Here is a 144,179-nt window from a genome sequence, read left to right as displayed (position 1 = left end):
ACTTTCAGTACTTCCTCCGTCAATATCCCAATCCCATGCATCAGATAATAACAACATGGCATGCAGTAAATAACAACAGTCAAACATGCATTTAGGTCAATTTAACCCTAGGGGTATTTCGGTAATTTATCTACTAGGGGTAAAACTATAAATTTTCCACTTTTAAAGGTATTTTAGTAATTTATCTATTTTAGGGTTTTTCATGCATATTCCTACTTTTCACGTACTAACAGAATCACGTACCGAGGGTTCTTACCGAATTGGGCCCGTTGGCCCATCATTCCAATTTTGGCCCATTAAGCCCAAAAATATCGAGGGCACAGAAATCATGCACTTTGCAGTCCAAATTTTGCAACTTACCAGAAACATTAATCGATTTACCTCACGAGCATTCGCACACTCGCAAATCTACAAAATACTGGTTTTCGGCATTTCGGCTTTTCGACTTTTGCCGATCCAGACTAAGAAAGAGGGTGTTAGTTACAACCTGTTTGCGACGATATGCTGACGAGATCCACACACGAACTGCCTACAATTGGATTACTAACACATTAATCTAACTATTCAAATACGAACTACGTATTAACCCCTTACAATATTCGGCCAACCACATCTACAGATCATAGTAAGCTTATAAGAAAACAGTAAGCAACTCATTAACAAATTTTTGTCAATGTTTACCACATAATCATAATTTCACTGCAAGCTGTCTTCCTGAGAAACAGTCACTAAATTATTTATAACTGGAGCTATGAAACTCCAAATCAAGTGCCGTTAATTTTCCCTGAAAATAGACTCATATATCTTCTATCCATAAAATTTTAAGAATTTTTGGTTTGGCCAATCAATACCAGATTTTTCTTAAAGTTTCCCATGTTTCACTGTTTGACTAATCTGACCACTCTTCATTACAAATCAAATTTCTCATTGTACAGAATTCAAAATATGTTCTCGTTTATTCCATTTGAAACTAGACTCATTAAGATTTAATTACATAATTTATTCAGCTTCTAATTCATCTCCCACAATTTATGGTAATTTTCCAAAGTCACATTACTGCTGCTGTCCCAAGCATATTTATTACCAAATTCACTCTTTCACACATAACTTGCATGCATGTTATTTAAACATGTATATCACCAATCAATCATCACATATCTATGAATTTACTTAAGTATAATCTCCATTTCATCATTTTAAAGCACAACATGTTAGCCAATTTTTCCCCTTAGCATCTAAGGCACATGCATGCTCATTTGTTTGGCTCAACTTCACCTATCTTCCATTTTTCATCAAAAGAACATGAAACAACAACCATTTCCTTCATTTTAATTCATGACTAAATGCTTACAACACAACTAAAAACCAAAATATGCTTCAAGAGTTAAGGTAGAATCAAGAAGAACTCATGAACATCAAGATAGAAGCAAACTACCATGAACTTACCTTCAATTTTCTTCCCCAAGTGACCGAACATTCAAGAGCTTTCTCCTCTCATTTCTCTTCTCTAACTTTCGGCTATGATGAACAAAGATGGACAAAACTTTGTTCTTTTCACCCCTTTTTCTTTTAATAAAATTTCATATTTCATCCATTTAATTCTTTAATACAAAGGACATGAAATGCCCATCATGGAACATTTACCTAAACCATTATCATGGAACATTTACCTAACCCATTATCATGAAACATTGACCTAACCCATTATCATGGAACATTTACCTAACCCATTATCAATTTGTATCAATTTGTACCATAAATTATGGATATCAAGTGCAATTTTGTCTACAACAACATGATGGCCGGCCACTTCATGTAAAATGGGAGGTTTGACATGCAAATCCTCCTATTCTGCACTACTATTTATTTGGCCACTACAAATTAGCCTATAGCATTTTCAAACATTTTCACATAGGTCCTATTTCATAATTTCACTCACAAATGACAAAATCAAAGCATGAAAATTTTGCCAACATTCACAGAATTCCTGAAAATTGGGGCGTTACAGCCACTGTCTCCGAAGAGAATGACATTTTCTTTTGTTTCACTGGGTGGGAATTAGGATTCACTCTTGAGGAGTGCTGAATAATGGAAGGGTGTATGATCACCATGTCAGCAACAAACCAAGCGAAGACATTCTTGCACTTAACTAGCAAAGTGTAACACCCCCCGTCTGACTCGATCGCCGGGTTCAAGCTACAAGATGTGACATCTGTTGTTGGAGCAACTTGTGACAGCCCTAATTCGACCCTAGTCGGAAAGTGGTTTCGGGACCGCTAAACCGAGTCACCGAAAGGTTTGAATGTGATGTTTATTGTCTAGAATATGTAATCATGAATGTGTAAAAATTTCAAGCTTCGATATGGTCGATTGCATGTGAATTTAGTCAATAGGACTTATATGAGAAAATTTTAAAATGTGATAGGTCAATGCATGAGGACCTATTAGTGCATGTGGAAGAAAAAGGGGACTTGCATGTCAAATTCCCCCTCCCTAATATGTAGTGGCCGGCCATGCTATGGGTGGAAACATGTCACCAACATGTTGTATTAGTGATGTATGGGAAGGGAAATAAAATATTAAGCATGATAATTAAATAATGAAAGGAAGGGTGATGGAAAAATAATAATAATAATAATGGTCTCACCCCCTTGTTGCCGTGAATTGAAGAAAGAAAACAAAAAAAAAGTGTTCATTCTTGAACATCCTTGGCCGAATAGAGGAAAGAAAGGAAGGGGGAAGAGCTTGAGAAAATCGGCTATGGTGGTTTGCTAGACTAAGGTATGTTTGATGTTGTCTTTGAGATGCATGCATGTTTTAAATAGCCCATGTTCAAACCTTGAATCTTGTTGATAACATGAGCAATCGGTCATGAGAAAGTGTTCAAGGAATGGTTGTTGTTCATGTTATTTGGATGAGAAATGGTGAGTTTTGTTGTTTCATGTTAAAGTTAGGTGAATGATGATAGAGGAGTGTTTGAACTATAAAAAGAATCGGCTACCTTGTTATGAGCTAGGGCCGAATGTGGGTTTGGTTGTGTTTGAATATTACATGCTTGGTAGAATGGTGGATGAAGGTGCCGAATGTATGTTGGATTGATAGAGTCTCCAAATTAATTTTATGTGTGTATGCATGACCGAATATACGTGGTCACATGAGTAAGGAAGTGAGTTATTTGATATGTGGTAAAAGTTAAGTACTAAATCGAAGGTTGCTAAAATTGCCATTTCTTAGCCGAATATGTGCTTGATCAATGAAAGAATTGTTGAAGAATATAGGTGAACTTGGTGAGAGCAATCGGCCTAGTGTATAAATGATATGAAGATTTTAGGAAATTGTTTTGGTTAGGTGTATGTATGATTAAGTATATTCGGCAATATACTTAAAGTGGGTACATGATATTACATTATAATTATTGAGCTTAAGTATATGGATATGTGTATATGTGGTCATATAATGACATCTTGGTTTGAAAATTTAATGATGTGTGATTGCCGAATGTGATAAATAAATTCATGTTATTGGGTTAAATATTGAATACTCTTATTTGTATTATTTAAGCTCAAGAACCTAAAGGAGAGGCGTCCAACAAGGGGAAATCGAAGGTCATCGAGTAGCCGACTCGGAATTATTTTACCCAACATAAAGTAAGTCATTAAGCATGTAGTGGGTATTATTTCAAATGGTCATAATGTGTATGTATTGATGCTGATTGGAATGAATAAATATACATACATATATATGCATGTACGTATGTGATGATGAAATTGTTGAATGAATGAAAAGAGGTAAGATGTACTGAGTTGTTGATCTCGGCACTAAACGTGCGGGATAACCATTTATGACCATGAGATTGGCGCTAAGTGCGCGGGATTAAATTGTACAGCACTAAGTGTGCGATTCGACTATGTTGCACTAAGTGTGCGAAATGAATATGATGCACTAAGTGTGCGAATTGACCATGCGGCACTAAGTGTGCGAGTCTGACTATGTAGCACTAAGTGTGCGATTTGATTACGTGGCACTAAGTGTGCGAGTTGATTATATAGCACTGAGTGTGCGGGCTCAACATACATTCGTGAATCATTATGGACACTATGTGTGCGACACTATTGAGTCGATCGCGGACAGCGGGTCGGGTAAGTGTCTTGAGTACGTGGCTAATAGGTGCTATGCTTATACTTGGTGTTGAGCTCGGTAAGTTCGAACCTATGTGACAAATATACTTGAAGTCACGTACATAAAATTTATCGTAGGATGGGTGAAAGGCCGTATAGTCGTTTGATTGTAACGAAAATAAATCGATTTATGAAATTGCTTCAATGTCCTATTGATGAGTATATAGAATGTGAATGCATGAATTGATATGAAATTGAATTGATAGGTTGGAGGAACTATGGTATGGTTCGGTATGGATGGAGTAAATTGTCTCGTTCCATTTTGTTTCCTCTTGTGATAATGTTGTTGATAGATGGTAGTGCATTGCTTATGACTTACTGAGTTATAAACTCACTCGATGTTTCCTTGTCACCCATTATAGGTTGCTTGGACTCATCTATTTTTGCGGGGTCGGGCCGTCATCGAAGTCATCACACCGGATAGCAAGTTTTGGTACTTTCTTCTTAGTGTGTTTAGAAGATCATTTTGGCATGTATAAGCTAGTACGTTGTGTTTGAATTATGGCATGTAAACTTTAAGCCATGCGAAAATGGCACGAATGTTCGATTGAATTGGATCAAGGGTAGGCATGAAATGGACCTAGTTACTTTCGTAACAGATGCTGGCAGCAGCAGTGTCATGAGATTGAAAAATCACTAAAAATAGTAGGAGTGGAATTAATTGATGAATAAATTATGTAATCGAAGCTCGATGAGTCTGCTTTCATGAGGAAGTAACGAAAAGATCATATGGGCAGTATATTAAGAGATAATCAGATTTTAGTGGGACAGGGCCAGAACGGTTTCTGGATTCCCTGCTCCGACTTTGGAAATTCATTATAAATTAACCAGAGATAATTAGGGGTCGTACCATATATGTACAGATTCCTCTCTGAGTCTAGTTTTCATAGAAACAAACGGCAACAGTATTGAAGCCCCGTGCAGGGAGATATCCAAGTCGTAATGGGCAAAGGTCAGTGTAGTCGACCCCTGCAACTTGGGGGACTTTGACTAATAAACTGTACTAATTGGCCCAACCAAAAATTCTAGAAAAAAATACATAGATGGGCACATGAGTCTAGTTTCTGGGAAAAATTACGAAACTGATTTTCGAGTTACGAAACTCAAGATATGATTTTTAAAACGACTAGTACACAGATTGGGCAGTGTCTGGAAAATAAATTTTGTAAGGGGTTAAAGCCAGTTAACACCTCGTGTTCGACTCCGGTGTCGGTTTCGGGTTCGGGGTGTTACACAACTACCATCAAATATTCAGCAAAAAAATCTTTCAAACATCCAATCATAACATAAAGACATTCACATCATGATATACAATCTTTTCCAAGTCTCAATCGAGCTTACGAAAGACTTTTGTTGGGCCGAGCATAAAATAGGACCAAATTGTAAAGTTTCAAAATTTTAGATCGACGTTGCGATGTGACATGCTGACTTGGCCTCGTTGTGATGAAAAGGTTTCTTGTCACGCCATGACCTGAAGTCTAGAGCTCGTCAAGATGACCATCGCCCGACATCGCGATGTGAACTCTGTTTTTGGTACAAATTAGATCATTTGGTATCTGTCTCCTAGCCATCATTCAAACTTACTAATTGATGCATATTTGCACAACCTCTCCTGCATAAAAACATATCGAAACACATTCCCAACATTGCATTCAACCATTTCCCAATCAACCAATCCAGTATATCTCAATTTGGTACCAAATCATATCAATTCAACTTATTAAATCACAAACCAATCAAACGTTCATATAGCCATTCAATACTTTGATCTTAGCCATGTAAATTCATACTCAACTATGTCCTTTCAAGTGCCACACATATAGCTTGAAATGTTACCAAAACATTCATGTTTAATAGGCATCAACCTTATCAAAAATCAAACATTATAAAAGATTCAACCATATCAACTTCTAAGTTAACAAAAGTATAAGACCTATATATATGCCACAAAACTTAGCTTCAAAATGATTAAAAGACTATTGAATTGATAACAGGATATTGTTAGCTTCTCGACAATTCGCTTGACACGTTTCACAAGTTGGCAATCTATAGGGAAAGAGAAAACAACAGGGTAAGCATATCGAATGCTTAGTAAGTACATAGACATTAAACAAAAACTTAGCTCCATTTACAATTTAATACGATAAGCTACTAACTTGACAAGTTTGCTTAAACATGACAACCACATATCAACAAGGTGAGTCCAACATAGATCTGTATCATATAGTAATTCAAACATATAACATTCTAGTTCACTTATAATCAACATTTAATCAATTCAATATCATATTCCTATCATTTTCTGAATTGAATTGATTGATCACGTTCTCATATCAGAAAAAGAGGACTTATATCCAGTTTGCATAATCTTTTGTATACTGTCGAAATTCATATATTATAACTTTTCTTTTAAGCATTATTTTACAATATCAAATCAATTGATGTACCATTATAATATTTACATTTTATATCCCTATTAATTTGACTCAGACTCGAACAGATACATGAATCCAACCAACACACCAATTTGACACCTAGTGCCTCGTTGGACAATCTCGAAGTAATTAGTTTGCGCCCAATGTTCATCAATATAACTGAAGTAAAAGTTGTGCCCAACAATCATTGACACGTAGTCGAAGCATTGACACATAGTCAAAGTAAACCGTACTCTGTCTATCTTATGGCATTCCAATTATAACCGACTCTGCCTGAGCAATTAATAGGGTAACCAATAATCCAATTTCATTATAAGTTTGAATCCCATTCTAACGATATGAATATCATAAAGTCATCAAGAAAAATGCCATTTCATACATAGCGTAGCATGATTTGTCACAATTCTAAGAAAATTTCATAATTTCATAAAGTTATACTATTTTCAATTTTATTCAATTTAATCTTTTATCTCGATAACCAATCAAATTCATACCAATATGATTTGATCAGTTATAATCAATTATTAATTCATTAAATATCTCAAATTTTAGTTCATCATTTTCAATTTATCAATTAATTTATCAATTTTTACAATTTAGTTCATATCTTACATTTTGTACCAAATTGCAAATAATTCAAATTATGATCAAACATACACAAACTCATAATTAAAATATAAAAATTAAATAAAATCATACCATAAGAACTTACCAGAAAAAATCAACAATTAAGCTGGAACTTGAAGGATTATTCATCAATTTTTGTCTTTTCCCTGATTATTTCCGATTTGGTCCAATTTTTTATCTAAACAATTATTCAATTCAATTTATCAATTCCAAAAATTTTATAACATTTAATTATAAGTATGAATTAATTCAAATTTTATTTTTCAAATTCCATTGAATTTTTGCATTTTATTAAATTTAGTCTTTAAAATCGAATTTGCAATATCTTTCAAACTTGAGCTTCGATTTCGAAATTGATCTAAATTAAATCCTTTTAAGACTCTCTACTATCAATAATTATAGAAAATTGACACCAATTTCGAAATTTATACACTTTAGTTCCTATGTTCAAAAACTAACAATTGAACCTTACAAACTAGTCATTTTTCACTTCTAAGTTTAAAATCTAACCATTCAACACCAAATTCATCAAAAAATCATCTATAAAACTTTTAACAACTTTAACAGTTTTAGAAATTGATACACGGGTTGTGATATGAGTGTCAATGCCTAACTTTAGGTTAATGGATGCGATGGGCTTACACAACTTCAAGGCCCAACAACAAGGTCAAAGGTCAAGAAAATCATACCAAGATTCGATCAAAGCCAGTATGCAAGGATGAATCTATTTTAGGAAACAGGGAATGATACATACATGGAATGGGTGAAATGTATTAAAGTCAATTCAACCATGCTGTTAATTTTTAAGCTCAAAAGATTATTCAACTTGCGACAAATATTTGTATGGGATCTAGACATTTATGGATTAAGATGTATTCATAGATTTCAAATATCTACCTCTTAGATTTGAAATGCACTTTAAATCTCTTAATTTCCAGCTTGAGAACTCAAGTTATGACCGTTTTAGTAAAGAATGTACGTGTAACATCCCAAAATAGGGTTTAGTCGGAACAGTGGTTTCAAGACAAAAAATTTGACGTTGAAATATTTATTTTATGATTATTATGAGGTTTAGAATATGATTATATACACGTGTCAAAGTTTCATGAAGAAATTCTATGAGTAAGGTGTCCAATTGAAAATTAAGGACCAAATTGAATAAAGTGCAAAACTTGGATTCTAGAAGAAACTTGTATGAAATTGCTTTAGATTATTAATTATAAGTCCTTAAAGAGAAATTTTCCTAATTTCTAAGTTTTTGGGAAAAAATGGGCATGTATGGATAAAATTTGAAAGAAAGAGTTTAAGGGCATTTTGGTCATTTGACTAATTAATGAAATAAAATGGGAAAATAAGCCAAAACTCAGCTCATCTTCTCCACCTTGCTGCTGAAATTTGAGAGCCACCATAGCTAGGGTTTCTTCACTTTTCAAGCTCAATAGTAAGTGCTCCCAAGCCCCGTTTTTAATGTTCTTCGTATTTTTGAAATCCCGGTAACTTACTCTCTCTATTTCTACCCATATTTTAAGTTAGGGTTCATGTACGTAAAGTGACCCATGTATGACATGTTTATTCTTTGATGATTTATAGAGGAATATGAAAGTTAGATGTGTGTTAAACATCTTTTTCTAGGTAATTTTCATGAAAAACCCCTAAAAGGACATTTTTGCAAAAAGTGTAAAATATGTGGTAGAAATGTGAAATAATGGAAAATTTTGGGCTGCCATAAGAGGAAAGAACATTCAGCTAGGCTTGGGTAATGTAGAAAATTCATGCATTTCATCATACGAGCCTAGGGACTAAATCGTAAATAAAGTGAAAGGTTAGGGGCAAAACAGTCATTTTGTCTGGGGGTGAAATTTAGACTCGAAAATAATAATGTGAGGTATTAATGATTCATTTTTTATTGTTATAGACCCCGAGGAATAAATTCTGGAGGCCGATCGAGGAAAACGAAAGGTTTCGGAATAATCAAGACGCAAAACCGAAACGGATACCAGGTAAGTTTGAATAACTTTAAGAAACTATTAATATGCCTAGTTACATGTGTTATGAATGTATGATAATTGGTTATAATGATGACATGAAAATCCTTGAAGTAAGTTAATAATAATGAAATGATAATAAATGTCCCGGTTGAAGTAAAAAAAGGGAAACTCGATGGATAAACCATGGGTTACATGACTTGAGATCCTGCGTGTGTTGCAGAAAAGGATTTAGCCCGGATGGATAATCCATTGATCTCAAATATAGGAAAGATCTAGCTTGGACGGGTGTTCCTTGAGTGATGAGCCTCCCGAAGAATATGTGTGCATTGTGGATGTAGCCCAGACAGGTAATCCGACTAGGGTCTAAATTTAGCCTGGATTGGTAATTCAGATCCGAGCTCATTACGAGTGTTTGTTGCTGCAAGGGATTTAGCCTGGATTGGTAATCCCGACATCACCCTATGAGTTTACATTGCGGGGGATTTAGCCTAGACTTGTAATCCCGCCGTATGATGTGAGGTTCGCGGGAGTGCATACTTGAGATGATCGCTTTTATGACTTGACGGTAAATGGATATTCCATCAAGAATTCCAAGAAACTCAACGAGATTAACATGAGATATAAAAATGAAAATGTTGAATGATGAGTTCATCTAAGACAAATTACATGGTGCATTGTTATGAGACTAACTTGTTGATTGAGTGCATGTGATAGGGAAACTATTTCATGCTTGTTGGTTTTATTGCCTAATATTGATGCATGCTAATTAATCGGTAAGTTTACTTTCTAGTTATTCGGGCTTACTAAGCATGTAAATGCTTCCCCCTCTCTTTTCCCTGTCTTACAGAGCTCTTGGACTCGCGAAGATTGGGAGATGGTTGGAGAGTCAACACACTATCATCTTATATAGCTTTGGTATATAGATACTCTTATTTTGTTCAATGGCATGTATAGGCCTTTTGTTATTTTGTTATATGTGTCATTTGATTAGCCAATATGAAGGCTTATAAAAGTATACATATTCATTTGTATATGGCCATGGAAATTGGCTAACGTTGGTGTAGGTTATGTGACCTACCAAATTATGTATGTTATGTTCCAATGTTCTTGTGATGGTTAAATATGGTGTATTATAATTATTCATATGTAGCATGACCAAATCACATGGGGTGGTTAGGCCACAATTTTGGCAATGAGTTAAGATAACGAGCCAATCTTATTTGAGTCACAAGTTATGGAAATCCTTAAGATAAAGGGGACAACTTAGCATGTTTAAAAATTGATGAGATGAGGCTTACATGTAATTAGGTATATTAAGGTCATTTAAGAGTATAATTAGACCATGTTAAGTGTTATTGAAAATTATAAGTGGATATGGTTATTAGAGGGTGACCTAAGGCTTGGAAAATAGCCTACCAAGGTCCACACGGATGGACACATGGGCGTGTGTGTGACACACGGACCGCCCCATAGGCGTGTGAAATGGCCATGTATCCCTTGTACCTAAAAATATTAAGTTAGAATGCATAGTAGTAAACACACAGGTAGAGATACGGCCATGTGTCTCAACCGTGTGGAGGGCACGGCCTAGAACACGGGCATGTGTCTTCCCCGTGTGCCCCTAAATGCATGTTGATGTCATAAATAGAATGCTCGAGTTTTTGGACATTGGCAACAACACGGGCGTGTCTAGGCTGTGTGAAGGACACGGGCCATAGACACGAGCGTGTGCTTGGCCTTGTGAAATCCACTGTAGGTTCAAAATAGAAAATAAATTCAATTAATTCCACACGGGTAGGGGACACGGGTGTGTCCCAAAGCACATGGGCGTGTACATTGCCTCTGCACAGACGTGTGAGGCTTAACTTAGAAAATTTTTCAAGAACTTTCTCAGGTCCTCGGTTTAGTCTCGGACCTTTCTTAATGTATGTTTTGGGCTCCGTAGGCCTATAATAGGGACACTAAGATGTTGTTTGATTGGGTTCAAATTGGAACTAAATTTTATAACCCATATTTCCCGAAAATGTTCGAGTACATGTCTAGTAACACCTCGTACTTGATCCCAATATCGGGTACGAATAAGGGGTGTTACATTTAATAGTATCAGAGCTATGCTTTAGTCAATTCTAAGACTACCGTAGAGTGTATCGAGTTTAGCTATACATGCCATTATACGAACGTGATAGTGTGATATCTTCTAACTGTTTACCTGTCTTTGAATATAGTAAATGTCTTCCAATCATGCACAAGATGAGGCTAAGGGAGTCGAGAGCCATGCTCCAGCTTCCGTACAATGAGTTGTTTCTAGTAGTAGTAGAAGGCCTATGTTTGAAGGTCGAGAAGAGGCCAGAGCCGCCTTCTTTAACATGATGGATGAATGGTTTGGGGATTATTTGAAGAATCGCCCCAACATACCACAACCTCCCCTTCCCCCTAACCAACCTGATGAAGAAGTGCCACGAGGTATGACACCTGTAAAAGTTGGTAAAGCCCCAGTGGACAAGCTTAGAAAGTATAGGGCTAAAGAATTTAGAGCTAAGATTGATGATGATGCTGAACGAGCCGAGTTTTGGCTCGAGAATACTACACGAGTGTTGGATGAATTATCGTGCACACCTGAGGAGTGTTTAAAGTGTGCTGTATCTCTCCTAAATGATACTGCATACCACTGGTGGAAGGCCATAACTTCAGTGGTACCAAAGGAAAACATTACTTGGGAATTTTTCCAAGCAGAGTTTAAGAAGAAATACATCAGTCAAAGGTTCTTAGACTCGAAGCGAAAGGAGTTCCTGGAACTCAAACAAGGAAATAAGACTGTAGTGGAATACAAAAGGGAGTTTGTAAGGCTAAGTCAGCATGCAACTAAATGGGTTCAAACAGGGTTAGAAATGTGTAAACACTTCGAGGAAGGTCTAAATGAGGAAATCAAGCTATTGATTGGGATTCTTGAGATATGAGAGTTTGCTGAATTAGTTGATCGGGCCAAGAAGGTCGAGGAACTCAATAATGAAAGGAAGCAAGCTAAGAGAGAAGCTCGAGTTGCGAACAAGAGATCCAGTGGTAAGACGCTCTCATTTCCCCCAAAGAAATCAAGGAGTCAACATGAACGCTCAACTTCATCGGTAGGATATTCGGGTAAAGCGAGAGGCTCCAAACGACGTAATCAGAAGTCTTCCTCCCCTATGGTGACTAGTGTGGGGAGTGTAGATGACCAAAAGCCAAAGTGTAAAAGCTGCAATAAATTTCACTTCGGAGAGTTCCGGATGAAGAGCGGTGCATGCTATAGATGTGGTTCTCTTGACCACTTCCTCAGAGACTGCCTAGAGCAAACCGATAAAGAGGTGGAAGTAGCCCCGAAATCTAGTGCTTCTATTCCACGAGGTAGACCTCCGAGATATCCTGAAAGTGCTAGTGGCAGTTGGGTTGCGGCTAAAGACACTGTAAAATTAGAGACTCGAGCCCCGGTAAGAACATATGCAATACGAGCTCGAGAGAAAGCCTCTACTCTTGACGTCATCACGAGTACTTTTTCTCTTTTTAACACTTGTGTTGTTGCCTTAATTGATTCGGGATCGACGCATCCATACATTTTTATGAGATTGGTGTCTAGTATGAATATATCCACTGAACCTACGGAATTGATAATCAGAGTGTCGAACCCATTAGGCAAGTCAGTCTTGTCGATAAAGTCTATAAGAATTGTCCTTTGACGATTCAGTATCACTGTTTTCCGAGTAGCCTTATGATATTGCCATTTGATGAGTTTGATGTAATACTTGGCATGTATCGGCTAGCCCTGCATGATGTAATTGTAAATTGTGGTGGCAAGTATATTGAATTGAAGTGCCTAGATGGTAAGATTCTACGAGTTGATTCAAGTGAGTTGGATACTCTGCCGGTTGTAATCACAGCAATAATTGCTCAAAGATATATGAGAAAAGGGTACGAAGCCTACCTTACTTTTATACTGAACACTAAGGAAATGGAGTTGAAGGAGTCCGTGCCAATAGTATGTGAATATTCAGACGTGTTCCCAAAAGAATTACCCGGACTACATCCTGATAGAGAGATAGAGTTTGGTATTGAACTAGTAACAGCTCCTATTTCTATTGCTCCGTATGGGATGGCAACAACTGAGTTGAAAGAGTTAAAAGCACAATTGCAAGAACTGGCGGATAAAGGTTTCGCAAGGCCGAGCTTTTCGTCTTAGGGTGCTCCCGTATTGTTTGTAAAGAAGAAGGATGGTTCGATGAGGCTATGCATAGATTATCAACAACTGAACAAGGTGACTGTTAAGAATAAGTATCCTTTGCCAAGAATCAATGATTTGTAAGACTAGTTGAGGGGAGCCACTGTGCTTTTTAAGATAGACCTGAGATCAGGCTATTATCAGTTGCGAGTTAAGGAATTGGATGTGCCTAAAACAACTTTCAGAACGAGGTATGGTCACTATGAATTCCTTATCATGCCATTTGGTTTAATGAATGCACCAGCCATATTTATGGACCTAATGAATAGGATATTTCGGCCATACCTGGACAAGTTTGTCATCGTGTTCATTGACAACATTTTGATTTATTCTAAGGATGAGACAAAGCATGCGAAACATCTGAGAACTGTGTTGCAGACTTTACGGGAAAAACAATTGTATGCTAAGTTTAGCAAAAGTGACTTTTAGCTCCAAAAAGTAGGGTTCTTGGGTCATATTATTTCTGGTGATGGCATCCGAGTTGATCCAAGTAAGATCTCTGCCATCGTTGAATGCTAAAACTTAGCCGAGGTTAGAAGCTTTTTGGGCTTAGCCGGTTACTACCAAAGATTTGTGAAAGGATTCTCCATGATAGCGACTCCAATGAGGAGTTACTACAGAAAGATATGAAGTTTGAATGGACAGAAAAGTGTCAGCAGAGTTTCGAGAAGTTGAAGACATTGCTGATTGAAGCTCCAGTTTTAGTGTTGCTTGAGCCAGGAAAAGAGTTTGTGGTCTACAGGGATGCGCCCTTAAATGGACTGGGTTGTGTACTTACGCAAGATGGCAAGGTGATAGCCTGTGCTTCGCGGCAGTTGAAGCCACATGAGAAGAATTATGCGACGCATGATTTAGAGCTTGCCGCCATTGTTTTTGCCTTGAACATCTGGAGGCATTACTTATATGGTGAGACTTGCCGTATATTCACAGACTACAAGAGTTTGAAGTATTTGATGACTCAAAAAGAATTGAATCTGAGATAGCAGAGATGGTTAGAACTAATTAAAGATTACGAGCTGATCATCGATTATCACTCGGCAAAGGCAAATGTGGTTATCGACGCGTTAAGTAGAAAATCTTTGTTTGCACTAAGGGTCATGGACGCTCGATTGGTGTTGTTTAATGATAGTTCGGTTTTGGATGATCTAAGGGCTAGGTCGACATTTCTTCAGGAAATTTATGATGCTCAGACTAATGATAGTGTCCTACAAGCTAAAAGAGCTCAATGTGAGTCGGGCAATGAATCATATTTTCAGATTAGTCCTGATGGATGCTTGATGTTCAGAGACAGAGTTTGCGTACCGAAGGACGATGAAATTATTCAAAAAATCTTGCAAGAGGCACATGATAGCTGTTTGTCTATTCATCCGAGAAGTACCAAGATGTATAATAATTTGAAGAAAATATACTGGTGGGATGGCATGAAAAGAGACATATCGATTTTTTATCGAAATGCTTGATATGTCAGCAAGTCAAAGCTGAACATCAAGTACCTTTTGGTTTACTACAGCCTATGATGGTCCCTGAATGGAAGTGGGACAAAATCACTACGGACTTCGTGACAGGATTACCATTGACCTCGAAAAAGAAAGATGCTATATGGGTTGTGGTTGATAAGTTGACAAAGTCAGCTCATTTTATTTTGGTAAGGACAGATTATTCACTTGACAAGTTGGCCGATTGGTATATATCTGAAATTGTGAGATTACACGAGGTACCGTTATCGATTATTTCGGACAGAGCCTAAGATTCACTTCGAGATTCTAGAAGAAGTTACAAGAAGCCTTGGGTACTAGGTTGAGTTTTAGTACAAATTTTCACCTACAAAATAATGGTCAGTCTAAACAAATGATTCAGATTCATGGGGATATGTTGCGATGTTGCATCCTTGAATTTCAGGGCAGCTGGGAAAAACACCAGCCATTGGTAGAGCTCGCCTACAACAACAGTTTTAAAACGAGTTTGAAGATGGTGTCTTATGAAGCCTTGTATGGTAGAAAGTGCCGAACTCTATTGTATTGGACATAACTTAAGGAGAGTCAGATTCACAGAGTTGATCTAATCAAGGAAACTGAAGAAAAGGTTAAAGTGATACGTGATTGCTTAAAGGCGGCATCGGATAGACAAAAGTCATATGCTGATATGAAAAGAAAAGAGATTGAGCTCCAAGTCAGAGATAAAGTATTCTTGAAAATATATCAATGGAAAAAGGTATTGAGATTTGGCCGGAAAGGCAAACTGAGTTCGTGATTTATTGGACCATATGAGATCACTGAAAGAGTTGGACCATTAGCTTATCGCTTGGCATTGCCACCAGAAATGGAAAAGATTCATGTTGTATTCCATGTATCTATGTTAAGGTGATATCAATTAGACCCCTCTTATGTGATTTCACTGATGGAGACCGAAATTAGACCAGACATGACCTATGGTGAAGAACTAGTAAAGATTTTGGCTCGTGAAGTTAAACAGCTGAGAAATAAAGATGTGACTTTGGTAAAAGTCTTACGGCATCGACATGGTGTGGAAGAGGCTACATGGGAGCCAAAATAAACCATGAGAAGCCTATATTCGAAACTGTTTACCAATAAGACTTTCGAGGAAGAAAGTCCCTAAAGGGGGGAGAAATGTAACATCCCAAAATAGGGCTTAGTCGGAATAGTGGTTTCAGGACCACAAATTTGATGTTGAAATATTTATTTTATGATTATTATGAGGTTTAGAATATGAGTATATGCATGTGTTAAAATTTCATGAAGAAATTCTATGAGTAAGGTGTCCAATTGGAAATTAAAGACCAAATTGAATAAAGTGAAAAACTTGGATTCTAGAAGCAATTTGTATGAAATTGCTTTAGATTATTAATTAGAAGCCCTTAAAGAGCAATTTTCCCAATTTCTAAGTTTTTGGGCAAAAATGGGCATGTATGGATAAAATTTGAAAGAAAGGGCTTAAGGGCATTTTGGTCATTTGGCTAATTAATGAAATAAAATGGGAAAATAAGCCAAACCTTAGCTCATCTTCTCCACCTTGCTGCCGAAATTTGAGAGCCACCATAGCTAGGGTTTCTTTACTTTTAAAGCTCAATAATAAGTGCCCCCAAGCCCCGTTTTTAATGTTCTTCGTATTTTTAAAATCCCGGTAACTTACTCTCTCCATTTCTACCCATATTTTAAGTTAGGGTTCATGTACGTAAAGTGACCCATGTATGAAATGTTTATTCTTTGATGATTTATGGAGGAATGTGAAAGTTGGATGTGTGTTAAACATCTTTTTCTAGGTGATTTTCATGAAAAACCCCTAAAAGGACCTTTTTGCAAAAAGTGTAAAATATGTGGTAGAAATGTGAAATAATGGAAACATTTGGGCTGCCATAAGAGGAAAGAACATTCAGCTAGGCTTGGGTAATGTAGAAAATTCATGCATTTCATCATACGAGCCTGGGGACTAAATCGTAAATAATGTGAAAGGTAGGGGCAAAATAATTATTTTGCCCGGGGGTGAAATTTAGACTCGAAAAGAATAATGTGAGGTATTAATGATTCATTTTTTATTGTTATAGACCCCGAGGAACAAATTCCGGAGTTAATCGAGGAAAACGAAAGATTTCGGAATAATCAAGATGCAAAACCGAAACGGATACCAGGTAAGTTTGAATAACTTTAAGTAAAATATTAATATGCCTAGTTACATGTGTTATGAATGTATGATAATTGGTTATAATGATGTCATGAAAATCCTTGAAGTAAGTTAATAATAATGAAATGATAATAAATGTCCCGGTTGAAGTCAAAAAGGGAAACTCGATGGATAAACCATGGGTTACATGACTTGAGATCCTGCATGTGTTGCAGAAAAGGATTTAGCCCGGATGGGTAATCCGTTGATCTCAAATATAGGAAAGATCCAGCCCGGACGGGTGTTCCTTGAATGATGAGCCTCCCGAAGAATATGTGTGCATTGTGGATTTAGCCTTGGCGGGTAATCCGATTAGCCTGGACTGGTAATCCCGCCGTATGATGTGAGGTTCGCGGGAGTGCATACTTGAGATGATCACTCTTATGACTTGACGGTAAATGGATAATCCATCGAGACTTCTGAGAAACTCAACGGGATTAACATGAGATATAAAAATGAAAATGTTGAATGATGAGCTCATCTAAGACAAATTACATGGTGCATTGTTATGAGACTAACTTGTTGATTGAGTGCATGTGATAGGGAAACTATTTCATACTTGTTGGTTTTATTTCCTAATATGGATGCATGCTAATTAATCGGTAAGTTTACTTTCCAGTTATTTGGGCTTACTAAGCATGTAAATGCTTGCCCCTCTCTTTTCCCTGTCTTACAGAGCTCGTGGACTCGCGAAGATTGTGCGATGGTTGGAGAGTCAACACACTATCATTTTGTCTAGCTTTGTTATATAGATATTCTTATTTTGTTTAATGGCATGTATATGCCTTTTATTATTTTGTTATATGTTCCATTTGATTAGCCAATATGAAGGCTTATAAAAGTATACATATTCACTTGTATATGGCCATGGAAATTGGCTCATGTTGGTGTAGGTTATGACCTACCAAATTGTGCATGTTATGTTCCAATGTTCTTGTGATGATTAAATATAGTGTATTACAATTAGTCATATGTAGCATGACCAAATCACATGGGGTGGTAAGGCCACAATTTTGGCAATGAGTTAAGATAAGAGCCAATCTTAATTGAGTCACAAGTCATGGAAATCCTTAAGATAAAGGGGAAAACCTAGCATGTATAAAAACTGATGAGATGAGGTTTACATGCAATAAGGCATATTAAGGTCATTTAAGAGTATAATTAGACCATGTTAAGTGTTATTAAAAACTATAAGACCTAAGGCTTGGAAAATAGCCTAACAAGGTCCATACGGGTGGACACAGGAGCGTGTGTTTAGGCCGTGTGTGACACACGGACCGCCCCATGGGCGTGTGAAATGGCCGTGTGTCCCCTGTACCTAAAAATATTAAGTCAGAATACATGGTACTAAACACAGGGGTAGAGACTCGGCCATGTGTCTCAACCGTGTGGTGGGTACGGCCTAGAACATGGGCGAGTGTCTTGGCCGTGTGCCCCTAAATGCATGCTGACATCATAAACAAAATGCTCGAGTTTTTGGACACGGGCGACCCCACGGGCGTGTCTAGGCCGTGTGAAGGACACGGGCCAGGGACATGGGAGTGTACTTGGCCATGTGAAAACCTCTGTAGGTTTGAAATAGAAAATAAATTCAATTAATTCCACACGGGTAGGGGACACGGGCGTGTCCCAAAGCACACGGGTGTGTGAGGCTTAACTTAGAAATTTTTCAAGAACTTTCTCAGGTCCTCAGTTTAGTGTCGGACCTTTCTCAATGTATGTTTTGGGCCCCGTAGGCCTATAATAGGGGCACTAAGATGCTGTTTATTTGGGTTCAAATTGGAACGAAATTTTATAACCCGTATTTCCTGAAAATTTTTGAGTACATGTCTGGTAACGCCTCGTACTTGATCCCCATCTCGGGTAAGGGTAAGGGGTGTTACAGCACGAGTAGAATTTCTGGATAGGATTATGACTGGAATTACGAGTTTTGGGCTTTTATTTCGAGTTTAAATTGTATTGGGTTTAGATTTTAGGCTTAATTTATTATACATGAGCCTAATATGGCATTTATTAACTCTTATTATTTTATTCCAAATTTTTTTATAATTATTAAGTATTTAAAGTTATTTAGGAGTTTTATGTCAACAAGAAAGTTTTGTTTAAAACTACTTGTTTATGTTAATTAGGGTTCTTGTATACTTAAGAGTTTTATTTAGATTTATTTAGCTAGCCTATATAAAGAGCTTTGCATTGTACATAGACAAAAAAAAAATGAATTGATTATTATTCCACAACTTCTCTTTTGAGTTAATAAATTCTCATTGAGTTTTTCTTTTCAAGAAATTTTCTTGAGTTTTCTTTTAGAAGAGTGTTAACAATCTTATCAGATTGTAGGGATCATCTTCAAACTTTTATTTGCCATGTTTTCTTTCTTGGAGGGGAAATTAGAGCCGTTTGAAGGGGGTTGTGGATTCTTCTTATTTCTAGGGCTTTTAGGACTTCCACATGCCACATGCCACGTTCCATCTTTTCCATCTATCTTCTTTATTTTCTTTCTTTATTGTTATAAGTTTTGATTTATTGTTCCATTTTATTTATCTTAGTTATTTATTTCAACTATTTTTTTCTTCAATTTTTTTGTCTGAATTGGATTTGTTTTTGTGTCAAGTTATGTCAAAATCTAAGTTTATTTTTGAACATCTAGAGCCCTAAGTCAAATATGTGACTTGGACAAACTTTACAATCCTCTTCTACTGTTTCCACACTCATCCACTCTTATCCTTATCATTTGGTATTAGATTTTTTTGGCATTTTAGGTGTTTTTATAAATTGATTTCCAGCAAACAGCCTCAAAACAATTTTTTCTACCTAAAAAGTTTCTAGAAAAAAATATTTAGTGGGTAAGCATTTTTCAAATGATCTAAAATTTTACATACTAGTTCTTGGCATTCTTTTAGAATATTAAAAATAATATTTCCCACAAAAAAAAGTGAACGAAAAACTACAAAAATAGAAAAATAATTAAAAAATTAAAAAAATATATATTTTTGGGTTGAATTTTGTGCTGAAACTTTCTAGATCAAATATAAATTATTTGAGGAGGCTTTAGTATAAATTTCGTGATTTTTGGAAATCGGGAACACCTCGAGTCAAGTTTGTCAAGTTGCTTTGTAATTTTCATGTTTCATGGATCTTCATTGACTCTTAGCCTAAGGTTTTCTTTTGTTTTTCCTTTTTATTGTTCTTTTACGTGCTCCAACACTTTATTGTTTCTTGTGTTAGTTGGTTAAAGCCCTTTCGTCGTGCAACACAATTCTTTGGTGTTTAGCGATTTTGGGCTCCTATTGTTACTAGGTTTGCTTTGTTAGTTTGATTCTAATTTTTGATTGATCGATATAGGCACTTTTAAAAGACTCACAAGATTAATTCTTACCTTTTTGAGAATTTGATTTTTATTTCTGAGTGTATAAGAGTGAGGTTTGCTTAACTTTTCTTTTCTTGAGTTTTGTGTTCTTCTTAGGGTTTCATAATGATTCGTGATACTATTATTGAGAAGTTGTAAAGGGATCAAGAGGTTCAAAATCCTCGAGATCAACAACGTGACACTATCCTAGACACGATCATAAAAAAATTGGAATGTCTAGTACCAAAATTGAGCGTCGCATTGTAACTAGGGAGATAAGGTTGATTAGCCTCATCTTTGTGCAAATAATGTTCAACGTGTTCTCATGTAAATGATGAGACTTTGGTTAATAATAATCGTGGAAAACATTTTTTAGCTAAATCAAAGTTCTCAATTCAATAATTTCATGGAAAAATGATCAAGAGACTTATTGTGATGGAAAAAGTGGTCGTAAATTATTTTGTCAATTTAATGTGAGATGACCGAATGATAGGAGGAGTACAACTGATCTCTCACCTATTGCGAAATTTTATTGGTGTAATTCAAAAGATTATGAGGGTTTTTGATATCTAATTAAATATCCAAATAGAGAGAATACGATTGAACTATCACCTTTTGTGCAATGCTATTAGTGTAGTTCAAAAGCTCATAAGGGTTTCCAAAGTCGAATTAAATATCCAAATAAAGAAGAAGTATGACTTTGTACCTTTTGTTGACTCTTACTCTAGTGGAAAAGATATTTGTGATGGTGAACTTTGTGAACCAGAAAAAGAAGATAGTAAATTTTTTTACTAGAATCTATGGTCTTAGATGAGATAAAAACGTCATGTTCTCCTACTGAGATGTATTGAACCGAATTGAATATTTGTAATACTTGTAAGGGGGATATGAGAAGTAAGGAAGAATCGTGTGAAAAGATTGAGAGAATGTAGACTTTGAGTGATAGAAGTTTACTTCATGGTCCAAATTTGGTGAGTGAAAATCTATATGAGATAAAATTTGAGAGTTTTCAATTGGAAAAAAGAATATGAATTGCAAGAAAATGCTCATACAAAAGTGAAGAATGATTATGTTTTAGCTAACCCTAGCTCAAATTTATTTAGGGGTGTTTCTTTATTACAGGACTTCGAGGATCCATTGACGGACTTTCAATTATATTACTTTACCATCAATAGACGATTTTACTTATGGGAGAGAGGTAATTTGAACACTCTCCACAAGTGCTAGAAGGTAAGAAAAGTAATGATACATCGAAAATTGAAATATGTAGACGTACATTGAATGTTTTTTATAAGTATGCTACTGATTTTATTTTTCCTTATGACATGCTTTCTCATTAGTCAAGTTTCAATAAACAGTGGTCTTAAAGTTCAAATGATTTTATGGGTTTATCTAGGTATGTAAAGCTTACTTTTGTTGTATTTGAAAAGTTTATTAAAGAACCTTATGCATTTGACCTTGCAACAAAATTTTCTACTTTAGACTTTAAATATAAATTTTTACATAATAATATTAAACTTCTTGATTTTTATAATTATGGGAACCTAGAGTCACTCTAAGGGGGTTGGGATTCTTCTTGTTCCCAATGCTCCTTAAGACTTCTACACTCCATGTTCTATCTTTTCCATCTATCTTCTTTATTGTCTTTTTTATTCTTATAAGTTTTGATTTGTTGTTCTATTTTGTTTATCTTAGTTATTTATTTCAATTTTTTTCTTTAATTTTTTTATTTGACTTGGATTCGTTTGCGTTTCAAGTTGTGTAAAAATCCAAGTTTATTTCCAAAAGACTAGAGCCCTAAGTCAAATCCGCGAGTTGGACAAACTTTACGATCCTCTTCTGCTGTTTCCACACTCATCCGCTCTCATCCCTAATATTTGGTATCAGATTTTTGGGCATTTTAGGTGTTCTTGTAACAGTTCGGTTTAGACCCTAGTCGGAATAGTGGTTTTGGGACCACAAATCTGAGTCAGAAAAATATTTTAACATTATTTTTCGTGCTTATGATATGTGAATTAGCAAGTGTGAAAGTTTCGTATGAAAATTTAATCGTTTGTTTGCTCAATTTGATAAAAGGACCTAATTGCATAAATTGTAAAAGTGGCCTTCTATTTGTGAAAGTGCTTCTTATTAAATGTGAAGTCCTTAAGATGAAAATAGGCCATTAGCTTAATGGATGGACATAAATGGTCATATGTTTATTGATTATTATATGGTTTAACAAAAGGGCAATTTTGGTATTTGATTAATAATTATAAGTTAAGTAAAAAAAAACATGAAATTGGCCATAAATTCATTCATGTTGCCGAATTCATCAAAAGAAAAACAAAGAAATACAGGCTAAGGTTCGGCTTTGATTTTCTTTGATTGAGGTATGAGTTTTGTTTCGTTTTTGATAATTTCTACGTTTTTGTAATTGTTGCTTAGTAATCTATCAAGCCCATGCCCTAATTTCTGATTTTTTTGATGAATTTGAAATATGCCATTAATGAAATTGTGAGCTTTGTGATGTTAGTTGTTGGAAAATAAAAGATATGTGCTGGGTTGATATATTTTATCTTTGAATTTTTGATGAATTTGAGTAATTTGGGCTAAATTGTGAAATTTGTAAATTGAGGGACTAAAATGTGAAATAAATGAAATATATGGACTTGTATGAGTGCTATGAATATTCAGCTAAGCATAAGAATATGCAAACTTTGGGTATTTTGTGAATTTTGTGATTAAGGACTAAAGTGTCAAAATATAAAAATATGAGGGCTAATTTGTAAAATGCCCTATATGTGTGTTTGTGGATTGATTTGAATGATTTGTTGAATAAAAGAGTTAAATTTGAATTGATTTAGATCAAGAACAAAAGAATACGAAATTAGATTGGGGAAAGTCGAAAGTCTTTGAATAGCCAATCCTGTTTATTCGAATCCGTACAAGGTAAGTCGATATACAAATAAATGTGTTAAATTTAATTATTATTGCTTATATGATATTTGAATTGTGGTGAAAGGACATGAGAGCTGAATATATAAAATCTGAGAAAGTTCCGACAAAGTTCTGACAAAGTTTCGATGTCCGAAAAGCCCCATACGAACCATAGGAATAGTTAGGATACATATGTCATGGCATAGGATCCGATGTGTGTTATCGTGTAAGACCATGTCTGGGATGCTGGCATTGACTTATGATTTACGTGTAAGACTACATTTGGGACGTTGGTATCGTATATGATTTCGTGTAAGACCCTGTCTGGGACAATGGCATCGATATTTTATTACATGTAAGACCACGTCTGGGACGTTGGCATTGTACGAGCTTTTCGAGTTATTCACGTATCGTTATGATTCCGAACGGTTCAACGGGCATTCTGAGAAAGAAATGATTATATGAGATGTGTATCCGATTTAGGTATGTTCGTAATGTATACTATGTTTGAGAACAAAAGGGTAAACATATACACAAGCGATGATATGTGTTATAAGTATGAGAAAATATGCTATATGTGTAAATGAATTGGGAGTCTGTGAAATGTATATGAATTATGTGGTTTGAGATAGTATTTTTCCATGGAGTATGTGTAATTTGATGATGCTTTCATGTTTTGAATGATAAGTTTATTTGTATATGGCTTAGTAAGCTTATGAAAGCTTACTTTGTGTGTTTCTCAACTATTTTATAGATGTCGAAGCTACCGGGAGCTTGGGGATCGTCGAGGATTGTCACCACATTATCGAACCTTACTTTGGTATCTTTGGAAAATGTATATATTGAAGTATGACATGTATAGGCTAGAAGTATTTAGATTATGTTTTGTGATATGTATATATTTAGCCATATGATATGGCTTGGTTTTGGTTGATCTTATGGTTTGATTTTGGTATATGATATGTGATGCAAATTATGTCTATGTGATGTGTTCATTAATGGACAAATGAATTGGTCAATTTGGTAAGTTTTGGTGTGTGATTATTTGATGATTTGGTAAGATTTTGTTATAAGAATGGATGAATTGAAAAGAGGTTGTAAACCATATGTTTTGATATGTTTTTGGTTTATGGAATGACATGAATTGGTATGTTATATGAAGATGAGATTGGTTGATAATATCATAGTATAAATAATGGATGATTTGTGACATGAAATGGTTGAAATTTGATATGCATTTGGTGTCTATTTGATAATTGTTGGGAGGTCCCTTAATGGGTGGAAAATTGGCCTTGTAAATGGCCTATTTTTTCCCACACGGGCAGAGACACGGACGTGTGTCGAAGCCTTGTTGCTCAAGGGCCATTTCATAATGAGCCTGAGCAGACCACACGGTCGCACACACGGGCGTGTGCTAGGCGGTGTGGCCAAGTCAGTTTCGAGCATGGGCTAGACACACGGGTGTGTGACTGGCCGTGTGACCCAAGTCAGTAGCCTCCCTAATTTTCACACGGCCTGGCACATGGGACTGTCTTGTGGCCGTGTGGACAAGTCAGTATGTATGCCCTATTTTAACACGGCCTAGACACACGGGTGTGTCTAAAGCCATGTGAGGCACACGGTCTATTCACACGGGCTGTGACCTGTACAACTTTGAAAATTTTTAAAGTTTCAAAATTTTTTGTATGAACTCGGTTTAGTCCCGACCCTTTTTTAAAGCATGATTAAGGTCTCGTTGACCTATGTAAGGGACTCCGTAATGATGTATGATTATGTGTGAATGATGTTTGTGAATTGTTTGTGAAATGTTCCGATTTGTCCGGTAACGCCTTTAACCTTAGTCCAGCGATGGATACGGGTTAGGGGTGTTACAGTTCTTATAAACTGATTTCCAACAAATAGCCTCAACACAAATTTTTTACCCAAAAAATTTTCGGGAAAAAAATATTTTTCAGTGGGTAAATGTTTTTCAAATGATTTGAAATTTTACATACTGATTCTTAAAACTCTTTTAGAGTGTTAAAAAAAATATTTACCACAAAAAAGTTATTGAAAAAGTGCAAAAATCGAAAAATACAAAAAAGGAAAAGATAATTAAAAAAAATTGTTTGGTTTGAACTTTGTGTCGAAACTTTTCAGATCAAATCTACATTATTAAATATTTAAAGTTATTTAGGGGTTTTATGTCAATAAGAAATTTAATTAAAGCTACTTTTTTTTAAAGTTAATTAGAGTTATAGTATACTTAAGATTTTTTTTAGATTTATTTACTTGGACTATATAAATCCTTCTTTATTGTTCATTAGGAAAAAATTGTTTTCATTAATAAAGTTTTCAACTCTGGGGGTTTGTTTCTTTATGTAAGATTTCTTTCTCGTAATTTTTAAAAGTAATTTTCTTTTCGATTTTCTTTAAGGAGTCGCGTGAATTCATCTTCACCCTTCAATTTGCCAAGGATTATTTCTTGGAAGGTTGATTAGAGCCATTAATTGAGTTTGTTGAGATTTATATCTCAAAGGGTTCAATTGGACATTTATCTTTCTACCCATCATATCCATCAATTTATCATTCCATCTTCTACTTTACTTTAATCTATCTTTTCTCTATTTAGTGATTATTTTGAATATTTGTAATGCCTTGAATAATTTATTTCTGCTTCTATAGCTATCTGACACAAATATGTATTTGCTTCAGTGGTTAAGTGTTCTGGGAGTGTTTGAGAGGTTGTGGGTTCAAGTCCCACTTCTGCCAATTTTTGTTATTTTTGGAATCAAGCGCTATCTTTGTTCTGTGGGCTTCTTTTAAATTATCTGTGTATCCATATCAGAATGAGCCTAATGGTTCAAGTGGTAAGTGAATTGGTGTGTTGGAGGTACTGTGTTCGAATTTCTTCGTTAGCAAGAGGGTTATATTTTTGCTCTGTTAACTGAAAGAGTTTCGATGGAGTTGGGATTTTAAGTAGTTGATTGTTAGGGGGTTAGTGGAGAGAAATTACGGATATGCTAGTAGTTTTTCTGTTTTTCCAAAATTTTCTTCTCTCGTTGGCAGTTTTCTCTCTGTTTTTCCACTTCTAATTTTTGGCTTGCTATTTTTTATTTCCATCAAATTTTTCTTTCATAACCGTGGTACATTGACTTTTTGTTTCTTTCGTGCTGTTTTGTAGGTAAAGGTTTCGAAGTGTTTTTGAGATAGTTTTGTTATTGCATTAGTTTCTGTTAGTGTAATAGTGGGATTTGATTTTTTCTGCGATTATTTTTGGTGTAGGAGAAGGCTGTGAACAATGAGTTTTCGCACCATTTGAACAGTTTAAGTGGTGGTTTTCGTCACAGGTAAGTCTTGAGCGTTACTTCAGGTTTTGTATTGATTTGAAAATTGACTACTAAAACAGCTTTTGGGTGCTCCTTTCTTAGGTTTCAAGGCCGTGAGAGTGGTTTTGCATCTAAATCATAACAAGTGATTTTACAGTAAACGATGCTTTGGCAAGAGTCAAAAAATGAATCTGTCGATGCCATACGGGCATGTGGTGGCTCGGGTGTGGTCGTGTTGGCCACACGGGCAAGGACAATCTAGGTGTGTGGCCCACACGGGTAGGCCACATCGGCATGTGGGGCCATAATGCCAAAAATTTCCCTAGAATCGCATGGTCGCTCCGATCGACAGTGGGCCTACTATAGGGTCGATAAAGGCTATTAAACCCCTATTTTTATGCTGTGATGTTCTGATAGGTTGTTCTAAGTAGGATGTTGTATGTATGCCTGACTGTATTGCCATACGTATAATTGTTATCTGTATATAAGCATGCTAAGCATGTGTAATCTGTTATATCTGTATCTGATTTTTGGTATCTGTTATTGGGGTGGGATTTGTATATGAGGAGGAAGTTTTTTGTTTGGTGTTGATCGCCTATACTTTGGTAGCTCGACTGCATATATATTCTGTTATGTGTCTTTATGGCACAATGTGGTATGTAGGGATGGTTGGGTGTTTTTAACCCCATATGGTGTGATGGGATGGACGAAGTTGGTTTGTAGAGGATGGGGTAGGAGTCTGTATATCTAAAATTGAATCTGTTATCTGAATTTGAATCTGTATCTGTATTTGACTATGCATATAATTCTATATGTTTGCATTCTTAATTCTACTGGGGTACACACTGAGTTTTCGTAAACTTACATCTGTTGTTTGTTTTGTCAGGTAATCCACAGACTTAGGCGGATCGGTGTGATGGAGCCTCTCGGTGACCATGAATTCACAAACTGGTTATGTTTATGATTTTATTTTAAAGATTATTTCTAGATTTTTGTAACAATTGGACTCTATAATCTTTTTGGCTAGTTTTCTTTTGAATTTGGATTTCTGTTTTAGTATTTAATTTGCACCTAATATCTGAAAACTATGGTTTTTACTAAAACAAAGGTTTTTCTAAGAATACAAGCTAATTTCTTGAAATACAACATTTTCGTAAGCTTCCGCTATTAAACACGATTTAAGACTAATTAAGTAATTGAATAAATATTTTGACAATGGATAAAAGCAAATAGGAGTTTCAAAACTGAAATGGTTTTAACGTGTAGAAATCGATATCAAACCCATTCTTTGTGACATCTTCGGATTCGGCCATAACGTCTAGGTCAGGTTTGGGAGTGTTACATTTAGTGGTATCAGAGTCGAGTTAGAAAACTCGGCTGTGAATTTTGGGCTTTAAAATATGTTTTAAATAGAATTGGTTCTTAAATAATTTGAACAATTGAGAAAGTATGTTGTACACCGAGCCTTCGGCGCTGATCCTATAAGTATATTTGAAACTTAGTTAGGACTACTCTGAAACACTGTAGTTAATACCTTCTAAAACTGTACTGAGTTAGCTAGAGATTGAAACCTCTGAAAACAATTCTGAACTTCTAATAATTTATGCATAAAACATCTGTTAATAAATACTGGAACTGATGCATAAAATTTTTAATGTAGAGAAAACTCGAATTATACAATGAGTGCTCATGGAACTTACATATGTGGTATGCGAGGCCTTGGTAAAGGTTGCAGGGGGCTCGAGCTGAGTCTTCCTCTTTGGGCAGTATGCCAAACTTGGATACGAGTGAGACACCAGTTTTTCCTGCCACTAAGATTAGGTCTCAGAGTCGCTCGACTGGGGACGATGCACTATCCTAAGCCATGCTGAGGATCTTGGAGAGGGTCGCTGGTCCCCATTCTAGATCTGGGAATTGAGGGTCGGTAACTAAACAATTCCGGTCTAATGTTGTTGAGTTATTTAGTGGTGTCACTAGAGTCGCCCCTAATGTGGCCGAGTATTGGTTGGAGGCCACCGAGAGGATCATGAATGATCTAGACTGTACTCCTGGGCAGAAACTGAAGGGTGCAGTCTCTTTGCTTCACGATAAAGCGTATTAATGGTGGTTGAAGTTGAGGAGGGTACTCAGCCTGATCGTCTGAGTTGGAATTTCTTTAAGACTACCTTTTAGAGCAAGTATGTGGGAGCGAGCTATATGGATGCTCGTAGGTATGAGTTCATGAATCTTACGCAAGGTGATAGATCTGTGGCCGAGTATGAGGCTGAGCTTCTGAGGTTGACCCCGTAACGCTCGAGGCATGGTGGTGACTGAGTATGGGAGGTGCGTCTGATTTGAGGATGGCTTAAGGGATAATCTGAGGGTGCTGATTTCTCCACAGAGGGAGTGAAAGTTTGCAGTTTTGGTTGAGAAGGAGAAAATCACCGAGCATGTTAAGTGTGTAGAGTGCCAGAATAAGGATTGTGAGAGGGGTAAGAACAAGAGGGATTCAAAGCCCTCTAAGTCTATTCAGAGGCCTAAGAAAAAGGCTAGATTTGATGGGCCAGTTAGAGTAGGGACTTCTGTTGCTCCTACTGGGATTCAGCTATACGGTGATTGTGGTAGGCTCCATTCGGGTGAGTGTTGGAGGAGGATAGGGGCTTGTCTGAAGTGTGGGTCATTAGAGCATTGTATTCGAGAGTGTCTACAGAGGGCTGATCAGGTGCAAGCTTCGGGACTAGGTTTTGCATAGCCTCAGAGGGCAGTTTAGCAGCCACCTAGGGCCCTTAGTTAGGCTAGGGGTGGTAATGGTTTGGGTTTTGGGCAGAAGGCACTAGGCAGAGGTGCTGGTTAGACTGAGGTGTAGTAGCTTGCGCTGGTTTATGCTGCACGATGTCGAGAAGATAGAGATGCTCTTGATGTTATCACCGGCACGTTCATTATATTTGATGTGCCTTATACAACTTTGATAGACATAGGTTTCACTCACTCCTATGTAGTTAGTACTGTAACTGAAAACCTGAGAATTTCTGTTGAGAGAACTTCTGGTGAGATTACTGTACTAAGTCCGTTGGGGCAGTCTGTTCGGGTTAGTAAACTCTATAGGGATGTTTCGTTAGTGGTACAAGGGGCTGTCTTCCTAGCAAATCTGATGGATCTTCCGTCTGGGGAGTTCGATTTAATTCTGGGTATGGACTGGTTGGTTGAGCACCGAGTCAGTTTGGACTGTGCATCTAAGAGGGTCGCTCTGAGGACCAAGGATGATATGGAGGTGGTTGTGATTGGAGAGGATCGAGATTATTTGTCTAATGTGATCAACGCTCTTGTAGTTGAAAAATTGGTTCGAAAAGAGTGTGAGGCGTACTTGACTTACATCAGTGTTTCTAATTCTAGAGACTCTTTTATCGGATATATCAAAATGGTAAGGGATTTTTCAGATGTCTTTTCTGAGGAGTTACCGAGTTTACATTCGAATCGAGATGTTGAGTTTGGAATTGAGCTTATTCCGGGTACAACTCTGGTGTTTATTGGTCCATATCGTATGGCACCATAGGAGCTTACTGAGCTTAAAGCTCAACTTCAAGAACTACTGGATCATAGTTTCATTCGTCCTTGTGTGTCTCCATGGAGGGCACCAATTATGTTTGTTAAGAAGGAGGATGGGACCATGAGAATGTGCATTGATTATTGGCAATTGAATAAGTTGACTGTGAAGAATAAGTATCCAGTTCTGGGGGTCGATGACTTGTTTGATTAGTTCTGAGTGGCTTCAGTGTTCTCTAAGATAGATCTTCATTCTGGGTATCATCAGCTGAGGGTTAAGGATGCTGATGTTCATTAGACTACATTTAGTACTCGTTATGGACATTAAGAGTTCCTAGTGATGCCTTTTGGCTTGACGAATGCTTCAACGACATTCATGGATTTGATGGACCGAGTCTTTTACCTTATCTAGAGCAATTCGTCGTGGTTTTCATCGACGACATTCTGGTTTACTCTAAGAGTGAGGATGAGCATGATGAGCATCTTAGGGTGGTGCTTCAGATTCTTCGTGAAATATATCTCTACACTAAGTTGAGTAAGTGCAATTTTTGGTTATGAAAAGTAACTTTCTTGGGGTATGTGGTGTCTGCTAAGGGTATTTGTGTTGATCCGAGAAAGATTGAGGCTGTACTTGATTGGAAATAGTCTAAGAATGTATTAGGAATTTGTAGTTTTCTAGGTTTGGCGGGTTATTACCGGCAGTTTTTCGAAGGATTGTCTTTGATTGTAGCTCCCTTACTAATCTTCTGCGTAAGGGTGTTCCATTTGTCTAGACTAATACGCAACAATCGAGCTTTGAGAAGCTCAAGTCTGTTTTGACTCAGCCTCCTGTTCTAATACAACCTGAATCTGGTAAGGGGTTTGTGGTTTACAGTGATACATCGCATGTTGGTTTGGGATATTTTCTGATGCAAGCTGGTAAGGTTGTGGCTTATGCATCCGGACAGCTTAAGACACATAAGGGAAACTATCCGACGCATGATCTCGAGTTGGTTGCTATAGTCTTTGCATTAAAAATCTAGAGGCATTATCTGTATAGTGAGAGGTGTATCATCTACACTGATTACAAGAGTCTCAAGTACCTCATTACTCAGAAGGAGTTGAATCTTAGATAGTGCCAATGGATTGAATTGCTCAAGGATTATAACTGCACGATAGAGTATCATCCTGGTAAGGCCAATGTGGTGTCCGATGCTCTAAGTCGTAGAGTAATGACTGATTTGAGGGCAATGTTCGCTCGCCTTAGTCTGCTTGACGATGGGAGTCTATTAGCTGAGCTGCAAGTTAAGCCGACTTGGATTGATCAAATTCGAGATAAGCAGTTAGGGGGTGAGTCTTTAGGATGGCGGTTTCGTTAGCTTTAAAGTTGTAGTACTTCTGACTCTGGGCTAAATAACAATGAAATTCTGTGTTTTCAAGGATGGATCTCTGTACTGAATGATTCTGGTTTGAGGCAGCCAATTCTGAAGGAGGAGCATAGTAGCCCTTATGTTATGCATACCGGTGGTAATAAGATGTATCGCGATCTTCATGAAATGTATTGGTGGCCGAGTTTGAAGCATGAGGTTACGAATTTTGTGGTTCGATATCTGACGTGCCTACAGGTTAAGGCCGAGCACTTTCAGGTTCGCTCCAACTTGTTAAAATACCTTTATGGAAGTGGGAATGAGTGACGATGGACTTCGTTAGTGGGTTGCCTTTGACACCCACTAAGAAGGATTCTGTTTGGGTTATCGTGTATCAATTGACCAAGTCTGCTCACTTTATTCCGGTTTAGATGGATTATTCTTTATAGAAGTTTGTGAAGCTTTATATCTTCGAGATAGTTAGACTGCATGGTGTTCCTATGTCGATTATTTTTGATAGGGATCCTTGCTTCACATATTAGTTCTGGAAGAAATTGCATAAGGCTCTAAGTTCGAGATTGGATTTCAGTACTGCGTTCCATACTCAGACTGATGGTCAATTTGAGAGGGTGATTCAGATATTGGAGGATATGCTTCGGAGCTATGTGATAGATTTCCAAGGTAGTTGGGAGGATTATCTACTGCTAGCTGAGTTTGCCTATAATAACAGTTTCCAGTCTAGCATTCAGATGGCATCTTACGAGGCTTTGTATAGTCATAAGTTTCGTACTCCTCTATGTTGGATTGAGTTGGGTGAGCATTGGGTTTTGGGTCTTGAGTTGGTTTCTGAGATCGAAGATAAGGTTAGACTGATTCAGGATCGTCTAAAGGTAGCTTTTGATAGACATGAATCTTATGTAGATCTGAAGAGGAGTGATATTGAGTACTTTGTGGGGGACTTTGTGTTTCATAAGATTTCTCCATGGAAGAAAGTTCTGAGATTTGGCCCTAAGGGCAAGTTGAGACCTCGGTTCATTGGGCCGTATCAGATTCTGAAACATGTGGGACCGATTACTTATCAGTTGGAGCTACCTCAAGAGTTGGACTGTATCCACAATGTGTTTCACGTCTCGATGTTGAGACAGTATTGGTCTGATCCATCTCATGTTGTCTCAATTGAGGAGATCGAGGTTAGACCAGATTTGACTTTTGAGGAGGAGCCAGTTCAGATTCTGGATCGAGATGTTAAGGTTTTGAGGAGAAAGTCCATACCATTAGTGAAGGTTCTGTGGTAGAATAATGGCATTGAGGAAGCCACATGGGAACCTGAGGACTCGATCCGTTAGCAGTATCCTTATCTGTTCTGATCAGGTAAATTTCAAGGTCGAAATTTCTTTTAGAGGGGTAGAGTTGTAACACCCTGAATAATTTATTTCTGTTTCTATACCTATTTGACACAAATATGTATTTTCTTCAGTGTTTAAATGTTTTGGGAGTGTCTGAGAAGTAGTGGGTTTAAGTCCCACTTCTGCCAATTTTTGTTCTTTTTGGAATCAAGCCCTATCTTTCTTCAGTGGGCTTATATTAAATTATCTGTATATCCATATTAGAATGAGCCTGCTGGTTCAAGTGGTAAGGGAATTGGTGTGTTGGGGGTCTTGTGTTCGAATCTCTGCGTTAGCAAGGGGGTTATATTTTTGCTCTGTTAATTGATAGAGTTCTGGTGGAGTTGGGATTTTGAGTAGATGATTGTTAGGGGGTTAGTGGAGAGAAATTAGGGATATGCTAGCAGTTTTTTTTGTTTTCCCAAAATTTCCTTCTCCCACTGGCATTTTTCTCTCGGTTTTTCCACTTCCAATTTTCGGCTTCCTATTTTTGATTTCCATCAAATTTTTCTTTCCTAATTGTAGTACATTGATGTTTTTTTTCCTTTGTGCTGTTGTGTAGGTAAATGTACGTTGACATTTTGTATTGATTCTAAAATTGGCTACTAAAACGGCTTTTAGGTTCTCCTTTCTTAGGTTTCAAGGCCTCGGGAGTGATTTTGCATCTAAATCGTAACAGGTGTGTATTCGAAATGCAGTAAATAAGGCTTCGGCAAGAGCCAAAAAGTGAATCTGTCGATGCCACACAAGTGTGTGGTCACCCGTGTGGAAGGTCGTATGCGAGACACGACCGTGTGGTCAACGAAGACTTGGTCGTGCACAAGACTCAGACATATGGTGGCTCTAGTGTGGCCGTGTGGGCCACACGGGCCAGGTCAGGTTGGGCCGACACGCCCAAACGAGCATGTCACACGGGCGTATGGATTTTGGGCTAGGTTGTGTGGGCCACATGGGCAAGGCCAATCTGGGCGTGTGGGCCCATAATGCTGAAAATTTCCTAGGGTCGATGGTCACTTCGATCGACTGTGGGCCTACTGTAGGGTTGTTAAGGGCTACTAAACTTCTATTTGTATGCTGTGATGTTCTAATAGGTTGATCTGAGTAGGATGTTGCATGTATGCCTGATTGTACTGCCATACGTATAATTGTTATCTTTATATAAGGATGTTGAGCTTGTGTAATCTATTATATTTGTATTTGGTTTTCTGTATTTGTTATTGGGGTTGTATATGAGGAGGAAGTGTTCTTTTTGGCGTTGATTGCCTATACTCTGGCAGCTCGACTGCATATATATTCTGTTATGTGTCTTTGTGGCACAATGTGGTGTGTAAGGATGGATGGGTGTTTTTAACCCCACATGGTATGATGGGATGGACGAAGTTGGTGTGTAGAGGATGGGGGTAGGATTCTGTATATTTGAAATTGAATCTGTTATTTGAATCTGAATCTGAATCCGAAACTGAATCTATATCTGTATTTGACTGTTCATATAATTTTGTATGTTTGCATGCTTAATTCTGCTGAGTTACACACCGAGTTTTCGTAAACTCACTTTTGTTGTCTGTTTTGTCAGGTAATCCATAGACTTGGCAGATTGGTACGACGAAGCCTTTTAATGACCACGAGTTCACAAACTGGTTATGTTTATGGTTTTATTTTAAATATTATTTCTAGATTTTTGTAACAATTGGACTCTCCGGTCTTTTTGGCTGGTTTTCTTTTGGATTTGGATTTCTGTTTTAGTATTTAATTTGCGCCTGATATCTGAAAACTATGGTTTTACTAAAACAAAGGTTTTTCTAAGAATACAAACTAATTTCTTGAAATACAACGTTTTCGTAAGCTTCTGCTATTAAACACGATTTAAGCCTAATTAAGTAATTGAATAAACGTTTTGATAATGGATAAAAGCAAATAGGAGTTTTAAAATGAAATGGTTTTAACGTGTAGAAATCAATATCAAACCCATTCTTTGTGACATCTCCGGATTCGACCATAACGTCTAGGTCGGGTTTGGGGTGTTACAATATTTATCCTTTATTTTTTTTAATTTTCTTATTTTTGTTATTTTCTAAATTTATTTGGTTTATTCCTTTTAGGTTTGAGTCAAACAACTTGAATTTGATTTTTGTTCTGCTTCCTTCGCCTCACTCACTTACAATTTGGTATCTGATTTGGGCATTTTAGGTGTTCTTTTTTGTTCTTATAAACTGATTTCCAGCAAATAGCCTCAAAACAATTTTTTTTACCCAAAAAGTTTTCGAATTGTTTTTTTAGTAGGTAAACATTTTTCAAATGATCTAAAATTTTACATACAGATTCTCGAGACTCTTTTAGAATATTAAAAAAAGTGGAAAAATAGAAAAATATGAGAAAAAAGAAAAAGATTCTATGGGTTGAATTTTGTGCCAAAAATTTCCAGATCAAATATAAATTATTTGAGGAGGCTCCAGTTTAAATTTTGTGATTTTTGGAAATTGGGAACATCTCGAATGAAGTTTGTCAAGTTGCTTTGTAATTTTTCTGGTTTTTGGGTTTCAATGTGTTTCATTAACTCTTACCCTTAGATTTTCATCCGTTTTTTCTTTTTATTGTTCCTTTACACATTTTCACACTTTATTGTTTCTTTTGTTAGTTAGTTAAAGCATGTTGCACATTCCTTAATTCGTGCAATAAAATTTTTTGGTGTCTAACCAATTTTTGACTCCTAGTGCTACTAGGTTTGCTTTGTTAGTTTGATTCTAATTTTTTATTGATTCATATAAACACTTTTAAAAGAATCACAAGATTAATTCTTACCTCGTTGAGAAATTGATTTTTATTTCTAAGTGCATAACAATGAGGTTTGCTTAATTTTTCTTTTAAGTGTTGTGTTTTTTTCCAAGCTTCCAGAATGACTCGTGACACTCGTAGTAGCAATGTGAGTGATAATTCGAGTGAAAATCCACCAATTACCATGAAGAACCTTGCTAGTTTCACGATGAAATTGCAAAACAACCTCTGTGACATCCATGATAAGTTCAAACACTTGATTAGCAAGATACAACAAGATTTAGATGATCTGGAGGCTAAAGACAGACAACGAGATTTTATAATTTAGATAATTATCAATTCCTTGAATCGATTGGATGCTAAAATTGAACGTTCATTTGGGAAATGTTGATGGTGTTGAACAGCTTCGTGTTTGTAGAAATAATGCTAGGTATGGCCCTCGTGCAAATGATGAAACTTTGGTTAATAATGATCGTGGGCAACCTTCTTTGGCTAAACAAAACTTCTCAATTCCAAATTTGCAGGGAAAGAATGACCTCGAGGCATATTGTGAGTAGAGGTGCTCATGGGCCGGGCCGAGTTCAGGCCGAGATCAACTAAAAATTCAGGCCCATTTACTAGGCCTGGGCTCGGCCCAAAAAATGGGCCAAAAATTTTGCCCAAGCCTGACCCGGATAAAAATTCTAAAACTCGGGCCCATCTCGGCTCGCCCATATTAATTTTTTATATTACTTTTATATAATTTTTAAATATATATAATACATCAAAAATACTAAAACCATCAAAAAATATTTTCCAACAAATTAAAATTAAATTTTAAAAAATATGTAGACTTAAATAACACTAAGGTAAATACAACTTAACAAGCAAATGCCTCTAAAATAATAACAAAATTGACAAATGCCTTTAAAATAATAACAAAATTAACAATAAAATAAGTTTTATACAATATCCAAACAATAAGAATAAAATAGTAGCAACATAATAGTTAAATGGTAGCAAAATGGGGGGGAGGGGAAATAACAAGAAAATAACATTCAAAAATAAAAAAAGAGCAATTTTTTTCGTCTTTTAGTGAATTCGAGCTGGGCCCGGGCCAAAAATACCTTACCTGAGGCCCAACCCATTTTTTAAATTGGCCTTATTTTTCTATCCAAGCTAATTTTTTGGGCCTATATTTTTGCCCAAACCCTCCCACATTTTGGGCGGGCCTTTCGAGCCAGGCCGGGTGGCCCGCTCCATGACCAGGTCGAATTGTGAGTGGGAATAAAAAATTGAACTTATGTTTTGTTATTATAGATGCTCAGAAGATTAAAAAGTCCCATTGGAAACCCTTGAATTTTCGGATTATACATGGAGTTGGTGGACTCAAGTTGGAATTAGTCATCAAAGAAACCAAGAAAAGGAATTTGAAACATGGGATTAGTTGAAACAAGTGATGTGAAAGTGTTTTGTTCCTCCTCATTATGATAGAGAGGTAACAAAAAAATTCGATGCCTTGTTCAAAGCAGCTGATCAGTTGATGAGTACTTCAAGGAGATGGAAATGATCATACATCGAGCGAATGTTGATAAGGATGATGAAATCACTATGGTACATTTTGTTGATGGTTTGAACAAGCATATAGCCAACACCTTGTGATTACAGACTTATATAGATCTCAATGAGGCAGTTCACAAGGTCAATAAGGTTGAACAACAGTTGAAAGCACAAGGTCCTCGTTCGTTCACCACTTTATAATATTTTAAAGGTAACAACTCTGATTCTACCTTTAAGAATTCAAAACTATCTTTTACTGCTAAAAAGTTCTCTAAAGGTGGTGATACGAAGAAAATGGATTAGAAAAGTGGGGCTCTTATGAAAATGCAAGTATCTTCTAAGTAGCCCAGTTCGAGTGGTTCTAATATAAAGAGAACTTGTGAGATTGAATGCTTCAAATATAAAGAGCATGAGCATTATAGTAGAGATTTCCCTAAAACATGGTTCTTATCATCAAAGAAAATGGTTAATATACTTTTGATTCCAATAATCCTTTATGGAGAATGTGACCCTTGGAGGTGACATCTGTGAGGAATAGGTGATAGAACCAACTAACGAGGTGGATGATTTTGATGACTTCCATTGCTTAGTGGTGCAGCGCCTCCTCAATATCCATATGAGGGTTTTTGATGTCTGATTAAATTTCCAAATAGAGAGAATATGATTGAGCTATCACCTTTTGTGTAATGTTATTGGTGTAGTTTAAAAGATCATAAGGGTTTCCAATGTCCAATTAAATATCCAACTAGAGAAGAAACTAAGTATGACTATGTACCTTTTGTTGTCTCTTACTCTAGTGGAAAAGAGATTTGTGATGACGAACTTTATGAAATGGAAAAAGATGATAGTGAAATTTTTTTCCTCAACTCTATGGAGTTAGATGAGATAGATATGTCATGTTTGACTACTGAGATGTATTGTCTTAAATTGAAATTCATAATACTAGTAAGGGGGGATATGGGAAGTGAGGAAGAGTCTTGTGAAAAAAACCAAGAGAAAGAGACATTGAGTGATAAAAATCTACTTGATGGTCCAAATTTGGTTGGTGAAAATCCATCTGAGGTAAAATTGGAGAGTTCTTAAGTGGAAAAAGAATATGAAAAACATGAAAATGCCCATACAAAAGTGAGGAATGATTATGTTTTTAGTAACCCTAACTCAAATTTCTTTAGTGGCATTTCTTTATTAAAGGACTTCAAGGATCCATTGATGGACTTCCAATTATATTTGTAACACCCCTTACTTGTATTCGACACCAGAATAGGGTACGAGGCGTTAACAAACATAAACTCAGACAATCTTACAAAATTGAGACATGAATTTTTGCCCAAATTTAAAACTTTTCATTCACATGCATATCATCCCGTATGTGGGCCCATGAGGCCCAAAACATACATCGAGGGTGGTTCGAGGCTAAAGCAAAACTTTCAAAACTTTTACCACACTCAAAAAATTTTCTCATTTTGGAGGGTCACATGCCCACACCCGTGTGGGCAGGCTGTGTGGTCACACACGCCTAGGTGGCTTGGGACATGCCTGTGTCCTCAGCCCGTGTAACTCTCTATTTATGACGTCATGCACAAAATGTGGTTACACGACCAAGGCACACGCTCGTGTCCTTAGACTGTGTGGCAAATTAAATTCCAAAATCAGGTGCGGGCTTCACACGACCTGGGCACACGCTCCTGTCTTGAGGCAGTGTCCCTCACACGGTCGAGACACACGGTCATGTCTCTGCCTGTGCGTTTACTATTGGGCATTCTATTTTGCATTAATTAGGGAGTAGGGGACACATGACCGAACCATATGCCCATGGGACAGATCGTGTGTCACACATGGCCTAGACACTTGCCCGTGTGTCTACTAATGGGGACAATTATTGAGGCTATTTTCCGAGCCAATTGCCACCCTTAATTGCACATACAAAAACATGACTTCAATGGCACTTAGCAGGGTATAATTGAGCACTTAAACATACACAAACAAGACATGATCATGATCATTTCATCTCTACTTACACATGCATAAGACTTCATACTTTGTCAAACCAAATTTATAATTTTGCATGCACTAAAAGAGGTAGATTAGTCCTATTTGACATAATCAAGTCTTAATTGTCATCAAGCATTTCATTCACAAATCCATCACATACACACAACAATCAACCACATTACCATGCATGCATTAACAATTAGGTTTACAATCTAATAATCAATATGAGCCACATCTCATGGCCTTATACAAATTGGACCAAAAGCCATTCTAGGCAAACTCACGTGGTCACATTTACAATGACCTAATTATTCAAAAGACAAAGTCCTTATACATGCCATAGACTCAAACTACTTAAATTCATCAATACCCGAGTGATAGCTTGATAGTGTGATGGTCTCTCCGGCGATCTCCAACTTGAACTAGCTAAATTAACCTATAAGAGATGGGAAAGTAAGGGGAGTAAGCTTTAGAGCTTAGAAAGTTCATATGCAAATAATAAACATTTTTTAACATCCATTTAATTTACCCATCTATAAGAACATTATTAATACAAATTGTATTAATTCTCATGATTACCACTTACTTGTTCATAATGCTTACTCTTTTATCTTGTAAATACCATTTACATGCCTTGGCATTAGCCTAACCACCATAGTCTCTCCAATATAACTTATCACATTATTTAACAAGTTATTCCCATCCTCCTAATCACATGCACATCATGTATGAGTAATCATAATTTCAACATATAGTTCAACCACCTTTCACTTGTCTAAGCTCGTATGTTACTTTGTTCTCATAATGACTTTATTCAGCAATTATGCCCGTTTTTCTTTTCCTCATATCCAATGAAACACAGTTTAAGTAAATGAACCGTAAAATATCACAAATCAATTAGGCTCCTAAGCCTATATCATGATCATTATCAAATCTTAACATGCATCCATTTATCATAAATATAGATCATTTGTCACAATGTTATCATTATTTCACAAGTAATTTGTTCATGTACATTCTCACCAAGAATTCATCATATACCAAATCCACCTCACATGAGTTCTGTGTACATACCTGTACCACTCGTAATATAGTCACATACTTTCTCGTTCTTAACATACCCATTGAAATACAATTCAAGCATATAAACATATTAGATCACATCTCAATTCAGCCCAACAGCCTAACACATTATCATCATTTATATTCATATATCGAACATCACAAGTATGTGCACTATCAAACACAACGGGTAATAAACAATTATTTCCACAATTATCATGAATTTACAATTATAGGATTACGCACATGCCTGTTTCCTTGAAGTAATTCCATTCTCATACTCATCTTTGATTTACCCATTGAACACATTGGAATACTAAGGATGCTCGGGGATCTCATACTCTTAGTACCGTGTCAATGCCATATCCCAGATATGGTTTTAAATGAAATATCATATTAATGCCATGTCCCTGACATGGTCTTATACGAAATCATATAGCGATGCCAAATCCCAGATATATTCTTATACGGAATCTCGGTAGTCCTAATATCATGACATTTGTATTCTACCCTTGAGATTAAATCGAGAGTTCTCAGTTCTCGAAACTTCATCAAAATCATCATTAATCAATTTCATAAAAACAAATGTAACACCCCTTACTCTTATCTTACGCCGGGACAGGGTATGAGGCGTTACTAGACTTAAACATATACATACAAATAAATTCAGGTCATCAAATTTTGTTCAAATTTAAAACTTTCAAACTTCCTCTTAACGCCCCTAATCTGAACCTACGAGGCCCAAAAACACACTTTGGAAGTAGTTCGAAAAATAACCGAACAATATGAAAACTTTGAATAATTTCAATGCAAACAAGGGCATACGCTCGTGTGGGAGGGTGACACGCCCGTGTGTCGTCTTAACATGGCATGTTGAAGGCACGACCTGAACATATCAGGACACGCCTGTGTCCCTAGCCCGTGCAAATTTATTTCTCAATTCGAACCTACAGGTGTTTTCACACAGCTTGACACACGCCTGTGTCCACGGCCCGTGTCCCTCACACGGCCATGACACGCCCGTGTCTCAGCCCGTGTAAAAAAACTTTAACATTCTGTTTTTGATGTCATCAACCATTTAAAGGCACACAGCCAAGGCACACGCCCGTGTGCTAGGTCGTGTCCTCCACACGGTTGAGACACACAGTATTGTCTCCACCCATGTGGTTACTACTGGGCATTCTGTTTTGCCAAATTTAGGTGCAGGGAACACACGGCCTAACTACATGCCCATTGGGCAAACCGTGTGTCACACACAGTCTAGACACATGCCCATGTGTTTACCCGTGTGGACAAAAATAAGGCTATTTACCAAGCCTTTTTTCACCCTTATTACACCCACCTATAAGAAAAAAAATTTCAAAACAATACCAATACCACATAAACACATGACCATATTGGCCAATACCTAGGCTTCCATACATCATTTCCAAGCTATTTCCTATCACATACAACATCTCCTACTTATCAACACAAACCATGAGAATTTTCATCAAATGCATTTAAGAATAATAAGTATCAACCAATATCAATAGCCTACACAAAATGAATATCACATCGATATGAGCCAACACTTGTGGCTAAACCAACATGACACTAAACAAAAAGACCAAGTCCCTATACATTCCACGCTCAAAACATTTAAACTAACTACACCAAAAACTTTAGGTGATAGTGTGATCAATGCCTCCGACGTCCCTTGATTCCTAAGCTAGCTTGGCGACACTATAAGAAAAAAAAGGAAAAGAGAGGAAGTAAGCATAAAGCTTAGTAAGTTACAAGTAAATAATTAACATCGATTTACCCAGTAGCATCATACTCATAACATATCATACACTTGCACAAGATTCTCGAATGACTATAGACATAACTTACTTATTTTCATCCTTACTATTCATATACATAACTGGAGCTCATTCTTATAAGTTTCGTGTAGGTACCTGTACCACTTGCAACATAATCATAACTTTTGTCAATCATGGTATAATCTTTAAATTACCCGTTGAACCAGTTGGAAAAATAAATGGATACCCGATAAGCCACATACAAAAGGGTAAGTTGCCGATGCCATGTCCCCGACATGGTCTTACACTGGCTCTCATATATTGATGCCAATTCCATGTTCCAAACATGGTCTTACACTAGCATACATGTTGAGGCCGATGCCATGTCCCAGACATGGTCTTACACTAGCTCTCATATAAATGCCGATGCCATGTTCCAAACATGATCTTACACTAGCCCACATGTCGAGGCCGATGCTATGTCCCAGACATGGTCTTACACTAGCTCTCATATAAATGCCGATTCCATGTTCCAAACATGGTCTTACACTGGCTCACATATCGAGGCCGATGCCATGTCCCAAACATGGTTTTACACTAGCTCTCATATAAATGCCGATGCCGTGTTCCAAACATGGTCTTACACTAGCTCTCATAACCTAGTATCACGGCATGGATATCCGATTTATTCCTATGGTTCAACTAGGAGTTTTACCACAACAAATCTTGTCATGCATATTCGTAACGAAATCGAACATTTCATGCAATATCAAGTATTTAATGCATAATAATAATAGAATTGTGATATTTACATGTAACTTACCTCGGTATACAAAATATGGGCGACTAGTTGAATTAGTCTACTAGCTTGGTCTTCCCCCGGTCTAGGTCCGAATTTCGTATTTCTTGATCTATAATGATAAAATTTCACTAATTTAATCATCACATTAATCAAGACATTTCATAATTCTTATTTTTCCAAAATGACCGTTTTGCCCTTAGACTTTCACAAAATTATGATTTTTCCCTTAGGCTCGTAAAATGGTTTTCATCGAATTTCCACATTAACCAAGCCTAGCCGAAACTACTTTAAGCTTATAGCATCGCACAAATTCAATTATTTCACACATTTACTACTCATTTTGTAACTTTTACAAAATAGCCCATTTTTAGTGTTTTCATGAAAACCCCTATCACTAAAGTTGTTTATTTAACAACAATGATTCATTTTGTTCTATAAAAATTCAGCAACCAACATGAGTACTCTCATGGCAAAACCCTAGACTCTCAACTATTTTGTAAAATAGTCCTCCATTAGTTAGCTTAAGCTACAAGGGCCCAAAAAATACAAAAATCATCAAGAAAGACCATCAAAATCACTTACTTGCAAGAGTCTAAAGTTGCTGAAAATTTCAAGCTCCCATGGCCTTCTTTCTTAGAGAAAATAGGTGGAGAAGAAAGAGAGAATGAAAAAGATGAAAGCTTCTCGTTATTTTATTATATTCTAGTCAAATTAGTCACCAAATTTCACCTAACTTTGACTCTACAAATTCTTTGTCTCCATGTTCGCTAACAATAGATTTGTGATATATTTACTCAATAAAGACCTCTAATTTAATGTTCCATAGCTATTTGACACCTTTAGCTAGCAGAACAAAATTTTCGCACTTTATGTGATTTAGTCCTGTTTCAAAATTAAGCATGCAATCATTGAAATTAATTCACCAAAAATTTCAAACACTCATATAATCATGCTATAACACATAAAATAATATTAAAATAATTTCTCTGACATCAAATTTAGGGTTTCAAAACCACTGTTTCAACTAGGCCTAAAATCGAGCTGTTACAATTCTCCCCCCTTTAGGGATTTTTGTCCCCGAAAATCTTACCAGTGAAATGGTTTGGGTATTGATCTTTCATAGTCTCCTCGGGCTCCCATGTAGCCTCTTCAACCCCATGTCTATGCCATAGTACTTTTACAAGTGCTATACTCTTGTTCCTCAGTTGCTTAACCTCCCAAGCCAGAATCTTAACCGGCTCTTCACCATATGTCATGTTTGATCGAATCTTAACCTTCGTAGGTGGAAGAATGTGCGAAGGGTCAGAATGGTATCGGCATAACATCGACGCATGGAAAACATTGTGGATCTTATCAATTCGGATAGCAAGGCTAGTTGATAAGCTACTAGTCTAATTCTTTCAGTCACCTCATGAGGTTCAATAAAACATGGACTTAATTTTCCTTTCTTACCGAATTTGAGGACTTTTTTCCACGAGGATACTTCCAAAAACACCTTATCACCAACTTAAGACTCAATTTCTTTTCGTTTCAAATCCGCGTAGGATTTTTGTCTATCTGAAGTAGTCTTCAAACAGTCATGACTTACCTTTACTTTATCTTTGGTCTCTTTGACTAAGTCAACCCCGTGAATCTGATTTTCTCTAAGTTCAGTCCAATACAAAGGCATTCGGCACTTACGCCCATATAAATCCTCATAAGGCACCATTTTCAAACTCGATTGATAGTTATTTTCGTAGGCGGACTCTACCAGTGGTAAATACTATTCCCAACTACCTTGGAATTCAAGGACACAACACCGTAACATGTCTTCAGGAATCTGAATTACTCTCTACGACTGACCGTCGGTTTGTGGATGGAAAACCTGCTAAATTTCAACTTTGTCCCCAAAGCTTCTTGTAACTTTTTTCAAAACCGCAAGGTAAACCTCGGATCTCTATCCGAACTGATTGATAAGGGCACTCTGTGAAGTCTCACAATTTCGAAAACATACAAATCATCCAATTTTTCAAGCGGATAGTTCGTACGCACCGGTATAAAATGAGCTAACTTTTTTAGTCTATCAATCACAACCCATACGACATCTTTCTTCCTTGGCGTGCAAGGCAACCTAGACACAAAATCCATAGTAATACGGTTCCATTTCCATTCGGGGACCATCATAGGTTGATGTAAACCCGAAGGTACTTGGTATTCGGCTTTCACTTGCTGTCAAATTAGGCATTTAGAGACAAACTCTGAAATGTTTCTCTTCATTCCCGACCACCAATACATTTTCTTCAAGTCATTGTACATTTTCATACTACCTCGATGGATAGACATACAACTGCTATATGCCTCAAGCAAAATTTTCCAAATAAGCTCATCAACTTTGGGTACACAAATTCTGTCTCAAAACATTAAACTGCATCTGAACCAATCCGAAAATCTGATTCTATACTCATCTCGCACTGAGTTATCTTAGCTTTCAATTCTTTATCATCTTTCTGAGCTTCGCAGATCTCTTGCAAAAACATTGGTCTTACTCTCAACTCGGCTAAAATCGAACCATCGTCGGTTACTAACAACTGAGTGTTCATAGCCCTTAAAGCAAATAATGAGTTCCTACTCAACGCATCGGTGACCACGTTCGCCTTCCCCGGGTGATAGTCGATCACCAGTTCGTAGTCTTTTATGAGCTCTAGCCATCTTTGTTGGCGAAGGTTCAGTTCCTTTTGAGTCATCAAATACTTTAGAATTTTATGGTTGGTGAATACTCGGCATCTTTCACCATACAAATGGTGTCTCCAAATCTTCAGTGCAAACACTATGCCAGCTAACTCTAAGTCATGAGTCAGATAAATCTTCAGTGCAAACACTTCGGTTTCACTAAAATTGGAGCTTCAGTCAACAACACCTTTAGTTTCTCGAAACTTTATTGGCATTTTTCCGTCCATTTGAACTTAAAATATTTCTGTAGCAACCTCTTCATCGGAGTAACAATTATGGAGAATCCTTTAACGAATCGTCTGTACTAACCCGTTAAGCCTAGAAAGCTTCTAATCTCTGACACATTCCTCGGCCTCAACAATAACTGAGATCTTACTCGGGTCAACTCTAATTCCATCACGCAACATGATGTGTCCTAAGAACCCAACCTCTCAGAGCCAAAACTCACTTTTTTACTAAACTTGGCATATAACTACTTATCTTTTAAAGTTTACAAAATAGTTCTCAAATGCTCCTCGTGTTCACTCTTATCACTAGAATAAATTAATATATCATCGATAAAAACAACAACGAACTTATCCAAGTACGGTCAGAAAATACGATTCATTAAATCCATAAACACGAAAGAGCATTTGTTAAACCAAACTGCATGACAAGGAACTCATAGTGCTTGTACCTTGTCTGAAACGTGGTTTTTTGTGCATCTTGCTCCTTAACCCTTAGCTGGTAATAGCCGGACCTTAAGTCTATCTTAGAAAAAACTGTGACTCCTTTCAACTGGTCAAATAGATCATCGATCCTTGGCAAAGGATACTTGTTCTTCATAGTCAACTTGTTGAGCTGTCTGTAGTCTATACATAACCTCATTGACCTGTCTTTCTTTTTCACAAAAAGTACCGGAGCACCCTACGGAGAATAGCTCGGTATCGTAAAACCCTTATCTGTTAATTCTTGTACCTGAACCTTCAAATCTTTTAACCCCAACGGTGCCATCTTATACGGGCCAACCGAAATAGGCACCGTACCAGGAACCAACTCAATACCAAACTCGACTTCCCTAACTGGAGGCAGTCCGAGCAACTCTTCCGGAAACACATTCGAAAACTCACATACCACCGGCATTTACTCAATCTTTACTTTCGACACTTGGGTATTCAATACAAATGTGAGATAAGACTCATACCTTTTTCTCATATATTTCTCAACAGTCATAGAAGAAATCACTATAGCTAAGCTATCCGGTTCACTCTGATTCAATCCGAAGGATATCCCCATTTTCACATTTCAGTTCAATGAATTTCTTTTCACAATTCACTATAACATCATGGGTAGACAACAATCCATACCAAGGATAATGTCAAATTCATCAAATAGCAATAAAATAAGGTTAGCCGAAAAACAATGACCCCTAAATGTCAAAGGACAATTTCTACATACTTGGTCAACTAATACATGCTTACCTAATGGGGTTGACACCTTTACCACAAATCTTGTAGACTCAACTGGCATATTCATGCTAGACACCAGTTTCATACAAGCATACGAATGGGTAGACCCCGGATCAATCAAAGCAACAATAGAAATATCATGAAGAGAAAAAGTACCCGTAATCACATCCGGTGGTGATGCCTCTTTGCGGGCGCGAATGGTATAAGTCCTTGCAGGTTCTCGGTCCTCAGATCTTACGGTAGAAGCTCGATGTGTACCTCTGTTGCTATCTCCACTTCCCGGATTCTTCTGTGGTTTATCCCTCGAAGGAGCATTACTCGCTCTCACATCTTGCTTCTTGTCCTTCTCATCCATTTCAGGACAGTTTCGGATGAAATGGTGCAGTGAACTGCACTTGAAACAACCTCTATCATTTTCTCAGTCCTCACTGAAATTATGCCTACCACACTGCGAACACTTCGGTCTATTTGGCCAAGCACTACCAATACTCGTGATAGAAGTGGTTTGAGCTTTAAAAGTCGTGTACTACTTATTCTTATTTCTACTCGTGAATCCCACTGAAGAATTTGATCGAGTAGGAAACTTTCTTGATCTCTTGGATTAGGTCTGATGTGATTTCCCCATCTGTCTTTTCTTTGAGTCATAAAACTCAATATCAGCTTTCCTCTTCTTTTTGGCCAATTCTTCTGCCTTGCAAGCTCTCTTAACAAGCATCACAAACTCCCTTAACTCTAAGATGCCAACTAATAATAGGATGTCTTCATTCAATCCATCCTCAAATCTCTTACACATGATAGCTTCGGTGGATACGGACTCCCAAACGTATTTGCTGAGCCTCACAAACTCACACTCATTGATTGTAATTTTGTGTGATAAGTTTTATAAATTTATAATGAATCATTCTTGAAACTAACTATTATCATGATGAAGGCAAGCGTACCTATCAAACAGTAGTATAGATTTAGCAAGACTGGATTGTCGAACCCAAAGGAACTAAAAGTACTAGTAATGACTGTCTTTTTATTATCTAGCCTAAGAATAATGGGGTTTGTTTTAACTAACTAATTAACTAAACTACGAATTCACAGGAAATAGAATTGGGGAATTACTTTTGGAAAATGATTGAATTAAGACAATACCTAAGGAAAAATCCACCTAGACTTCACTTGTTATTAGACTCTAAATCGAATGATTTATTCATTTGACTTGTTCTGTAGGAATCCCTAAGTTATATTATTATCCCTCTCAAGACTAACAACGTCTAACCCTAAGTTGAATAATTGAAATCTCTTTCTAATTAACTCCCTAGGTTTGCAGTAACTCGATCTATGGATCCCCTTATTAGGTTTCACCCTAATCCAATAAAATCTTGTCACATTATCTCTAGGTGCGCAACCAACTCCGCTTAATTCTGACAAATGTACTCTTAGACAGAGTCTATTCCTCTTCTGAATAAGAGCTTAACTTGAATCAATATCCTGGAATATCAACACAAGAATTAAGAATAATTGAGAACAAGCCAAATATTTATCATACAATTTAGAAAATAATAACAATATTCGTCTTCGGTTTCATTCTCCTTAGGTATTTAGGGGATTTAGTTCATAACTAAAAAGGAAAACATCTCAGAAGGATAATGAATACAAAACATAAAGAAAACCCAAAACTTCTGAAGGAAAATTGAAGGGAGATCTTCAGTCTTGATGATGAATTCAGCTTCTGAGATAGATCAATCGACTTTCTTCGAGTAATTCCTTCCTTCCTCCTTGTGCCTCCTGTAACACCCTTACCTATATCTGTCACCGAAATAGGGTACGAGGTATTAACAAATCATAGTACATACTATTTAATAAAGTCGAGACAAAAATATGGCGTGCAATTAGATCATGAATCATTATAACATATGCCTTTAACAATACTAGCCAATTTCAAAGGCTTCGTGCAAAATAATCGGTCAGATACTATAATTAATATTTTAAACCTAGACAATTATTACACGTAACAAAATAACTAAGTCTACTATACATGCCATAATTCAAAATGTTCAGTTCAAATACCCAAAATTATTGATAGTGTAGGTAGATCTTCAACGATCCTTGACTCCTGTGCAAGCTAGACGACACTATAAGACAAAAGACAGAAAAGAAAGTAAGCTTATAGCTTAGTAAGCAAGTATATAAATAATGAATAAAGAATTTAATATGTTTACACAATAACTCAAGTGTATCTACTTTTTAATTTTACTATTTACTCCACTTTGGTCAAGCTATCTCTCCTACGCCATATTCACTAAATAAATCATAACTCGAGTTACAAAACTCGAAATTAAAATCCGTAAAATTTTCCTGAAACTAGACTCCTATTAATTATTACTAAAATGTTTATAGAATTTTTGGTCAAGCCAATTAGTACAGTTTATTAGTTAAAGTTTTCCCTGTTATACAGCTCAACTAATCTGACCTCTGTTCACTTTGAATTGAATTTCTCCCAGTACACAATTCAAATATCAATGAAATCCATTTCATTTAAAACTAGAATCAATAAGGAATCTAGAAATATAAACTATATTTCTTAATTTGTTTTGTACAATTTTTACTGATTTTTCAAATTTAGAACAGGGGATCACATAATCATTCTGAGCGAGTCATACACAAATATAAATATCTCAAAATATAGAGTTCATTTACTTGTTCTGTTTCTTTTACATGGGAATAGACTCATTAAGCTTTAATCTCATATCTCATTAAGCCTCTAATTAAATTCCTACTATTTTTGGTGATTTTTCAAATTCACATCACTGTGACTATCCAAAACAGTATTATTGCTAATTCACTCTTTCACACTTTTTTTGTATTAAACTCATTTTAACATGCATATCACAATTCATTTTCACCACATTTCATACATCACAAGTATAGGTCCATGATTACAATGTCACCTTAAAACCATCCCGCTGAACAATTCGGATCAATCCTCGATACTTGATGGTTTCAGCACACAGCCCCACCATCATATTTCATATAATTCGACTCTCTTGTACACATGGTGAACACTTAGTACCACCCATGTGACCTAGCCAATTTATCTCATAGCTCTCTTGTCTACATGGTGTCCTTCACTTGGAATCACACATGCGACCTAGCTACATTTATCTCTCCCGTAGCTCTCTTGTCTACATGGGATACATCCCGTATCACACATGTGACCTAGCTACTACATAGTATCTCGTAGCTCTCTTGTACACATGATGTGCACTCAGCACCATACATGTGACCTAGCTACGCTCCATCTATATTATTCAATCTTTCCGAATGTTCAACCGGGATTTTTCTCTCTATTACTTATTTCCATTCTTCCAATAGTCGATTTATGCCTTAAAATCAGCTAAAATATATATAATAGGCTGAAATCTAAAAATGTAAATGAATTTAATGTATTATTTACAGACAAACTTACCTCGGTGCAAAATATGGAAATTTTGCAATTTAGTCCAAAACCTTTTCCTTCCCCCGTTCGAGGTCGATTCCATGCCTTTCTTGATGTATGACAACACATTTAGCTCATTTAATACTCATACTATTTATTTCAATCCAAAAATCACATTATTGAAAAATTACTTTTTGCCCCTAGTCTCGAAAATTTAATTTCAGCCCTTATTCTTATGTTTTACGACATGCTGAACATTTTTCTCTTCTATGACAACATCAAATTCTCACTCTAACATGCACTTATGAGCATTAGGTATTTTTACCAATTATACCGTTTTGCTCGTTTTCGCTAAAAATCGCTTAGAAAAGATCGTTCTCCTAACCTCAAACATTCATATTCTACCGTAAAACATCAAAATACATGCATATCATTCATGGGTAAATTTTTAAACATAAACACTAACTCGAAATAATGGTAGAAATGGGTATACCGAGCTACAAGGATTTCAAAAATGTAAAGAACATTAAAAACGGGGCTTGAATACACTTACTATTGAGCTTGAAAGCTTGAAACAAACCCTAGCTATGGAGAACATGCAAGTTTCAGCCAAGCTAAATGAAGATGAACACATTTTTGTGTTATTTTTCCCATTTTATTTCATTTATTATGCAAATGACCAAAATGCCCTTACTACTAAACTTTCTAAAAATTCCATCCATGTCCAAATTTTTGTCCATATAAAGTATAATGGTCTAATTGCCATTTAAGGACCTCTACTTAAAACCCGCATTTCAATCAAGTACTTTATGAACAAGAACACACATTTTTCACCTATTTCAATTTAGTCCTAAATGTCAAATTAAACACCTAATCGATAAAATTTCGCAACGAAATTTTCACACGATTATGCAATCATAATATAAACACTAAAACTTAATCAAAATAATTTTTTTTCAACCTTAGATTCGTGGTTTCGAAACCACTATTTCATTTTGGCCCTAAATCGGGCTGTTACAACTCTCCCCCCTTTAGGGATTTTCGTCCCTGAAAATCTTTTCGGTAAAAAGATTTGGGTACTGTTTTCTCATGGCTTCCTCCGGTTCCCACGTAGCTTTTTCTACTCCATGTCTTTGCCATAACACTTTCACTAAAGCTATACTTTTCTTTTTCAACTGTTTTACTTCTCGAGCTAAAATCTTAATCGGTTTCTCATCATAGGTCAAGTCTGATCGAATCTCAATTTCTATTGGAGAATCACACGTGAAAGATCAGAACGATAACATCGTAACATTGATACATGAAACACGTTATGAATTCTTTCTAATTCTGCTGGTAATGCCAATCGATATGCCACTGGTCCAATCGTTTCAATAATCTTGTACGGCCCAATAAAACGCAGACTAACTTGCCTTTTCGGCTAAATCTCAGAATCTTCTTCCATGGTGACACCTTCAAGAACACTTTATCACCCACCTGAAATGCAATCTCTTTTCTTTTTAAATCTGCATATGACTTTTGTCGATTTGAACCAGCTTTTAAGCAATCACGAATTACTTTTACTTTCTCTTCAGTTTCTTTAACTAGATCAACTCTGTGAATCTGTTTCTCACTAAGTTCGGTCCAATATAAAGGAGTCCGACACTTGCGACCATACAAGGCTTCGTACGGTGCCATCTGTATACTTGACTGAAAACTTTTATTGTAGGCAAATTCAACCAAAGGTAGATATTTCTCCCATCTGCCTTCAAATTCTAAAACACAGCATCTAAGCATATCTCCCATCTGTTTGTGGACGAAACGCGGTACTAAAGTTCAATTTTGTGCCCAAAGCTTCTTGTAACTTTTTCCAGAATCTCGAGCTAAACATCGGATCTCTATCTGATATTATAGACATAGGTACCCCATGCAACCTCACAATTTTAGCAATATATAATTCAGCTAATTTATCAAGTGAGTAATCGGTACGTACCGGTATAAAGTGAGCCGACTTTGTTAACCTATCAACCACTACCCAGACAACATCCTTCTTTTTAGGTGTCAAAGGCAAACCGGTTACAAAATCCATGGTAATCCTATCCCATTTCCACTCAGGCACCATTACCGGTTGGAGTAATCCTGAAGGCACTTGATGCTCAGCTTTTACTTGTTGATAGATCAAACATTTGGTTACAAATTCAGAAATGTCCCTTTTCATGCCTGGCCACCAATATAACTTCTTTAAATCATTATACATTTTTGTGCTACTAGGGTGAACTGACAAACAGCCACTATGCGCCTCATGTAATATTTTCTGAATCAATTGATCATTCTTCGGTACACATATCCTGTCTCGAAACATCAAACAGTTATCTGGTCCAACTCGAAAATCCGAGTCGTAACCCGATTCGCACTGAGTTCTCTTGGTTCGCAACTCACTATCATTCTTTTGAGCATCACAAATCAGCTGGAGAAATAACGGTTTAGCCCTCATCTCTGCTAAGATTGACCCATCATCGGACAATGCTAACCCCGTATTCATGGCTCTCAAAGTAAAAAGAGATTTCCTGCTCAAGGTGTCAGCAACTACATTTGCTTTTCCCGGATGATAATCAATCATTAGCTCATAATCCTTCAATAATTCAAGCCATCTTCGATGTCGCAGATTCAAATCCTTTTGATTCATTAAATACTTCAAAATTTTATGATCAGTAAAAATTTGGCATTTTTCACCATACAACTAATGTCGCCAGATCTTCAAGACAAAGACAATGGCGGCCAATTCCAAATCATGTGTAGGATAGTTCTTCTTATATGGTTTTAACTGTCTCGAGGCATAAGCTACCACTTTACCCTCTTGCATTAGCACACATCCAAGGCCTGTCAATGATGCATCACTATAAATTACGAACTCCTTCCCCGGCTCGGGCTGTATTAAAATTGGTGCTTCAGTCAATCGTGCTTTTAGCTTTTCAAAACTTTGCTGACATTTATTAGTCCACTCAAACTTAACATTCTTTTGCAGCAACTTAGTCATAGGAGAGGCAATCATCGAAAATCCCTCGACAAAACGTCTATAATACCCTGCCAAGCCTAAAAAGCTTCTAACCTCGGATACATTCTTTGGCAGTTTCCAATCAACGATCACGAAAATCTTGCCCTAATCCACCCGAATACCATCACCTGAGACTATATGTCCCAAAAATCTGACTTCACGAAGCCAGAACTCACTTTTACTAAACTTAGTAAACAGTTTCTTTTCTCTCAAGATCTGCAATATGGTTCTCAAGTGTTCGGCGTGCTCAGCCTCATCCCGAGAATAAATTAGAATGTCATCTATAAACACTACTACAAACTTATCTAAATATGGCCAAAAGATTCGGTTCATCAAGTCCATAAATATAGCTGGAGCATTTGTTAAGCCGAAAGGCATCACAAGGAACTCATAATGTCCATACCTTGTCCTAAAGGCGGTTTTCGGCACATCCGACTCCTTAACTCTCAACTGGTAGTAACCGGACCTCAAATCGATCTTTGAAAACACGGTGGCCCCCTTTAACTGATCGAATAAATCATCAATCCTCGGCAACGGGTACTTGTTCTTTATAGTCACCTTATTGAGCTGACGGTAATCAATGCAAAGCCTCATTGAGCCATCCTTCTTCTTTACGAACAATACAGGAGCACCTTCGGGAGAGAAACTCGGTCTCACAAATCCCTTGTCTGTTAACTCTTGCAACTGAGCCTTCAATTCTTTTAATTTAGTCGCAGCCATTCTATATGGAGCAATCGAGATCGGTGTAGTCCCCGGCAACAAATCAATGGCAAACTCTATCTCTCTCTTCGGAGGCAATCCAGGCAATTCCTTTGGAAATACATCTGGAAATTAACAGACTATCGGTACTGATTCAAGCTTCAATTCAGACAGCTCAGTATTCATTACATAGGCCAGATAAGCTTCACACCCTTTCCTCATGTATTTCTGTGCAGACATGTGCGAAATCGCCATAGGCAATTTATTTGATTCATCTGTTTCAACCCACAAAATTTCACCATTTTCATATTTCAACTTTAGTGTTTTCTGTTTACAATCTACCTTGGCATCATACAATGTCAACTAGTCCATTCCCAAAATAACGTCAACCTCATCAAATGGTAACAGCATCAGATTAGCCGAAAAACAGTGACCTTGAATCATTAATGGCAATTCTTGCAAACCTTATCAACTAGCACATATTGGCCTAAGGGGTTCGACACTTTAATCATAAACTCAGTAAACTCAACAGGCAACTTCTTATTAGATACTAAATTCATACAAATATAGGAATGAGTAGACCCGGGATCAATCAATACAATAACAATAGCATCATAGAGAGAAAATGTACTAGTAATAACGTCGGGAGATGATGCATCCTCTCGGGCACGTATGGCATAAGCTTTAGCAGGCGCTCTAGCTTCTGATCTCGCCGTTGAATCTTTCATTACAGTTTTACTGCTAGCTCCACTTCAAGTATTTCTCGGTGGTCTACCTCTGCTAGCGGTAGTACTCTGTCTAGCACTGTGAAATTTTTCTTCTTTAACTTTCTCCGGACAGTCTCTGATAAAATGCTCGCGAGAATAGCACCTGAAAGAAGCTCACTCATTTCCCCAACACTCACCATAATGTTGCCTGCCACATTGCTGACATTCGGGCTTTCTAGATCGCACATTACACACACTTGCCACTAAAGTAGCTTGAGCTTTAGACCCCGAATATGCCCTACCACGATCTCTGTGTGAATCCCCAGTTGAAACTGTTATTCGAGGGTTTGTCTCTTTAGACCTCTTTGATTGAGATTGAAATGACTTGCTTATCGGCCTCTTTCTGGCATCTCGAGCCTCAATAGCAGCTTTTCTTCTTTCTTTGTTCAATTCTTCGGCTTTAAGAGCTCGGTCAACCAATACTACAAATTCTTTCAGCTCCAAAATTCCCACAAGCACTTTAATGTCTGCATTTAGCCCATCCTCAAACCTTTTGCACATAATGGCCTCGGTGGACACACATTCCTGGGCATATTTGCCGAGTCTTACAAATTCGCGTTCATACTCTGCCACAGACATTTTGCCCTGCTTCAATTCAAGGAACTCCATCCGTTTTTGATCAATAAATCGCTGACTTATGTATTTCTTTCTGAATTCTTCCTGGAAGAAATCCCAATTAACCCTTTCTTTTGGCACCACTGCTACCAAAGTCTTCCACCAGTGGTAGGCTGAATCTCTCAAAAGTGATACAGCACACTTTAAGCACTCCTCGGGTGTACATGAGAGCTCATCAAATACACAGGCAGAATTTTCAAGCCAAAACTCCACTTTCTTGGGATCATCATCAATCTTTGCTCTAAACTCTTCGACCCCTTGTTTTCGAATCTTGTCAACCGGAGGCTTGTTCATTCTTACCAAATCTATGCCTTGAGCAGCTACAGGAACCGTCTGAGGTATGGGAGGGGGTGGAGGAGGTTGAGCATTTGGGTTTGCTCGAATAAACTCAGTGTACCAATTGTTCAACATTTGGAGAAAGGCATCCCGAGCCTCATCTCCCTGTCTCAATGTCTCAGGTTTACTTTCTACAGGCGCGGTCCCCTGTGCGGGAGCCGGCGCATTACTAGCAGCATCATCAGCCGCAGTTCCTTCAGGATCCATTACTATATTAAAACAAAACACAGTTTAGAATAATCAGGAGTCACCACACTATCACAGTATATTTATGGCATGTATAGCTAGACTTTTACACACACTTTATTAGTTGGAGAACCGACTAAACCATAGCTCTGATACCACTAAATGTAACACCCCTTACCCGTATCCGTTGTCAGAATAGGGTACGAGGTATTAACAAATCATAGTACATACTATTTAAAAAAACCGAGACAAAAATATGGCGTGCAATTAGATCATGAATCATTATAACATATGCCTTTAACAATACTAGCCAATTTCAAAGGCTTCGTACAAAATAATCGGTCAGATACTATAATTAATATTTTAAACCTAGACAATTATGACACGTAACAAAATAACTAAGTCTACTTACATGCCATAATTCAAAATGTTCAGTTCAAATACCCAAAATTATTGATAGTGTAGGCAGATCTTCAACGATCCTTGACTCCTGTGCAAGCTAGACGACACTATAAGACAAAAGAGAGAAAAGAAAGTAAGCTTATAGCTTAGTAAGCAAGTATATAAATAATGAATAAAGAATTTAATATGTTTACACAATAACTCAAGTGTATCTACTTTTTAACTTTACTATTTACTCCACTTTGGTCAAGCTGTCTCTCCTACGTCATATTCACTAAATAAATCATAACTCGAGTTACAAAACTCGAAATTAAAATCCGTAAAATTTTCCTAAAACTAGACTCCTATTAATTCTTACTAAAATGTTTATAGAATTTTTGGTCCAGCCAATTAGTACAGTTTATTAGTTAAAGTTTTCCCTGTTATACAGCTTGACTGATCTGACCTCTGTTCACTAAGAATTGAATTTCTCCCAGTACACAATTCAAATATCAATGAAATCTATTTTATTTAAAACTAGACTCAATAAGGAATCTAGAAATATAAACTATATTTCTTAATTTGTTTTGTACAATTTTTACTGATTTTCAAATTTAGAACAGGGGATCACATAATCATTCTGAGCGAGTCACACAAAAATATAAATATCTCAAAATATAGAGTTCCTTTACTTGCTATGTTTCTTTTACATGGGAATAGACTCATTAAGCTTTAATTTCATATCTTATTAAGCCTCTAATTAAATTCCTACTATTTTTGGTGATTTTTCAAATTCACATCACTGTGACTATCCAAAACAGTATTATTGCTAATTCACTCTTTCACACTTTCTTTGTATTAACCTCATTTTAACATGCATATCACAATTCATTTTCACCACATTTCATACATGACAAGTATAGGTCCATGATTACAATGTCACCTTAAAACCATCCCGTTGAACAATTCGGATCAATCCTCGATACTTGATGGTTTCAGCACACAGCCCCACCATCATATTTCATATAATTCGGCTCTCTTGTACACATGGTGAACACTTAGTACCACCCATGTGACCTAGCCAATTTATCTCATAGCTCTCTTGTCTACATGGTGTCCTTCACTTGGAATCACACATGCGACCTAGCTACATTTATCTCTCCCGTAGCTCTCTTGTCTACATGGGATACATCCCGTATCACACATGTGACCTAGCTACTACATAGTATCTCGTAGCTCTCTTGTACACATGATGTGCACTCAGCAACATACATGTGACCTAGCTACGCTCCATCTATATTATTCAATCTTTCTGAATGTTCAACCGGGATTTTTCTCTCTATTACTTATTTCCATTCTTCCAATAGTCGATTTATGCTTCAAAATCAGCTAAAATATATATAATAGGCTGAAATCTAAAAATGTAAATGAAGTTAATGTATTATTTACATACAAACTTACCTCGGTGCAAAATATGGAAATTTTGCAATTTAGTCCAAAACCTTTTCCTTCCCCCGTTCGAGGTCGATTCCACGCCTTTCTTGATCTATAACAACACATTTAGCTTATTTAATACTCATAATATTTATTTCAATCCAAAAATCACATTATGAAAAAATTACATTTTTGCCCCCTAACTTTTACAAAATTATGATTTTGCCCCTAGGCTCAAAAATTTAATTTCAGCCCTTATTCTTATGTTTTATGACATGTTGAACATTTTTCTCTTCTATGAAAACATCAAATTCTCACTCTAACATGCACTTATGAGCATTAGGTATTTTTACCAATTATACCATTTTGCTTGTTTTCGCTAAAAATCGCTTAGAAAAGATCGTTCTCCTAACCTCAAACATTCATATTCTACCATCAAACATCAAAATACATGCATATCATTCATCGTTAAATTTTTAAACATAAACACTAACTCGAAATAATGGTAGAAATAGGTAAACCGAGCTACAAGGATTTCAAAAATGTAAAGAACATTAAAAACGGGGCTTGAATGCACTTACTATTGAGCTTGAAAGCTTGAAGCAAACCCTAGCTATGGAGAACATGCAAGTTTCAGCCAAGCTAAATGAAGATGAACACATTTTTGTGTTATTTTTCCCATTTTATTTCATTTATTATACAAATGACCAAAATGCCCTTAATACTAAACTTTCTAAAAATTCCATCCATGTCCAAATTTTTGTCCATATAAAGTATAATGGTCTAATTGCCATTTAAGGACCTCTACTTAAAACCCGCATTTCAATCAAGTACTTTATGAACAAGAACACACACATTTTTCAGCTATTTCAATTTAGTCCTAAACGTCAAATTAAACACCCAATCTATAAAATTTCGCAACGAAATTTTTACACGATTATGCAATCATAATATAAACACTAAAACTTAATCAAAGTAATTTTTTTTCAACCTCGAATTCATGGTTTCGAAACCACTGTTCTATTTTGGCCCTAAATTGGGCTATTACACCTCCCCCTTTTTCCTTTTCCTTTAGGGTGTATTTATAGGCTTTAGAATGCCTAAAAGCCCTCAAAATTAGCCTTTTCTGAATTGGACTCAACTTGGGCTCAGCAAGGACACGCCCATGTGCGATTACTTCAGGCCGTGGTTGAGCTTGTTAGAATGGCACGGGTGTGTGTTCTACCCGTGTGAGTCGTGCTTTGATTTTGCCAAGTTGACACAGTTGTGTGGTCTGCCGGTGTGAGGAAGTCCAGGCCGTGTTGATTTCATATGTTGGCCTATTTTCTTCGTTTTTGGCCCGTTTCTCGTCCCTTTCGCTCTCCTATGCTCACCTAAGTATAAAACATGAAATTAAGGCATTAGAAGCATTGAATTCACCAATTCTAGGGAAAAATCATTCATAAAATATGTTAAGCATGGGGTAAAAATATGTATAAATTACGGTTTATCACTCATACTCCGTTACTGTCATTCAGCCTTGCTTTAATTCAATGAATTCTTTTCTTTTTTGGTCCATAAATCTCTGGCTAATATACTTTTTAAGAAACTCTTCCTAGAAAAGTCCCAAGTTACCCTCTCCCTCGGTACAACTGATATGAGCGTTTTGCACCAATGATAAGCCGAGTCTCTTAAGAGTGACACCATACATGTCATGCATTCCCCAGGTGTGCAAAACAACTCATTGAATACCCTGATGGTATTTTCAAGTCAGAATTTCACCCTTTCTGGGTCATCATCTATATTCGCTGTGAATTCCTCAGCCCTTTCCTTCCAAATTCTGTCAGCTGGAGGTTTCTCCCTTTTAATCATCTCTACGACTTGGGGAGCTATGGGGGTAGGCTAGGGGATTAAAGGGGGTGGAAGAGGTGGAGTGTTCAGGTTTGTACTAACAAACTCTAAATACCTTGCGTTCATTATGTGGAGGTAGGCTTCTCTAGCCCCTCCGCCCTGACTAAATGTCACGGGCCCATTCTTGAATGGCACGGTTCCTTTAGTGGGAGCCGATGTATTACTCTCTACATCATCCGCCATTGCTCCATCGGGATCCATTTACTATATGAAAACATAATTTAAATTCATTAGGAGTCGTCACACTATCACAATGTATTTATGGCATGTATAGCTAGACTTGTTCACTCTCTACGTTAGTCTGAGAATCAACTAAACCGCAGCTTTGATACCTGTATCTCACGCCGAGATAGGGTACAAGGCGTTACTAGAATCATACACATGCATACAAACAAATTCGGGTCATCAGATTTTGTTCAAATTTAAAACTTTCAAACTTCCTCTTAACGCCCCTAATATGAACCTATGAGGCCCAAAAACACACTTTGAAAACTTTAAATAATTTCAATGCAAACAAGGGCATACGCTCGTGTGGGAGGGCGACACCCCCGTGTGTCCTCTTAACATGGCCATGTTGAAGGCCCGTGTAGCTCACACGACCTGAACATATTGGGACACGCCCGTGCCCTTAGCCCGTACGAATTTAATTCTCAATTCAAACCTACAGGGGTTTTCACAAGGTTTGACACATGCCCGTGTCCGTTGCTCGTGTCCCTCACACGGCCATGACACACCCATCTCTTAGCCCGTGTACAAAAACTTTGACATTCTATTTTTGACGTCATCAACCATTTAGGGGCACAGGGCCAAGGCACACGCCCGTGTGCTAGGCCGTGTCCTCCACACAGTTGAGACACACGGCCGTGTCTCCGCTAGTGTGGTTACTACTGGGCATTTTGTTTAACCAAATTTAGGTGCAGGGGACACACGGCCTGACCATACGTCCATGGCGCAAACCGTGTGTCACACACGGTCTACACACACCCCCGTGTGTCTACCCGTGTGGACAAAAACAAAGCTATTTACGAAGCCTTTTTGTTACCCTTACTTACACCCACATACAAAAAAAAATCAAACAATACCAATACCACATTAACACATGACCATTTCAGCCAATACCTAGGCATCCATATATAATTTAAGCTATTTCCTATCACATACAACATCTCCTACTTATCAACACAAACCATGAGAATTTTCATCAAATGTATTTAATAATAATAAGTATTAACCAACACCAATAGCCTACACAAAATGAATATTACATCCATATGAGCCAACACTTGTGGCTAAACCAACATGACACTAAACAAAAAGACCAAGTCCCTATACATGCCATGCTCAAAACATTTAAACTAACTATACCAAAACTTTAGGTGATAGTGTGATCAATGCCTTCGATGTCCCTTGATTCCCGAGCTAGCTTGGCTGCATTATAAGAAAAAAAAAGGAAAAGAGAGGAAGTAAGCATAATGCTTAGCAAGTTACAAGTAAATAGTTAACATCACTTTACAAAGTAGCATTATACTCATAACATATCATACACTTGCACAAGATTCTCGAATGAATATAGACATAACTTACTCATTTTCATCCTTACTATTCATATACATAACCGCAATTCAATTTCTTCCTTTTTAGAGATATAATAATCTCAATACGGAATCGATAGCAATGCTATCTCATACCACACTAGTATTATCACTGACTGTATTAGTCTTGAATACACTTGATTTTCAACTTTTATCTGTTAACATATCGTCATTTGAATACAAATCCAAAAATATCATGTAACATACGCAATCACTAGCATATCTACTTTATATAACTGCACATTTTATTACTCTTGTATGAACAGACGTATTACTATTGAGTCTCGTACAAAAACTTCTGCATAAGTTCTAAATTCATAAAAATGCAAATTCTATCTCAAAATAAGAATAATAATAGGAATCATGTCTAACCTCAAATTCAACATCAGAAGTAAACTTGCTTTGAACTCATTTAAATTACCATTCATTATCACATTTCTAAGCTTTTTAGTTTCACAAAGAAAATTTTGCTTTAGCTTTTAATATTGCTAGAATTAGGCCATCATCAAATAAAGTTAATCATGTATCCAACTCTTACAAAATAAACAAAAAATTCCATTCAAGCATTTATAACCATACTTGCTTTCCAAAAAGTAAATAGATAATTTCTCGAAATCCTTCAATATGTAAATCCATTGACAATGTCTTAAACTTCAGATCTTTTTCTATAACATTAGATACTTTATACCATTAGAACCAGGAAACATAAAACATTTTCCGTTGAACACACTATATCATTGAATTCACAATACCAACATAAAAGTGGTTGTATCTAAATCACTAGTCGAACAGTTTTGTTTTATGTAACTTTAACCCTCTAAAAGTATAAACTACCTTTTTACACTCTTATATTAAGGCACATTCCAATTCGTTCAATAGCGCATTGCTGAAAATCATAAATTCCTTACTCAATTCAAACTGAACTCAGAACTAGAACCTTCGGTTAATAATACCTTCTACTGTTTCCAAATTTGTTAACATGCACAGATCATTTAATATTTCATAAATGTGATGATTTATCATTCAGAACAGCTTCAGTTCGTAATAACATCATCAGGTTAGAATAAATCTAATAGGCATATCTCAGTATCTTACTCTTTAGATCATCAATTCTTCATTCAGACTGTACATCGATATACTTGTGAATACACAAAATCCATTTTCTTATCTGAGGATATACTTGGACACATATAACTCACATCACATTTCAACTGACCAGCTTGTTCTGACAAAACAACTGAGTCGATCTCAACTATCAAGTAATAACATATTAAAACGCTCCTTTTATCATGCTATTAAAACAATTCAAACACACAATCTTTCAGAATTCTCTTATCATGCTATCAAAGACCATTGCAATCGTACTAGTTCGTGGAAACAAATGTCCTGCTTGAATTCATCAACTTTATTCAAACTTACCCGAGGAAAGAAAACTACCATACAATTTAAGCTTGTGCTCTCACCATTTATACCCTTGCCAACATCAATTTCTTCCACAAAAATTAGAGAAATCTTGAAACTAGAATCACCACATTCCAGCTTTGGAATTCTATCGTAATAAAGATAATACACTTTCCAAATATTTATATATACAACAGAACAACTTCCAGTCGAAATAAATGAATAATCTCACATAAATTGTAGCACCCCAAACCCGGCCTAGACGTTATAGCCGAATTTGGCTTGTCACATCAAAGCGTCTTTCAAAAATTGAGTTGTCATTAAAAGTTCATTTCTATAATTAAATCCTTTTGCTCGAGGTTAGCAAATTATCTTGTCAAAAATGTTTACTTAATGTCTGGCATTGATACTTTAAGTTATTTCAAATCGCGGAAGCTACTAAAGTTTGAAATATAAAATGTCTGTTTTTAAGTGTTTTTGAAAATAGTTATTAATTTTGAAAACTCGTGTTTAGCAGTTTTAAATAAGGAAATCAAAAGCCCAATTAAATATTTAATCCCTCAAAGGCCTTATTACAGAATTAAAGCCCCAAAACATAAAATTCAAATAAAAAGTTTACAGCAGAGTATCAGCAGTCGTGTAGCCACCTCCGAGTCTCTAGCGGCTCCAAATCACCTAAGGCCGGGGATTACCTACACAGTTAATAAACGGGGTGAGTTTATGAAAACTTAGTGTGTAGTCCCTTCCTAAATTAAAACAGTTAGTAAACAAACAGAATTCAGAATCAGTCTGGGCCAGAGCCCATTACAGTAACAGAACAATGAGTGTGGGCCTAAGCCCAGTAAAATTTCACTTGGGTCTTATCCCTCATCAGAATTAATTGGGCCTAGCCCATTCTTAATATCAGTAATAGTTGGGCCTAGCCCATTAACAGAATTAGGTGGGCCTAAGCCCAATACAGAATCAGTAGCAGAGGCATATATGTAGACAGATATCCAGCCCAGTCCAACCAATACAACACCCGTACCAACCAACACACCATGTGGGGATAAAATCGACCCTCCCAGCCATCACACCAAGCTTAGCACACGTTGCGGTACTAAGTCAACAGAACGACTCAATGCTATAGATAGAACGGCTAAAGGCCGTAAATATCATAGCAAAGCTGCCAGTTGACAAAACGGCTATAAGCCATAAGTATCACAGAAAGGCTGAAAGCCTTGTACAGAACGGCTACTGGTCTACACTTCCTCCGTCAATAATAACCCAACCCCATCCAATATGTCATGTCATAAATAATACGTGTATGCAAATTCATACTCAGTACAATCATATATGTAAATCATAAGCACATCAGTCATATGGAACATAAGGGCATAACCATCATTCTACCATATAGGGGTATTATGGTCATTTTACCCTACAGGGGCATTACGATCATTTTACACTACAAGGGTATTTCGATAATTTTACTAATATTGGGGTTTTAGCTCAGATAACAATCTCTCTGAAGGTCTACAGTCGCCTCAGCGACACAGATAACCTAAATGATCATAACAGTGTAAATGGGCCCAAGGCCCATTACTCGGCCCAAGTGAGCCCACAACTCGTATGGCCCAATTAGCCCAAATTCAATTACGGCTATGTGACCTACATAGCACAATCCAATATTTATCACTCACCGTGAATTTAATCCGTGTGGGGCTCATGAGCCCATTGGGCCCACACGGCCGAAGTTTTGGCTTTTCGGCTTTTGTCGATTCCCAACAAAGAAGGGTGTGAATACACACCTGTTTATGAGAACGCATCGAAGTCCACAATCACCAACCTTGGTTAAGCAGGTATGAAATAATCCCTCCTAAAACCAGTGATCACCAACTCATCTTGTTCGCTCTATTTAAAGACATCTTCTCGCCAATTCTCATGTTAGCTTCCCGATATGGGATTACATTCAACCATTAGGAAAATTCTTTATTTTTTCATGACCACTTCAACCACAGAGTTCCAGTCCAACTCCACCTTCTACACAGCTCAAACAACAAAATAAATACTCCTTTGTGCATCCCAAGACTTGAACCTTAGACCTTACAGTTACACAACACGCCACCTTGCCACTACACCACAAGGTTCTTTGTGTCACCATTTTAGCCTCAATTAATTATAAGGTCTATAGGCCAAAATCCAGGTTCCTTTAAAAGAAAAACCAAAATAAATTGCAAGAGCCAAGACTTGAACCTTGGCTCCCTTGCAACCCTAATGACACCACAACCACTATACCACATGCTTCCTTGTGACATTTATTTAACACAATAATTTAAAAGCCTTCATCCAAGCACCCAGGGTTTTATTCACTTAAAACCAAAATTTTTGCTAAAGCCCAGGTTTGAACTCAGGACTTTTCCAACTTCTCTCAGGACCCTTAACCACTTGAACAGACATTTAATTGTGTCATTTCCTTGCACAATTAAATACTTATATACAACCTACTTACAGACCCATACTCAAGGCCCAATACTTCTAGGCCCAAAGAGATAAGGCAGTGCCAATCATAAATAAAACAGACCATCAGTAATTTCATCTAACATTAAAGTTAGCTAACATTCTTACTCGATAAGAATTTCATTAGAAAACGGACATTCACATCAACCTCTGAGGATGAATGAATATATATATACATAATACTCAGAAGAGATCATTGTAATCTATTCAACCATAGCTGTTACACATAGACATCTTTACAACTCAAACATCATTTTCTAACTAATTCTATTATCATAAACCCCGTATTATTCCGCTCACTAGAGAAAATTGATTCGAAAGAACTTTCATTAAACATCTTTAAACTCCATATCTATCTAAGTCATTTAGTCGAGACTAACTTCTTCTTTAACCATGACATTGCGCAATCTAAATGATCTTTAGAACAATCTGATATCACTTTCAAACTGTATTCACTTATCAAATTATTTTCAATCCTGTCTACATTACTAATTATTCTACCACTTTACTCTTTAGTTTCACACTTATGGACTTATCAAACATGATTCTCGTGAATCTTCGTTATAATACAACATTGGTAAGGGGGTGAGGTCGTAAAGCCTCTACTTAACTGTCATAATTACACACATATAACTTAGTATTCATCATTAATGTAATATCACATAGTTCACTCCAAGAAAATTAACACACTTATTGATATTACAAATGTTTTCTGCCATTCATCATTCCAAACAATGAATTTACTTACTCGAACTTAATATTAGTATCAAATTAAATTCCAACATTTAACTTCAGTTTTTCTTACCAACATTTGTCAAATTAAAGAACGTCTTACGGGTAGGAGTACATCATTTACTTGGTTCCATAGTCCAACTATGGCTTTACACAAAGTCTCATATTGATGCCATGTCCCAGACATGGTCTTACACGAAATCAAATATCGAGGCCAATGCCATGTCCCAGACATGGTCTTACATGGGATCACATATTGATGCCAATGCCATGTCCCTGACATGGTCTTACATGGGATCACAATGCCATAGCCCAGTTATGGTCTTACATGTCATTATGATGCCATAGCCCATCTATGGTCTTACACGGTATTACGATGCCATAGCCCAGCTATAGTCTTAATTCGTACTCACATGTACCGCCATGGTCCAACCATGGTCTTATTCGTCAATTCATCATCGAACGATTGTACTCATCTCCTGTGTTCTACTCAATTTGATCTTCCAATTCAATCTTTATACCATTATATATTCTCTAATTTAACAATTAAACATGAAATTCATCTATATGGACATACTGATTATGTATTATTCAAACAAGTGTACATACACACACATTCCATCCATTGGATAAGTCTACTTATCATATTCACTTAATCAAATAGGTTGGGTACATAGCATCATATGAATACCCACATACATGTATGAGCTTATCACAACATAAACTTTCGTTTCATTACACTTTTCCACATTTCTCAACTTATGGTTATCTCTTTTCATACATGAACACATGCATATCATGAATTTCTATTCATACCTTTTCGAATTTTAGCACATTGTAACCACATTTCAATCATCTTAATGTCATTTTTAGCATTATCGAAAATAGCTCGGTTGGAAGTCATTTCTATCTTAACAAAACAATTTCATTAGAGCCGGGAGATGTCACACTATCACGGGTAGTAATATGACATGTATAGCTAGACTCACATATGCTAGGTTAGTCTAAGAATCGACTAAACCATAGCTCTGATACCACTAAATATAATACCCCTTACTCATATTTGACACTGAAATAGGGTACGAGGCATTACTGGACATAAACTCAGACAATCTTACAAAACCTAAACATGAATTCTTGCCCATATTTAAAACTTTTCATTCACATGCATATCATCTCTTATGTGGGCCTACGAGGCCCAAAACATACATCGAGGGTGGTTCGGGACTAAACTGAAAACTTTCAAAACTTTTACCATACTTAGAAAATTTTCTTATTTTGGAGGGTCACATGCCTGTGTGGACAGGCTGTGTGGTCACACACGTCCGTGTGGCTTGGGACATGCCCGTGTCCTCAGCCCGTGTAACTTTCTGTTTATGACATCATGCACAAAATATAGTTACACGGCCAAGGCACACGCCCATGTCCTTAGATCGTGTGGCAAATTAAATTCCAAAATCAGGTGCAGACTTTACACAGCCTAGGCATAAGCCCATGTCCTGAGGCCGTGTCCCTTACACGACCGGGACACATGGCCGTGTCTCTACCCATGTGTTTACTACTGGGCATTCTGTTTTTCATTAATTAGGGAGCAGGGGACACATGGCCGGACCACATGCCGATGGGGCAGACCGTGTGTCACACATGGCCTAGACATATGCCCGTGTGTCTACTCGTGTGGACAATTATTGACGCTATTTTCCAAGCCAATTGCCACCCTTAATTGCACATACACAAACATGACTTCAATGGCACTTAGCAGGGCATAATTGAGCACTTAAACATACACAAACAAGACATGATCAAGATCATTTCATCTCTACTTACACATGTATAAGACTTCATACTTTGTCAAACCAAATTTATAATTTTGCATGCACTAAGAGTGGTAGATTACTCCTATTTGACATAATCAAGTCTTAATTGTCATCATGCATTTCATTCACAATTGCATCACATACACACAAAAATTAACCACATTACAATTGCATAGACACATGCATGCATAAACAATAAGGTTTACAACCCAATAATCAATATGAGCCATATCTCATGACCTTATACAAATTGGACCACAAGCTATTCTAGGCCAACTCATTTGGTCACATTTACAATGACCTAATTACGCAAAAGACAAAGTCCTTATACATGCCATAGCCTCAACCTACTTGAATTCATCAATACCCGAGTGATAGCTTGATAGTGTGATGGTCTCTCCGGTGATCTCCAACCCGAACTAACTAAATTAACCTATAAGAGATGGGAATGCAAGGGGAGTAAGCTTTAGAGCTTAGTAAGTTCATATGCAAATAATAAACAATTATTAACATCCATTTAATTTACCCATCCATAAGAACATTATTAATACAAATTGTATTAATTCTCATGATTACCACTTACTCGTTCATAATGCTTACTCTTTTATCTTATAAATACCATTTACATGCCTTAGCATTAGCCTAGCCACCATAGTCTCTCCAATATAACTTATGAGTAATCACATGCACCTCATTTATGAGTAATCATAATTTCAACATATAGTTCAACCACTTTTCACTTGTCTAAGCTCGTATCTTACTATGTTCTCATAATGACTTTATTCGGAAATTATGTCCTTTTTTCTTTTCCTCATATCCAATGAAACACAGTTTAAATAAATGAACCGTAAAATATCAAAAATCAATTAAGCTCTTAAGCATATAACATGATCATTATCAAATCTTAACATGCATCCATTTATCATAAATGTAGATCATTTGTCACAAGGTTATCATTATTTCACAAGTAATTTGTTCATGTACATTCTCACCAAGAATTCATCATATACCAAATCCACCTCACATGAGTTCTGTGTACATATCTATACCACTCGTAATATAGTCACATACTTTCCCGTTCTTAATATACCCGTTGAAATACAATTTAAGCATATAAACATATTAGATAACATCTCAATTCGGCCCAACATCCTAACACATAATCATCATTTATATTTGTCATATATCCAACATCACAAGTATGTGCACTATCAACCATAATAGGTAATAAACAATTATTTCCACAATAATCATGAATTTACAATTATAGGCTTACGTACATGCCTATTTTCTCATTGTAATTTCATTCTCATACTCATCTTTGATTTACCTGTTGAACACATTGGAATACTAAGGATGCTGGGGGATTTCATACTCTTAGTACCGTGTCAATGCCATATCCTGGATATGATCTTACATGAAATATCATATCAACGCCATGTCCCTGACATGGTCTTATAGAAATCATATACCGATACCAAATCCTAGATATGGTCTTATACGGAATCTCGGTAGTCCTAATATCATGACATTTGTATTCTACCATTGAGGTTAAATCGAGATTTCTCATTTCTCGAAACTTCGTCAAAATCGTCATTAATCAATTTCATAAAAGCCAAATGTCTATGATTCATGCAATATCTAAATAGTAAATACATAACATAAAGTTGTATTATTTACGCGTGAACTTACCTCAATACCGAAATGACAAAAAGGGACCTAATCGTCAATTTCACGTTTTCCCCAATTCTAGGCCCGAATCTTATTTTCTTTGATCTATAATATCAAATTTAGCCTATTTATTAGCCACATTATTCAATATGATCCAAAAATCATATTATGGAAAAATTACATTTTTGCCCCCTAAAGTTTGACATATTTACAATTTGTCCCCTAGGCTCTTAAAATGAAATGTGTTCAATTTCTTTACTACCCATGCATAGCTGAATCATTTTCATGCTTATAGCAGCTCACACATTTCACAATTTCACACATTTAACTCATAAATTTCACATTTCACACTATTTCACATTTTCATCAAAAGTCCCTTAGCAAAAGTTGTTCAACACACAAAAAGGTCTCATTTTATTCCATTAAAATTCAAAACCAACAAATATGCTCTCATGGAAAAAACTCTAGATTTCCAACCATATTGCAAATTAGTCCCCTATTTAGCTACTTTAAGCTTCAAGGGTTCCAAAAACATAAAAATCAACAAAAACTAACACCAAAATGACTTACATGTAGAGGGTTTCTCTTTGTCAAAATTTCAAGCTCCCAAATGGCTATTCTTGCTGAAATTTTTGGTGCATGAAGGAAATGGAAAAGATGACCATTTTTATTTTCTTTTATTTAATCTATCTTAAGTCATCAAAATACCAAACCCACCTACCTTGACTTTTCATTTATTACACTCCATGTACAGCCAATCACACATATAGTGGTCTAATTACCCAATAAGGACCTCAAATTTTAAGTTCTATAGCTATTTAACACATTTAGCAAATAGAACATAACTTTAGCACTTTACGCGATTTAGTCCTTTTTCACAAATTGAGCATTGAAACGATAAAATTTCTTAACAAAATTTTTACACAATCATATTATCATGCTGTAGACCTCAAAATAATACTAAAATAAATTTTATGACCTCAGATTTGTGGTCCCGAAACCATTGTTCCGATTAGGCCTAAAATCGGGCTGTTACAATATTACTCTACCATCAATAGACGATTTTACTTGTGGGAAAGAGGGAAGTTGAACACTGATAATTCTTCACAAGTGCTAGAAGGTAAGAAAAGTAATGGTACATTTGAAATTGAAATATTTAGGCATACCTTGAATGTTTTTTTATAAGTATGCTACTGATTTTATTTTTCCTTATGACATGCTTTCTCATTGGTCAAGTTTCAATAAACAATGGTCTTAAAGTTCAATTGATTTTATGGGTTTATCTAGATATGTAAAGCTTACTTTTGTTGCATTCGATAGGTTTACTTAAGAACCTTATACACTTGATCTTGCAACAAAATTTTCTACCTTAGACTTTAAATATGAATTTTTACATAATAATATTAAACTTTTTGATTTTTATAATTATGTGAAATTCTTAACTCATCGTTAGAAATTCTTATGAATGACCATGCATATTCAAAGAAAGTTACAGGTTATATTTTATTTGAACACTCATGTGCCTAATATTTCTTTGTTTAGTGTTAACTTTTTTTTTGAAGAAGAGGTACTTGATCCATGCTAATTTGGGGGATCAAAATCATATCATTGATCTTGGAGATAGTTTTGGTGCATAGGAAAGCTTAGATAAATATTTGTTTCCTGTTAATTTTATTAATTCTTGTAACACCCCTATCCCGTAACCGTCGCCAGAATAGGTAAGGGGCATTACCGGACTTGTAACTCATGTCAGAACAGTAAAATTTTGAACTTTTTCTTGAAATAAAGATCGTTCATTTAAATAAGTACTAAGCATAACCAGAGGTGAAATTTAAACTTCACTAAGTAAACATTCAAAGGATGCCATTTTCGCATGGCTTATATACATTAACCAAAAATATTCTTCCGCCACTAGTCTATTCTATACATGCCATAAAATAATTCTAAACATAACAGTAACAAGCGGTGGATAGTGATAGTGTGACTAGTTGCTGACGATCCCCGAGCCTGTAGCTTCGCAATGAGATCTAAAAAACAGAGAAAACAGAGAAAACGGAGTAAGCATTACAATCTTAGTAAGTTTTAAGTAGTGTCAACAGATAACAATCAAATTATAACGTAATTGTTCGTATATTTTATTTCACTCTTCCTTCGGGCATACCATCCCTTTACCGAATATGCACAACTCATCATATACAATAGACAGATAAACTTTCACATAAAAGTGAGCTCATGTGACATAAATACATTGTATGATTTCACATAACCTCTCACACTGATCCGATGTCACATAATCATAGGAATAGTCTCATAGATTGCTCTCGTATGCATCACATAACTACCTTATGATTTAGTTCAAATCAAGCTCACGTATAAACTTGGAGTACATACCTGTTTAACCTTTCGCATTGAATATATTTATAAGCAATTCTTATTACGAAGTCTTATAGCTTTAACCTCTACTCGGATTATCGGCGAGACCTTTAGCTCAGACAAAATCTCCACACGAAGTTATCGGGTCTTACCTGGACAAAATCTCCACACGTAGTCATCGGGTCTTACCCGGACATAATCTCCACACGTAGTCATCGGGTCTTACCCGGAATATATTTCCAAGTTTCATGTACATTTAATCACATGTTACAACATTCACATCGACTGTCATATTTGTAATTCATTTGCCTCATCAAATATCTAATAATACACACCTTTCACATTGGTCGTTCGGCCACAATATACGCACATCGCCTACATATTTCACACTAGCCATTCGGCTTTACCACATATACATATCTCATATATATATATATTTCACATTGACCATTCGGCTTCACCACATATGCATATCTCATACATATTTCACAATAGCCATTCGGCTTTACCACATATACATATCTCATACATATTTCACATTAGCCATTCGGCTTTACCACATATACATATCTCATACATATTTCACATTAGCCATTCGGCTTTACCACATATATGGATGTTCATATTCACCACATTGGCCATTCGGCCTTATCACACATATTCATGCTCACATTCATCACATTGGCCATTCGGCCTTATCACATATATGCATGTTCACATTCATCACATTGGCCATTCGGCCTTATCTCATATATACACATTCACATTCATCACATAAAATCCTAAATCAAAATATAAATTTTCGTGTATTCACATCACAATTATCCAAATATACTTCACATACCACATATACTATCATGTATACACTTTGTCTTGGCCGAATCTACATCAATCATTTTCCAATGAATAATTCAATTTCATGCCATACTATCATTTCATATTCGAATACTCATAAACTTACAATTTCACAAATTTTAATATCAAAGATCCGTCTAACACTCATATATCCTTTTACAATATCACGATTTAGAATTCACGTATGGGTTTAATCAAAAGCTTATGAGCAACTAAAACAAGTTTTATCCATGTTTACAACAAAATCACATATTCACTACGAGCTGTTTTCCTGAGCAATAGTCACTAAATTATTTATAACTGGAGCTACAAAACTCCAAATCACTTGCCGTTAATTTTCCATGAATATAGACTCGTATATCTTCCATCCATAAAATTTCCAGAATTTTAGGTTTGGCCAATAAATACCAGATTTTTCTTAAAGTTTCCCCTGTTTCACTGTTTGACTAATCTGACCACTCTTCACTACGAATCAAATTTTTCATTGTACAGAATTCATAATGTGTTCTATTTGATTTCATTTGAAACTAGACTCATTAAGGAGTCTAAGCATATAGATATTATCTTATAACCATTTTTGTACAAATTATAATGATTTTCCAAAAACAGAACAGGGGATTTCGGAGTCATTCTGACACTGTCCCACACACAACTTTAAATATCTCTTTATAGGAAATTTCTTTGCTTCCACGGTCTCTTTTATAAGAAACTAGACTAACTAAGCTTTGATTATATATTTTATTCAGCCTATAATTCCACACCAACAATTGATAGTGATTTTCTAAAATCACGTTACTGCTGCTGTCCAAAGCAAATTATTACAATTTGCTCTTAATTTTCCAAGTCCAAACACTTATGAACTTACCATTTGAGTTTAAGACATATCATGGCCACATCATATCTTATTAAATCAACTCATTATGTTCTATTATGATTGAATTTACTCAACGTTTAATCACTTAAAACTTACCTCGAAAGTGGTCGACGACTAGATATCCACGGCTATTCGTTTACTTTCTCTTTTTCCAAAATTGCCCCTCTATGCTCTTGAGTCTAATTTAACAAATAAATTGATTTAATCATTTGAACATCAAAAAGAGAACTCAAGGTACTTAACCCATATATACATTAGACATTAGAGTCACATATATATGAAATCATGAATCAAACTCAACATTTTAGCCCACACTCTCTTTTAGCCGATTATCTAAGCCAAGATAAAAGCATTAATATGCTTGCCTCTAACCGAATACATGCAACACCAATCCATCTCATGTGGCCGAATATGCATGTCTATGTTGAGGCCAATTATATACTAAATACCACATATAAATGACATACATTTTACTAACTAATGCATTACATATTATAACTCAATACGCATCCATCATTTACTCCATAACTGAAACACCACCATATATAAATATATACCTTGAGATAATATATATGTCCTACCAATACATCATGTGCAATTATATATATATGTGCAAGAGCCGAATCACAAAGTTGATTATAACCATCTCATATATTTTCATCATATACCCGAATGCACAAGTACATTATAATAACTTCCAACTCAATTCATGTCACAAATTTATACTTCACAAGAATAAATCATTAACCAAATATAAACATATATCCAAAACACAAATCTTACCTACCATGTAATAAGCATATCAAAATAAACTCTTTCTACCATGGCCGAATGCATCAAGACACCATACCATTCAATTTTGGTCATGGGTTACACAAAGAACTTAATGTCTAACTCAAAAATGCCAAAAAGAAAATCCAAGAGTCATCAATCGCCATCACATGTATCATTACAAAGCTTCACACTTAGCATGCAAATGACATCAACACAAATCCACCTTAGCCGAAACTTAACTCATCTTCATGCCTCGTCACCACAACATCAAATATCAACCAAGAAGACAACACCCATGGCCGAATATCATCTCCATCTTATAGCAAAGATTTAAACCATGGGCTAGATAGAACTCAAACTAACAACTAAAAACATGCATGAATCTCATGGACAACATCAAACATACCTTAGTCTAGCAAACCACCATAGCCGATTTTCTCCAAGCTCTTTCCCTTCCTTTCTTTCCTCTATTCGGCCAAAGATGTTCAAGAATGAACACTTTTTTTTTCATCACTCCTCCCTTTGCATTATTATTTTATTACCCATACTCCTTATTTTATTTTTCCTAACATAAATCACTAACATAAAATGTTTATGACATGTTTTGCCCATAACATTTTGTCCTCCTTCCTTGTCATGGCCGTCCACTACTAAATTAAGGGGGAAATTGACATGCAAGTCCACCCTTTTATTACATGCACTAATAGATCCTTATAGATTAACCTATCACATTTCAAAAGTGTCACACATAAGTCCTATTAGCTGAATTCACATGCAATCGACTAAATCGAAGCTTAAAACTTTCACACATTCATATTCACATATTGTAGACAATAGATATCATATTCAAATAATTTGGTGACTCGATTTAGCGGTCCCGAAACCACTTCCCGACTAGGGTCAATTTAGGGCTGTCACAATTCTAATCCCTTTACTTTTTCTACAACTAAAGATTCAAGGATGAATCTTCTTAAGGAATGGGGGAATGATACGAGTCTCAAGACCTAATTTCAAACCCATGGATGTGATAGGCTTACACTACCTTAAGGCCCAACAATAAGATCAAAGGCCAAGCAAATCAAACCAAGATTCGATCAAAGGTAATATGTAAGGATCGGTATTTTTGAGGAAATGAGGAATGCTACATGTACGAAATGAGTGAAATTTATTAAATTCCATTCACCGACATTGCCAGTTTTAAGTTTAGGGAATTAGTAGACTTGCAACAACTTGTTGGATGGGATCCAGGCATTTCTTGGTTAAGATGTCTTCATGGTGTTCGAAGATCTATCTCTTAGATTCAAAACATGCTTTGAATCACTTGATTTTGAGTTCGAGAGCTCAATTTATGATCGTTCTAGTGAAGACTGTATGAGCAAAATTCTGAATGGGATTATGGTGGGAATTACGTGTTTCGAGCTTTTAATTCGAGTTTAAATAGTATTGGGTTTGTGTAACAGCCCGATTTTAGCCAAATCAGAAAGTGATTTTGGAACCAAAAATCTGAGGCCGTAAAATTATTTTAATATTATTTTTGGCGTTTACAGTATGTGATTATATATGTGTGAAAGTTTCGTGAAATAATTTTATTGTTTAAGTGGTTAATTTGGGAAAAGGACTAAATCGCATATAATGCAAAAGTTGCATTTTAATTATTAAAGTGCTTAAATTGCTATGATCCATTAAATGTGGGGCCCTTATGATGAAATTAGACCATTTGATTTATGGATGGACAAATATGCCTTTGGTCAGTGGAAATTTAATATTAAGCATTAAGGGTATTTTAGTAAATGTGAAATTAAAGTTAATTAAAACAAATAAAAAAATTGTTTCATCATTTTGTATTCTTCCACCACCAAATATTAGAGAAAGAATAGGGTTTTGATACTTTCATCCATTCGGCACTTGCATAGCTTGATTGAGGTATGTTTTAAGCTCGGTTTTTGATGATTTCTAGGTTTTTGTGATTGTTGCTTTGTATTCTAGCTACCCCATGTCTCAATTTTTGAAAGTTTTGATGATTTTGAACGTTTCTGTTGATGAATTCATGTGTTTTATGATGTTCTATGATGAATTATGAAGCTTGGTGCTTGATATACATGTTTTGTAAAGTGATTTTGAGTAAAAATGCATATTAGGGATTAAATTGAGAAAAGTGTAAATTTAGGGGTTAAATTGTGAAATAAATGAAAGTTTTGGGATGCTAGGGGTCCCTAGGGAATTTGATTAGGCTTGAGTGTAATTAAATTTTGTGTAATTTGTGTTTTTGTGAAATAGGGACTAAATTGAATAAATGTGTAACTTTAGGGGCTAAAGTGTAAAAATGCCCAAATATGTGTTTTTTGATTAAATGGAATGCATTGGTGATTAAATGGGTTAATTTTGAATACATATAGATCAAGAAAGAAAGAACTCAGATTTAGATCGAGGAAAATCGAAGGTTATCGAGTAATCGATTCGATTCGTCCATTTCGAGTACGAGGAAAGTTCGTATGTGATAAACATTGTTACAATTATGTTGTTAATGCTTTGATAATGCATAAATTATATATATACAAATACGATTGTGTATGATGACAAATCTACTATGTTTGGCACTTAGTGTGTGTTTTGAGATAGCTTCGGCTATATATAATACTTAGTGTGCGAATTGAAATAACTTTGGCTTTATGTGGCACTAAGTGTGCGATACCAAGATAGTTTTGATTTAATGTGATGGCACTAAGTGTGCGATATCGTTATAGCTTTGGCTAAACATTTATGCACTAAGTGTGCGAGTTCTTAAAGCATTGAAACTTTTTCGAGCGATTTAACGTATTGAACAAAGAAGTGAGAATGAAATAAATAAATACGAGAAAGTACAGGTACATACGATACCTATGTGGTAGTTGATACTATGTGTATGAAGCTTGATGAAATTGTATATACATGATAAATGGTTATAGATTAGAATTAAATGATGATATGAGAACTACTAAGTGTTTATTAATTAATGATTTATATATTAGGAACTGATGAGTATTTTTGATAGAACTTACTAAGCTATGAAGCTTATTGTGTGATATTTGACTATGTTTTATAGATTATTGAAGCTAGATTGGATTCGAGGATCGCCAGGAAACGTCATCACACTATCGATCATTTTGCTGGTACTTTGAAAGCTTTGTAGATTTGGCATATGGCATGTATAGACTAGTGTCATTTTAGTATGTTTTGATTAATGGTATTAGCCATGTGATATGGCTTGTTAATAATGTAAATGTTATTGTGGATTTGGAAGTTTAATTAGCTTGAATTATGGGTTTAATATGTGATACATGAGAAGTATATAATGCCTTTTGTGTTGTAGCTTGATTATGTGATGATGAAATGCATTTAGAAGTCATACAAGTTTAATGATTTTGGTATATTTTGGTTATGGAATTGAATAGTTGAAATGTTGTGTGAAGATGACATAATATGTGTATGAATTGGCTGGTTTTGGTTGCTTATAAATTTCTTGAACTGGTACCATTTAGATTGATTTGTATGCATGAGAAAATGGTGGCAAATTGGCTTTGCAAATGACCTATTTTTGTCCACACGGGCATGTGTCTCGGTCGTGTGTGACACACGGCTATGTTACACGGCCATGTGTCCCCTGGGGTACCCTTCGAATTAAAACCTTATAGTTTTGACACGTCCTAGATACACGGGCGTGTCTATTGGCTCTATGTGGCACACGGGCTAGCACATGGGCGTGTGGTCGGCCATGTGACCCAAGTCAGTAGGCTCCCTAATTTTCCCATGGCCATGGCACACGAGTGTGTCTCCGGTCGTGTGGTACAAGTCAATATGTATGCCATGTTTTCACAGGCATGTGACACGGGCGTGTCTGGTGGTTGTGTGAGGCACATAGCCTATTCACACGTGCGTGTGACGCTGAAATCAAAGAAAATTGTCTAAGTCTCCCAAAGATTGTAAATGTTATCGGTTTAGTCCCGAACCACTTTTAAGCATGTTTTAAGGTCTCGTAGAGCCTTATAAGAGACATTGTGATTGAGTTTTATATATGAATGTATAAATAAATATGTTATGTATGTGAATGATGTGTATTGATCGGTAATGCCTAGTAACCCTATTCCAGTGACGGATATGAGTTAGGGGTGTCATGGTTTGGGTTTTAGGCTAAATTTTTATTATATATGAGCCAAATATTGTGTTTATCAGCTCCTATTATTTTATTATTTTTTATTCTGATTTTTTTATAATTATTAAGTATTTAAAGTTATTTAGGAGTTTTATGTCAATAAGAAATTTTAGTTTAAAACTACTTTTTGTTTAGATTAGTTAGGGTTCTAGTATACTTAGGAGTTTTGTTTAGATTTATTTAGCTAGCCAAGGCCTTTGTATTGTACACAGAAAATAAATTTATTATTATTCAACTTCTCTTTTGAGTTAATAAATTCTCTTTGAGTTTTTCTTTCAATAATTTATCTTGAGTTTTCTTTTAGAAAACTTTTAAAAATCTTTTCAGATTGTGGGCATCATCTTAAAATTTTTTTCTTGCCAAGTTTTCTTTCTTGGAGGGGAAATTAGAGCAACTTGAAAGTAGTTTTGGATTCTTCTTGTTTCCAAGGCTCTTAAGGACTTCTACATGCCAGGTTCTATCTTTTCCATCTATATTATTTATTTTCTTCTTTATTGTTTGAATCTTTGATTTATTATTCTATTTTATTTATCATAGTTATTTATTTTATTTGTTTTATCTGATTTGGATTTGATGTGTTTCAGATTCGCATCAGATCTGGCTTCCAAGCCTTCCAGACCCATGGTAGTTTTTCAATCATATTAATTCCTACTGGTAGATTCTAACAAGTATTGTTGTAGCAAGGCGAACAAGGGAGAGGAAGTGTAACACCCATACCCGGCCTAATCGTCGGGTCCAAGCTACAGGATACAACATTTGTTGTCGGAGCGACTATGATAAATTACATTCAATTCATACCATTAAACATTTAATTTTGAGTAATATAACATATGATGCGATATACAATCATTTTTGGGTCTTACGCGAGCTTATGGAAGCTCTATTGCCAACTCGAGGTCAATTAGGACCAAATTGTAAATATTTCAAAATCTCAAGTTGATTTTTGACTTCAAGGATTTCTCGTTGTGACGACAACAAGGGTCCGATGTCGCAACATGATCATCTGTTTGCAAATGGTCCAATTTGGTAGCTATTCAATTTACTCCCATTTACACAAGCTAAACCTTTGTTGCATTCAACAAGCAAAAAATATCATAATCCAAAGTTCAATCATAAACATTTACACAATTTACACATCTACTTTACATCAAAACACCACTCTAATTTATTTACTAATAACATTTTACATGTAACAACTTTTAGCTTTAAGATACCAACTGAATTCATCCACTTGAAAAACCATATATGAACATCAACTTCATTCTAATATCAATAATCTCAAAATCATAATTTGAACCATACCATTATGCCATATCTAGCTTACAATTACTAGCTTAACTTTAACATGATAGTATTTCGCAAACATTGACTCAACCTAGGTACATGCCATATATTTAACCAAAACGAGACTATGCAAACATTGCATAGTGAGGGATCGCTTCCTAGATGTTGGAATCACTTTTTGGAACCTCAAGATGTACCTATACATGTGCACAAAGAAAACAAACCATACCCTGAGTGATAAAGCTTAATGGTACTTTTATAATTCAAGATAATACAACATTAACATTAGCAAATAATTATAATGAAATCATGTTCAAAGTCAATCAATTCACATGATATTGTACTAAGTAATTCTATTATCACACATTCTTGTAACGATGCATATGGCAAATTCTACATCAATATATCTATCATTAGCAATAGAGTTCACCAATTCCTACCATTCAATAAGTACCAATCTTGGTACCATTTTAAACATTCAACACCATTTAAGTTCTAACATTTATACCTACAACAATAGGCTATTCAAACTCCACGATCAACTAATACCATTTAACAATTCTACTAATATTTGATTCATTTTTTAGAGTCTATTGACTCATTCATATTCAATTCATCCCTCAGGGCTTGTATTCAACTGATTTGCATAATCTTATTTTTATACTCTATTTATCACAAATTACATATATGCAAAAATATAATTCCATATCATCAAATCATTTCAATTTCATATCTTTTTTCAAGCTTATGTTTATAATCCCTGTTAACTTGAATCAGATTTCAAGACAGATACACATATTAACCTACCTGCACCCCAATCTAGCACCACAGTGCATCATTGGATAAACTGAAGGAAATATACTAGCACATAAGTGCATCATTAGACAAGCTGAGACAATTATACTGGCACATAAGTGCATCATTGGATGAACCAAAACGATTATACTAGCACATAAGTGTATCACCAGATGAATTGAATCATATATACTAGCACATAAGTGCATCATTAGCTAAAATGAAGCGAATATACTGGCACATAAGTGCATCATGAGCTAAACTGAAGCGAATATACTGGCACATAAGTCATCGACTAAACCGAAGTATAAAGCAGTACATAATCTAATCCTATGGCATGCTAACTATATCCAACTCTGCTCGAATAGTTAATAGGGTAACCAATTTTCCAATTTCATGACATAGTGCAATTCACATTCCATCATTCTCAAATCATCATCAATTGACCATTCCAACACATCATATAATATGCTTCAACTCAATTTCATACCAAATATCATATATCAATTAAATCATGCTACTTTCTAATTTATTCAATTTTGTCCTTTATCTCAATATACTATATCAATCACCACAATTTAATTCATATAACCATTATATACTCACTTCATTACTAGATCATGTAATTTAACATGAATATGCAATAATTAGATCGATTTCGAATTATAAAAATACAAACCAAAAGCTCACGTCACTCGTTGTTGGCTCTTGCCTTTCCTTTTCCTTTCGACGACTCAGCATCATCTTTAGCTACTAAAATAATTCAACAATGAAACAACATCAATTTCTGTCCAAATCACATTAAAATACAAAATCAAAAATAATTTTCAATTTATTCAATAATATAAAGCTTCAAATTAAAATTTGATTTCTCATATAATTATTAGGGACCTTCTACTTTCCATTCCTACCGGAATTTCATAAAAAATTTGCATTTTATTCAATTTAGTTTCTAATATACAAATCTAACAATTAAAGTTTACAATTTAGTTCTTTTTATAAACTAAGCTTAATTTCTATCAAATTCACACCAAATTCATCCATTTCTCAACAATGAAATCTTTCAAAAAATTTAATAGTTTCACAAAAATGGTAAATGGGCTAGCTAAATCAAGCTTCCGTGATTCAATTTATAGAGAAATGAAAGAAAAATGGCTAGGGACTTACTGGAATTTGATAGCAGAATGTCCAAGGGTTTTTAAGCTTTCTTCCTTTCTTTTTTTATTTGGTTTCCACGGATTGAAGATGAAAATGATAATATCTTCTCTTTTTTTCCAATATGTTTATTACTTATACTTAAATTAACATGTTTTAACCTTAATTATGAACATAAATCTTTAATTAGTTTAAGTTAATGGTATCCACCACAAAAGCCTACTATCATATATTTTAATTTGGTTTATTTACCATTTTAATCCTTTGGATAATTGCTATTTAAGCCTCCAAGTCTTTTCCTAATAAAAAATCTTTAGCGATTAAACTTTTACAATATAGTCCATGGGCCTTAATTAACCATTTGTTTTTGCTAAATTACTTAATCAAATTTTCATTCATCTATATAATAACTTCGTAAATATACATATTTAATATTTTCGAACTTGATTTATGAAAATGATGTCCCAAAATCACAATTTTCGACACCACTAAATTTTGGATAGTTACAAGAAGTAACGATCTTTGTTGTGTAGGTTATAGGAAGGCTATATGATACTCTCAGGCCATCTTTTGGTCACACTTCTTATACCCTTCTTCGGTTGGCAAGGGAAACTTAACTACCATATAAAATGTGGCTACAACCATATTACTCAGCCTCATGATCAACCTTTCGAAGATTGGATTGTAAGCTGTCGGATGGTGCACTACCAGAAATTCAATTATCTCCGTACAGGGGCATGTCGATCATTTTACACTACAAGGGAATTTCGGTAATTTTACACTACAAGGGTATTTCGATAATTTTACAAATCGAGGGTGTTTTGGTAATTTTACAAAACGAGGGTATTTTGGTAATTTTACAAACTGAGGGTATTTCGATAATTTTACAAATTGAAGGTGTTTCGGTAATTTTACAAATCGAGGGTGTTTCGATAATTTTACAAACCGAGGGTGTTTCAGTAATTTCACAAATCGAGGGTATTTCAGTAATTTTACAATCGAGGGTATTTCAATAATTTTACAAATCAGGGGTATTTCGGTAATTTTACAAATTGAAGGTATTTCAGTAATTTCTCTTTATTATGGGTTTATTACTTACCTTGGCCCATTAACAAGTCCTCGTTGGCTAAAGTGAACAGATACTATGCACCAGATAGGATTCCAGAGAAGAGGAGGTGAGCCATTAAGACCGCTTAAGTACCAAGCTCTCCCTAGATCCAATCCTAGACATGCACATACCCATTGCCACACCTTAACCTTATGACTTGTCCACGGTCGCGATTAATTAATTATTTAAGTTTCATGTCTGCTTGAGTAGTTACCAAAAACTTGGTCCACAACCCATTTACTAAACACTAATAGATCCACACTTATTCATTTGGCCCCTTTAGGCCCAATATCATTCACATGGCCCATCAGGCCCAACTACTTCTCACCTAATAGTTAGATTTAGACAAGCGGGCCTACGGGCCTATCGAGCCCATGCAGCCTATCGAGGCCCAGAACAGCCCCAACAAACGAGAACGCTCGTGGTGGCTTTCAGCTTTTGCCAATTTCTAACAAAGAAGGGCGTGAATACACACCTGTTTAAGAGAACGCGCAGAAGTCCACGATCACCAACCTTGGCACATCCTGCATTGGGTCTTAATCACATTTTTTTCTTTTTCACCAACTCATCTGGTTTGCTCTATTTAAAGCTAGCTTCTCACCAATTCCCATGTTAGCTTCCCGATGTGGGATTACTTTCAACCAGTAGGAAATTTTCATATTTTCTTATGACCACCTCAACCACAGAGTTCCAGTCCGACTCTACCTCTTACACAGCTCAAACAGCAAAATAAATACTCTATTGCGCATCTCAAGACTTGAATCTTAGACCTCACAGTTACATAACAGGCCACCTTGCCACTCCACCACAGGCTCTTTCTGTGTTATATTTTATTCTCAATTAAAAATAAGGTCTATAGGCCAGAGTCCAGGTTCGTTTAAAAGAAAAACCAAAATAAATTGCAAGAGCCAAGACTTGAACCCAGGCTCCCTTGCAATCTTAATGACGCTATAACCACTAGACCACAAGCTTACTTGTGTCATTTATTTACCAAAATAATTTAAAAGACCTTCATCCAAGCACCCAGGGTTTAATTCACTTATTACCAAAATTTTTGCTAAAGTCTAAATTTGAACCCAAGATTTGTCCAACACTTCCCAGGGCCATTAATCACTAAAGCAAACATTTATTTGTGTCATTTCCTTGTACAATGAAATGCTTATATACAACCTCATTACGGACCCATACTAAAGGCCCAATACTTCTAGGCCCAAATTCAGGGCGTTACAATTCTACCCCCTTAAAGAAATTTTGTCCTTGAAATTTCCAACTATCTGAACAAAGTGCTTAGCTCAATCTACACCACTATGCTCCCACTGCGCACTCTAGTTCCAAAATACATGAATACACTTTAACTTAATCTCAAAACCTCTCACACCCAACCAAAACATCTAACCACAGAAGCAAATAGATATTTACCACACATGCTTACAATTTCTATATTCAAACATCACATCCAAACAAAACACACCTAACTTAAAAGGAACTGTGATCCCTTTTCCTGCTGCACTTCAAGTGCCTAGCTTGAAGTGTTTCACCATACGCCTTAACTCTTGCCTCGAACACTTCTTCTAGCACTTCCCTTACCAACTGGATCAGTGCCTCCGTAGCAAGCACCAGGTTATTGTTACCCGAAGTTAGCGGACTTGTCTTGACTACAGTTTCCTGAACCATTTCATGCTCCGGGGAGACGGTCAACTCCTCGCGACCTTGCTTGCCTTTGAAATCCATCATTGTATTGTTGCTAACTAAAGAAAAAAATCTGATTTCTAGAACATACACTCAATAAATAAAAAATCTAACTTTAAGTACAGTGTATCAGAAAACTTTCGGATTCGGCGTCGAAGACTCAGTAACCATACTTTTAGGAAAATATTCAGAAAAATATTTCAAATACTTCAAATCTTTTCAAACCTTTTTGAAACAAATCTTTCAAAAATCCAATTTTAAAACCCATTCCACAGCCATGTTTTGCAACCTGACTCTGATACCACTAAATGTAACACTCCAAACTCGGCCTAGAAGTTAGGCCCGAATCTGGCGTGTCACATTGAAATATTTTTCAAAAACCATGTTCTCATTGAAAACCGTTCTTACTGCTCAAAACCTCTGGCCATTTTAAAACTTATGAAACGTTAATTCCCTTAAAACCTTACTTGTTGCCGAAGCTTACTTTTAAACAGTTGCGAAAATGTGATATTTTGAAAACCAGTTGTTGTTTTGGAAAATCGTGCCCTACTTTTAACAGATATTAAGCATACTAAATAAATTTCCCAAATAAAAAGTTAAGAAAATAAAGAGGCTTTAATACAACCCAAATCAAAAACCAAAGTGCTTAACTAAATAAACGAAATAGAAAAACATATGCAGTTGTGTGGTCATCTCCGAGTCCCTCTACGACACCGATCCACCTAGCGCTAGGGATTACCTGCACAATTAATATATGGGGTGAGTTGACGAAAACTCAGTCTGTAATTCCCTTACTATAGTAACAGTCAGTAAACAGACAGAATTTAGAATCAGTTTGGGTCAGAGCCCATTACAGTAACAGTATAGTCCAGTTCAGAGCATACATGGGCCAAAGCCCGTTACAATATCATTTGGGTCCAAGCCCATAACAATATCATTTGGGTCCAAGCCCATAACAGAATCAATTGGGCCTAGCCCATCTTAGCCTTAGTTGGGCTGAAACCCACATTACAATAATATCACAATAATATCATACATGCAATGCTGTACAGCCCACCCCAATAATCCAACTGCAACACACCAACTCCATCCCCCTGTACACATCATGTGGGGATATAAATATCGACCCACCCATCCGATACACATCAATGGTAGCTCGGTAGCGGTACTACCTTCATTGTAGCAAGCTGCTAATCAAATATTAAGCTTAATAGCCATCGGTGGATCCACGGTCGTTAAGCAACCATGTAATCTTTATATACTTTCTCCGTTCCATAATTCCCAGCCCATGCAATATGTCGTAACAATCTTTTAAACATACTCAGTAACAATCATCACACGTGTATGCAGAATGGCCATACTCAGTAACAATCTTTTAAACATATATTAAGAGCATATCAGTCATCCAACCACATCTAAGTCAACTAAAACGCAGTCATACATACATAATCAAATCAGTCAAATTTGAAGTCTAAGTCGGTCATTTACCCTCAAGGGCAAAAGAGGCATTTTACCCTACAGGGGTATATCGGTCATTTTACACTATAAGGGTATTTCGATAATTTTACAAATCGGGGGTGTTTCGGTAGTTCTACAAATCGAGGGTATTTCGATAATTTTACAAATCGAGGGTGTTTTGATAATTTTACAAATCAAGGGTGTTTCAGTAATTTTACAAATTGAGGGTGTTTCGATAATTTCACAAATCGGGGGTATTTCGATAATTTTACAAATCGAGGGTATTTTAGTAATTTCACAATAAAGGGTATTTCGATAATTTACGAATCGGGGGTATTTCGGTAATACAAATCGAGGGTATTTCAATAAATTTTCTTTATTATGGGTTTATTACTTACCTTGGCCCATTAACAAGTTCTCGTTGGCTAAAGTGAACAGATACTATGCACCAGGTAGGATTCCAGAGAAGAGGAGGTGAGTTATTAAGACCGCTTAAGCACCAAGCTCTCCCTAGATCCAATTCTAGACATGCATATACCCATTGCCACACCTTAACCTTATAACTTGTCCACGGTCGCGATTAATTAATTATTTATGTTTTATGTTTGCTTGAGTAGTTACCAAAAACTAGGTCCACAACCCCTTTACTAAACACTAACAGATCCACACTTATTCATTTGGCCCCTTTAGGCCTAATATCGTTCACATGGCCCATTAGGCCCAATTACATTCATATGGCCCATCAGGCCCAACTACTTCCCACCTAATAGTTAGATTTACACAAGCAGGCCCACGGGCCCATTCGACCCATCGAGGCCCAGAATAGCCTCAGCACATGAGAATGCTCGTGGCAGCTTTCAGCTTTTTTTGATTTCTAACAAAGAAGGGCGTGAATACACGCCTGTTTATGAGAACGGGCCAAATTCCACGATCACCAACCTTGGCACATCCTGCATTGGGTCTTAATCACCTTTTTTTCTTTTTCACCAACTCATCTGGTTCGCTCTATTTAAAGCTAGCTTCTCACCAACTTTCCATGTTAGCTTCCCGATGTGGGATTACTTTCAACCATTAGGAAAATTGTTTATTTTCTTATGACCACCTCAACCATAGAGTTCCAATCCAACTCCACCTCTTACACAGCTTAAATAGCAAAATAATTACTCAATTGCACATCCCAAGAATTGAACCTTAGACCTCACAGTTACATAACACGCCACCTTGCCACTCCACCACAAGCTCTTTCTATGTCACATTTTATCCTCAATTAAATATAAGGTCTATAGGCCAGAGTCTAGGTTCCTTTAAAAGAAAAACCAAAATAAATTGCAAGAGCCAAGACTTGAACCCAGGCTCCCTTACAACCTTAATGATGCCACAACCACTAGACCACAAGCTTCCTTGTGTTATATATTTACCACAATTATTTAAAAGGCCTTCATCTAAGCACCCAGGGTTTTATTCACTTATTACCAAAATTTTTGGTAAAGCCCAGGTTTGAACCTATGATTTCTCCAACACTTCTCAGGGCCATTAACCACTAAAGCAGACATTTATTTGTGTCATTTCCTTGTACAATGAAATGCTTATATACAACCTACTTACAGACCCATACTAAAGGCCCAATACTTCTAGGCCCAAATTTAGGGCGTTACAATTCTACCCCCTTAAAGAAATTTCGTCCTCGAAATTTCCAACTATCTGAACAAGTGCTTAGCTCAATCTACACCACTATGCTCCCGCTGCGCACTCTAGCTCTAAACTACACGAATACACTTTTAACTTAATCTCAAAACCTTTCACACCCAACCAAAACATCTAACCACAGAAGCAAACAGATATTTACCAACATGCCTACAATTTCTATATTCAAACATCACATCCAAACAAAACACACCTGACTTAAAAGGAACCGTGATCCATTTTCCTGTTGCACTCCAAGTGCCTAGCCTGATGTGTTTCACCATACGCCTTAACTCTTGCCTCAAACACTTCTTCTAGCACTTCCCTTATCAACTGGATCAATGCCTCCGTAGCAAGCTCCGGGTTATTGTTACCCGAAGTTAGCAGACTTACCTTGACTACAGTTTCCTGAACCATCTCATGTTCTAGGGAGACGGGCAACTCCTCCCGACCTTACTTGCCTTCGAAATCCATCATTGTATTGTTCCTAACTAAAGAAAAAAAATCTAATTTCCAGAACATACAGTCAATAAATACAAAATCTAACTTTAAGTACAGTCTAACAGAAAACTTACGGATTTGGCATCGGAGACTCGGTAACCACACTTTCAGGAAAATATTCAGAAAAACATTTCAAATACTTCAAATATCTTCAAACCTCTTTGAAACAATTCTTTCAAAAATCCAATTTTAAAACCCATTCCACAGCCGAGTTTTGCAACCTGACTCTAATACCACTAAATGTAACACCCTAAACCCGGCCTAGAAGTTAGGCCTGGATCTGGCGTGTCACATTGAAGTGTTTTTCGAAAACCATGTTCTCATTGAAAACCCTTCTTATTGGTCAAAACCTCTGGCTATTTTAAAACTTGTGAAACGTTAATTCCCTTAAAACCTTACTTGCTGTAGAAGCTTACTTTTAAACAGTTGTGAAAACGTGATATTTTGAAAACCAGTTGTTGTTTTAGAAAATCGTGCCCTAGTTTTAACATATATTAAGCATACTAAATAAATTTCCCAAATAAAAAGTTAAGAAACTAAAGAGGCCTTAATACAACTCAAATAAAAAACCAAAGTGCTTAACTAAATAAACGAAATAGAAAAACATATGCAGTTGTGTAGTCTTCTTCGAGTCCCTTTGTAACACCAATCCACCTAGCGCTGAGGATTACCTGTACAGTTAATAAATAGGGTGAGTTTACGAAAACTCAGTGTGTAATCCTCTTACTAGAGTAACAGTCAGTAAACAGACAGAATTCAGAATCAGTTTGGGCCGGAGCCCATTACAGTAACAGTACAGTCCAGTTCAGAGCATACGTGGGCCAAAGCTCGTTACATATCATTTGGGTCACAACCCAAAACATAATCAATTGGGCCTAGCTCATCTTAGCCTTAGTTGGGTCGAAGCTCAAATCGCAATAATATCATACATACAATGCTGTGCAGCCCACCCTAATAATCCAACCGCTGCATACCAACTACGTCCCCCGGTACACATCATGTGGGGATATAAATATCGACCCACCCATCCGATACACATCAATGGTAGCCCGGTTGCTGTACTACCTTCATTACAGCAAGCTGCTAATCAAATATTAAGCTTAATAGCCATCGTTGGATCCACGGTTGTCAAGCAACCATGCGATCCTTATATACTTTCTCCATTTCATAATTCCCAACCCATGCAATATGTCGTGTATGTCATGCTCAATCATCACACGTGTATGCAGAACGTCCATACTCAGTAACAGTCTTTTAAACATATATTAAGAGCATCTCAGTCATACAACCACAGTCAAGTCAATTAAAATGCAGTCATACATACATAATCAAATCAGTCAAATTCAAAGTCTAAGTCGGTCATTTACCCTCAAGGGCAAAAGAGTCATTTTACTCTACAGGGGTATGTCGGTCATTTTACATTACAAGGGTATTTCGATAATTTTACACTACAAGGGTATTTCGATAATTTTACAAATCGGGCGTGTTTTGGTAGTTTTACAAATTGAGGGAATTTCAATAATTTTATAAATTGAAGGTATTTCAGTAATTTTACAAATTAAGGGTGTTTCGGTAATTTTACAAATCGAGGGTGTTTCGATAATTTTACAAATCGAGGGAGTTTTTGTAATTTCACAAATCAGGGGTATTTCGGTAATTTTACAAATTGAGGGTATTTCAGTAATTTCACAATCGAGGGTATTTTGATAATTTTACAAATCGGGGGTATATCGATAATTTTACAAATCGAGGGTATTTCAGTAATTTCTCTTTATTATGGGTTTATTACTTACCTTGGCCCATTAGCAAGTCGTCGTTGGCTAAAGTGAATAGATACTATGCACCAGGTAGGATTCCAGAGAAGAGGAGGTGAGTCATTAAGACCTCTTAAGTACCAAGCTCTCCCTAGATCCAATTCTAGACATGCATATACCCATTGCCACACCTTAACCTTATGACTCGTGCATGGTCGCGATTAATTAATTATTTAAGTTTTATATCTGCTTGAGTAGTTACCAAAAACTAGGTCCACAACCCCTTTACTAAACACTAATAGATCCACACTTATTCATTTGGCCCCTTTAGGCCTCATATCATTCACATGGCCCATCAGGCCCAACTACTTCCCACCTAATAGTTAAATTTACACAAGCGGGCCCATCAGGCCCATTCGACCCATCAAGGCCCAGAACAGCCCCAGTACACGAGAATGCTCGTGGCGGCTTTCAGATTTTGCCGATTTCTAACAAAGAAGGGCGTGAATACACACCTGTTTATGAGAACGCGTTGAAGCCCATGATCACCAACCTTGGCACATCCTGCATTGGGTCTTAATCACCTTTTTTTCTTTTTCACCAACTCATCTGGTTCGCTCTATTTAAAGCTAGCTTCTCACCAATTCCCATGTTAGCTTCCCGATGTGGGATTACTTTAAACCGTTAGGAAAATTCCTTATTTTCTTATGACCACCTCAACCACAGAGTTCCAGTCCAACTCCACCTCCTACACAACTCAAACAGCAAAATAAATACTCTATTGCGCATCCCAAGACTTGAACCTTAGACCTCACAGTTACACAACACGCCACCTTGCCACTCGACCACAGGCTCTTTCTGTGTCATAATTTATCGTCAATTAAATATAAGGTCTATAGGCCAGAATCCAGGTTCCTTTAAAAGAAAAACCAAAATAAATTGCAAGAGCCAAGACTTGAACCCAGGCTCCCTTACAACCTTAATGACGCCACAACCACTAGACCACAAGCTTCCTTGTGTCATTTATTTACCACAATAATTTAAAAGGCCTTCATCCAAGCACCTAGGGTTTTATTCACTTATTACCAAAATTTTTGCTAAAGCCCAGGTTTGAACCCTAGATTTCTCCAACACTTCTCGGGGCCATTAACCACTAAAGCAGACATTTAATTGTGTCATCTCCTTGTACAATTAAATGCTTATATACAACCTCCTTACGGACCCATACTAAAGGCCCAATACTTCTAGGCCCAAATTCAGGGCGTTACATGATAGATCCTTTAACTATAATGGGTTGGTTAGCTAATCCATATACAGGGTTGCCCTTCTTTAACTTTGCATCCTTGAGGCCTAATTTATAAAATATATAGGCTGTCAAGATATCCCTTGAACTATCCGTCTCAACTAAAATCCTTTTCTCCTTAAAAGAATATATTTTAGCCGAGACAATAAGGGGGTCATGCCCTTCTACATCCAAAGCCAACCACTCATTGACGTCCAAAAAGCTTATATTCGAAGGAAAGAACCTAGGTTTCTTGATTGATGTAGAATAATACATTATGCTCTATAATGTGCCTTTTTCTTAGAATTAGAGGAGGCCCACTCCTTATTTTCTGCAATCAAGACATCAATGATGCTTATGACTGGTTGTTTCCCTTTATCATCGTACTGATTCCTGGAGGACTTAGTGTCTTGGTCATTTACCTTATTCAGCAGATAGGCGTATTGGGTTATATATTGTTTTGAATGCTTCTATAAATAGTATCTTTTATGGCACCCTTCAACTGAATGCAACATTTTGTACTATGGTTCAAAGCATTAGGGTGTTAACAGTGATAAAGAAAGGCATCCTATGTGGGTTGGGAGGCATAGGTGGTGTTGGTTCCCTAAGATGTTCAATATAGTGGGTGGGGAATAATTAAGTTGGTGGTAAGTGCGATGCTAATTATAAGGAGTTCAATCCCGAATAAGTCTTGAGTGATGGGGGGTTTTTGAAAGTATTCACCACTTATCGATCCCCTTGCCACGGGGGGTTATACCGTCTAAAATTCCCTTCACTTAACATGGGCTGCGCTATATGTGTTTGAAAAAAATCTGATTTTAAAATGATTTTCTTGTACAACGAAAAATAAAAATTTTGAAAACTGAGTCAATTTGTGATATTTATAGCAATAAACCCATTATTGAAATCGCACCTGTGTTTTGGGTTAGAAGGATCCTTACCGTTTTTGAATTTCAACTAACGGCCTTCTCTGCTATTTTCATACCACGAACTACTTCAAGTATAGGTTTAAATGATTTGAATCATACACAAACCTAGTGTAACACCCCTTACCCGTATCCATCACCGGAACAGGGTACGAGGTATTATTAACAAATTATAATATATATTATTAAATAAAACCCGACAAAAATATGGAGTGCAATTTGATCATGAATCATTATAACATATGCCATTAAAAATACAAACCAATTTCAAAGGCTTCGTACAAAATGATTAGTTTGATACTATAAGTAGTATTTTAAACCTAGACAATTATAACACGTAACAAAATAACTAAGTCTGCTATACATGCCATATTTCAAATGTTGAGCTCAGATACCAAGGGATTTGATAGTGCGGGCGGATCTTCAACGATCTCTAACTCCTGTGCTAGCTGGATGACACTATAAGACAAGAAGAGAAAAGAAAGTAAGCTTATAGCTTAGTAAGTAAGTATATAAATAACAAATAAGGAATCTAATATGTCTACAACATAACTCAATTATATCATATTTTTAATTTTTTTACTATTTACTCCGGTTTGATCAAGCTGTCCCTCCTGCGTCATGATCACTAAATAAATCATAACTCGAGTTACGAAACTCGAATATAAATTCGTAAAATTTCCATGAATCTAGACTTATAAAACTCCTTACTAAATTTTTTCTAGAATTTTTGGTTCAGCCAATTAGTACAGTTTATTAGTTAAAGTTTCCTCTGTTACACAGCTCAACTGATCTGACCTCTGTTCAGTACGAATTGAATTTCTCTCAGTACACAATTCAAATAACCATGAAACCTATTTCATTTAAAACTAGACTAAATAAGGAATTTAGGCATATAAACTATATTTCTTAATTTATTTTTTACAATTTGTAATGATTTTTCAAAGTTGGAACAGGGGATCACATAGTCATTCTGAGCAAGTCACACACAATTGTAAATATATCAAAATATATAATTACTTTGCTTGCTCTGTTTCTTTTATATGAAAATAAACTCATTAAGCTTTAATTTCACATCTCATTCAACCTCTAATTAAATTCCTTCTATTTTTGGTGATTTTTGAAAATCACGTCACTAATACTGTCCAAAACAGTTTTAATGCTAATTTCACTCTTTCACACATTCTTTGTACTTACCTCATTTTAACTTATATATATATAGCACAATGATTTTCACTACATTTCATACATCTCAAGTATAGGCCCATGACTACAATGTCACCACAAAGCCATCCCGTTGAACAATTCGGATTAATCCTCGATACTTGATGGTTTCAGCACACAGCCCCGCCATCATATTTCATTTAATTCGGCTCTCTTGTACACATGGTGAACACTTAGTACCACTCATGCGACCTAGCCGATTTGTCTCGTAGCTCTATTGTCTACATGGTGTCCTTCACTTGGAATCACGCATGCGACCTAGCTACATTTATCTCTCACGTAGCTCTCTTGTCTACATGGGATACATCCCGTATCACACATGTGACCTAGCTACTACATAGTATCTCGTAGCTTTCTTGTACACATGATGTGCACTCGGCATCATACATGTGACCTAGCTACGCCCCCCTCTATTTTATTCGATCTTTTCGAATGTTCAACCGGGATCTCTCTCTATTACTTATTTCCATTCTTCCAATAGTCGATTTATACTTCAACATCATCTAATATATATATAATAGGCTGAAATATAAGAATGTAAATGAAATTAATGTATTATTTACATACAAACTTACCTCGGTGCAAAATATGAGAATTTTGCAATTTAGTCCAAAACTTTCTCCTTTCCCCGTTCGAGGTCGATTCCGCGCTTTTCTTGATCTATAACAACATATTTAGTTCATTTAACACTCGAACTATTTATTTTAATTCAAAAATCACATTATACAAAAATTACATTTTTCCCCCTAACTTTTACAAAATTATGATTTTGCCCCAAGGCTCGAAAATTTAATTTCAGCCCTTATTCTTATGTTTAATGATCTACTGATCATTTTTCTCTTCTATGGCAACATCAAATTTTCACTCTTAACACATAGTTATGAACAATAGGTATTTTTATCGATTATGTCGTTTTGCTCGTTTTCGTTAAAAATCGCTTAGAAAAGATCGTTCTCCTAACTTCAAACATTCATATTCTACCATCAAACAACACAATACATGCCTATCATTCATGGGTAAATTTTTAAACATACACCCTAACTCTAAATAATGGTAGAAATTAGTAAACCGAGCTACGAGGACTTCAAAAATGTGAAGAACATTAAAAACGGGGCTTGAAATCACTTACTATGAAGCTTGAAAATTGAAGAAACCCTAGCTATGGAGGAGAGCAAATTTCGGCAGCAACTAGTGAAGATGATGACCAATTTTGTGTTATTTTTCCCATTTTATTTCATTTAATATACAAACCCTTACTACTAAACTTTTCAAAAATTCCCTCCATGTCCAACTTTTGTCCATAACTTAGGAATGGGTCAAATTGGTATTTAAGACCTCCTAGTTAATATCCCAAAGCAATTTCATACTAAAAACTTCTAAAACACGAGTTTTACAATTTATTCGGTTTAGTCCCTAATCTCAACTTAAGCACTCAATGTATAGAATTTCATAACGAAATTTTCACGAAATCATGAAATCATATCATAAACCCCAAAATAATTATAAAACAATTATTTCTATCGCCGATTTGTGGTCACAAAACCACTATTCTGATTAGGCCCTAATTCGGGTTGTCACAATTCTCCCCCCTTTAGAGATTTTCGTCCCCGAAAATCTTACCGGTAAAGAGGTTTGGGTACTGTCCATAGCTTCCTCAGGCTCCCACGTAGCCTCTTCTATCCCATGTCTGTGCCACAATACTTTCACTAAGGCTATACTTTTATTTCTTAACTGTTTAATTTCTCGAGTCAAAATCTTTATTGGTTCCTCGTCATAGGTCATATCCGGTCGAATCTCAATTTCTGTCTGAGAAATCACATGTGAAGGATCAGAACGATAACGTCGCAACATTGATACATGAAACACATTATGAATTCTTTCTAACTCTGCCGTTAAGGCCAACCGATATGCCACTGGTCCAATCCTTTCAGTAATCTCGTACGACCCAATAAAACGCGGACTCAACTTGCCTTTTCGGCTAAATCTCAAAATCTTTTTCCATGGTGACACCTTCAAGAACACTTTATCACCCACCTAAAATTCAATCTCTTTTCTTTTTAAATCTGCATATGACTTTTGTCGATCTGAAGCAGCTTTCAAGCAATCCCGAATTACTTTTATTTTCTCTTCGGTTTCTTTAACTAGATCAACTCCGTGAATCTATTTCTCACTAAGTTCGGTTCAATATAAAGGAGTCTGACACTTACGACCATACAAGGCTTCGTACGGTGCCATTTGTATACTTGACTGATAACTGTTATTATAGGTAAATTCAATCAAAGATAGATATTTCTCCCAACTACCTCCAAATTCTAAGACACAACATCTAAGCATATCTTCGAGTACCTGGATTACTCTTTCTGACTGACCATCTGTTTGTGGATGAAACGCGGTACTAAAGTTCAATTTTGTACTCAAAGCTTCTTGTAACTTTTTCCAAAATCTCGAGGTAAATCTCGGATCTCTATCTGATATTATAGACATAGGTACTCCGTGCAACCTCACAATTTCAGCAATATATAATTCAGCTAATTTATCAAGTGAGTAATCGGTACGTACTGGTATAAAGTGGGCTGACTTTGTTAATCTATCAACCACTACCCAGACAGCATCCTTCTTTTTAGGAGTCAAAGGCAAACCGGTTACAAAATCCATGGTAATCTTGTCCCATTTCCACTCAGGCACCATTACCGGTTGAAGTAGTCCTGAAGGCACTTAATGTTCAGCTTTTACTTGTTGACAGATCAAACACTTGGTTAAAAATTTAGAAATGTACCTTTTCATACATGGCCACCAATACAACTTCTTTAAATCATTATACATTTTTGTGCTACCAGGGTGAACTGATAAACAGCCACTGTGCGCCTCATGTAATATTTTCTAAATCAATTCATCGTTTTTCGGTACACATATCCTGTCTCGAAACATCAAACAGTCATCTGGTCCAACTCGAAAATCTGAGTCGTAACCTGATTCGCATTGAGTTCTCTTGGTTCGCAACTCACTATCGTTCTTTTGAGCATCACAAATCAGCTGGAGAAATAACGGTTTAGCCCTCATCTCTGCTAAGATTGACCCATCATCAGACAATGCTAACCCCGTATTCATGGCTCTCAAAGTAAAAAAGAAATTTCCTGCTCAAGGCGTCAGCAATTACATTTGCTTTTACTGGATGATAATCAATCACTAGCTCATAATCCTTTAATAATTCAAGCCATCTCTGCTGTCGCAGATTCAAATCCTTTTAATTCATCAAATATTTCAAACTTTTGTGATCAGTAAAAATTCAGCATTTTTCACCATACAAATAATGTCGCCAAATCTTCAAGGCAAAGACAATAGTGGCCAATTCCAAATCATGTGTAGGATAGTTCTTCTCATGCGGTTTTAACTGTCTCGAAGCATAAGCTACCACTTTACCCTCTTGCATCAACACACATCCAAGGCCTGTCAATGATGCATCACTATAAATTACAAACTCATTTCCTGGCTCGGGCTGTACTAAAATTGGTGCTTCAGTCAATCGTGCTTTCAACTTTTCAAAACTCTGCTGAAATTTATCAGTCCATTCAAACTTAACATTCTTTTGCAACAACTTAGTCATAGGAGAGGCAATCATCGAAAATCCCTCAACAAAACGTCTATAATACCCGGCCAAGCCTAAAAAGCTTCTAACCTCGGATACATTCTTTGGCGGTTTCCAATCAACGATTGCAGAAATCTTGCTTGGATCCACCCGAATACCATCACCTGAGACTATATGTCCCAAAAATTTGACTTCACGAAGCCAGAACTCACTTTTACTAAACTTAGCAAACAGTTTCTTTTCTCTCAAGATCTGCAATATGGTTCTCAAGTGTTCGGCATGTTCAGACTCATCCCGAGAATAAATTAGAATGTCATCTATAAACACTACTACAAACTTATCCAAATATGGCCAAAAGATCCGGTTCATTAAGTCCATAAATATAGCTGGAGCATTTGTTAAGCCGAAAGGCATCACAAGAAACTCATAATGTCCATACCTTGTCCTAAAGGCTGTTTTCAGCACATCCGACTCCTTAACTCTCAACTGGTAGTAACCAGACCTCAAATCGATCTTTGAAAACACTGTGGTCCCCTTTAACTGATCAAATAAATCATCAATCCTCGGCAATGGGTACTTGTTCTTTATAGTCACCTTATTAAGCTGACGGTAATCAATGCAAAGTCTCATTGAACCATCCTTCTTCTTTACGAACAATACAGGAGCACCCCAGGGAGAGAAACTCGGTCTCACAAATCCCTTATCTGTTAACTCTTGCAACTGAGCCTTCAATTCTTTTAATTCAGTCGGAGCCATTCTATATGGAGCAATCGAGATCGGTGCAGTACCCTGCAACAAATCAATGGCAAACTCTATCTCTCTGTTCGGAGGCAACCCAGGCAATTCTTCTAGAAATACATCTGGAAACTCACAGACTATCGGTACTAATTCAAACTTCAGTTGAGGCAACTCAGTATTCATTACATAAGCCAGATAAGCTTCACACCCTTTCCTCATGTATTTCTGTGCAGACATGTGCAAAATCACCATAGGCAATTTATTTGATTCATCTGTTTCAACCCACAGAATTTCTCCATTTTCACATTTCAACTCTAGTGTTTTTTGTTTACAATCTACCTTGGCATCATACAATGTCAACCAGTCCATTCCCAAGATAACGTCAAACTCATCAAATGGTAACAGCATCAGATTAGCCGGAAAACAGTGACCTTGAATCATTAATGGGCAATTATTGCAAACCTTGTCAACTAGCACATATTGGCCTAAGGGGTTCGACACTTTAATCGTAAACTCAGTAAACTCAACAGGTAAATTTTTATTAGATACTAAATTCATGCAAATATAGGAATGAGTGGACCCGGGATCAATCAATGCAATAACAATAGTATCATAGAGAGAAAATGTACCAGTAATGACATCGGGAGATGATGCATCTTCTCGGGCACGTATAGCATAAGCTCTAGCAGGTGCTCTAGCTTCTGATCTCGCCGCTGAATCTTTCATCGTAGTTTTACTGCTAGTCCCACCTCCAGTATTTCTCGATGGTCTACCTCTACTAGCGGTGGTATTCTGTCTAGCACTCTGAAATCTTTCTTCTTTAACTTTCTCCGGACAGTCTCTAATAAAATGCTCACTAGAACCGCACCTGAAACAAGCTCGCTCGTTTCCCCAACACTCACCATAATGTTGCCTGCCACATTGCTGACACTCGGGCTTTCTAGGTCACACATTACCCACACTTGCCACCGAAGTAGCTTGAGCTTTAGACCCTGAATATGCTCTATCACGATCTCTGTATGAATCCCCAATTGAAACTGTTATTCGAGGGTTTGTCTCTTTGGACCTCTTTGATTGAGATTGGAATGACTTGCTTATCGGCCTTTTTCTGGCATCTCGAGCCTCAATAGTAGCTTTTCTTCTTTCTTTGTTTAATTCTTCGGCTTTAAGAGCTCGGTCAACCAATACTACAAATTCTTTCAACTCCAAAATTCCTACAAGCACTTTAATGTCCTCATTTAGCCCATCCTTAAACCTTCTGCACATAATGGCCTCGGTGGACACACATTCCTGGGCATACTTGCTAAGTCTTACAAATTCACGTTCATACTCTGCCACAGACATCTTGCCCTGCTTCAATTCAAGGAACTCCTTCCGTTTTTATCAATAAATCGCTGACTTATGTATTTCTTTCTGAATTCTTCCTGGAAGAAATCCCAAGTAACTCTTTCTTTTGGCACCACTGCTACCAAAGTCTTCCACCAGTGGTAGGCCGAATCTCTCAAAAGTGATACAGCACACTTTAAGCACTCCTCGGGTGTACATGAGAGCTCATCAAATACACGGGTAGAATTTTCAAGCCAAAACTCCGCTTTCTCAGGATCATCATCGATCTTTGCTCTAAACTCTTCGGCCCCTTGTTTTTTAAACTTGTCAACCGGAGGCTTGTTCGTTCTTACCAAATCTATGCCTTGAGCAGCTACAGGAATCGTCTGAGGTGTGGGGGTGGTGGAGGTTGAGCATTTGGATCTGCTCAAATAAATTCAGTATACCAATTGTTCATCATTTGGAGAAAGGCATCCCGAGCCTCATCTCCCTGTCTCAATGTCTCAAGTCTACTTTCCACAGGCGCGGTCCCTTGTGCGGGAGCCGGCGCAATACTAGCAGCATCATCAGCTGCAGTACCTTCAGGATCCATTGCTATATTAAAACAAAACACGGTTTAGAATAATCAGGAGTCACCACACTATCACAATATTTTTATGGCATGTATAGCTAGACTTTTACACACACTTTATTAGTCCGAGAACCGAATAAATCATAGCTCTGATACCATTAAATGTAACACCCCTTACCCGTATCCGTCGCCGGAATAGGGTACGAGGTATTATTAGCAAATTATAATATATATTATTAAATAAAACCCAACAAAAATATGGAGTGCAATTTGATCATGAATCATTATAACGTATGCCATTAACAATACAAACCAATTTCAAAGGCTTCGTACAAAATGATTAGTTTGATACTATAAGTAGTATTTTAAGCCTAGACAATTATAACACGTAACAAAATAACTAAGTCTGCTATACATGCCATATTTCAAAATGTTGAGCTCAGATACCAAGGGATTTGATAGTGCGGGCGGATCTTCAACGATCTCTAACTCCTGTGCTAGCTGGATGACACTATAAGACAAGTAGAGAAAAGAAAGTAAGCTTATAGTTTAGTAAGTAAGTATATAAATAACAAATAAGGAATCTAATATGTCTACAACATAACTCAATTATATCATATTTTTAACTTTTTTACTATTTACTCCGGTTTGATCAAGCTGTCCCTCCTGCATCATGATCACTAAATAAATCATAACTCGAGTTACGAAACTCAAAATTCAAATCCGTAAAATTTCCCTGAATATAGACTTATAAAAATCCTTACTAAATTTTTTCTAGAATTTTTGGTTTAGCCAATTAGTACAGTTTCTTAGTTAAAATTTCCTCTGTTACACAGCTCAACTGATCTGACCTCTGTTCAGTACGAATTGAATTTCTCTCAGTACACAATTCAAATAACCATGAAACCTATTTCATTTAAAACTAGACTAAATAAGGAATTTAGGTATATAAACTATATTTCTTAATTTGTTTTTTTACAAGTTTTAATGATTTTTCAAATTTGGAATAGGGGATCACGTAGTCATTCTGAGCAAGTCACACACAATTGTAAATATATCAAAATATAAAATTTCTTTGCTTGCTCTGTTTCTTTTATATGAAAATAGACGCATTAAGCTTTAATTTCACATCTCATTCAACCTCTAATTAAATTCCTTCTATTTTTGGTGATTTTTGAAAATCACGTCACTGATACTGTCCAAAACAGTTTTAATGCTAATTTCACTCTTTCACACATTCTTTGTACTAACCTCATTTTAACTTATATATATATATAGCACAATGATTTTCACTACATTTCATACATCACAAGTATAGGCCCATGACTACAATGTCACCACAAAGCCATCCCGTTGAACAATTCGGATTAATCTTCGATACTTGATGGTTTCAGCACACAGCCCCACCATCATATTTCATTTAATTCGGCTCTCTTGTACACATGGTGAACACTTAGTACCACTCATGCGACCTACCGATTTTTCTCGTAGCTCTCTTGTCTACATGGTGTCCTTCACTTGGAATCACGCATGCGACCTAGCTACATTTATCTCTCACGTAGCTCTCTTGTCTACATGGGATACATCTCGTATCACACATGTGACCTAGCTACTATATAGTATCTCGTAGCTTTCTTGTACACATGATGTGCACTCGGCATCATACATGTGACCTAGCTACGCCCCCCTCTATTTTATTCGATCTTTCCGAATGTTCAACCGGGATCTCTCTCTATTACTTATTTCCATTCTTCCAATAGTCGATTTATACTTCAACATCATCTAATATATATAATAGGCTGAAATATAAGAATGTAAATGAAATTAATGTATTATTTACATACAAACTTACCTCGGTGCAAAATATGAGAATTTTGCAATTTAGTCCAAAACTTTCTCCTTTCCCCGTTCGAGGTCGATTCCGCGCTTTTCTTGATCTATAACAACATATTTAGTTCATTTAACACTCAAACTATTTATTTTAATTCAAAAATCACATTATACAAAAATTACATTTTTCCCCTAACTTTTACAAAATTATGATTTTGCCCCAAGGCTCGGAAATTTAATTTCAGCCCTTATTCTTATGTTTAATGACCTACTGATCATTTTTCTCTTCTATGGCAACATCAAATTTTCACTCTTAACACATAGTTATGAACAATAGGTATTTTTATCGATTATGTCGTTTTGCTCGTTTTCGTTAAAATTCGCTTAGAAAAGATCATTCTCCTAACTTCAAACATTCATATTCTACCATCAAACAACACAATACATGCCTATCATTCATGGGTAAATTTTTAAACATACACCCTAACTCGAAATAATGGTAGAAATAAGTAAATCGAGCTACGAGGATTTCAAAAATGTGAAGAACATTAAAAACGGGGCTTGAAATCACTTACTATGAAGCTTGAAAATTTAAGAAACCCTAGCTATGGAGGAGAGCAAATTTCAGCAGCAACTAGTGAAGATGATGACCAATTTTGTGTTATTTTTCCCATTTTATTTCATTTAATATACATACCCTTACTACTAAACTTTCCAAAAATTCCCTCCATGTCCAACTTTTTTCCATAACTTAGGAATGGGTCAAATTGCTATTTAAGACCTCCTAGTTAATATCCCAAAGCAATTTCATACTAAAAACTTCTAAAACACGAGTTTTACAATTTATTCGGTTTAGTCCCTAATCTCAACTTAAGCGCTCAATGCATAGAATTTCATCACGAAATTTTTACGAAATCATGAAATCATATCATAAACCCCAAAATAATTATAAAATAATTATTTCTATCTCATATTTGTGGTCACGAAACCACTATTCCATTAGGCCTTAATTCGGGTTGTCACACCTAGAAATAGTTTTCTTTACTTTCAGTATGAAAGCAAAATCTGTTCTTAATAGAAATTGGTAGAATTGCTATTCCAAAGAATAAATTTAATACTTAGAGAATAAAATCTCACTAACTATATCTTAAAGTTGTATATTTAACCCTACCAGTGCCATCTATTTATAAGGAGTAAAACCCTAGTTGAATTGTAGAACTCTATTTAAAATAGAAAAATGAACTCCTAACCTAACTAGAAGTATAGGGGGCGACAACCTTAGTTAGAAGAACTAGTGTTTGTCACCCCTCTCTTTAAACATGAGGGGCTTTTGGGCCTATTCCATATCAAGTTCAATTACAAGAACTTCCCGGAATTTTAACCTAATAGTTTATAATTCTATACAATCCGATATTTTTTCTATTTCCCAAAATAAACATTTCAAATTAATTTAAATAAATTAATTTACTACTTAAATAATTTTCTCAACCCAATTTTTAATTCCGTTAAAATCATGACAACTTTACCGTGAAAGAATTTATGAGAAATATATTTAATATTTCTACATTCAACGGATTCACTATAACCAAATGATCTATTTTTATTTTTCAAACTTCATTTAATTCAAAAACCATAAATTCATTTCCAGGTGATTTTCATTTTGGAAAAACCCACATTTGTTTCCAAATGTTTCCAATTTCTCCATTTTTACCATTTCTATCCATTTCTGTTCATTTGATTCAACAATTAATTCATTTCTGGTTTTAACGAGCTAGCGAAGGAACAGACTAGACATATGCGATTAGGGTTCAAATGATTTATAATCAAGTTTCAAAATTTCACCTATTAATTTTAAACTCATTTAATCATAAAGTCATTCCACTATAGGATCGTGACTGAGCTCTCCCCAATGACATATAATTACAAAACAACTTGATTAGTACTCGTCCAATGAACATGTCATAAGTGTGTTACAGTTATAGGATATCCTTAATCTCTTTGGGATAAATCCGTTCTCTCAATATGATCCTATTTTATCTCATGGTAACCATTACATCTTCCTTCATGAAAAGTCAACTACTATCAATTAGTAATTAAGTCATTCATCACAAAGATGAATGATGCTATATACTGCAAAAGTCGTATACCCAATGCATCAGCTTTTGGTTCCTTATCTATTTGAACTTAGGCTACATGCCATAGGCAACAAGTAACGAGTTGTTTGTCTTTATGATAAATGAATTAATTCTTATTTTTAGTGATTGACTTTTCATGAAGGAAGACGTAATGGTTACCATGAGATAAAATATGATTATATTAGGAGAACGAATTTATCCCAAAGAGATTAAGGATATCCTATGAGGGTAACACACTTATGGCATGGCCATTGGACGAACACTGTTCGAATATCTTTCGTAATGGTATATAATTTGGGAGAGCTTAGTCAGGATACTATAGTGGAATGCCTTCACGACTAAATGAGTTTATATTTACTAGAAGAAAAGTTGAAACTTAATTATAAATCATTTGAACCCTAATTATATATGTCTAATTGATCCCATCGTTGGCTTGTTGAAACCAAAAATGAATTGCATTTAGAATCAAATGAACAGAATTGGATAGAAATGATAAAGTGAATGAAATGGTTTACATTCAAACATCAATGTGGATTCTCACTAACTATGAAAATGACTTGAGAATTAATTTAAGTTTTTTAAATTATTATTTTCAAATAATTGAAGTTTGAAAATGTATTTAAATTAATTGATTATTGTGAATCTGTTGAATATGAAAATTAAATATATGTTCTCATAGATTCTTTTACAGTGAAGTTGCCATAAATTTAATGGAATTAGAATCGGGTTAAGAAAATTAATTTATTTAAATCAATTTAATAACTAATATTTATTTTGGAGAATAGAAAAACATGTACTGATTTTGATTAAATTGTAAAGTGCTAGGTTAAAAGTCTAGGAAACACATATAATTAGATTCAATACATAAGAAGCCCAAAACCCTCATAATATGTATGATGGGGTGATAACCCTTATAACGATCCGATAGTTAGGGGTGTCGAAAAACATATTTTTGGGACTCGATTTTTGTAAAATGGACTCGTAAATATTTAATTAAATATTTACGAAGTTAGTTGGGTAGCGAGTTAATTTTTGAATTAGTGAATTTTGTGAAATTAAAAGTTATTAAGGTTCAGGGACTAAATTGTGTAAGGGTCAAAAGTTAAATTATACATTGAAATAAACTAAAGGGAATAAAGTAGCAATTATGCCACTTAATTAATGATGGTGTATAGGTGGCTGACCAAGGGCTAAATAAAATGCATGCGCTTAAAATAAATATATATGTTATATACATATTAACTTTAATGTATATATGTATAATAAAGAAAGAAAAAGAAATGAAAGTGGAGGCATGCAAATTTAACAAAGAAAAGAAAGAAAAGAAAGAAGAAAAGAAGAAGATAGTCACACATAGGCAACACACATTTGCATGTGTCACACACGGGAAACACACATAGGCGTGTGACCCAAGTCAGTGAGTTACATGGGTAAGGACACGGTCGTGTGTCCTAACTTTAAGAGTTACACGGCCTAACGCACGGGTGTGTGTCCCAGCCGTGTGAGGCACACGACCTGGGCACATGGGTGTGTGACCCCTGTATCAAAATTTTGTAATTATTTCCTGAACTTCTAGAATTGTTTCAAGTTAGACCCTGCCTATTTTTAAAATACTTTTAAGGTCTTGTAGACTCAAAATAGGGGTTATAAGAGTAGCTTTTACTTTGAATTGAGGTGGATTAGCAAACCTAAATTAAGTGCATTCCACTAACATCATCGAAGATAAATTAAAAAGATAATCATAGACGAAGTATGGAACAATACTCTGATGCTAATAATTGGAATAGTCTTGTATGTATCCAAATTCTGACATTCTAGAAGGGATAAATAATGATAAGAGTGTAGATAGTGGAAGACTAAGTTTAGTAATGTATAAATAATGTTAAGAGTGTAGATAGTGGAAGAGCAAGTTTAGTATTGCATAGCATGATTAGTTATTTGATTGTATAAGACATCATTATGGAAATATTAGATTAGCATATATTGCTACATGTACGACACTACTATGAAATTTTAGATTGGCATGATCTGCCCTTGGATGTTATGACGATATTAGTTAGCTTGTACTACCGTTTGCAAGGTAATTAAATATTTTGATTGGTTGGAATGCTCGTGACCCTAATTTGAGGCCGAAGAGGGGTTAGGGGTGTTACATTTAGTGGTATCAGAGCTATAGGTTTAGCTGATTCTCAGACTAAATCGAGCTCAGAATTGGGTTTAAAGGTACATGCCATAATTGAGTCGAGTTGTGGTGGGATTTGGATGCTAATTATAATTGTTTTTATTTTATAGTTAAAAGATGGCAAATGAATTTGATAAGGAAGTGGAACAAGCGTTCTAAATGAATCAGATAATGAAGTGGAACAAGAGTTCTACTCTAGTGATGAGCATAGTGATGATTGTGAGGCAACCGGGTCGGTAACTCTGAATGTTAACCAAACCAGTGCTTAACAACCTAATGTTGAGCGAGATGATAATGATGGATCAGGTGATTCACATTTACTTAGAGCTATCGCTGATACACTTCAGCGTGTTACGGTAACTCCGTCAGCTATAATGCCTGCACCTACCATTCGATGAGCTCCAATAAAATAACTACGGGAGATATGGTGCGACTGAGTTTTTGGGGTTGACAGGGGTTGATCCCTCAGCAAAGAAAGTTTGGATTGAATCCACTAAATGCGTTTTGCAAAAACTTGAATGCAACTCGCGTGAAAGTGTAATTTGTGTTGTTTCTCTACTGCAAGGAGAAACGTAAACATGGTGGCAATTAGTAACACGCCACGTACATATTGAACAGGACAATTGGGAATTCTTTCAAAAGGAATTTCAAAAGAAATATGTCAAAGAGTTTTACATTAAAGATAGAAGGAAAGAGTTTTTTCTGTTAAAGCAAAGTCAGATTTTAGTGGCCGATTATGAATGGGAGTTCGTACGACTTAGTAAGTACACTATTAAATTTGTACCATTTGAAATAGAAAGTTGCAAGAGATTTCTACTTGGTTACATGATGAATTGCGGGTACAACTAGTATTGCATCAAAATACAGAATTTGCTGATCTAGTTGAATGAGCAAAGCGGTTTGGAGTCATTAGCTTGCATCCACAACTGAAATGAACTAAGGAATTTTGCGGTGGCTGAAAATTTACTTTTAAGACTGAAAAATCTGATAGAAACTGTGATTGACAACCGACTATGTCCACGGGTAGTGTGTGGAAACACAAAAATTTATATACTTTTTCATACCCAATTTTTCTTAAATTCATGCAAATTCGGTTAAATTCTTGTCGAAAAATAATTAAATACTATAAAATAATTAAGTCATGTTAAAGATATGAACATGGTGAATTTATTTAATTTTATACTTAACTTTGACTAATTTTGACTATTTTCGACAGAATCGCGCAAAGGGTGAAAATTGGCTTGGCTGACATTGCTGAAAGCACAAAACTGAGAAGCAATTTGAAGTATCGAGGAACTTTAATTTCTTGCCTAAGTCAATTCAGAAATGTGTATTAATTCCTAATTTAATGAATTTTAATTTATTCCCCATTTAATTTAGGTTAAATAAATTATTTTTAATTAATTATAGAGAAAGGGTCCAGTTGAACCGCATTGGTCGAGCCAGATTGAGTGAACCAAACCAGCCACTAAATGGGCAGCCCAGAACCATCCATATGCTGACCCAAATCAGCATTTTATCTGATTAAATACGCTTGCAAAAATTCCCTCAAAAGGCTTCTAAATTGCATTCAAACCCCACCTTAAATTATGGCTTTGTAGATTTGCCCTAAGCTTAAAATAGCAAAGTTGAAACTCTCAACTTTGGCATGTGTGTGGCCGGCCAAGGGAGGGCTCTTTGGCTGCTGGAATTTTCTATTTTTAGCAGCCACAATCAGCTATAAAATCCACCCCTTGCTGATCATTCAAAGCATCCCTCACTTCACATCATTCTTTCATTTCCTCTCTCACTTTTCTCTTATTTTTTCCATTCCATTCCCTTTTGTTCAAGTGCCGATTTCTTCTCTTGGGAAAGAGGTGTCCATCAGCCATCTTGGAGCAGCAATTAGTTGTTCATAATCCACCTTGATAGCCAAGGCCAACGAAGAACGAAGAATGGAGCAACTACTCAAGCCACGGAGAAACACCAGATTTGCCTCTTGTTCCCTAACTCTTTAATTTTTGTTGTTGTTTTGATGAACATGTTTATGAATATTTATTCTATTGAAATGGTTATGTTAATCAATTCAGCTTAAATTATGTTTTTCTTGGGTTGATTATATTTTGCCTGCTTGAATTGTTAAAATGTTGTTTATGCTGTTATAAGCGTCGGTAAGATGCTTGATTAGGTAAAATCATGCCTAAGTTATTCTTGCGTTACGACTGTGAGGTAACTAATGAATTAATTATTTAAATGGATTGCAATTGTAATTAGTTGACACAATACTTAATCAGTGCATGTTTATTTTTCTAAGGTAGCTGAAGGTTAAATTAGCAATATATCTGGCGATATTATTGCCTTGCATAACTTGCAAGATTATTGTGATTAAATTGTTCCAAGGTAGGGATATCTTGTTACTTCACAAAGTCTTTTATATGCTTATTAGATTTAATTAATCGTTTGAATTGACATAGGGATATACAAGAGATTGGTTCAATTTAATGAGTATGTATGTGCAATAGCATGTTTGCTTGCTAGAATCTGTTTAGTCGGTTGAATTGACATAGGGATATGTCAAGAGATTAATGGATTTTTGTTATGTAAATTTGTTCATAAGTTAGAGAATTATCGGGTTGTTGTGAATTTATTCGTAACAGTGTAAACATGAGTTTAGTAATTCTGAGTTCAAGAAATATAATTAATCCAACACAAGTATGTTACATTGATTAAATCTTATTTGAAATCATGCACTAGAACTCCTTTGTTTTATTTTTAATCATTTACTTAGTTTTTAAATAGTTTTTGACCACATTTTAAAACCAAATTATTTTTACCTCACCAAAGTGTTTTACAATTAATTTCATAAATAATTCTTTTACAGTCCCTGTGGGTACGATAACTCGACATTTGTCATTTTATTACTTGTTGCGATTGTGTACACTTGCACGTTTTTCTGTCGTTCCAGTGTGCGAGGTCCGGCCAGGGATACTGATATTTCAAATTGTGAACATTGTGGGAAAAAGCACCATGGTGAATGTTGAAAGCTAACTCTGGCTTTCTTTCACTATTGATCTATGGAGCATTTTGCTGTAGAGTGTTCAAAGAATGAGAATGCTACTCCTATCTCTTCTTATAGGTCTGTGCCTGCATCTAGGGGTAGCGGAATAAGTTGTGGCGGTTCTTTTACTAGAGGTGGTGCTAGAAAGGGAAGTGATGTTGTTTCTCATCAGGCAGAGGCTAGTGCTAGCATGAGCTTATGTAGTACGAACACATAAGGATGGTGATGCTACTGACGTTGTGCTAGGTATCTTTTTATTACATTCAGAACCTGTTTATGCTTTGATAGACACGGGATCTTCACACTCTTATATTAATACTAACTTGGTTAAATCGGGAAGTTTAGAAGCCAAGACGTCTAGAGAGTCGATAGCTGTGTCAAGTACTTTGGGACAACCCATAATAGTGGATCAGGTGTTTAGGCAATGTCTGTTAGAAATACAGAATATAGCCTTTCTTATTGATTTGTTGATAATGTCGTTTGGTGACTTTGATTTAATTTTGGGAAAGGATTGGCTTACTGAACATGAAGTGATTCTGGATTGCCGTAAAAAGAAATTTGTGGTTCAAGGTGAAGACAGTAGCATAATTGAAGTGAATGGTTTTCAAACAAGTGGGTCAACTCGTATCATTTCGATGATTTGAGCTAATAAACTTCTCAATCAAGGTTGTAAAGCTTTTCTAGCCTATGTTATCAACTCGAATTATGGTGATAGTTTGAGCAGTAAGATTCATACCGTTTGTCAATTCTCTGATGTGTTTCCCGAGAAATTACAGGGATCACCAGATCGAGAGGTTGAATTTGCAATTCAAGTGTTTCTTGGTACGACTTTGGTGTCAATGCACCCTTATCGTATGACACCCACAAAGTTGAAAGAATTGAAGGGACAATTGCAAAGATTTTTTGGATCGCGGCTTTATATGCCCTAGTATATCGCCTTGGGGAGCTTTAGTGTTATTTGTTAAAAAGAAAGATGGCTCGATGTCACTCTGCATAGACTATCGAAAATTGAATAAGTTGACGATTAAGAATCGATACCCCCTACCTTGTATCAATGACTTGTTTGATCAACTAAAAAGAGCTTCTATCTTTTCTAAGATCGATTTAAGATTAGGTTACTATCAGTTGAAAGTAAAAGATAGTAACGTACCTAAGATGACATTTCATACGCGTTATGGCCACTATAAATTTTTGGTGATGCCTTTTAGGCTGACTAATGCTCCAGCGGCATTCATAGATCTCATGAATCATATTTTCCAAATGTGTTTGGATCAATTTATGTTAGTTTTCATTAACGAGATCTTGATCTATTCAACATTCAAATCCGAGTTTGAGCAACAACTCATAATTATTTTGGAAGTGTTATGAGAGAAACAGTTATATGGAAAGCTTAGCAAGTGTGAATTCTGGTTATCAGAAGTTGTGTTTTTGGGACATGTTATCTCGGCAGATGGAGTTAGAGTTAGCTTAAAAAATATTGAAGCCATTGTTTAGTGGAAAGCACTAAGTAATGTGTCAAAGGTTCATAGTTTTCTTGGTTTAGCCGGTTATTATAGAAGATTCATAAATGGATTTTCCAAGATATCTTTTTCGATGACAAAGCTATTGCATAAAAATGATCAGTTCATTTGGAGAAATGAATGTCAAGAGAGTTTTGACAAATTAAAACAGATGTTGAAGAGGCACCGGTTTTAACTCTACTTGAATTGGGAAAAAATTTTGTGATCTATAGTGATGCCTCATTGAGTGGCCTCAGTTGTGTCTCGATGCAAGACAGAAAGGTGATCACGTATATGTCTCATCAACTAAAAATGTATGGAAGTAACTATCCGACGTATGACTTAGAGTTAGCTGCTGTGGTCTTTGCTCTAAAGATCTAGAGACACTGTCTATACGGTGAAAATTGTCACTTCTATACCGATCACAAGAGTCTTAAATATCTCCTAACACAAAAGTAGTTGAATTTAAGACAACGATGTTGGGTTGAGCTTCTAAAAGATTACAATTGTGTTAGTGATTACCATCCCGGTAAAGCTAACATCGTAGCTGAGTCGTTGAGCAGGAAAACAGCCGTTGAGTTGTGAACGATGTTTGCTCAACTTAGTATCAATGGTGATAGGAGCTTGTTGGCCAAGTTGAAGGTCAAGCCAGTGTTGTTTGATTAGATTAAAGTGGCACAGATAGATGATGTCAAATTAGCAAAGAAAAGATACATGGTTCAAAATGGCGCACTAGAAAGTTAAGTATTGATGATTGTGATTGTTTGAGATTTCAAAATCGAATATGTGTTCCAAATGTTGTAGAATTAAAAGAGTTGATACTTCACGAAGCTCATGACAGTCCTTTTACTTTGCATCCTGGAGGAACGAAAATGTATCGCGACCTGTGAAAAGTGTATTGGTGGCTAGGAATGAAAAGAGATGTAGTTGAGTTTGTAGCTAAATGCTTAATTTGTCAATGAGTTAAGACAGAACATCAAGTTCCCAAAGGATTACTTTAGTCCATTTCAATTCTTGAGTGGAAATGGAAATGCATCATGATTGATTTTGTAATGGGATTACCATTATCTCCGAGCAATAAAAATGCTATTTGGGTGATTGTTGATTGACTTACAAAATCAGCTCATTTCATTGTAGTCAGGACTGATTGGTCACTTCAAAAACTTGCTGATGTTCACATTCATGAAATTGTGAGATTGCACGGTATTCCTATGTCTATTATCTTTGATCGAGATCCGCAATTCACTTCGAGATTTTGGAAATAGTTGCATGAGTCTCTTGGTATGAGAGTTAATTTCAGCATAGCCGTTCACCATAGACAGATGGAAAATCTGAACGTGTTATCCAAATTTTTGAAGATATGTTTCGTACTTGTGTAATCGATTTTGAATCAGGTTGGGGACGTTGTCTACCTTTGGCCGAATTCGTATACAAAAATAGTTTCCAATCGAGTATTCAAATGGCTCTGTACGAAGCCTTATATAGTCGTAAGTGTTGAACACCTGTTTGTTGGATGAAATTTTATGAAAGAAAAGTTGTTGGGTTGGAATTGATTCAAGAATCGGAAGACATTGTTAAGATGATCCAAGATAGATTGAAAATAGCTTTTGATAGATAAAATCGTACGTAGATTTGAAACATAGAGATATTGAGTTTGCTGTTGGTGACAAGGTGTTTTTAAAAGTGTCACCCTAAAAGAAAGTTCTACTATTTGGCAGAAAAGGGAAGCTCAGTCCTTGTTTTGTTGGACCGTATGAAATCATTGAAAGAGTGAGATCAGTTGCATATCGGTTAGCTTTGCTTGTGGAATTATAGAAAATGCATGACTTCTTCCATGTGTCAATGCTTAGAAAGGACAATCGGATCTGTCTCACGTTATTTCAACGAAAGAATTTGAAATTCAGCCTGACTTGTCTGATGAAGAAGAACCAGTCGAAATTTTAGCTCACGATATGAAAGAATTGTGTAATAAACGTGTTCTGTTAGTAAAAGTTCTATGGCATAGCCATAGTGTTGAGTAAGCGACATGGGAACCTGAAGAGACGATGAGATCTCAATATCCCACCTCTTTTTAAGTAAATTTTAGGGACAAAATTTAATTAGTAGAGGAGAATTGTAATGACTTGATAGTCAGGAGTGTCAGAAAACTTATTTTTGGGACTTTGTTTTCGTAAACTGCGCTCATAAATATTTAATTAAATATTTACGAAGTTAGTTTGGTAGCTAATTAATTTTTGGATTAGTGAATTTTGTGAAATTAGGAGTTATTAAGGTTCAGAGACTAAATCGCGTAAGGGTTAAATGTTGAATTATAAATTGAAATAAAGTAAAGGGACTAAAGTAGCAATTATGCCACTTAATTAATAATGGTGTATAGGTTTCCTGCCATGGGTTAAATAAAATGCATGTGCTTAAAATAAATATATATGTTATATATATTAAATTTAATGTATATATGTAATAATAATTAAAATGAATGTATAATAAAAGAAAGAAAAAGAAAAGAAAGTGAAGTCATGCAAATTTAACAAAGAAAAAGAAAGAAAAGAAAGAAGAGAAAAAGAAGATAATCACACACAGGCAACACACATGGGCATGTGACCCAAGTCAGTGAGTTACACAGGCAAAGATGTAACACCCCGAACCCGAAACCGACACCGGAGTCGAACACGAGGTGTTAACTGGCTTTAACCCCTTACAAAATTTATTTTCCAGACACTGCCCAATCTGTGTACTAGCCGCTTTAAAAATCATATCTTGAGTTTCGTAACTCGAAAATCAGTTTCGTAATTTTTCCCAGAAACTAGACTCATGTGCCCATCTATGTATTTTTTTTCTAGAATTTTTGGTTGGGCCAATTAGTACAGTTTATTAGTCAAAGTCCCCAAGTTGCAGGGGTCGACTACACTGACCTTTGCCCATTACGACTGGGATATCTCCCTGCACGGGGCTTCAATACTGTTGACGTTTGTTTCTATGAAAACTAGACTCAGAGAGGAATCTGCACATATATGGTACGACCCCTAATTATCTCTGGTTAATTTATAATGAATTTCCAAAGTTGGAGCAGGGAATCCAGAAACCGTTCTGGCCCTGTCCCACTAAAATCTGATTATCTCTTAATATACTGCCCATATGATCTTTTCGTTACTTCCTCATGAAAGCAGACTCATCGAGCTTCGATTACATAATTTATCCATCAATTAATTCCACTCCCACTATTTTAGTGATTTTTCAATCTCATGACACTGCTGCTGCCAGCATCTGTTACGAAAGTAACTAGGTCCATTTCATGCCTACCCTTGATCCAATTCAATCGAACATTCGTGCCATTTTCGCATGGCTTAAAGTTTACATGCCATAATTCAAACACAACGTACTAGCTTATACATGCCAAAATGATCTTCTAAACACACTAAGAAGAAAGTACCAAAACTTGCTATCCGGTGTGATGACTTCAACGACGGCCCGACCCCGCAAAAATAGATGAGTCCAAGCAACCTATAGTGGGTGACAAGGAAACATCGAGTGAGTTTATAACTCAGTAAGTCATAAGCAATGCACTACCATCTATCAACAACATTATCACAAGAGGAAACAAAATGGAGCGAGACAATTTACTCCATCCATACCGAACCATACCATAGTTCCTCCAACTTATCAATTCAATTTCATATCAATTCATGCATTCACATTCTATATACTCATCAATAGGACATTGAAGCAATTTCATAAATCGATTTATTTTCGTTACAAAAAAACGACTATACGGCCTTTCACCCATCCTACGATAAATTTTATGTACGTGACTTCAAGTATATTTGTCACATAGGTTCGAACTTACCGAGCTCAACACCAAGTATAAGCATAGCACCTATTAGCCACGTACTCGAGACACTTACCCGATCCGCTGTCCGCGATCGACTCAATAATGTCGCACACATAGTGTCCATAATGATTCACGAATGTATATCGAGTCCGCACACTCAGTGCTATATAATCAACTCGCACACTTAGTGCTACATAATCAAATCGCACACTTAGTGCTACATAGTCAAACTCGCACACTTAGTGCCGCATGGTCAATTCGCACACTTAGTGCATCATATTCATTTCGCACACTTAGTGCAACATAGTCAAATCGCACACTTAGTGCTGTACAATTTAATCCCGCGCACTTAGCGCCAATCTCATGGTCATAAATGGTTATCCCGCACGTTTAGTGCCGAGATCAACAACTCATTACATCTTACCTCTTCTCTTTCATTCAACAATTTCATCATCACATACGTACATGCATATATATATGTATATTTATTCATTCCAATCAGCATCAATACATACACATTATGACCATTTGAAATACTACCCACTACATGCTTAATGACTTACCTCGTGTTGGGTAAGACGGTTCCAACTCGGCTACTCGATAACCTTTTCTTTGCCTTTGCTCGATTCACCTCCTTTAGCTCCTTGAGCTATATCAATAATTTAACTAGTTTAACCACCTTGCTAAATATTTACAATCCAATCTCACTTGTATATGTATGTTAGTATATTCGGCTAATAATCTCATGCAACTACCAAAGCCGAATCAACTAAATATACTTATGTATATACACATATATCATCATCGAAATCACCTAAGCTTAGACATCGATTTTTAATTTCAAGTAAGTTGCCGAATGCAACCTTACTAAATTCTCATGGATTCAATATACCATTACCATGAAATCAACAACCAAATTCATAGACAATTTAGGAAAATCACATTACAAATCTCATATTCAAGCAAAGACCATGGCCGAAATGCACATATGACCTCATAACAAAAATATTGAACCTTTGGTTGCCCAATTAGCTTAACATCCATCAAATTTTAAATCAAGAAACTCACCTCATCTATAATCAACCCTCAATGCCCTAAAGCATCAAAAACAACATCAAAGAAATACAACCATCCATGGCCGAATGTCATAGCCGAATTGTTTTAACCATGAGTAACATAACAAGCATAGATCGTGTTTATGGATATACCGTGGCCAATTCAAGCTAATCACCTCCAAAATCATCAACCATTTTCGTTGCATATAACATATATAAACATGAATAAGTTTCATATAATCTCTTAACACATTAATTTCTTTCATCAACAACCTTTTGTTTTCTTGATCCATCAAAACTTAAAGGTAAGAAAGAATCAAGTTCTTCTCACACATACCATAACCGAAAGCTCCATCCAACACTCTAAATTCGAAATTTTAGTATGGCTAGGTAAGAAAAACGTGATGATTAACCCAAACAACTATTATCTCCAAAGAAAATTTAACAAAATTTACTAACCTCCTCTTCATTCAAAAGGCCGAATGCCTTTGCTTCACCTTCTTCTCTTCTTTTCTTTCTTTAAGTTCGGCTATTGTGGTAAGGAAAAGGATGAACACTCCTCCTTCCTCCCTTATTTTATTCATCCTTTCTTTTCTTTTTAATTCATTTCTTTTATTTCCTACTCCACTTACCAATATTAAATAATAATCATCATAAACTTGGAGGAAGGGAACCATGCTTGGCCGGCCACCTATCAAGAATTGGGCACCTTGACATGCAAACCCAAACTTTCTCACCTTGTTATTATTTAATCCTTTCAATTTATCTATCATCTTTTCTAAATTTCTCAACTAAGTCCTTTCATGAAAATCCACATTCCTAAGGCTAATTTTAGGCCTTTGTTATTTCCACACATACACTACCACATTTAATCTATGCAATTAAAATTAAAAAAAAATAAATTTTCTTGTAACTCGGTTTTGTGGTCCCGAAACCACTTCCCGACTAGGGTAAATTTTGGGCTGTTACAAAAGACATGGGCTGAGGCACGGCTGTGTATCCTAACTTCAAGAGTTACACAGGCTGAGGCACATGGCTTGGCAACACAAGTTGTGTGATCCCTGTATCAAAATTTTTATAATTATTTCCTAAACTTCCAAAATTGTTTCAAATTAGTCCTGGCTTGTTTTTACACTACTTTTAATGTCCCGTAGACTCGAAATAGAGACTGTAACACCCCTGACCCGTATTCATGACCGGAATATGGTTACTGAGCATTATTGAACTTATTACCTAAACAAACATACATTTCTCATACATTTTCATGTCCAAATAAAATATATTCACAATTTATCATATTGTCCCTAATACGAGCCCTCGAGGCCCAAATCATACATTAAAAATGGTTCGGTACTAAACCAAGAACTCAGAAAATTTTCAAAACACAGGGGACACACGCCCGTGTGGACACACGGCCAAAGACACGCCTGTGTCACAGGCCGTGTGAACATTTGAAATAGGATCACATGGCTGTAACACCACTTACTCGTATTTAAAGCCAGAATAGGGTACAAGACATTACCGGACTTATACACGAGCAATCATACAAAACTGAGACGTAAGTTTTCCATCTAAAATAAAAAATTTTCACATTCATTTATGTCGTCCCTAAAATGAACCTAAGAGGCCAAAAACATGCATTGGAAGGAGTTCAGGACTAAACCGAGAACTTTAGAAAATTTAACAACACCTAGAAAATTTCTCACTAAACAGGGGACACATTCCCGTGTGGCTTGGGACACTCCCTTTTGGGCAGGCCATGTGGTCCCAAATGCTTGTGTCCCTAACCCGTGTAACTCTCTATTTGTCACCCAAGAACAAATTGAAGACACACGACCAAGTCATACGCCTGTGTGCTAGGCCGTATGGTCGATTTAATAATTTTGATTTTTCATAAAATAGGTGTAGACTTCACAAGCCCAAGACGCATGCTCGTGCCTGAGGTCGTGTCATCCACACTGCTAAGACACAAGCCCATGTCTCTACCCGTGTGCTCAATTCTGAGCATTCTGTTTTGCAACAATTAAGGTGCAAGGGACACACGACCAGAACATACGCCCATGGGGCAAGCCGTGTGTCACACAATTCCTAGACACATGCCCGTGTGTTTACTCGCGTGGACAAAAATAAGGCTATTTACCAAGCCATTTTGTCACCCTTTGTTGCACACACCTACACAACAACGTATAACACCAATCCAAGCATATACATACAACAAAATTAGCCACAACCAAGACATCAACACCTCACTCACATGCTAACATTTATCAATTCAAATTATGCAAATTCCCACATTCATGAAAAGCATCATCATAAACATATATACTCATACCAATATTAGCCAATTTCAAATGGCCATTTACAAGATGAATTACCAACCAATATAGGCCAAAACATTAGGAAAATTCAATTATGACACATACAAAATGACCAAGTCCCTATACATGCCATAACTTAAAATGTTGAATTCATTGGTACCCAAAATAATAAGTTGATAGTGTGAGTGGCTCTCCGACAGTCTCCAATCCCCGAGCTAGCTTGGTGACACTATAAGACGAGGGAAAAGAAAGGGGAGTAAGCTATATAGCTTAGTAAATTCCTATGCAATTTGTGATGCCCCCTTACCTGAGACCGTCACCGGAGTCGAGCATGAGACATTACTAAACTTATTTTAGCATTTAAACAAGTTCAAACAACTCTCATAGTAAACTGTCCATCTGCGTAACAGTCGCTAAAAAAATCATATCTCAAGTTACGAAACTGAAAATCAAATTTTGTAAATTTTCCCTAAAACTAGATTCATATATCTACTTAATAATTTTTTTAATAGAATTTTTGGTCTTTCCAATTAGTACAGTTTATTAGTTAAAGTCTCCCCTGTTTCAAGGTTTGGCTACTCTAACCCCTGTGCACTACGAATCAAATTTCTTTCTGTACAGAGATCCAATGACCATGCCGTTTGTTTATCTTAAAAATAGACTCAATAAGGAATCCATACATGTAAATTTTGAGTCCTAATTATTTTTACACAATTTATGGTGAATTTATAAAGTCAGAACAGGGGATTCAGAAATTGCTCTGACCCTGTTTCACCAAAACATAAATATCTCATAAAATACAACTCTTTTACCTATTTTGTTTCTTCCACATGAAAATAGATTCAAGCTTCAATTCCATATTTTTATTCATAATCTAATTCTATCTCTACTATTTTTAGTGATTTTTCAAACTCACGTCACTGCTGCTGTGTGATTCTGTTTTATAGCCAATTTCACCATTTTATGGATTTTCATAGATTAGTTAGCACATAAAGCGTACGTGTTATCAAATATAATCTTGATTAGCCACCCCAATAGCTAATCATTCTCAAACATTTCCATGCCATCAATGAGCCATATCATAAGATTAAATACACAAAATGATTATAATGCTACACATGCCATATTCCCAAAATATACAAGTCATTATACCGAAATAGTTTGTTGATAGTGTGAGCGCGCCTCCGACCATTCCCGATCTCCTAGCCGGCTTGACAAAACTACAAAGAATAGAGAGGAGGGAGTAAGCATAATTGCTTAGTAAGTTTACATGTAAATAGCAAGTAACATAACCATGCAATAATACGAAATCCACATTTGCATAATATCACCAAAACATTCATATCATATTTCTCATTCATGATCCTACCATATTATTGTTATATTGAAGTCTCAACCCGAGGGTTAATTACATACATGTACAAAGTATTCGTTCCACAACGCTTACCAACTAGTCACTTTCATCTCGAGAATTCTTCCATCTCACTAGAACTTTACTCGTTGAACACATCGGAATATAATTCGGATACATGAAATCAAACTATCATAATTTCACCCATAATGAACTCAGAACGCAACTCCACGAGCTCGGGTGTTCACATCCATAATGAACTCGGAACACAACTCAACAAGTTCGGATGCTTGCATCCATAAGTGAACTCGGAACGCAACTCAATGAGTTCGGATCTCAAATTTCCTAGTGATATGTCACTTGTATCCTAATCTATTCCTAATGTTCAAATGAGATTTTCCTTGATCATACTCCTTTGCCATCTTCCACGAAATGTCGAAATCGATACTTCGGTGATAGTTCATACTCATCAAGTAATTCACATAATTACATATTATTCAACAATAACCACAAAACATAACATTTCATGATAATAATAAGCATCATATCATATAAACAACATTCAATTGCTTAAAACAACAATTATGTTACCTTATTTACTCATGAACTTACCTCGGTACAAAATGTATAAAGGTTGCAATTTAGCTCGAAATCTTTTCTTTTTTCCCCGATCAAGGTCGATTCCATGTCTTTCTTGATCTATAATAACACATTTGACTTATAAATGTCTCACATTACTCAAATTACTCCAAAAACATCCTATGGAAAAAATTACAATTTTCCCCTAAAGTTTCACAAAATTATGATTTTCCCCTAGCTCGGAAATTAAACTTCTTCCTATTTTCTTATGTTTTATGACATGATGATAATTTTCCCCTTCTATAGCAATATCAAATTCACACTCTATCATGTATTTATGAACATTAGATATTTTTACCGATTACGTCATTTTAGTCGTTTTTACGTAAAATCACTTAGCAAAAGTTGTTTAACACAATCTCAAGCTTCATATTCTACCATAAAACATCAAAATTCATGCATATCATTCATGGGTAAATTTTTAAATATAAACGCTAGCTCAAAATATTGGTAGAAATAGGTAAATCGAGCTACGAGAATTTCAAAAATGTAAAGAACATTAAAAACAGGGCTAGGATTGACTTACTATTGAGCTTAGAAGTTGAAGAAACCCTAGCTATGGTAGCAAGTAAAATTTGGCAGCAACATGAAGAAGATGAATGGATTTTTGCTTGATTTTTCCCATTTTAATTCATGAAAATCCAAATGACCAAAATGCCCTTCCTTACTAAACTTTCAAAAATTCCATCCATGTCCAATTTTTGTCCAAAAACTTAGAAATTGGTCAAATTGCTATTTAAGGCCTCTTTATTAATATTCCAAAGCAATTTCATACTAGAAACTTCTAGAATGCAAGTTTTGCAACTTATTCAATTTAGTCCCAAATTTCAAATTAAGCACTTTATGCATAGAATTTCTTCACAAAACTTTCACACAATCATGCAATCATATCATAGACCTCAAAATAATTATAAAATAATTATTTCTATTTTGGATTTGTGGTCCCAAAACCACTATTTTGATTAGGCCATAATTCGGGATATAACACAATTAATAAGCATCATGTCCAAACATTTAACATACAATTGACTTGATGATAATTGACATAAATATAATTAAGATCTTATTATCATAAATTACTCAATCGTAACCTTACCGAAGGTTCATCACATAACGAGCTCATTACGTATGAGTTTTACGTACATACATGCAGCATCTCAAATTGGATTTACAAACAATTCATCTTTGGCATACTCGTTAAATAACCTATTGAATTTCCTGCTGAACCACTTGAAATACTAAAGGACACTCAGGAATCTCGTACACACAGTACCATACGAATGCCATATCCCAGATATGGTCTTACATGAAATCTCGTATCAATGCCAATATTCCAGCTATGGTCTTACACAAAGTCTCATATCAATGCCATATCCCAAATATGGTCTTACATGTTATCTTAGTAACCCTAATGTCATGACATTTGTATCCTATATATTCCTAAGGTTCAACCGGGATTTCACACTTTGTGAATCTTTATCGAATACGTCCAAGGGTCAATCAAAATTCATACAATATTAAAGCATTTAAAACATAATTAAAACAATGCATTATTTACATACGAACTTACCTCGGTACAAAATAGTAGAAATGGGACCTAATCGTCAAACACTTTATTTTTCCCCGGATCTAGGTCAAACCTTGTTTTTCTTGATCTATAATATCAAATTTAACTCATTTAATATTCACATTGTTCAATTCAGTCCAAAAATTAAACTATGGAAAAAATTACGATTTTTCCCTAAACTTTAACATTTTTATAATTTAGTCCCTAGGCTCGTAAAATGATTTTTATCAAATTTCTTCATTACCCGAGCCTATCCGAATCTTTATTGTACTCATACCAGCCCACAGTTTTCATTCAATCACAGTATTACTACTTATTTTATAACTTTTACAAATAGGTCCTTTTAGGCATTTTCATTGAAAATCACTTAACAAAAGTCATTTATCAAACATCAAACTTCCATAATCTATCATTAAATATCAAAATACACACATTTATAACATGGTTCAAACCCTAGAACTTAATCATTTCTCAAATTTGTGGTAGAAATAGGTAGATCGAGTGATAACGACTTCAAAAATGTAAAGAGCATTAAAAAATGAGACAAGAACGGACTTATAATCGAGCTTCAAAAGTGGAAAAACCCTAGCTATGTCTTCTCCCTTCATGTTTCATCCAATCAAGAAGAAGATGGACTAAATTTTGCTTTTATTTTACTTATTTTGTCTTTAATTGACAAATTACCAAAATGCCCTTTTTATAAAACTTGAAATTTCTCTTACCTCATACCTATTTTTGTTCACTAACTTAACAAATGGTCTAATTACCTTCAATTTAAAATTTCATAACAATTAGACACCTCTAGCATGTAGAACTCAACTTTTGCACTTTTTACAATTTAGTTCTTTTTGCTAAATTGAGTGTTCAAACGTCAAAATTTTCGAACAAAATTTTCACGAAATCATTCCATAAAACTATAGACCATAAAAATGTAATAAAATTAGGTTTTTTTTACGTCAGATTCGTTGTCCCAAAACCACTATTCTGACTAGGCCCAAAATCGGGTTGCTACAATGGCTTGGGTACTATTTTGTCATAGCTTCCTCAAGTTCACACATAGCCTTTTTGACCCTATGTCGTTGCCATAAAACTTTCACTAAAGCTATACTTTTATTTCTCAACTGTGTAATTTCTCGAGCTAAAATCTTGATCGGTTCTTCACTGTACGTCATATCAGGTCGAATCTAAACTTCTATCTGTGAAATCAAATGTGAAGGATCAGAACGATATCATCGCAACATCAACATATGAAACACATTACGGATCCTTTCCAACTCTATCAATAAATCTAACCGATATGCCACTGGCCCTATTGTTTCAATAACTTCATACGGCCCAATGAAACGTGGACTCAACTTGCCTTTACGACCAAATTTGAGAATCTTCTTCCACGGAGATACTTTCAGAAATAATTTATCACCGATCTAAAATTCAATCCCTTTTCTTTTCAAATCTATGTATGAATTTCGCTGATCTGAAGCGGCTTTCAAGTAACCACAGATTACCTTTACTTTTTCTTCAGTTTCTCTAACCAAATCAACCCCATGAATCTGTCTCTCACTAAGCTCGGTCCAGTACAATAGAGTTCGACACTTGTGACCATACAATACCTCATAAGGTTCCATCTTTATACTCGACTGAAAATTGTTGTTATAAGCAAATTCGACGAATGGTAGATATTTCTCCCAACTACCTTCGAACTTTAAAACACAACAGCGAAGCATATCTTCGAGTACCTGAATTGTTCTTTCAGACTGACCGTCGATTTGTGGATGAAATGCGGTATTAAAGTTCAACTTTGTACCCAAAGCCTCTTGTAATTGCTTCCAAAATCTCAAAGTGAACCTCGGATCTTTATCAGAAATGATAGAAATAGGCATTCCTTGCAATCTCACAATCTCAGAAATATATAATTCAGCTAACTTATCAAGTGAGTAGTCAGTACGTACCAGAATAAAATGAGCTGATTTCATTAATCTATCAACAATAACCCAAATGGCATCTTTCTTTTTTGGAGTCAAAGGCAACCCAGTTACAAAGTCCATAGCAATCCTATCCCACTTCCACTCAGGTACCATCACTGGCTGAAGTAAACCCGAAGGCACTTGGTGTACTGTAACGCCCCCACGCCCGAGACCGTCGCCGGAGTCGAGTATGAGGTGTTACTAAGCTTAATTTAACATTTTTAGAACTTTGGATTATTTGTTTCTACATTTACAGCTTTTAAGCTACTCGCGTCACAGTCACAAGAAAAATCATATCTCGAGTTACGAAACTCGAAATCAATATCCGTAAATTTTCCCTGAATCTAGACTCATATAACTATCTACTAATTTTTTTATAAAATTTTTTGGTTGGGCCAATTAGTACAGTTTATTAGTTAAAGTTACCCCTATTTCAGGACTTGACTGGTCTGACCTCTGTTTACTACGAACCATATTTCTCTCTCTACAAAATTCATATGACTATGAGGTTTGTTTCTCCTAAAACTAGACTCAATAATAATTCTGAGGATATAAAATAAATCACCTAATTATATCTTTAAAATTTATGGTGAATTTATAAAGTAGGAACAGGGGATTCAGAAACTGCTATGACCCTGTTTCACTAAAATTCAAATATCTTCTAACATATAATTCCTTTACCTGTTTCATTTGTTTCATGTGAAACTAGACATAATAAGATTAAATTTGGTATGTAGTCTATCACCAAATTCAATTGCTATGATTTTTAGTAAATTTTCAAACTCGTGTCAATGTTGCTGTAGTATTCTGTTTATGGCAAATTTCATCCCTTTTATGAGTTTTTATGCACTAAGTATCTTAATAATTTTCCTTAACATCAAACATAATCTAAACTTACCCTTTTCATAATTTATTATTATCAAATATTTTATCAACCATTCTGTCACCATATCATAAGATCATTTACACAAAATAAGTATATTGCTATACATGCCATACTTAAATTTACAAGCCATTTACCAAAAATTTTCCTGATAGTGTGACTGAGCCTTCGACCTATCCCGACTCCTGAACTGGCTTGTCCAAAACTACAATGAGTAAGAAGGAGGGAGTAAGCATAAATGCTTAGTAAGTTCATATGTAAATAATAAATAACATAACAAACAATCAAACTAATCAACATTAGCATATATCATCAACACACTTATCACATTTTTTAATCATTTTTCATCATCTTATTACCTTATCGTGGTTGTAATCAACACTCAACCCGAGGGTTAAATACATACCTGTCCAAAATATCCATTTCTCATCACTTACCAATACGTCTCTTTTCATCTCGAGTATTCTTCCATTTGAGTAAAACTTTACCCGTTGAACACATCGGAATATAATTCGGATACATGGATAATTTGCATATAAGTGCCACATATTCAATCAAGCAATCATGTAACCCGCCCATAAGCGAACTCCGACTCAACTCAACGAGCTCGGGCGTTTCGCATCCATAAGTGAACTCGGACTCAACTCAACGAGTTCGGATGCCTAGTTACATCTCACAAACTCGGACTCAACTCAACGAGTTCGGACATTCGCATCCATAAGTGAACTCGGACTCAACTCAACGAGTTCGGATGCTCAACCATCCTAGTGACATGTCACTTGTATCCTAATCTATTCCTACGGTTCAAACGGGATTTTTCTCGAACACTTATCCTTGTCGTCTTCCGTAGAATGCCGAAATCAATACTCGGTAACAATTATATTTAACAAGTAGCTCACATAATTTACATATTATTTGAAATTAACCACAAAGCATACATTTCATAATGAAATTCAGCATAACACATAATTAATATCAATAACTTAAAAATAACAATTATGCTACATTATTTACACATGAACTTACCTTGGTACCAAAATACAAAGATTTTGCAATTTAGTCCACAATCTTTTCTTTTCCTCGATTGAGGTCGATTCCACGTCTTTCTTGATCTAAAATAACACATTTAGCTCATTTAATACTCACATTATCAAATTAATCCTTAACTCAAATTTTGGCAAAATCACAATTTTGCCCCTAAACTTTTGCATATTTACATTTTTGCCCCTAGGCTCGGGATTAAACTTTATTCCTTATTCTTATGTTTTGCAACATGCTGATCACTTTTCTCTTCTATGTTAACATCAAATTCTCACTCTAACATGTACTTGTGACTATTAGGTATTTTTACCGATTAAGCCCTTTTACTCGTTTTTGCTTAAAATCGAGTAGTACAAGTTGTCTAACATAATTTAAAACCCCATATTCTATCATAAAACATCAAAATACACAAATTTCACCTATGGGTATTTTTCCAAATATAAACCCTAGGTTGAATTATTGCTAGCATAAGCTTAATCGAGCTACCGGGATTCCAAAAACGTAAAGAACATTAAAAACGGGGCTTGGAATCACTTACTATGGAGCTTGGAAGCTTGAAACAAACCCTAGCTATGGAGAACCCTTGAAATTTCGGCCTAATGAAGAAGATGGACAAAAATTGGCTTTTAATTTTGTTTTTAATTCATTTTAATAACTAAATGACCAAAATACCCTTACTACTAAACTTTCCAAAAATTCCTTCCATGTCCTAATTTTGTCCATGAACTTAAAATTGGTCAAATTGCTATTTAAGACCTCCTTATTAATATTCCAAAACAATTTCATACTAAAAACTTCTAGAATGCAAGTTTTGCAACTTATTCGATTTAGTCCCTACTTTCAATTTAAGCACTTTAGGCATAGAATTTCATCACGAAATTTTCACACAATCATGCAATCATATCATAATCATCAAAATAATTATAAAATAATTATTTCTATCTCGAATTTGTGGTCACGAAACCACTATTCCGATTAGGCCCTAATTCGGGATATTACATGTACAGCTTTTACTTCTTGACAAATCAAACATCTCGAAACAAACACTGAAGTATCTCGTTTCATACCTGACCACCAATACAATTTCTTCAAATCATTATACATTTTTGTACTACCCGGATGCACAGATAAACAACCATTATGTTCTTCATGAAGAATTTTTTGAATAAGTTCATCCTTTTTCAGTACACAAATTCTGCCTCAGAACATCAAATAATCATTGGATTCTATATGAAAATCTGAATCACTACTCGATTCACGAAGAACTCTTTTATCTTGCAAATCACTATCACATTTCTGAGCTTCACAAATTTATTGAAGAAATAATAGTCTAGCTCTCAACTCAGCTAGGATCGAATGATTATCGAAAAAATTCAACCGTGTATTCATCTCTCTCAAAGTAAACAAAGTATTTCTACTCAACGCATCTGCGACTATATTTCCTTTAACCGGGTGGTAATCAATTACTAGCTCATAATCGTTCAATAACTTGAGCCATCTCCGTTGCCACAAGTTTAAATCTTTCTAAGTCATCAAGTATTGTAAACTCTTATGATCAGTAAAGATATTAAATTTCTCACCGTACAAGTGATGTCTCCAAATTTTTAAAGTGAACACAACGGCGGCTAATTCCAAATCATGCGTCGGATAATTCTTCTCGTGCAGTTTCAACTGTCTCGAGGCATAAGCTATCACTTTGCCCTCTTGTATCAACACACATCCTAATCCATCTAGTGACGTATCACTATAAATTACAAACTCTTTTCCCGGCTCAGGTTGCACTAGAATCGGCGCCTCAGTCAATAATGCTTTCAACTTCTCGAAACTTTGTTGACATTTTTCAGACCATTCAAATTTAACATCTTTTTGCAACTGCTTGGTTATAGGAGAAACAATCGCCGAAATCCTTTGACAAAACGTCGATAATATCTAGTTAAGCCCAAAAAGCTTCTAAATTCAGATACATTCCTCGGCTGTTTCCAATCAGTAATCGCTGAAATCTTACATAGATAAACCCGAATACCATCACCTGAAACAATATGTCCCAAAAATCTCACTTCTTGGAGCCAAAACTCACTTTTACCGAATTTAGTGAGCAGCTGCTTATCTCTGAAGGTCTGCAATAGAGTTCTCAAGTGCTCGGCATGCTCAAACTTGTCTTGAGAATAAATCAGAATATCATTGATGAACACAACCACAAACTTATCTAAATACGGTCAGAAAATTCTATTCATCAAGTCTATAAAAGCAGTAGGTGCATTAGTAAGTCCCAAAGGCATAACAAGAAATTCATAGTGCCCATACCTTGTCCTGAAATTGATTTTCGACACATCCGTCTCTTTAACTCTCAACTGATAGTAGCCAGATCTCAAATCAATTTTCGAGAATACCATTGCTCCTTTCAACTGATCAAACAAGTCATCAGTTCTCCACAAAAGATACTTGTTCTTTATAGTCACCTTGTTGAGCTATTGATAATCGATACAAAGTCTCATAGATCTATCTTTCTTCTTTACGAATAACACTAGAGCACCATAGGGAGAAAAACTCGGTCTCGCAAAACCCTTATCCATTAACTCTTGCAACTGAGCTATTAATTCTTTCAATTCAGTCGAAGCCATTCTATATGGAGCAATAGATATCGGTGAGGTCCCTGGTACTAAGTTAATACCAAACTCAACTTCTCTAATCGGAGGCAACCCAGACAACTCTTCTAGAAACACATCCGGATATTCACAAACTATCTTCACTAACTCAATTTTCAATTCAGACATCTTTGTATTCAACATATAAGCAAGATAAGCTTCACAACCTTTCTTTACATATTTTTGGGCAGATATCGAAGAAATCACAACAGGTAATTCACCCGACTCATCTGAATTAATCGGAACAGTTTCACCATTTTCACCATTTTCACATTTCAGTTCAATAATCTTTCTTTTATAGTTCACTACGACATCATGTAGTGTCAACCAATCCATACCCAAAATAACATTGAAATCATCAAATGGAAACAACATCAAATCAGCCAGAAAAAGTGACCTCGAATCATCAAAGGGACAATTCTTGCAAGCTCTATAATACATATTTGCCTAAGGGGTTTGACACTCTAATCACAAACTCAGTAAACTCAATAGGCAAGCTCTTACTAGCTACCAATTTTACACAAACATAAGAATGGGTCGATGCAAGATCAATCAATGCAACTACTTTAGTATTATAGAGAGAAAAAGTACCAGTGATAACATCGGGAGATGTCGCTTCTTCGCAAGCACGGATGGCATAGGCTCTAGCAAGTGCTCGAGCTTCAGATCTCACAGCTGAATCCTTCGTCACACCTTTACTATTAGTTCCATTTCTGGCATTCTTGAGAGGCCAACCCCTATTAGTAGTATTATTCGGCCTTGCACTCTGAAAATTTTCTTTCTCAGCTATTTTGGGGCAATCTCAGATAAAATGCTCTTGAAAGCCACACTTGAAACAAGCCCGGTCATTCATCCTACGCTCGCCGGGATGTCTTCTTCCACAATGATGACATTTAGGTTTATTAGGCCTTACATTACCCACACTTCCATGGAAGTGGCTTGAGATTTAAAACTCAAGTATTGCTTCCCGCGGTCTCTATGAGAATACCCAGCTGATACATTCGAAAGGGAATACTTTTCTTTAGATTTCTTTGAATGAGATGGAAATGACTTACTCATCGGTCTTTCCCTAGAATCTCTAGCATCACAATTAGCTTTTATCTTCTCTTTATTCAACTCTTAGGCCTTCCAAGCTCGCTCGACTACCACCATGAATTCTTTTAGCTCTAAGATCCCAACTAACACACGAATATCCTCATTCAATCCATCCTCAAACCTCTTGCACATGATAGCCTCAGTGGATACACACTCTCGAGCATATTTACTAAGTTTGACAAACTCTCGCTCATACTCTGTCACTGACATTCGGCCCTGTTTCAGATCAAGAAATTCCTTACGTTTTTGATTGATGAACCGCTGACTAATATATTTCTTCCGGAACTCCTCTTGAAAGAATTCCCAAGCAATCCTCTCTCTCGGTACCATAGATACTAGTGTATTCCACCAGTGGTATGCAGAATCTCTCAAAAGCGAGATAGTACACTTTAAACACTCATCCGGTGTGCAAGATAGCTCAACAAATTTCCTAATTGAGTTTTCGAGCCAAAAATCGGCTCTCTGGATCATCATCCATATTAGCTCTGAAATCTTCAGCCTTGTGCTTTGGATCTTATCAACAGAGGGCTTGTTCATTCTTACAAATTCCATACCTTATGGAGCTACAGGAATTGGTCGAGGAATAGGTGGGGGTGGAGGAGGTTGGGCATTCAGATTTGTTCAAACAAACTTCATATACCACTCATTCATCATGTGGAGAAAGGCTTCCTTAGCCCCTTCTCCCTGACCAACAGTTGGTGGTCTACTATCAGACGGCGCTGACCCTTTAGTAGGAACTAGCGCATTACTTTCAACATCATCAGAAACATAAAATGAACAAATGAGGCCCAAAACATGCATTGGAAATGATTCAGGACTAAACCAAGAACTTTAGAAAATTTAACAACACTTAAAAAATTTCTCACTAAACAGGGGACACACGCCCGTGTGACTTGGGACACGCCTTTGTGGGCTGGCCATGTGGTCCCAAATGCCCATGTCCCTAACCCATGTAACTCTCTTAGTAAAAGAACCAGTAATCACGTTTGGAGACGAGGCTTTGTAATGCCCCAAAAATCTTGAAATCCCAAACTTTCATTTTTTTCGATTTTAAAAAAAATTGTTTTTAACATTCCTAGTCAAGTGTTAATTATGTGATAGTAGGTCCTGGTTAAGGTGTGAATTCAAACTTAGAGGTGAAGGAAATTATGGTTTAATTATTAAAAGAACAATGTTGGCAAGTAGGTTGGCTTTTAAATAAATGAAGGAAGAAATGGGACACAAAAAAGCTTTGTGGTGGAATGGCAAGTGGTGTCACATGCAAGGCAAGGAGGTAAGGGGTTTGAATCCCTCATTGCTAAAAGGAAGGATTTATTTTTGCTTAAGGGATGGATAGTGGTGGTGTTGAATGTGAACTCCATAGGGAGTGATAAGAGGAGAAATTTGAGGAGGGGATTAAAGGGTTATCAGGGAGAAAATTTAGGAGATGAGGAGTGTAAAGAGGTGGAGCTGAATTGGGGATTAGGGGATAGGAAATTCGGCTAGAGGCTATATATAGATGCCGAATGTGAGGTTGCCAGGCTAATGCCGAATTCTCCCTCACCTTATTGCCAAAAAGCACCTTTTTTCTCCAAAGATCTAAAAGTCGAAAATCCTTTGTTCTTCTTTCTTTTTCTTTATGCTGATTCTCCATTCTTCCCTACTCAAAGTTTTCTTTTTGATTCATCTCTGGTTTTAAACAATTTCTACTTTTCTTTGTGCCGAATAACCTTTTTCACCATACAAGTCTCAAGAGCCGAATATCCTCTGTGCCGCCACTACTCTTTCTACTTTGACCGATTCTAGTGTAAGTGTTTTGCTCTCTCAATCAGTTTTGTTAGTATAGATCACTCTGTCCCTCACTTCTTCTAATCGGTTTTGGTAGGATTAGTATCAAATCCCAGTCTTTTGGATCTCTGCCGATTTGGTCCCTAGGTGTTAAAACTTTGGTAAGTGTTCTTCACTTCGGTAAAGGTTGGCCAAATAGGCTTTAGTAGAAAAGGGTGACATATGCTGGATACAAGTCACCCAATATGTTTTTAATGATAAAGTTTAATGCGGATCTGGGTAGCACTCATGATTGGTGATCAAGGAAAAACTATTAAGACTTGGCATTTTAGGTAAGGTTAAGGTGAGACTTCGGCTTTTGGTAAAGTATTCGATAAGTATATGTGAGTAATCATTGAGTGATATCAATTGTAGGTTGGTGGTAAGGGGGATCACAGAATGCTTTATTACCATGTGTGTACATACACTGCACACACAGAGTATATTGACAAAAGCTGAAATGCCGAAAAGCAGAAAGTTTGGCTACGGTAGTCTTGCGACTGCGCGAAAACTTGTACGGGGGAAACCAATAAGTTATATGAGGCCTAATGGGTGATTCCATGAACTTGGGCCGTGTTTTGGCCAACCGGGCTAGGATGGGCTAAGTGGGCCCGATGGGCTGTTGGGCTCATAATAGGCAAAATTGGCAACTTGATGTTAAGTGATGGAAATTATATGAAAGCATGTATATGAATGTGATTTGGGCCTAATGGGCCATATGAATGTGATTTGGGCCTAATGGGCCATACGAATGTGATTTGGACCTAATGGGCCATATGAATGAGATTGGGCCTAGTGGGCCATTTGCATGTATGTAGACTCGTTTGGGCTTTGTAAAGGGTTTTGGGCCTAGTATCTGATAACTATTTAATTGACATAAAACTTAATTAATTAATTGCGACCATGGATGAGTCATAAGGTTAAGGTGTGGTAATGGGTATATGCATGTCTAGGATTGGATCTAGAGAGAGCTTGGTACTTAAGCGGTCTCAATGACCCACCCCCTCTTCTCTGGAATCCTACCTGGTGCATAGTATCTGTTCACTTTAGCCAACGAGGACTTGTCAACAAGCCAAGGTAAGTAAGAAACCCATAATAAAGAAAAATTACCGAAATGCCCCTAAGGGCGAGAATGACTAAAATACCCCTATGTGTTGAATGTAAGATTTATGGATGTTGCATGTGTACCGTTGCATTCATATGATATTCTATTTAGGTTGCATATGGGTTGGGAATTATGGAACGGAGGAAGTATATAAGGATCCATGGTTGCTTGACAATCGTGGGTCCACTGACGGCTTTTAAGCCTAATATGTGATTGCTAGCTTGCTGCAATAAAAGTAGTTTCGCAACCGGGCTACCATTGATGTGTATCGGATAGGTGGGTCAATATTTATATCCCCACATGATGTGTATCGGGAGACGGAGTTGATGTGTAACGGTTGGATTATTAGGGTGGGTTGCACTGCATGTATGACTTTATGGTGATTGATGAATGCTTATTACTCGTCGAGGGTTGTACACACTGAGTTTTCGAAAACTCACTCCTCTTTTATTTTTCTCAGGTGATGCTCAGTAGAAGGTTCGATGTTTGGAAGGACTCGGAGGTGGCCAGCTAGCACGACGACTTGGACTTTTTTTTTAAAAAAAAAAAGAAAGCATATAGTTACTAGCTTATTAAGTAATTTCAGACTGTAATGAAATAAGGCCTTCCCTTTTATTATTATTTGGATTGTTATTTTTATGCGTTGTAATTATGAGAAGGTGAACATGGGTTTCCTAAATCATATATTGTTTTTCTACTTTTCCGTAACTAAATTTTAAAATGATAGGTTTTCATAAATCATATGTTTTAAACAAGCTTTTGAGATTGAAAGAGAGTTTTTATAAGTTAATTAAGGTTCCTCATTTTAAGAAGGGTTTTAAATGAAAATGAGGTTTTCACTAAAACACTTCAATGTGACGCATCCGATTCGGCCATAACGTCTGGGCCGGGTTTGGGGTGTTACAGGCTTCCTCATGAACTCAGATAGCATAAGCTCTTGATCTAACAACAGTATCCCTAGTAGCTCTTTGACCACCACTTGCATTTCCCATATTTCTGGAAGGTCTAACTCTAGCTGAGTTGTTGCTCAGTCTTGGATTATGTACATTCACTTGCTCAACAGGTTCAAAACAATCTCTTATAAAATGGTCCAGAGAACCACATCGGAAACAAGCTTGGTCATTCAATCTACAATTTCCTGGATGTCTTTTACAGCAGTGTTTACATTCATGTTTCTCAGATCAGACATTCCCAACACTTGCAATAGAAGTAGCAGGAGCTCTGAAATTCGAATACAATCTAGCTCAATCTCGAATCGAATGCCCTACATCAGCCTTTGAACGGCTATGATCATCTCGGAATTTCTTTGTCACAAACTGAAATGATCTACACGAAGATCTCTTTCTAACATCTCTAGCTTCAGAATCAGCTTTTCTTTTCTCTTTACTTAATTCTTCAGCTTTACAAGCTCGCTCAACGAGCACTACCATTTTTTTAATCCCCAAAATCCCAACTAACAGACGAATATCTTCGTTTAGTCCATCTTCAAACCTTTTGCACATTATTGCTTTATTTGATACTGTTGGAACGCTGGTGCCTCCAAGGCGCAGCGGAAAAATAAAATAATTAAAGATATTCTGGTGATCCAAACCATGGATCCATGTGTAAGGAACGTATCGGGGTGATAAACAGTTTCGAGATTACCGAAACTTCAATCTGAGTAGACAGCGACGCCTAGGCAACGGGAATCCTGAACCAGTATCGAACCAAGCCGCAACCTTTCCGATGTCCGCCTCTACGTAGCCCACCCAGTTGACAATGAACGGTAGAAAAATCTCAGAAACTATTTCAGTGATTTTTATGCTTGACGACTGCTAGACACTTTAGCATAGTTTCGGGCTTATTTATATATTATTTCTTTAGGGTTTTTACCCTTGCCATATATAACACCCTTTTAATTGGTATATCTTTTTTTTAATGAATATTAATTCATTAAAATTAATCTGAACATAATAGTCATCATTAAAATAAATATAATAATGTTTAACCGAAAATTATTATTACATCAATTATAATAAAGATTTCGGTAAACTATATTTATTTAAACTTATATACGAACCAAATTCATATACTAATGAAATTATGTTCTGATTATGTGTACAACATTCTTGTACGTATAGTATGTTCAACAATTTGATTGCCCAATTAAATTAATTCTATAACTAATTTAATTCATCTGACAATCAGAATACAATACCAACTATGTTTTACTCTGTTCATTTCAACCATAGGGTGTGACCCTATAGGTTCTTGTAACGTTAGCAGTAATATTAGAACGATTCTAATGTTACAAACAATGAGTGGCATCTAGCAATGCATCATTGCTACCTAAGTTACGAGAAGTCATGATTCGACATAACCTTTTGTGATTAACCTTTCATGCATTAATCCTTAAGTCCTATATATTTGGAGTGGACACAAGTCATGGAATAGTCACACTTGCATAGTCCATCCCATGTTTCTTGATACCTTAAGTGAACTATGATACACAAATAAGTATGACATCCCATATCAACTTATTTGAGCATGGCCATGCATTTCTAGTTTCACTCAATCAAGTGGCCTAAGATATTACTCCCATTATGTAGGAGGGACTTATCCTATATTGATCAACCATATCCCTCTACATAGATTGTGGTATATCCAACATCAGTCTTTATAGAACAACCAGTTACGATGTTTGTTTGACTATATCAAAATATACAACTCACGATGTTGGGATAATGATGATCTCGAGTATGAGGATCATATACATATTAATCACTATGAGTAATGTTGTGACAATTACATAATAATCCAAGAAACATACTTATAGCAGGTCAGTCCAATATGTTGTTCTCTAACACACATATTCATGCATTGATTTTGACACTCCATATCAATGACAACTCTTTATCATCAATCAACTATATGTTAGTCTTAATGCATTATTGTTTTCCTAGCCAACAATAATACTTGGCTAAGGATCTTTTAAGAATAATCATATTATTCTTAGGACATTATTATAAAACAGTTTATTTATGTACACAGAAAAGAAACTGAAATAATAATGGCAACGCCTTATATCAATAAACATGATAAATCAAGTATGTTATTACAACCATCTCGTGATTGATCTTTGGGCATACTCTTACAATCTCCCTCTGGCACTAAGACCAATCACTCATATATCTAATACCAAGTGACTTAGTGTGACGATCATGCTTCTGCTGTGTTAGAGGCTTGGTCAAGGGATCAACAATGTTATCATCCGTAGGTACTCTGCATATCTCTACATCCCCTCGATCGATAATCTCTTGAATAAGATGGTAGCGCCTAAGTATATGTTTAGATCGCTGGCGAGATCTGGGTTCTTTAGCTTGTGCAATAGCTCCATTGTTATCACATCGAAGTTCTATAGCATCTGACATGCTAGGCACAACCCCTAGTTCAGTAATGAACTTCTTGATCCAAACAGCTTCTTTCACTGCCTCACTAGCTGCAATATACTCGGCCTCTGTTGTAGAATCAGCTACTGTACTTTGCTTTGAACTCTTCCAGCTCACAGCACCACTATTAAGGCAAAACACAAAACCTGATTGCGATCAAGAATCATCCTTGTCGGTTTGGAAGCTGGCATCAGTATAACCTTTTACACTTAACTCTTCCTCACCTCCATAAATTAGGAACGTATCCTTAGTTCTTCTCAAGTACTTAAGGATATTCTTGACTGTGGTCCAGTGACCTTCACTAGGATCTACTTGGTACCTGCTCGTCATACTTAAGGCATATGAGACATCTGGACGGGTACATAACATGGCATACATGATAGATCCAATAGCAGAAGCATATGGAATTTTACTCATGCGTTCTCTCTCTTGTGGAGTTGAAGGACACATTTCCTTCGAGAGTGAAATACCATGTCTCATAGGTAGGAATCCCCTCTTAGATTCTTCCATATTGTACCTTTTCAATACTTTACCTATATATGTACCTTGACTTAGACCTAGTAGTCGTCTTGATCTATCTCTATAGATCTTGACTCCTAAGATGTAAGTGGCTTCGCCCAAGTCCTTTATAGAAAAACAACTTCCTAACCAAGTCTTAATAGACTGTAAGGTAGGTATGTCATTGCCCATGATAAGTATGTCATCCACATACAGTACCAAGAATGTGATTGTGCTCCCACTAACTTTCTTGTAAACACATGACTCATCTTCATTTTTGATAAAACCAAACTCTTTGATTGCATCGTTAAAACGAATATTCCAACTTCGAGAAGCTTACTTTAATCCATAAATGGATCTTTGTAACTTGCATATCTTTCCAGCATCCTTTGGATTGACAAAACCTTTAGGTTGTATCATGTACACATCCTCTTCAAGTTTCCCGTTAAGGAAAGTTGTTTTGACATCCATCTGCTAGATTTCATAATCATGAAATGCAGCTATGGCGAGCAAGATCCTGATGGATTTAAACATAGCTACAGGAGAAAAAGTTTCATCATAGTCAACACCATGAATTTGACGAAAACCTTTAGCGACTAATCGCCCCTTGTATGTTTGTACATTACCATCCATGTTTGTTTTCTTTTTGAAAACCTATTTGCACCCTATAGGTTTAACCCCTTCAGGTTGGTCAACCAAAGTCCATACTTGGTTTTCATACATGGAATCCATCTCAAATCTCATGGCCTCGAGCAATTTCTCAGAGTCTAGGCTCGCCACCGCTTCTTGATAAGTCCTAGGCTCATCTTCATCAATAAGAAGAATGTCACCATATGCTGTAATGAGAAATCCATATCTCTCAGGTGCATGGCGTTCTCTTAAAGATCTACACGGTGGTTGTGTTTCTACAGCAGTTACTTGTTCCTCAATTTCTTGTGGAAGTTGCTGTTGTTCTATCTCTGGTTTAGTGGTATCTTGTGATTCTCAAATTTCTTCAAGTTCAATCTTTCTCCCACTTCCTTTTCTAGAAACAAGTTCTCTCTCTAGGAAGACACCAATCCGAGCAACAAACACTTTGTTCTCAGTAGGATTAAAGAAATAATATCCTTTGGTTTCTTTCGGATACCCCACAAAGATACACCTTTCAGATTTGGTTTCAAGCTTAGTAGACGTCTGACGTTTAACATAAGCTTCGCAACCCCAAATTTTCATAAAAGACATACTGGGACATTTCCCAATCCACATCTCATATGGCATCTTTTGAACCGATTTAGATGGAACACGATTTAGTGTGAAAATAGCTGTTTCAAGTGCATGTCCCCAAAAGGAAGTCGGTAGATCAGCATGACTCATCATGGATCGAACCATGTCTAATAGAGTTCGATTTCTTCGCTCAGAAACTCCATTCCATTGAGGAGTACCAGGAGGAGTAAGTTGTGAGACAATCCCACTTTCCTTCAAAAGATCATTAAACTCTAGGCTCAAATACTCTCCACCTCGATCAGATCGAAGTGTCTTAATAGTTTTGCCTAGTTGATTTTGTACTTCATTTTTGAATTCCTTGAACTTTTCAAGGGCCTCAGACTTATGGCGCATGAGATAAACATACCCATATCTACTGAAATCATCAGTGAAAGTAATGAAGTAGTGAAATCCACCTCTGGCTTGTGTATTTATTGGTCCACTCACATCTGAATGTATTAAGCCCAATAAATCACTAGCTCGTTCACTTTTACCAGTAAAAGGAGATTTAGTCATTTTTCCTAATAAGCAAGATTCACATACTTCAAATTGTTCAAAAACAAATGAATCCAAGAGACCATTTTTATGGAGTTTGAATATGCGTTTCTCACTTATGTGGCCCAAATGACAATGCCAAAGATAAGTTTGATTTGAGTAATTTATTTTAGATCTTTTAGTATTTATGTTGTAAATGTGATTCATTTGATCTAAAATATAGAGGCCATTAATCAATTGTGCCGAACCATAGAAAACATTATTGAGGTAAAAGGAACAACAATTATTCTTAATTATTATCTCAAAACCAATTTTGTCTAAACAAGAAATTGAAATAATGTTTTTAGTCAAACTGGGCACAAAATAACAATTCTCTAAAACTACACCAAGTCCACTAGGAAAAGATAAAGTATATGTTCCCACAGCTAATGCAGCAACTCTTACTCCATTTCCAACTCGCAGGTCCACATCTCCTCTAGCCAAAGTGCTACTCCTTTGTAGTTCCTATACAGAAGTACAAATATGAGAACCACAACCAGTATCTAATACCCAAGAAGTAGTAGTTGATAAATTAATATCAATAACATAAATACCTGACGCAGACGTTCCGCTTACTTTGGCCTTCTTAATTTCCTTAAGATAGACAGGGCAGTTCCGCTTCCAATGTCCAGTCACACCATAATGAAAACAGTTTCCTTCCTTAGACACCCCACCTTTTGGTTTCAGTGCAGCCTTTCCTTTTCCAAGATTGGGCTTACCTTTGCCCTTAGGCTTTGTCGGGACTTTGGCCTTTCCCTTGCCCTTATTGTTACGGACCATCAGTATGGGCTTGGGTCCAACCTTTTTCATGTTGCCTTCAGCAGTTCGTAACATGCTAAGCAATTGTGGCAAATCTTGTCAATTTCATTCATATTGAAATTGAGGACAAACTGGCTGTAGCTATCCGGCAACGATTGCAGAATAACATCAGTGACCAACTATTGGCCCAATAGAAACCCAAGCTTAGATAGGCTTTCAATATAACCAATCATCTTAAGGACATGAGGTCCTATTGGGCTTCCTTTAGCCAGCTTACATTGGAATAGGGCCTTAGAGATATCGAACCTCTCTTGCCTTGCTTGCCCTTGATATAGTTCTTTCAAGTGCTTGATCATATCATAACCAACCATATCCTTATGTTGCTTTTGAAGCTCAGGATTCATAGTGGCAATGTAACACCCCATACCCGAGACCGTTGCCGGAGTCGAATACGAGGTATTTACAGACTTATTTCATTGATTCTCACAGTCCATTTTAAAAATTTCCAGACAAGCTGGCTAACTGCATCACTGTTACCTTAAAAATCATATCTTGAGTTCCAAAACTCGAAAACCAGTTTCGTAAATTTTACCTGAAACTAGACTCATATATCCATCTACAAATATTTTTCTAGAATTTTTGGTTGATCCAATTAGTACAGTTTATTAGTTAAAGTCTCCCCTGTGTCAGGGTTCGACTGCTCTGACCTTCATGCGTTACGACTTATATATCTTCCAGTACAGGGATTCATTACTTATGCCGTTTATTTCTAACGAAACTAGACTCAAAAATCAATCTATACATATATGGAATGATCTCTAATTATCTCTGGTTAATTTATAGTGAATTTTCAAATTCAGATCAGGGGATCCAGAAATCTCTCTGGCCCTGTTCCACGAAAACTTAAATATCTCTTAAAATACGACTCATATGTTCGTTTCGTTTCTTCCATATGAAAGTAGATTCATCAAGGTTCAATTACATAATTTATTCACTATTTAATTCCATTCCTACTATTTTTAGTGATTTTTCAAATCCACACCACTGCTGCTGTCAGCATCTGTTTTTACGGTAAACTTTACCTATTTCATGGTTTTCCATGAATCAACTAGAATTTGTCATACAAAGCACCAAAATGATCATGATTAACCATTCCAATGGCTAATCATTACTAAACATTTCCATACCTCTCAATGAACAACATACAAAACGATTATAATGCTATGCTCAAAGAGTATATAAGCCATTTTCGCATGGCTATCCAAATTTATACAAAACCAAGGGTTCATGACCAACAACAAAAAGGGTAGTCCTATACATGCCATTTTCAGAGTTCAACCAAAAGTGTACCAAAAGGGCTTTGATAGTGTGGATGACTTCGACTTCGACAATCCCGAGCCCGATAGCTGACGAACCAAAATCTATAAAACAGAGATTCAAAGAACGGAGTAAGCATTTAATGCTTAGTAAGTTTTGAGCAATGAAATCATGCACAACTGAAGTATAGCATTCATACGACTAAACGAATAATTTCATATACACATATTCTCACAATCATACCTACTTCACATTTCCAACCCTTATATTCATACATAAGGAATCAACCTGACTAAAAGCCGGAAGCTTGTTAATCGATTGAGCAAATACTATTTAGAAGGAATCAATTCTCTCAATGCACATACGAAACATACCTCACCGTTGGGATTTTACGAGCGTATTAATTGAAATTATTACAGCAAGATCGCTCATTCCCAAACCCAAGTATCTTCGGGATTCAGCCGGATATAACCACTCGCACAAGGCCTTCGGGTCTTAGCCCGGATATGGTCACTAGCATAAATGCCTTCGGGACTTAGCCCGGATATAGTCGCTAGCACAAATGCCTTCGGGTCTTAGCCCGGATATGGAAACTCGCACAAATGCCTTCGGATCTTAGTCCGGATATAGTCACTAGCATAAAAGCCTTCGGGACTTAGCCCGGATATCATTCGAATAACCATGCACATATATCAATAATCATGACACATCCATATTTCATTTTCATTACCAAAGCTCTAACACAAGACACTTATCACACTTACTAATTTCGGCTCAATAGCCACATACAAAGAGCACGATTTTGATTTGCTTTATGACATGATCTCTATGCACATACGGCTACCCATCATACGTATAGACTAATTAATTCAACATATAATTCAAGTAGAAACCGTATTTTTGTTATGACTATACGTAATGACTTAATCAAATCGTAAACTAAGTTTCATTACTCGAAAACTTACCTCGGATGTTGTCGAACGATTTCGGCGGCTATTCGATCACTTTTTCCTTTCCCTTGTCCAACTTTGGTCCTCTAAGCTCTTGAGCTAATTCAAGCAAATTTAACTTATTAAGGTCTCATTATGCTAGCTTATGGCCAAATATGACAAGGAGTTGATAGGTCATATGGCCACCTTAGCTCAAATACAAAGCGGTCATACGCATTTTTAATCACATTGAGCAATTTAATACAATTAATCTAACATTTCGTCATGTGCACCTTCATGACCGAATACACACATCATTAACCTAATATCAATTAACTAAGCACTTTAACAAATTCTCCTTGAGCCGATTTTCTAAGTCAAGATAAAAGCATCAATATGCTTGCCCCTAACCGAATACATGCAACACCAATCTATCTCATGTGGCCGAATATGCATGTCTATGTTGAGGCCAATTATATGCTTAATACTTCCTACAAATATGGTTACTTGTATTAACTACATACCATTTTGTTTCAAGTTCAAAACTCGGCTAATACACATATGTACACTAGTAATCAAATACTAATATTTGCACTTCACCTTACTACCATTTCTCATGCAAATAACATGAACAACAACCATATTTCCTACTATGGCCGAATGCATCAAGACACCATACCATTTCAATTTTGGTCATGGGTTAAACAAAGAACCTAATGTCTATCTCAAAAAAAAATGCTAAAAAGAAAATCCAAGAGGCATCAATCCACCATCACATGTATCATTATAAAGCTTCACATTTAGCATGCAAATGACATCAACACAAATCCACCTTAGCCGAAACTTAACTCATCTTCATGCATCATCACCAACATCAAACACCACCCAAGAAGACAACACCCATGGCCGAATATCATCTCCATCACATGGAAAAGATTTAAACCATGGGCTAGGTAGAACTCAAGCTAACAACTAAAACATGCATGCATCTCATGGAACATCATCAAACATACCTTAATCTAGATACAAGTATGGCCGAACCTCCTCATCCTTTTCTTCCCCTTCTTCCTTTGAATTTTCGGCATGAAGAAACAAATGAGAACCTTTTCTTTCTTTTTTTCATCATCCTACTAACCATTATTATTTTATCATTTCTAACATAAACCATTAACACAACATGTTTATGACATGTTTTACCCATCACACTTTGTCCACCCTTATTGTCATGGCCGGCCACTACTAATTAAATGGGGGAAATTGACATGCAAGTCCACCCCTTTGATTACATGCACTAATAGATCCTTCTAGATTAACCTATCACATTTTAAAAGTGTCACACATAAGTCCTATTAACTAAATTCACATGCAATTGACTAAATCAGAGCTTAAAACTTTCACACATTCATATTCACATATTTTAGACAATAATTATCATATTCAAATAATTTGGTGACTCGGTTTAGCGGTCCCGAAACCGCTTTCCGACTAGGGTCACTTTAGGGCTGTCACAACTCTCCCCCACTTAAGAAATTTTCGTCCCCAAAAATCTTACCGGTTAATAGGTTTGGGTATCGTTCTCTCATAGAGTTCTCGGTTTCCCAAGTAGCTTCTTCGATTCCGTGTTTGAGCCATAACACCTTTACTAATGGAACCCTTTTGTTTCGCAACTCTTTCACTTCACGAGCTAGGATACGAATCGGTTCTTCTTCATAACTCAAGTCAGATTGAATTTCAACCTCTGATGGACTAATTATGTGCGAAGGATCAGATCTGTAACGTCGAAGCATCGAAACATGAAAAACGTTGTGGATCCTTTCAAGTTCAGGGGGCAAAATCAATCTATACGCAACTGGACCGACTCGTTCGGATATTTCATACGGCCCGATGAACCTCGGACTCAATTTGCCCTTACGCCCAAATCTGAGTATCTTTCTCCAAGGTGAAACTTTAAGAAACAATTTATCTCCCACCTGATACTCAATGTCCTTTCGTTTCAAATTCGCGTACGACTTCTGACGATCTGATGCTGCCTTCAGACTTTCACGAATTATTTTTACTTTCTGCTCAGCATCTTTAATCAAATCAACTCCAAAAATTTTAGTTTCACCGAGCTCGGTCCAAAACAATGGTGTACGGCATTTTCGACCGTACAAAGCCTCGTAAGGTGCCATCTTAATACTTGATTGAAAACTATTGTTGTAAGCGAATTCAATCAAAGTTAAATACCGTTCCCATGAACCACTAAACTCAAGGATGCAACATCTTAACATATCCTCGAGTATCTGAATTATCCGCTCAGATTGACCATCGGTTTGGGGATGAAAAGTGGTGCTAAAATGCAACTTGGTACCCAAAGCTTCTTGCAATTTCTTCCAAAATCGCGAGGTGAATCTCGGATCTCTATCCGACACAATTGAAATAGGTACCCCGTGTAATCTCACAATCTGAGAAACATACAACTCAGCTAGTTTATCCAATGAAAAATTCGTGCATACGGGGATAAAGTGAGCCGACTTAGTCAGTCTATCAACAACAACCCAAATCGCATCTTTCTTACTTGCCGACACTGGCAACCCAAATACAAAATCCATCGTGACTCGATCCCATTTCCATTCAGGTATCATGATCGGCTGAAGTAAACCCGTAGGCGCTTGATGTTCCGCCTTCACTTGCTGACATACTAAGCACTTCGAAACGAAATAATAAATGTCTCGTTTCATACCATGCCACCAAAATTGACGTCTCAGATCGTTGTACATTTTTGTACTCCCCGGGTGAATTGACATTCGGCTACAATGAGCTTCATTCAGAATCATCGAAATAAGTTTTGAATTTCTTGGAACACACAAATGACTTCTGAACCTCAAACAATCGTCATCATCAATTTGAAACTCTGATTCCATATTCGAAACACATTCAGTCCGTTTTGCAACCAGTTTATCATCGACTTTCTGAGCTTCACGAATTTGATGAATCAACAACGGTTTGGCCTTTAATTCTGCCACTAACACATTGTCGGATAGAACAGACAAGTGTACATTCATCGCTCGTAAAGCAAACAGTGATTTATGACTTAAGGCATCCGCAACCACATTAGCATTTCCCGGGTGATAGTCAATGACAAGCTCATAATCTTTCAACAACTCAAGCCAACGCCTTTGTCGCAGATTCATGTCTCTTTGAGTCATCAAATATTTGAGACTTTTGTGATCCGAATATACATGGCACTTCTCACCAAATAAGTAATGTCGCCATATTTTCAAAGTGAATACGATGGCAGCTAGTTCGAGATCATGGGTTGGATAATTTTTCTCATGTGGCTTCAGTTGCCTCGACGCGTAAGCTACAACTCGACCTTCTTGCATCAATACACAACCCAACCCAAGTAAGGATGCATCACTGTAAATGACGAACTCTTTGCCTGATTCGGGCTGCACTAGTATTGGAGCTTCCGTCAAATGAGTTTTCAATTGATCGAAACTTTTCTGACACTTTTCCGTCCATTCAAACTTAACATCTTTCTGAAGTAGTTTCGTCATTGGTGTGGCTATCATCGAGAAACCTTTTACAAACCATTGGTAGTAACCGACAAGTCCCAAAAAGCTCCGAACCTCAGTAATATTTCTCGGAGGCTTCCAGTTAAGTATGGCTGAAATTTTGCTCGGATTAACTCGAATACCCGATACAGACACCACATGACCCAAGAAGCTAACCTTCCGTTTTTGATCCATGAATCTCTGACTGATATACTTTTTCCGAAACTCGGTTTGGAAAAA

This window comes from Gossypium hirsutum, chromosome A02 (genome assembly GCF_007990345.1).
Source record: "Gossypium hirsutum isolate 1008001.06 chromosome A02, Gossypium_hirsutum_v2.1, whole genome shotgun sequence".
NCBI classification, from domain to species: domain Eukaryota; kingdom Viridiplantae; phylum Streptophyta; class Magnoliopsida; order Malvales; family Malvaceae; genus Gossypium; species Gossypium hirsutum.
This window is presented reverse-complemented; position numbering follows the sequence as displayed.